Source organism: Pelecanus crispus, chromosome 17, assembly GCF_030463565.1.
Source record: "Pelecanus crispus isolate bPelCri1 chromosome 17, bPelCri1.pri, whole genome shotgun sequence".
Lineage (NCBI taxonomy): Eukaryota > Metazoa > Chordata > Aves > Pelecaniformes > Pelecanidae > Pelecanus > Pelecanus crispus.
The window spans coordinates 9339315-9479568 of record NC_134659.1 but is presented as its reverse complement, the minus strand read 5'-3'; the positions used below and the strand labels follow the sequence as shown (position 1 = coordinate 9479568).

The 140254-nt window shown below is 53.3% G+C and overlaps 2 protein-coding genes across 4 annotated transcripts; both read left to right on the top strand.

Moving 5' to 3' along the window:
* Positions 1–68313: 68313 nt before the first annotated feature.
* On the top strand, positions 68314–69737 carry LYZ (lysozyme). The gene is made up of 4 exons (XM_009478971.1): positions 68314–68467; positions 68809–68967; positions 69208–69286; positions 69677–69737. The coding sequence occupies exons 1-4, from the start codon at positions 68314–68316 to the stop codon at positions 69735–69737; spliced, it is 453 nt and encodes a 150-aa protein (XP_009477246.1).
* Positions 69738–74569: 4832 nt separating this feature from the next.
* CACNA1S (calcium voltage-gated channel subunit alpha1 S) lies at positions 74570–123866 on the top strand. Of its 3 annotated transcripts, none has more exons than XM_075722223.1 (44): positions 74570–74730; positions 79794–79899; positions 88074–88213; positions 88783–88916; positions 89526–89678; positions 89949–90154; positions 90735–90838; positions 92594–92742; positions 93761–93842; positions 94374–94534; positions 95252–95477; positions 96035–96242; positions 96560–96680; positions 97157–97271; positions 97397–97490; positions 98477–98546; positions 98783–98915; positions 99205–99334; positions 101234–101293; positions 101910–102016; positions 102448–102535; positions 102800–102907; positions 103760–103812; positions 104084–104230; positions 104512–104713; positions 106142–106300; positions 106643–106753; positions 107266–107349; positions 110847–110903; positions 112950–113078; positions 113744–113809; positions 114327–114418; positions 114904–115063; positions 115602–115729; positions 116173–116269; positions 117658–117760; positions 118865–118966; positions 119088–119212; positions 120254–120382; positions 121085–121284; positions 122039–122103; positions 122565–122674; positions 123263–123367; positions 123606–123866. In XM_075722223.1, the coding sequence occupies exons 1-44, from the start codon at positions 74570–74572 to the stop codon at positions 123864–123866; spliced, it is 5541 nt and encodes a 1846-aa protein (XP_075578338.1). The 3 variants fall into 3 exon arrangements, with proteins under 3 accessions (XP_075578338.1, XP_009477247.1, XP_075578339.1); XM_009478972.2 differs by having other exon boundaries at positions 123251–123367; XM_075722224.1 differs by lacking the exon at positions 110847–110903.
* Positions 123867–140254: the final 16388 nt, after the last annotated feature.

The window sequence follows — 140254 nt, the reverse complement described above, 5'->3', positions numbered from 1 at the left end:
GCTCTCTGACAAGATCTGCTTTCCGGTCTTGCAGGAACTCACGCGCTGTCTTTGCGGAGGAAAAGCAAAAGCTGCAGCTTCTGCTGGAGGAGGTGGCCCAGCTGAGGGCAGAGATCAGCGGTGTGAAGAAGGTGATCCTGCATTTTGAGGAAGGAGGCCTGGCTGGGCAGTACCCCTGAGAAAGCACTCCTTGGGGTTGTTGGTGGGGTCAGACTGCTGACTGCAGCAACCCAGCCTTTGCCCCAGGGGCTTGCTGGGTGAGCTTCTGCGCTGCACCGGCCCTTCTCCGGCCCCAGTTTAACCGCGCCGCTTCAGGCAGCAGAGGGCTCCCGACAGCCTTCCCTTGGCACACCAGCACCTCTGGCCGGGCTCCCGAGGCGGCGGTGAGACCCGGGCATGCTCACGGAGCCAGCCGCCGCTTGCATGGCCTGAGCCCATCTCCCAGCTGACCTGGAGAGCGTGGAGGGCGGGGACGAGGGTGTGGGGACCCTTGTCAACGTACCTCGGGGCCATGGCACAGATACCGTTCCTCAGGCCTCGCAGCTCACGTCAGCAGCAGAGAGTCTTGCAGCAGTGTGGACAAGGCTTGCCTTGCATTTCTGACACACTGACGCTCTGCCGCTGCGGGTGCTCGTAGCCACGCTGAACTGCCCGCTGATGTGGTCCTTGTCTGTGTTCGTTTATGGCGTTCCCAGAAAGTTCAGGAAGTGATCCAGGCAGCACCCAAGACGCCTTCGGAAGTCTACATTGAGATGTCTGACTGGGCCCTGAAAAGCTCTGGTATGGACACAAGCAGCCCCAACTCCTTGCCCTGCGCTTGTCTGTAGCACTCCCCAAAAGGAGCCTGTGCTCCAGGCGCTGCTCCCCAAAGTGGGGGAGCTTGAGTGCTTCATGGGGTCCAAGAGCAAGGCTGTGGCAGAGTGGTTCCCTCAGACTCCCTCCCAGTCCTGCCCTCGGCCTCCACACGGGTGCCTCTGGCGCTGGCCCCGCACGTGTCCCTGTGCTGATGGAGGGGCTCTCTTCCTCTCCACTGCACTGGAAAAGGGAACGGCTGGGCCGTCCTTTGCTGCCCATACAGCAAGCCCTCAGCTTTGGTCTGCTGTCATTCACATGGGTGTCTGCTGTCTCCCAGCACCCTCAGACCTTCTCTTCGTGGCGCCGTGAGAGAAGCAGTCACCGGGCACGTGGCTGCCGCCATTCTTGTGCGCAGCTGCGCACCCCCACCAGCGTGGCGATGAGGAGAGGACTGAGAGACGCGGAGCTGGCCGGCAGCGTCAGAAATACTCTCTGCGCACCAAGTCCTCCTAGCCTGTGGCCTCGTGCACTCACCTGCTCTCCCTTCCTTACAGGTGCCACCGTCGACACGCAGAGAACTTCCGAGACCTACGACTGCAAGGAGATTTGGGGCTGGAGGGTTTTACGGTTCTTTTGCGCTGCCAACCCTCCTGATACTATTCTGCAGGTATCGTAGCAGAAATCATCGGGGAAGGTTTCCTTCCTTCCTGTGAAGCTGGGGACTCACCTCAGGGGCTTTCCCCTCAGTCCAGCGGTACTGCTCAAGCCCACAGTGTTGATCAGGTTCCGGAAACCAAAGCTCTAACGCAGGGCTGGGCTTGCTAGCAATCAGTCGTTCCCCTCAGGAGGGGAACGGAGCTGAACTGCTGCATCTCGCCCACAGTCCTCTGCCACAGCTGGGTGAAAGACCTTCTCCCTGGTGACCCCGTTTCCACACTCATCCCTAACAGCGCCTTTTCGGGGGTGGGAGGCGGGAGGTGGGCGGTGCCCTGCAGAGCCACTGGGCAGAGACGTCTTTCTGCTGGGCCCTGACCAGAATGGTGTCATAAGCGGTATTCTCCTCTGCTCCCTAATGCTGAGAGCCCCCTTTGTCAGGCAGGGAAGAAGGCCGCCTGCTTCTGCCCATTTCCTCACACGCGCCTTCTTTTCAAGCTGACATAGACCCCACAGACACACCGGCGCCTGCGCTTCAAGCTACGTGGGCAGTTGTGTTGGCCCCAACGCTCTCTCACACTTCATTGCTCTCGCGTTCTGGTTGCAGCCAGATGTTTCCCCAGGAAACTGCTGGCCTTTACAAGGACATCAGGGCCAGGTGGTCATCAGGTTGCCAGCACGAGTCCACCTGACTGCCGTCACTGTGCAGCACATCTCCAAAGAAGTCTCCCCCTCTGGGACCGTCACCAGCGCGCCCAGAGATGTCGCTGTCTTTGTAAGTCTCTGCTGGGTGCTGCTGGCGGGGATCTGGCCCTGCGGGAAAGCCATGACAGGGCCTTGCTTGCTTGCGTGCATCCTCTGAGGTTTGTGTCCTGCTCTCTCCTGAGCACTGCAGTGCTCTAGCGGGACGCTTCAAGGGCTCTAGAGGCTTCACCCCTCTCTTAAGACTTGTTCTGGCCAAGCACCACAGGGTTCTTGACCAAAACTCAAGGCGGAGACTGAGCTCCACCACAACCAGTGCTAGACTACTGCTAGAGGCCCAGCAGAGCCTGGGTAGATCACAGGGCTGGTCCAGCGCCTACGTTCCCTCTCTGTCGGGACGAGTCTGAGCTGCTCTCCTTGTGCTTTGCCCCTGAGGGAGTGGATGCGGACAGAGAAGAGGAAACTCTCCTTGGGACGTTCACGTACAACGTGGCAAAAGAGGCCATTCAGACCTTCCCTCTGAAGGTACGGTCCAGTCCACGCATGGGGGCAAGATGCCAGCGCGCCAAACAGGTTTGCCTGCAAGTCCGTGGCAGGAAGAGCGTGAATGCTTTCTCCCTGGGCAGAGCGGCCCGGACCACCGCCGAGAGAGACCTGGCGGGGTTGGGAGGGCTGAGTAGCTCGTGGTGGTGGCGGTAGCAAAAGGATAGCAAGGGCAGGGTCGGGCCCGTGGGAGCACGGGTCCCGAGAGATCCCTGGCTGCACCCACTGCCTTCAGCGGAGCCAGCTGCACACGCGGCCACTCCACCCAAGCAACGTCTTCGTGCCGTGGAGAAACAGGGACGCCGGGTGGCCAAAGGCGTCAGGCAGCACCGTCGCTCCGTCCTGCGGCCTGCTGGCAGGCTGGGCAGTGTCCTCTCCTCCCAGCACAGCACACCCCTTCTCTCCCGGTGCTCTCCCGCCTACCAGGAGGACAGGAGGAAAGCAGGCAGAGCAGACAGCGGGAGCTTGGTGGGGTTGCACACAGCTGCCCCGCGCATAGGAGCGCCTCTCCGGCCTCTCTGTCAGCACAGAGCAAGCAGCAGACGGAAGGGGCAGAGGGAAGGGAGGCTGAGCCCCAGCCGGGCCGGCACGCAGAGGATGCCAGGTGCCCTCCCCGTCCCGTGTCCCCAGCCTCCCCAGCAGCCCCGGTACCAGCAGCGAGCCTCAGATTTCCACAGCTGCTCCCACCCACTCTCAGCAGCTTGTTGCTGAGCAGGAGCAGGGCTGGCAGGGGGAGATACGCTGATTGCACTGTCGCTCTTAACACCCCGGTTTCCTTTGCCCTCTTTTCTTCACAGAACGCGCCACTCCCCAGAGCCTTTTCATACGTCAAACTTCTCGTGAAGAGCAACTGGGGAAACCCAGCGTACACCTGCATTTATCGAGTGCAGGTCCACGGGAAGATGGCAAAACCAGAAGGCCTCGACTGAAACGAGAGAACAAAAAGGAGGACAAACACGACAAAGAAGAAAAAGGGGAAAAAATAAAAAAGGACGTGGCAATTCAGATCGGTGTAGAAGCTTTGTCTCCAAAGTGGGGTGCGCAAGAAGGTCCACTGGGGGTGGGCAGGAGCGTGTGGAAAACGTTAGAACATCTACTCATTATTTTCTCAAAAATGAGGAAGCTATTAAGCATTCCTAAGATTTAGTCTAGAGCGGAGAGGCCCGGCCTGGCACCGCTCCTTCTCCCGCAGCCCCGGGAGGCTCCGCAAGCGGCACCGGCCTAGGGCAGGCAGAAGGGCCCGGCTTCACTTTAGGACAGGGAGACTGCCACCCGCCCCCAGAGCAGGCTCTGCAGGAGCTCGCGCGGGGGCCCGCCCGCCCACCGTCTTGCCGGCCTCTCAGCCAATGGCGCCCGCCAGGCGCTGACAGGCAGGGCCCCCCGCCAGCCACTGCAGCGCCCTTCTCTGGCCCCGCGGCCATGGCACCGGGCAGCCTGCGGGCGCGGGTGGTGGGGCGAGCAACAAGCCTTGGGACAGCTCTCCGGGGTCCCAGGGCCGGGGCTGGGGAGCTCCTCCCTTGCTTTCCCGATAGTGGGGCCGCAGGAGCAGACGGAACAATTTGGCCTAGCACCTTTGCAGCATCCAGGCTGTCGGTTTGTCAGTTAACCCACAGTTTCTGTAAAACGGGTGTGGGGAGCCTGTCTGACTGGCCTGACGGAAACCCCATTCCTCAGCCCATGAACGTCCCCGCTCTAGATTCCGCTACTCTCTTTCGGGGGTCCTTTTGTGTCACGTGGATGAGTGTCGATGGGGAATTTCCGAGCGTTTCGCCCCTTGTAATTCTGACCTCTCTGTGGCATTTGGATGACCCTGACCCGTCTTTCCTTTTGACAGACCACCGTCTCTCGGGTTCCCAGAGAGGCTGTCCGGTTCTGCAGCCCTTGGGGTGTTCTCGTCATGGGCTACACCATCTAACACTAGGGCTAGGCTCTTGGGTCCCCCAGGCGCTGCGTTTTGCAACACTTGGGTTTTCCCTCCTGCTGTTGCTATCATATGGGCATCGTGTCCTGGGGGGTAGCGCCTTCTCCATGAAGGACACGCCGGGCAGCCAGTCTCGCTGTCCACTTGGAAAGCTCGTCCAAAGGATTCCAGGGATGGGGAGGGTTAGAACGCCGTGCTCCTGGCAGCTGTCTAACAGCGTGTAGTATTGGGAGGGGGTCAGGGTAGCAGGAGCATTCCCTGGGGGTTGCTGGAGGATGCCAAGGGGTTCCTGAGAGATGGGGCTGGTGAGCGGGCGTCCCAGGATGCTCTGGGGGTTCTCATGCGGGGTTAGCAGGGTTCCTGGCTCATCCCAAAGAAGCCACTGGGGTCTCTGGGTGAGCCTGGAGGAGCTGTTGTGGTCTCTCGGGCATCTTGCTGAGGAGGAGGGGGCACGGTGGCCCTGGGCAGCTGCCCACAGGCCCGTTCCTACCCAGAGCATCACGCCCAAATACCGCCCTGCCCCACGAGTGCGAGAGCCGCCCAGACCCGCCGCAAGCCCCCCGGGCAGCCTTTGCAGCCAGGGCCCTCCTGCACCCTCCTGGTTTCGACTGCGATAGAGTTAATGTTCTTCCTAGTAGCTGGTGTAGTGCTGTGTGGCGGATTTAGTATGACAATAATGCTGTAACGCGCTGATGTTTGAGTTGCTGCTAAGTCGTGCTTACACTAAGTCAAGGACTTTTCAGCTTCCCGTGCTCTGCCAGGTGCACAAGAAGCTGGGAGGGAGCACAGCCAGGACAGCCGACCCAAACTGGCCAAAGGGATATTCCATACCATATGACGCCATGCTCAGTATGGAAGCGGGGGGAAGTTGGCCGGGGGGGGGGCAGTGACCACTGCTCGGGGCCTGGCTGGGCACCGGTCGGTGGGTGGTGAGCAATCGCCTTGTGCATCACTTGCTTTGTATATGCTTTTTATTGTTGTTGTGGTTGTTATTATTTCACTTTATTTTATTTCAGTTATTAAGCTGTTCTTATCTCAGCCCATGAGTTTTCTCCCTTTTACTCTTTGGATTCTCTCCCCCATCCCACCGGGGGGCAGTGAGCGAGCGGCTGTGTGGTTCCAGGTTGCTGGCTGGGGCTAAACCACGACAGTCCTTTTTGGCGCCCAACGTGGGGCACGAACGGCTTGAGATAATAACAGATTAACCAGCGCGCATTAAGGAATGTGTATCTGTTAACAGTTGCCGGTCACAATATTGATTCATCTGGTCTCGGTATTAGTTTATCTGATCTGCACCATGCTCCTTTTTTTCGCTGTACATGTTAAATTAAAGACTGGTGTTGAGTTTTGCAGTTTGCTGTGCTCTGCAGTGATTAGCAATGTTTGGCCTGGTAGATTTGTTATTAAAACACCGGCCTGGCGCTTAATCTGGTCTTTGGGTTTTTGTACTGAAGCCATTACTGTACTTCCGGTACCGCCTCATAGAGACAATTAGCAGTTATACCGCTTCCTCTGAGAGGTTTTCTGTGGAGCTCTGAGAGGTTTTCTGTGGAGCAAATAGAGAATGGCACCTTCGCCACCTTCTTCTGTGGTTCCTCCTTCATTACAATAACTTTTCAGTATCTTGAGCATCCTTGGGTAATTAAGGTATTTCTACTGGTATTTCTTGGGAATATTGTTTCGGTTTTGTCTAAGGTTAATAAGCAATTTAAGAATATCATGCAGCGATCTGCCCCAAGGCTGGGTAGGTATGAGTGGCAGGGTATGTGGGATAGCATGGGCAAGTACCTAGGACAGTGGGCACCTCCAGCGTCTTGGAACTTCACCTCTGAACAAGCGCAGAATCCTGACAAACTAGTCAAGCATTTGGAAGAAGTATGTTGTCACGCTGGCAGCTCCAGAGAGACACTGGACTGTGTGTGTCCAGTGCAAATCACTGCAGTCACTGTGCTGGGGCCTGGCCCATGCCTGCCGAGCCCTGTTCAGCACTATTCAGAACCCTCAAGGGGAAGGAAGCTCTCTGGATCTGATGACAAAACAATAGGCCCGGCGGCTACGCCAGGAGGACGTTCTATGTCACCCAGGCAAGTGGACCGCCGTGGAGAGAGGTACCCAGTACCTGAGGGAATTAGCCACGCTGGAGCTGGTTTATGATGACCTGAACAACGAGCAGTTATCCAAAGATCCAGATGAAGTCAGGTGCACACGACCCATACGGCGGAAGTTTGTATGGAGCGCACCATCGTTGCATGCAAACTCCTTGGCAGCAATGACCTGGAAAGACGGAGAGGAACCACCGGTGGATGAATTGGCTGGCCAACTCCGGCAATACAAAGAAGGTCTCTCTTCCGCCCTACGGACCCTGCGTCTCGGCTGTGGAAAAACTGTCCAAAAAGCTGTCCGGGGAGTTCCAGCAACTCAAAGAGGACAGGGGTGCGGGCAGGCCTGGGGCTGCCCGTGGGGAAACGGGCACCTTGTGCTCCCCTGCGAAAGCGGGTGGCATGGCTGAGTAGCTGGAGCCCCGCACCGCCCCAGCACAGCTTGGCCCTGCACGGGTGTGGGGCTGCCACTGGCCAGTGAGGTGGGCCATGGCGGGGCTGTGCGCCATACGCCCTGTGTCCCCGTGCTGCCATGTTGGGACCCTGGTACGGGCCCATGCTGCCCAGTGCCCTCAGCGCAGCCTGTGCCCCCGTGCAGGGGACCCTCCTGGGCTCTCCAGGCCACTGCAAGACAAGGAAGGAGCACACTCCTATTTCAAACGAGGGAAGTCAAGGCAGAATCAGCAAGGGTGAGGGGAAAAAAAAAAAAATGGTCCTTGTGTTAACAGACGTATTGCTGGGCCCCCTGACAGCACATCTGGCCCTACTGGGTTTTTTCTTCTTGGCGTACAAAACGGTTCCGAGAGGAGAAACGCTGCCGGAAGCAGCTGTCCCATGGAGCGAGAGCAAAGCCCCCTTTCCAGCACCTTTTCTGGTTTCCTGGGCATGCCCAGGAGAGCTGGAACCCTGCCCGGCAGGCCAGGCCAGGCAGCCGCCTGGCACGGTGTCGTGGTTTGACCCCAGCCCGGCAGCTAAGCACCGCGCAGCCCGCTCGCTCACTCCCCGCCCCCGGTGGGATGGGGGAGAGAATTGGAAAAGTGAGAAAGCTCGTGGGTTGAGATAAAGGCGGTTTAATAAGTAAAGCAAAAGCTGTGCACGCAAGCAAGGCAAAACAAGGAATTTATTCACTACTTCCCATCAGCAGGCCGGTGTTCAGCCATCTCCAGGAAAGCAGGGCTCTCCAGCGTGTGTAACGGTTACTTGGGAAGACAAAACGCCCCTAACTCTGAACGTGCCCCCCTTCCTTCTTCTTCCCCAGCCTTATCTGCTGAGCGTGACGTCATGTGGTACGGAACACCCCTTTGGTCAGCTGGGGTCAGCTATCCCAGCTGTGTCCCCTCCCAACTTCTTGTGTACCTCCAGCCTACTCGCTGGTGGGGTGGGGTGGGGTGAGAAGCAGAAAAGGCCTTGGCACTCTATAAGCACTGCTCAGCAATAATGAAAACATCTCTGCATTTTCAACGCTGTTTTCAGCACAAATCCAAAACACAGCCCCATACTAGCTGCTATGAAGAAAATTAACTCTACTGCAGCCAAAACCAGCACACAAGGGAGCGTGGCAGGGTTCGTGCCCGGGACGGTGGCAGCCGTGTTGCCCCAGGGGAGCCCACAGGGTCTCCTCGCCCTGCTCAGCCCTGGGGAGCCCCAGTGTGACGTCAGAGCCGCCACTGTGAGCTCAGAGCTGGCCACCCGCACAGCCCTGTGGCGCACGGGGAAGGAGCCCACAGTCGCCGTGTGGCTGTTGCCCTGGGCAGGACAGCTCCTGCTGCGGGGCGGCGTGGGGGCTGCTGCCGGAGCTGTTTGCGCCTGGGCAGGCCACGCTGCTGGGGCTGAGGGGAAGAGCCGAGCGGGCAGCCTGCCTTTGCCCAGAGATGGCGAGGGGAAGGTCCCCCCCGGAGAAGACGCCAAGGGGCCTCCAAAGGCTCCGTGGGGAGCAGGGCCAACCAACAGCCGGCAGGGGAGGCAGCGGGGCCCAGCCGCTGCCAGACGAGTAGGTACGACACGGGCTGCTCCTGCCCGGGGCGTCAGGTTGGGGTGGTAGCACAGATGTGGCCTAACACGGGCAGTGGGGGTGCGGAGCAGCATGGGGAAGCTGGCGGAGGTTTTCTGAAGAAGAGCCCCGTGGCTCGCGAAGCCCCCCCTGGCGTGGCGATGGGTCTCGACTGAAAGCCTGGCTCACTCTCCCGGCCAAGAGCCAGCGTGCAGCAGGGGCGTCAGGGGAGGCGGTAGCCTTGTGCTGCAGGGGTCAGAGCCCAGCCCTGCTGCACGGGGAGATTCTGCTGCACGCGGAGGCCAAGCAAGAGGGAGGACCTGGCACCGGCCTGCTCGGGGACGTTGAGGCGTGGTCCTGCCTGGCTGAGGGGGGCAGCTGTGTTGGGGAGGAGAGGGGGCGGGAGACCGCCAGCGCCCAGGGAAGAGGTGGGGGGGCCCAACGGTGGGGGACAGCAGCCTGTGCCCCCTCCCCACACGGCTACTCAGAGGTGTCTGCCGAGGGGCAGGTTGGTGCCAGGGGCCAGGGAGCAGGCAAGAGATGGGGTGAGAATCGGGCTGTGCTGCCGGGTGGGCTTCCCAAGGCGGGGGACTGCTGCTGCCAGCTTGCTTCCTCTTCTCCCACTGCAGGCCTCTAAAGCAAAGGATGGGGAAAGGAGAGCGGGGGGGACCGCTGGAAGCAGCCCAGCTGTGCTGCCCTCTCTCGCTGCTGCTGGGACGGCCCGTCCTCTGGCGAGGGCCTCTGCTCAGGCTACTCCTGCCCGCCTTCGCTCCCCGCGGTGTGGGTTCGGTGCGCAACCGGCATTTGTCTTTGTCCTCCCACAGGAATCTCTGCGTGGAGATGGAGCTGGTGATGTCAACTCCCAGCTCAGCCACTCAAGGCCCTGCCAGGTGGCGCGACAAGGCCACAGAAATTGCAAGTAAGCTCAGCACTGCTGCGTGCTGTGAAGTCCTCCGGGGTGAACTTGGAGAGCTGCGCTGTGCTAGAGCTCTGGCCAAATGTCGCAAGTGGCAGGAGAAGTGCAGGCTGCCCTGCTCTTTGGCCCAGGGGGGGAGTGTGTAGGACTGGGTGCCCGCCTCCCCGCAGGGGGCTGAAACACGCGTGGCTGGGCATCCTAGAGAAGAGACCTCAAGAGACAGGCCTAACTTTTCTCTGGTTTCTTTGCCCAGGGACGGTCTTCCGCCTTACTTGCCATCCGGCAGGTGCCCTTGTCTCCCCATGGAGACATCTGCTGAGCACGTGCATCTTCGCCGTGTACGTACTACATGTTGCTGCTGTGGACGGGGGGGGCGGAGAAAGGGGATGTCTGAGGGCCAGTGCAAGGAGAAGGGAGAGCAGAGGGTATTCCCCAGCCAGCAGCCCAGGGCTCCCACGCGGGTGCCGAAGCTCGGGCGCTGGTCGGAGCTGTGGCCGTTCTCAGGGAGACCCAAGAGCAGAGCCCCTTGGCAGTCGCACTCCCACGCATTTGCCGCAGCCCCAAACCTTGGCTACGGGTAGGACAAACTGCCGCGTAGCCAGACACTCAGGTGCAGAGGCAAGCCTCCACAGGGGAAGGGTTTTCCCCAGCTCTGGCAAGAGACCGCACAGGTCTGGGAGGGCTCTGGGAGGAAAGGCAGACAAGGCTCCTGCGCTTCCCAGCTGTACGGAAAAACACCCCTAAGAGAGATCTGTGTGATCGCAAGTGAGAACAGGCCTGAGTAAGGTCCACACCAGAAAGACTGCTGAAAAGCTGTCTTCATTTGCTCGGCCTCTTTACTTCCCTGGATTATTTTGAAGGTGCTCCTGGAGCCCTTCCTTTGGGGAAGATCTGCCGTCCGTGTTGAACGGTGTGGACAGAAATTGTGTTCCTCCTGGGCGCCGCTCTGTCAGCTCTCTGTCAGCAGCAGGCTTCCACAACAGCGGCTTTTTGGCCTGAAAAGGGAAATCCACCGCTGAAGGGGTTTGCCCAAGACTTGGATCATTGACAGCCACAGGACTCCCTCTTTTCCAGGCAAAAGATGGCCCTGCAGAAGAAGAGGTTCTTGAAAGTCTTCTTCCTGTTGCTCCCAGTGGCTCTTGGTGAGTTTTCATGGGCAAACACCCGAGAGCAACAGCCTGGCTGTGCTGGATGCCAGCTTTCAGCTGGCCAGCTTTCCTTTTGGGCCAGTATGTGTGGCAACTCCCACGGCCCAACTGCTTCTTCCTGAGGATGTCCTTGACGGGGACTGGCTTTTGGACTACCAGGTGTGCACACCTGAGCACACCTGAGGATCACGGCTGCGCAGTCCCCTCAAACCTGGCCTGATGGCTCCCGGCCAGAGGCGCGTCCTCTCTCTGCCACCCCACATTCCCCACCGCCTCAGCTAACCTGCTGCCCCACCCCCAAGGCAACACGGAGGAGACAATGCGACCGCAGGGATCACTAGCAGCTCCAGGAAAATAACTGTCTCTTGCTGATGTGAATTGCAGCTGCTGTTTACTGCGGGACCTCACTGCCAGCGTGGACAATGCAGGCAAAGGCACTGATAGAGGTCAGTGATTCTTGTAGCACAGTCACCTCATGCAACGGAGCGTTGCTGACAGTGGCTGGATAAACCGTGGGCTCTTCTGCTGCCACACAGGGTGGCCCAGAGAGGCAGCAGCTTGTGCCGTCTCTTCCTAGGGAAGCCTCTCCCGGGAAGCCCCAGAGGCGCTGGTAGTAGATGCTCTAACGAAGCATTTTTCCCTCTCAGGAGCTGGCACGTGTGTCTGTAGCAGACCTGAGGACCCTGCGGTAAGAGAAGTTTCCTGAGCTCGAATTGGTTCTGTGCAGAAGCATCAGCCGACCTCATGTTACCTGCACTCATTTTCCTAACAGCCAGGGCTCCCGTACTTCCCTCCTGCCTTTGCCTTTTGCTTAACCTCATGTGGAAGGGAAGCACTCGCAAAGCAGGGAAGGCACGTGTGTCTTTCCTCCTTGCTGAACTCAGACGCTCCACAGAGGGGATGGGCCGCTCTCTGACAAGATCTGCTTTCCGGTCTTGCAGGAACTCACGCGCTGTCTTTGCGGAGGAAAAGCAAAAGCTGCAGCTTCTGCTGGAGGAGGTGGCCCAGCTGAGGGCAGAGATCAGCGGTGTGAAGAAGGTGATCCTGCATTTTGAGGAAGGAGGCCTGGCTGGGCAGTACCCCTGAGAAAGCACTCCTTGGGGTTGTTGGTGGGGTCAGACTGCTGACTGCAGCAACCCAGCCTTTGCCCCAGGGGCTTGCTGGGTGAGCTTCTGCGCTGCACCGGCCCTTCTCCGGCCCCAGTTTAACCGCGCCGCTTCAGGCAGCAGAGGGCTCCCGACAGCCTTCCCTTGGCACACCAGCACCTCTGGCCGGGCTCCCGAGGCGGCGGTGAGACCCGGGCATGCTCACGGAGCCAGCCGCCGCTTGCATGGCCTGAGCCCATCTCCCAGCTGACCTGGAGAGCGTGGAGGGCGGGGACGAGGGTGTGGGGACCCTCGTCAACGCACCTCGGGGCCATGGCACAGATACCGTTCCTCAGGCCTCGCAGCTCACGTCAGCAGCAGAGAGTCTTGCAGCAGTGTGGACAAGGCTTGCCTTGCATTTCTGACACACTGACGCTCTGCCGCTGCGGGCGCTCGTAGCCACGCTGAACTGCCCGCTGATGTGGTCCTTGTCTGTGTTCGTTTATGGCGTTCCCAGAAAGTTCAGGAAGTGATCCAGGCAGCACCCAAGACGCCTTCGGAAGTCTACATTGAGATGTCTGACTGGGCCCTGAAAAGCTCTGGTATGGACACAAGCAGCCCCAACTCCTTGCCCTGCGCTTGTCTGTAGCACTCCCCAAAAGGAGCCTGTGCTCCAGGCGCTGCTCCCCAAAGTGGGGGAGCTTGAGTGCTTCATGGGGTCCAAGAGCAAGGCTGTGGCAGAGTGGTTCCCTCAGACTCCCTCCCAGTCCTGCCCTCGGCCTCCACACGGGTGCCTCTGGCGCTGGCCCCGCATGTGTCCCTGTGCTGATGGAGGGGCTCTCTTCCTCTCCACTGCACTGGAAAAGGGAACGGCTGGGCCGTCCTTTGCTGCCCATACAGCAAGCCCTCAGCTTTGGTCTGCTGTCATTCACATGGGTGTCTGCTGTCTCCCAGCACCCTCAGACCTTCTCTTCGTGGCGCCGTGAGAGAAGCAGTCACCGGGCACGTGGCTGCCGCCATTCTTGTGCGCAGCTGCGCACCCCCACCAGCGTGGCGATGAGGAGAGGACTGAGAGACGCGGAGCTGGCCGGCAGCGTCAGAAATACTCTCTGCGCACCAAGTCCTCCTAGCCTGTGGCCTCGTGCACTCACCTGCTCTCCCTTCCTTACAGGTGCCACCGTCGACACGCAGAGAACTTCCGAGACCTACGACTGCAAGGAGATTTGGGGCTGGAGGGTTTTACGGTTCTTTTGCGCTGCCAACCCTCCTGATACTATTCTGCAGGTATCGTAGCAGAAATCATCGGGGAAGGTTTCCTTCCTTCCTGTGAAGCTGGGGACTCACCTCAGGGGCTTTCCCCTCAGTCCAGCGGTACTGCTCAAGCCCACAGTGTTGATCAGGTTCCGGAAACCAAAGCTCTAACGCAGGGCTGGGCTTGCTAGCAATCAGTCGTTCCCCTCAGGAGGGGAACGGAGCTGAACTGCTGCATCTCGCCCACAGTCCTCTGCCACAGCTGGGTGAAAGACCTTCTCCCTGGTGACCCCGTTTCCACACTCATCCCTAACAGCGCCTTTTCGGGGGTGGGAGGCGGGAGGTGGGCGGTGCCCTGCAGAGCCACTGGGCAGAGACGTCTTTCTGCTGGGCCCTGACCAGAATGGTGTCATAAGCGGTATTCTCCTCTGCTCCCTAATGCTGAGAGCCCCCTTTGTCAGGCAGGGAAGAAGGCCGCCTGCTTCTGCCCATTTCCTCACACGCGCCTTCTTTTCAAGCTGACATAGACCCCACAGACACACCGGCGCCTGCGCTTCAAGCTACGTGGGCAGTTGTGTTGGCCCCAACGCTCTCTCACACTTCATTGCTCTCGCGTTCTGGTTGCAGCCAGATGTTTCCCCAGGAAACTGCTGGCCTTTACAAGGACATCAGGGCCAGGTGGTCATCAGGTTGCCAGCACGAGTCCACCTGACTGCCGTCACTGTGCAGCACATCTCCAAAGAAGTCTCCCCCTCTGGGACCGTCACCAGCGCGCCCAGAGATGTCGCTGTCTTTGTAAGTCTCTGCTGGGTGCTGCTGGCGGGGATCTGGCCCTGCGGGAAAGCCATGACAGGGCCTTGCTTGCTTGCGTGCATCCTCTGAGGTTTGTGTCCTGCTCTCTCCTGAGCACTGCAGTGCTCTAGCGGGACGCTTCAAGGGCTCTAGAGGCTTCACCCCTCTCTTAAGACTTGTTCTGGCCAAGCACCACAGGGTTCTTGACCAAAACTCAAGGCGGAGACTGAGCTCCACCACAACCAGTGCTAGACTACTGCTAGAGGCCCAGCAGAGCCTGGGTAGATCACAGGGCTGGTCCAGCGCCTACGTTCCCTCTCTGTCGGGACGAGTCTGAGCTGCTCTCCTTGTGCTTTGCCCCTGAGGGAGTGGATGCGGACAGAGAAGAGGAAACTCTCCTTGGGACGTTCACGTACAACGTGGCAAAAGAGGCCATTCAGACCTTCCCTCTGAAGGTACGGTCCAGTCCACGCATGGGGGCAAGATGCCAGCGCGCCAAACAGGTTTGCCTGCAAGTCCGTGGCAGGAAGAGCGTGAATGCTTTCTCCCTGGGCAGAGCGGCCCGGACCACCGCCGAGAGAGACCTGGCGGGGTTGGGAGGGCTGAGTAGCTCGTGGTGGTGGCGGTAGCAAAAGGATAGCAAGGGCAGGGTCGGGCCCGTGGGAGCACGGGTCCCGAGAGATCCCTGGCTGCACCCACTGCCTTCAGCGGAGCCAGCTGCACACGCGGCCACTCCACCCAAGCAACGTCTTCGTGCCGTGGAGAAACAGGGACGCCGGGTGGCCAAAGGCGTCAGGCAGCACCGTCGCTCCGTCCTGCGGCCTGCTGGCAGGCTGGGCAGTGTCCTCTCCTCCCAGCACAGCACACCCCTTCTCTCCCGGTGCTCTCCCGCCTACCAGGAGGACAGGAGGAAAGCAGGCAGAGCAGACAGCGGGAGCTTGGTGGGGTTGCACACAGCTGCCCCGCGCATAGGAGCACCTCTCCGGCCTCTCTGTCAGCACAGAGCAAGCAGCAGACGGAAGGGGCAGAGGGAAGGGAGGCTGAGCCCCAGCCAGGCCGGCACGCAGAGGATGCCAGGTGCCCTCCCCGTCCCGTGTCCCCAGCCTCCCCAGCAGCCCCGGTACCAGCAGCGAGCCTCAGATTTCCACAGCCGCTCCCACCCACTCTCAGCAGCTTGTTGCTGAGCAGGAGCAGGGCTGGCAGGGGGAGATACGCTGATTGCACTGTCGCTCTTAACACCCCGGTTTCCTTTGCCCTCTTTTCTTCACAGAACGCGCCACTCCCCAGAGCCTTTTCATACGTCAAACTTCTCGTGAAGAGCAACTGGGGAAACCCAGCGTACACCTGCATTTATCGAGTGCAGGTCCACGGGAAGATGGCAAAACCAGAAGGCCTCGACTGAAACGAGAGAACAAAAAGGAGGACAAACACGACAAAGAAGAAAAAGGGGAAAAAATAAAAAAGGACGTGGCAATTCAGATCGGTGTAGAAGCTTTGTCTCCAAAGTGGGGTGTGCAAGAAGGTCCACTGGGGGTGGGCAGGAGCGTGTGGAAAACGTTAGAACATCTACTTCTACGAAAATATTTATTACATGGAGATGAGCTTGGACTGAACCCCAACAGTCCCAGATTTCTCCTAAATGTGTCTCAGTCCCATCCTTATTGAAAAGGATGTAAACAACAAGCACAGATGCAAAGACAGCCTTACAATGGGCACACACTAAAGAAGCCCTGACTCAACAAAGCCGTGGTTCAATTTAAGTGTCTGCTTTGGGATTTTGCTTGATCCAATAAATTTGCCTAATTCCCCCCTAATAAACCTGTATCGATCACTGCAGAAGTGTGCAATGACCAAGCAGAGGGAAAAGCACAGAACCGTCCTTACAGCATCTCCCTAATGCTGTCTAATGAGGATCAAAGCATTAAACCTCTTTTTATTTTCCTTTTCTTTTACCCTACTGTCTGGATTTCATCATGAAAGGACCTACCCAGACATGTTCCTCAGGAGTTTCCCAGACCCAGTAGCCATAGAAATCGGCTATTTTTAGTCTGCTTTCATGATGCTAGTAAATGACTTTTTCTCTACTTTGGAGAGACAGAAGATCAGGTCAGCCTTGCGTGCTGGCAGATGGTAAATAAGCATCTCCGGCAAGGCAGGCATCCTCTCCCGTACCATACCGTACATTTGAGAAAATAAATGTGGCATTTGTAAATATGCACACGCATCTACGCACAGAGCAGATTACTTTCTATTGTATTTCCTACGCTAGAGAAAATATTTGTAAGAATTTTTAGAGTATGGATTTTATGGATGTTTGGAGATCAGGGTTTTTGGTATATGACAAGCTTCCTCCTTTTCTGAGCTGGTTCTTCAAAAGATTCCGTAATACAAATCACCGGCGTTTGGAAATGTGATCAATGCGGGTAAGAGCCCAGCAGTACTTACACCATAAATCACCCCCACAACAATGCCTTTTTTTCCTGGGGTATCAGTAAGACTCGCAGCCAAAGGCTTTTGAAGTCAGATGGAAAAACACATTTATCTGAATAATTATCAGGCTACATGCTAATGAGCAACGCTGGCCGGGTGATTCAGCATGAGGGAATGGAGCTGAGGCACAGCATCATTTTCCTGGAGGGTTTTCTTAAAAGACCCGTCGTCTCCCGGGATGTTCCCCCTTCCTGGCAGCCCTGCAGCAGGATCCGGCCCACAGGGGCATTTCCCCAGCTGCTCCCTGCCCTCCTGGGGCAGCTCCTGGGGCTGCAGGAGCATCCCAGCCAGCACCGTGTGCTCAGGGAGCACCGTGGGAAGGGATCAGCAAACCTCTGCCGAGCAGAGATGATGGAGACCGTTTCCTTTTAATGCTTGCCAGGTATCCTGGAGCTGTAAATACACTGAGCCCGACGGCTTCTGCTGTAACATATCTAGTTTACAAGATTGTACTATAAATTATAGATGCATATAATGACTACGTTTTGCACTGAGAGACTTGCCTATTGATCTGTCTCCTGCTGGTTAATATTCGGGACTACCACGGCCCTGCTTTTGGAAGCTGCGTGTTGTTGCGGGTTGTTTGTACATCTCTCCATCTGCACTTGGAGCAAGCACTTTCCCAGCCTGACTGTAAGAGCACGCAGGGAAGCAGCTACGGCAGCTGCCGTAATAAACCGGCTTTACGATACCTCCCAGAGAGATGGGTTTCATTTTGTGTGTGCTGCTTGTGGCCTTGACCCAGGGTGGGAGCAGAAGGGGAGGTGGGTTTGGCGTGGCTGCAGTGGGAGATGGGCGAAGGTGGAGATGGACTCCCCTAACCCTCCTCTCTTCCCATTGCGCCACAAAATCACTCATTTACACACGCACAGAGCAGGTGCGAAGCAGAAGGTGCAGTAAAATCCAGCAGCAGCAGCTCTATTTAATACGGCGGCTGTTGGGATGGGTTCCCAAGTCCCGAGGTGACCGTGGATGTAAAAAAAGGTGACACTCGCAACGGCAGTCAAAATTGTATGAGCTCTAAGAGACGCACACTGAAATAGGCAGCAAAAGCCTACAGCGTAAACGCAACATATCCGCCACGGTAGTGCTGGCGGCCATGGGCCGCGCTCCAGCTGAGGACGGCCGCCCGGCCCAACTCAGCGCACATACCGGGGCTCCCTCTCTCGGGGGTGGCTGGGCCCTTTAAATCTGGGGCAGACCAAAGGTGGTGCGGATGGGGGGGGTTCCTCCCCCGCAGCGGGAGGGCGCAGGTGGGCCGTGCCAGGTGGCGTGGGGCAACTCCTCCCCAGGCGGTGGTACAGCCCACCGGGGGGCGTGGCCAACCGAGGCGGGCGGGCGGCTTGAAAGCCGTGAGGCAGCCAGGCTTGAGGGGGTTGCGGCGGCTCTGCCGCCACTGGGGTTGGGCTGGCCGCCGTCGCCCCCGAGCAGGGGGGGGCTGGTCAAAGCTACGGAGGTGCTAGGGCGCGCATGCGCGGGGCGGCGCGCAGGCTCTTGCACGCAGGCCGGGTCGGGTGCTGCTGAAGTTTCGTGGCGCAACGGTAGCGCGTCTGACGCCAGATCAGAAGGCTGCGTGTCCGAATCACGTTGGGGGTGATGGTTGCCTTTTGGGGATCTGTTTTACGCCCCGCAGAGCGGGGCAGGCACCGGGGGCGCCCGGCCGGGAAAGCTGCGGGGTGTCGGAGCCACAGCCGGCGGGTGAAGGGAGCTGGCGGTGAGGGCAGGGCTCCAGCGGCCCCTCCTCGGCCCCAGTTCTTGCTCTGGGTGGGCGTGAGGTGCCCCGGTGCCCTTGACTTCCCGGGGTGCTTGGCCTGGCAGACCCTCACCCTGAATTAGCAAAACACGTTTGCACTTCGCTGTGCTTAAACAAAGTGGGTGCTCCAGCCGGGGTGGGAGAGGGACGAAGAGGGGTGGGAGGGGAAGCGTTGCAGCTTCTGGAAGGCTCGGAGCTGCTGTGGGATTGCCCCAGCGTCCTCCTGCACCCACCTGAGCTGCGGGACACGTGTCACCCAGAAGCTGCATGGGTTGCAAGCTGAAGGGGGCATCGAGGCAGTGTCCCAGCCCTGCGGTTGCTTTGTCGGTTTGGGTAGTTTTTAAAAGTGTGTCCTCTTTAGAAAATGTAGCAAAGAGATTGGTGACATAAAATAACTCCTGTTGCAGGGGGAAAACAGTAAAAATGACTAAGTGCTGCTCTTAGGGGCATAAGTGAAGAAACTTTAGATTGCAGAACTGTTTCACTGATTTTTTTTTTTTTTCCCCCAACTACAGGTGCTGCTCTCAAGCATAGTGCAGGAAAACAACTGTAGATGGAATAATTTTTCAAGGTTGGTAGAGTTCAACTGCTTTGATACCATTGGGAAATAGCCAATCTTTCAATATACTGATCGTACACAGATATGACCCCAAAGTGCTCGGGAAATGTGAGTGGTATTTGGTCCCGGGGGATGCTGGAGTACTGCATGCGTGGGTGAGTAGTGATCTGGAGAGAGGGCATTAGCTGGGATCCTCTCATCGCTGTAAGTAATATTTTAGGAATGTTTTTGTCTTCAGGTGCTTGTGTTGTACAGACTCAGCAGGAGCTTTGGCAACAGGCTTTGAGAGGATAAACAAACCTGAACCACCAGTAACTGGAATGCAGCTTTTAAACCATCCTGGCTGACAATGCCTGTCTCATGTGATGCTATGTGAAGTAAGTGGTGCCTTTCTTTTTGCTAAGAAACCCCAGCAGTAGCTGAATTAGATACTTTTTAGAATTAAATATAACACATAGTGCTCCATATGTAACTTTTTTCCTGCCTTTGCGATGGTAGAAGTAGCTCTAGCTTTGAAGCAGACATGCACTTTGTTATTTGAAACTATTTTACATTTGGAAGGAACAATAAAGGCAAAGTCTAATCTGCAGGATGGATAAAGCTTCTAAGTGGTTGTTAACTTTAACTGCTTTAACCTGTTCAGCACATGATGAGTTGTGTACACCTGAGTTCCTGTAGTCTTGATCTCTTTCCATTAAATGGCTTTTGTCTTGACTAGCTTTTCTTCTGAACTTCATTGCTTTATAATAGCACATAGGAATGATGCTTTGAGCTTCTGTTGCTGCAAAGATTGCCTTTATGTTGAAAAATAGCACCAGAGTAAAAGAAATAGAAATTGAGTCTTTATTGCCCTGCACTGCACTGCCTTAACTGATACAATTTTAGTTAAGGAAAAGCAGCTGGGCAAAAGATAACCTCATATCTGGAAGTATATATCCACAGCGATGTGCTCCCTGAAACGTGTAATATTAAAGCCATTTGTAAGGTGACAGCAGGGTATGTTTAAACCTCACTCTGGAAGTTTGAATAAGTATATTGCATGTGCTTGCTATGTGGCTACTAATTAAAATGGGTGTGTAATTGGTTTGGGATTTAACTGTGCTGTGGGAAGGGATGGATGGGCAAGTGACTTAAAGCAAGTGACTGGAACCCCTTAAAAGGATAACTTGTAGAACATGAGTATTTGTCTTCTCTCTTCTCAGTGTTCCGTTACTATTTAATATTTAAGCCTTTGTTTTTTGCTAAAAAGCCCTTCAGGTGGTTGTTAAATGCTTTTTTCCTTTGATGGGACAACTGCTTTTTTCAAAAGACAATGATTTAATGAGAATTTCCTGAGGAATAAATCGTTCATGGCTTCATGATTAACATTTGTCTTAATCTAAATACCAAATGTGATACCAAAATACCTGGGTCTTGTTTGGGTATTTCATACATGTGTTTGTGAAACAAGGAGTGTGCTGGAGCTGCTCTGCTTTTGGCTGAGGTCTTCACTGAACTGTTCAATGCTGACTGAACAGGATGACTTAATACAATGGAAAATGAAGGTTGTGGAGTATCTGCTCAGTATTTAAAAAGGTAATTGCAATGAACAGGCTTCTCTGTGCATGTACTTTTTAATGCCAGGTGCTTAGTAAAGGCTTCCCCCCCCATTTAGAAATTACATCTGTCTGTTTTGGGGTAAAAGGACCTGTAATGAATTCTGCAGAAAGTACCTTGTCCTAGGATTTCCTTACTTAAAACTGTTCAAATATGAGCTAGTTCCCATGAGCTTGGGTACTGCACTGCTGAGGGAATATCAGTGCTTCAGAATGGCTTTCCACACTCTATTTCCTGTCTTTTAATGTTTTAAATTGAATAGGTACACAGCATTGCTGTGACTTTATTCCATCAGCTAACAGTGTCTGAGGGTATGATGGTGCCAAACATCTTCTCTCTCATGTGATCTTCAGGAATCAGTCTTACCCTATGCTTGAAACCTTTAAGGAATATCTTGCTCTTTTTTTGGAAAGACTGTTTTTCTAGTGTAATCAGTCTGAAAGAATTTATTTACAGTCATGCTGTTCCTAATACATTCTTGCCTCACTTCACCTTGCCACCTTAATCAATCCCTCTTAATTATTTTTGATGCTTTCTTGTGTTCCCCTGCATCTCTACTGCACCCTGCCCTTGCCAGCTGGACAGGGGATCCCAGTAGCTGCGGCTCTGGAACCGGCTCGTGTTCCAGATCCCTTGTGGTGCCGTACAGGCTTACCTCTCCACAGTGCAGTATTTCTTTTTGTCATTCAAAAAAACCCCCAAACAACAAAAAAAATTAGTACTTATGTTGCTTTTGCCTGTTGATACATCACCTTGGACTTCTCCCAGAAATCATTGGTTGTCTCTTTCCAGTTTTGCTCCCATAAAAGATGAGGGTTAGCTTTTTCTCAGATAAACTTGTTTAAATCGTATGACATGTAACTTTTATATTTAAGCTCATATGATACTGATGATGCTTCCAATTTGCACTCTTCCAGGAGATGGATTTTCTCCATCTAAGTGAAATTTCTTTCTGATTGACTTCACTACCTGTTGCCGTGGGAAGTGATGACATCACAGTTGTTGCTAACACCAAACAGAGGGATAAGGGAAAGGACACCCTTCCAGCATGCTCTTTCACTGCTTTAATTAGCAGTCAGGACTCCAGCTGATGTGAGGAGGTAAGTGACTGCCTCTGAAATACTGGAACCTTTTATTTTGGATAAACATCCCCACCTGTGAGTTGGTGTGGGCACAGCCGAGGTCCGTGGGCCATCGGAGTGGAGCTGCAGTGGTGATGATGGGCTTGGCAAACTTGGGAGTGCTTGGAGCTGAAGTGGTCTTTCCAGAGAGTGATTACATGATTAAGGTTGGTAAGGTCAAAATATTTTGTGAAAGAATGACACCAGTGGGACAGAACTTCTTGTAGAAGTCAAATGGACTGTGTTATGTGATTTTTATTTTTCTTTAGTCTCACCAGAGAAGAATGAAATGTGAAGTTAAATATAGTAAATATGGACTGCGATGTGATCTCCTGGAACCTATGTGGTCTGTTCCTGCCATGATCTGTGGGGGGCAGTACCCATCTTTTCTTTTCCTCCCATATTTTATCAGCTGATAAGTAGAGGTCCCTGAACTGGTGCCAGGGGGTGCACGGCCTCAGTGCTGTGATGCAGGCTCACCTGCCCGCCTCCCTGGGCGGCTCCTGAGGCTTCCTTCTGACTTTCATTAGGAGATGTTGAGAAATTAAATGGGGAAAACCACCAATATTTGGTGAGGCTCTAATGAAGGGAGTGCTGATGCTGAAGGGGCTCTGTTTATATAAAACCTCATCTTCCTAAACTGCCTTTCATCTGAGTATTTGCTGGTTATGTTTGTCTATACCTATGGCTTGGATTTTGTGTCCTGTGGGACAGGTACCTATCCGTGGCTCACAGAAATAGAAACAAAGACTATGTGAATGTCACTGAGGTCGTTTCATTTTATCTTGCCCCAATTACTTTGCTTACTAGTGTAGAGTGAGGAAAGAGTACTGTTCCAGAAAACAATCTAGAAAGGCAATTAAAAAGCAGATAGTCCTTTTAAGGGGAAGCAAATGAGGTGTGGCTTTAGGCAATTTTGCTCCTTAAAACAATCTCTGATCTCTGGAGTTTTTTATTTCCGCCCCATCCCCCTAATTGGGATGGCAAAGGTTATAATCAAAATCAGGTCACAAGAGACCCAATGCATGAAGGAGCAGCTGTTGCATGCAGTCATGCGCAATATTTCTGTGCTACAAATGATTCATTTAGTCTGTAATATATATGCAAATGTGCTGCAGGAGCATTGTTGAAAATAACCTATTGTATTCATACAGCCCCAACAAAGCTGATCTTTGATTTATGGATTTTACATGCCTCTTCCATTTTATGATATGTCAAATAAACATAGGCAATCTACCTTTTAGTTAGGTAGCATTACTTTACTGTACTTAACCTGTATGTATATGCTTCTTTTAGACTGACACATCTGAATGCAGTACCTTCAGCACTGAAAGCATAAACTAAATGAAGGCTACAGCAGGGAGTTGTGTGGGAAGAAAAATCAAATCCTGCTGCAGAAGCATTCTTGATGAAGAGATAAAGGAGGCAGAATAAAGAGAATGAAGTGGGGGGTCTGTTTCAGAGGTCTTATATTCTGAAAAACCTGAGCTGAAAGGGATTTTTATTCTTTTTACTCAAGTAGACTATCCCATGTGTTTTAATCTGAAAAAGCCTTTTGGGGAGTTCCTTAGTACTAAAAGCTGTTCCCCCCCCCCCACCCCTTTTCTTTATTTGTCATGTCCTTTGAAGTTCTCTTTAAAGACGAAGCCAAACTTCCCATTTATTCTACAGACTGTAATTAATATCCAGCTTTGTTTAAGCAATTAGCTTGGTGGGGTGATTTCTGTTGCTGTTTTAAAAAAAAAGTTGCACAATCCTGAGTGGTTTAGACATGTTTTGAAAAAACACTAAGCCAACAGCTGTGCATTGGACTAATCTGACAGTATAGCAGCTGTCATAACAAAAGCAGAGCTGGTTCAAACACAGCTCCTTTGTATAGTGATTGAAAATGATTTAAAGGAAAAGATTATTTACTGGTTCTACTGTGTTGAGCTGTGGGGCAGGATAAGTGACTGTTCACTTGTTTTTAGTATGTGATCCCCAACAGATGAATGTGCTCTTCACCACTTCTTTAGCTTAGGGACTCAAATGTGTTTCAATACTCAGCTCTGTCTGTTGCTCCTGGCTTTGTTTGCAGTCCCTCTCTGTTTCTGGAGCCATGTTATGTATGTACCAGCCTGGATGCTGCTTGGTTGATGGCAAGCCATTTGAACATGCACAGAAACCACATCCTGTAATAAAAGAATGCTCCAGTGAATGCACAAGAGGATAATTAAGCAATGGGATTTGTAAAGATGTCCTGAACTGTAGCTTTGTAAAGTATCAAATTGTGCAACCTGGTATAGGTATTTTAGGCTAATTTGCTCGTATTTTAAGGCCCTCTTTTCCCCCCCTTTTCCTCAGTCAGACAGAAGTACTGGAGTAACCTTTGAAACAAAAGACTTAAAAGTGACAGTAGCCTGTGCCTCTGGCTATACTGAAGTAAGTAATCTGCTAATGCATGAATATTTTATGTATCTACAGCTAAATGAAGGAAACTGCAAGTTGATATAAACTGATGTTCTTTGTATTAGCTCATGACAAATGCAGCAATTACCTCCAATCAGTTAATTATAGCATCCTTCTGTGGCCTGCATTCCACTTGCTTGAGCTTTGTTTTGTAAGAGGAGTGAGTATTTGTTAAACTTGCCATTCTTCTATAGCTGCTTCACTGAAGAAGTACTTTGTTATGCTATTGGAACATATATTGACCGTAATATCATAATGAAAGTCATTGGTGTTTCCTCAGTCCATCTTGCTGCTTTCTCTTTTGTTCATACACCTGGAAATGTTTGAATATCGTCCGAAGCTTTTGTTGCCTGATGCAGATTACTGCCGTCTTGCTAAGATAATGGTGAAGGAAAGTATCTGTACTTGTTACACATTAATCTTGTTATGCCTTTGCATCTAGCAATCCCTAAATCTAGACGTGAACTTAAATTGGCCTTCCGTCACAGTTTGCCGTCTCCTAATTCTGGCTTTCTAGCAATGACTATTAAGGGAAGCCAGGTCCGCTTGTGGCAACAGAACATAAAACTGGGCTTGCACTCTGTCCATTTGGACAATCTAGTAGCTTTCAATGTGTACTAGATATCTTCATAAGACTAATTGTGAAACTAGTGGCTAACAGAAATTAAAATTGGTGCCACTTTATGATGGGCCATCTCTCACATATATTAGATTTTTAAATATAAAAGAATTAGATAAAGGATTGCTAATTAAGAATAGAGTACATATCAGATGACTAATGATAAAGTACAAGCTATCTTGAGGATTGTTTTGCTCCTCACTTATGGAATGTAAACTATTTCAGGCTTTTAGTTATATACATTTAAATCAACTTTGCATTGTAACTGTATGTGTAGACTTGTCACAGGTGGAAAAATTTAGTTTCCAATTTAAATCGGTATGAATAATGAGAACATGGTCTGTGTTGTGTGGCATTCAGGACTTTGTGATAACTCACGATGAGGGGTTTTATTTATGTGCCCACAGCCTGCACTAATGAGTCTGTCTTGAAATATTAACAGGTAGAACAAATGTTGCTGGAGGAGGAATTGCCAATAGACCAGATGCAGGGACAAGAGAGATCAGCTGGCAGCAGTCCCTGTGGCAGTCTCAAGGCTGTTTGCAGGAAAGAGGTCTTATGGCATTGCTAACTTCCAGTAGTCACCTCTCTGCGCTTCCTCTGGGCACAAAACACTTCCAAGGTACAAGCCTCAGACTAGTGCCTCATGAAAATGATTTTTACAGCTTTGTAAAAATACACTCCTATTCTTCAGAGTTTTGCATGGATAGAAGAGGGAACCCTGGGAGACTGTCTCCTGCTGCTGTTAGAAAATCATGAAAGTGTTTTTTTTCTTGCATGGGAATACATGAATCAAAAGGGGTCTTGACCTGTAGATCTTGCTTCAGCTAGAGGCCAACCAGAACAGTGTGCTTCTAGTGCTACTTTGCTATCAATTCTACAGCAGCAAATAGCGAGCAAGTCCCAAATGCCATGCTTGTGAATTCCGTGCACGCCATGTCCCGGATGCCTTTCCTTAGGCATAAGAGGTGTCCAGTATGAGAGTGGAGCAGCGCTGGGTTATCCCTCTGTGCCAGTTGCACAAAGGTGGTACTTGGGTTAATTTCAGAAGATTGTTGTTTTATAACCAGAAGATTTGCTTTGTGGTTTGTGGTTTGCTTTTTGGGGGTTTTTGTTTGGTGGGTTTTTTCCTGCCCTAATTGCAAGATTCCTTTCTCACTTAATGGTAGGTTTCTGTGTCTAAAAGATAACAGATGTTGGCTCTGTAAGGTCAGTGATGAGGATTCAGCTTACCTGAAACAACTTTTTATTTTCCCCTCATAGATCCCGCAGGAAAAGGCCAAAGAGGAAGAGGAGGCGGTCATCAGCACGGAAGAATATGAAGACAGCTAAAGTGAAAAAAAAGCCATTGATGATAGAAAATGGGAAGAACCAAGCAGAAATAGCACAGGAAGAGACCACTCAAAGTTTGATACCCACCCCTGTGAGGATTGTGATATTTGCCATCTTTGTGTTTGTGATCTTCATGCATGTAATGAACAGAGGCTCGGCAGCAACCTTGCATTAGGCTGTGGTAGGAGTGGACTCGCTGCCTCTCGCTGAAACCATCAGCACTTGGCAAGTCAGACCTAATTGCAGCGACTCAGAGGTAGGTAAGCATACATCCCATCCACAGCACTTGCATTGCACCCCAAAAATGGCTCGGTCAATGCCATTCCTGAACCTCCAACCCCTCCTGGGCTCCCCTGCTATTGCTGGACTTCTCTGGGGGCTCATCTGTGGATCTCCTCTGGACCAAGGGCATCTCTCCCTTGTCGAGCTGATGGGTGCCCAGCAATCAGCAGCGAGCTGTTAGGCAGCACCAGGTTATTAAAGTCACTTCTAGGCTCATCAAAGACTGGAAGGAGATACTGTGGGACTCCAGCAACAACCACCTTCTTGCCAGCCACCCAGCCTCTGAGAACCAGCAGCCTGGCTCCTCTCAGCTCATGGGAAATCCCTTCTAGTGGGTTGAGATTCCCTCCAGGAGCAGGGGAAATCCTCCGAGCTTTCCCATTACCTCTACAGGCTTGATGGTGGCATTCGCTAGTTCCAGCACGCTGGCAGACACGAGCTGGAGGATTAAGTCTCTCCACTGACGGTTCTCACAACTGCACCCTGAATCCTGCCCTTCTCTGTGTTGTTCCTAGTACTGTGGGAAATCCGAGGCTGCAGGAGATAATCTGCTTTTGTTTCATAGAATCATAGAATCGTTTAGGTTGGAAAAGACCTTTAAGATCATCCAGTCCAACCATTAACCTACACTAACAAGTCCACACTAAACCAATCAAGGGTAGACTAGACTAAACCATGTCCCAAAGTGCCACATCTACCTGTTTTTTGAACACTTCCAGGGATGGTGACTCCACCACCTCTCTGGGTAGCCTGTTCCAATGCCTGACCACCCTTTCCGTAAAGAAATTTTTCCTAATATCCAACCTAAACCTCCGCTGGCGCAGCTCAAGCCCATTTCCTCTCGTCCTATCACTAACTACTTGGGATAAGAGACCAGCACCCACCTCACTACAACCTCCTTTCAGGTAGTTGTAGAGAGCGGTAAGGTCTCCCCTCAGTCTCCTCTTCTCTAGGCTAAACAATCCCAGTTCCCTCGGCTGCTTCTCATAAGCCCTGTGCTCCAGATCCTTCACCAGCTTCCTTGCCCTTCTCTGAACACGTTCCAGCACCTCAATGTCTTTCTTGTATTGAGGGGCCCAAAACTGGACACAGTATTCCAGGGGTGGCCTCACCAGCGCCGAGTACAGGGGGGACAATCACCTCCCTGCTCCTGCTGGCCACACTATTCCTCATACAAGCCAGGATGCTGATGGCCTTCTTGGTCACCTGGGCACACTGCTGGCTCATGTTCAGCTGGCTGTTGACCAGCACCCCCAGCTCCTTTTCGGCCAGGCAGCTTCCAGCCACTCTTCCCCAAGCCTGCAGCGCTGCATGGGGTTGTTGTGACCCAAGTGCAGGACCCGGCACTTGGCCTTGTTAAACCTCATACAGTTGGCCGCGGCCCATAGATCCAGCCTGTCCAGGTCCCTCTGCAGGGCCATCCTGCCCTCCAGCAGATCGACACTCCCACCCAACTTGGTGTCATCTGCAAACTTACTGAGGCTGCTCTCAATCCCCTCATCCAGATCATCGATAAAGATATTAAACAAGGCTGGCCCCAAAACAGAGCCCTGGGGAACACCGCTCATGACCGGCTGCCAACTGCACTTAACTCCATTCACCACTACTCTCTGGGCTTGGCTACCCAACCAGTTTTTTATCCAGTGAAGACTACGCCCATCCAAGCCATGAGCTGCCAGCTTCCCAAGGAGAATATTATGGGAGACTGTGTCAAAGGCTTTGCTAAAGTCCAGGTAAATGACATCCACAGCCTTTCCTTCATCCACCAGGCGGGTCACCAGGTCATAAAAGGAGATCAGCTTGGTCAAGCAGGACCTGCCTTTCATGAATCCATGCTGGCTGGGCCTGGGTTTGAAACAAAAGGGCTGTGCCTGCCCTCCAGGTGATGGAGATGTTACCGTGAGCCAAGGCTGGGGAGCAGGGAGGTGAATCGGATGCACCTTGACTTTGTGGGTTGTTTGTTTTTAAGCAGTGCTGTGCTTGTTTGGGCTGAGTGGTGCTGGACGGGCTCCCATTCTCCTCCTGGTGCTCCAAACGGCAGATGGCATCCATGGGCTGAGCCCAGGCTGGACCAGCACCTCCCAGCACACATCCTGCGGCAGCCGGGGCCTGCCCTGCCCAGGCGCTGCTGGACCGTGCTGGTGGGGTGGTAGGCTGACTCCAAAATGCCTTTTTGGTTTGTGCAGGGATCCTGGCTAATAGCATAAGGATTCAGCAAATAACAGCATTGCGTTCCCCTGAACGGGCATTGCCTCTTAAGTCCAAGCACCTTGCGGTAGCTATGACAGAGCTGATTTCTCCTCTCAGGTCTCCCAGGCAGACAGTCTCTAATGCTGCTGCACAGTGTCAGTCAAGGAAATGTCTCTGTGGTTGAATCCTGCTCTTGCTCCCACTGCTGCAGCTCCCTGAGCTCTGCAGTCAATCTCTATGGATTAGATAGCTGCAGAGTTTCTTTCCCCAGATGCACACTGCATACGCTTTTCAGCAGATGATGCTGCGTGCTTCCATCCTTGAAGCGGATACTTGCTGGATCCCATTGTGCCTGGAGGGCCAAGATAAAGCCTCAGCTGGGAGACTGAGCCCAATGATCAAACGAGCTCTGTGGAACGGGGTCTTTGATGGGAATTGCCAGCGGTGGTGGGTGAGCTTTGGCAGCTGCGTGGGGTGGACAGCCACTTCTTGGGGCGAGGGGTGGTGACAAACCCCACTCTTCTCCGGAATGGTTTGGCTGTTCAGCCTTGGGCATGGCACAGAGATACCCTGCGCTGCAAGGAGAAGGCGGCGGGGGGGCGGTATGTCTGTGTACATACAGATGCGCAGAGGGGAAAGTCGCATGGGTTAGCATAGTTGGACGTACAACTTGGTGTGTGCAGACACCCTGCGCTGCCAGGGCATGTGTAAGTTGGCACATATGTCCGTGGGACCAGGTTCATGTATGATAGCACGTGGGGCTGTGTGTACATCCCCAGTGTGAAGGCTGCAGCTGTGCTGTGCTCCTGGGGGATGTGTGCTAACAAGATTGCCACTGCGGTGAGCAGATCAGGGAGCGGGCAGCTTGCAGGCTCACCCCACGGGCTGCGCCCGCAGCTGGGATTGTCCCGTGTTACAAGAGCACATACCTGTCAGCCACCGTCATCTCCAGCAGGTACTGCTCTCTGAGCCACAGCTGTGGCTCAAACAGAGCTGCTTCAAGAGATCTCAGGGAAGTACTTGCATGAATTCACACGTTGCCCCAGCTCAGTGGGCGACAGGCATGCACCGGGTCCCACCACACCATCCCGGCTTGTGTCGTTCCTCCCCGCTCTGTTCTGGAGGAGCTGCTGCCATGGCTGGGGTCCTTCCTGCTCACACAGAAGAGAGGTCGTGGCCTCAGTGGGCTGCTGCCACCCTGGTACGTTGGACAGGGTTTCCCAAGGCCAACTGAAAACAAACTGTGGTGTTTGTTCTTCAGGGGCAGGGAATTCAATGAACTGTCCACCTTGTCTCACAGTGTGAGGATTACCAGTGTCTGCTGTCTGACATTGAAAACCCAATTTAGATGACAGTTCTATAGGGTGTTTAAGGGGCATGCTTAGACCTCAGCATAGGAGAAGACCTGTTGATGTCAAAGCACATTTGCAGAAGCTAGCCTTTAAATTCCTGTAACCACTGTGGATGGCGAGGCAAAGGGAACCTTTTAGAAATAAAGAAAACAAACACAAAATAACTGGGTGTGACCAGTTATTGACCCCACAGACACACCGGCGCCTGCGCTTCAAGCTACGTGGGCAGTTGTGTTGGCCCCAACGCTCTCTCACACTTCATTGCTCTCGCGTTCTGGTTGCAGCCAGATGTTTCCCCAGGAAACTGCCGGCCTTTACAAGGACATCAGGGCCAGGTGGTCATCAGGTTGCCAGCACGAGTCCACCTGACTGCCGTCACTGTGCAGCACATCTCCAAAGAAGTCTCCCCCTCTGGGACTGTCACCAGCGCGCCCAGAGATGTCGCTGTCTTTGTAAGTCTCTGCTGGGTGCTGCTGGCGGGGATCTGGCCCTGCGGGAAAGCCATGACAGGGCCTTGCTTGCTTGCGTGCATCCTCTGAGGTTTGTGTCCTGCTCTCTCCTGAGCACTGCAGTGCTCTAGCGGGATGCTTCAAGGGCTCTAGAGGCTTCACCCCTCTCTTAAGACTTGTTCTGGCCAAGCACCACAGGGTTCTTGACCAAAACTCAAGGCGGAGACTGAGCTCCACCACAACCAGTGCTAGACTACTGCTAGAGGCCCAGCAGAGCCTGGGTAGATCACAGGGCTGGTCCAGCGCCTACGTTCCCTCTCTGTCGGGACGAGTCTGAGCTGCTCTCCTTGTGCTTTGCCCCTGAGGGAGTGGATGCGGACAGAGAAGAGGAAACTCTCCTTGGGACGTTCACGTACAACGTGGCAAAAGAGGCCATTCAGACCTTCCCTCTGAAGGTACGGTCCAGTCCACGCATGGGGGCAAGATGCCAGCGCGCCAAACAGGTTTGCCTGCAAGTCCGTGGCAGGAAGAGCGTGAATGCTTTCTCCCTGGGCAGAGCGGCCCGGACCACCGCCGAGAGAGACCTGGCGGGGTTGGGAGGGCTGAGTAGCTCGTGGTGGTGGCGGTAGCAAAAGGATAGCAAGGGCAGGGTCGGGCCCGTGGGAGCACGGGTCCCGAGAGATCCCTGGCTGCACCCACTGCCTTCAGCGGAGCCAGCTGCACACGCGGCCACTCCACCCAAGCAACGTCTTCGTGCCGTGGAGAAACAGGGACGCCGGGTGGCCAAAGGCGTCAGGCAGCACCGTCGCTCCGTCCTGCGGCCTGCTGGCAGGCTGGGCAGTGTCCTCTCCTCCCAGCACAGCACACCCCTTCTCTCCCGGTGCTCTCCCGCCTACCAGGAGGACAGGAGGAAAGCAGGCAGAGCAGACAGCGGGAGCTTGGTGGGGTTGCACACAGCTGCCCCGCGCATAGGAGCGCCTCTCCGGCCTCTCTGTCAGCACAGAGCAAGCAGCAGACGGAAGGGGCAGAGGGAAGGGAGGCTGAGCCCCAGCCGGGCCGGCACGCAGAGGATGCCAGGTGCCCTCCCCGTCCCGTGTCCCCAGCCTCCCCAGCAGCCCCGGTACCAGCAGCGAGCCTCAGATTTCCACAGCTGCTCCCACCCACTCTCAGCAGCTTGTTGCTGAGCAGGAGCAGGGCTGGCAGGGGGAGATACGCTGATTGCACTGTCGCTCTTAACACCCCGGTTTCCTTTGCCCTCTTTTCTTCACAGAACGCGCCACTCCCCAGAGCCTTTTCATACGTCAAACTTCTCGTGAAGAGCAACTGGGGAAACCCAGCGTACACCTGCATTTATCGAGTGCAGGTCCACGGGAAGATGGCAAAACCAGAAGGCCTCGACTGAAACGAGAGAACAAAAAGGAGGACAAACACGACAAAGAAGAAAAAGGGGAAAAAATAAAAAAGGACGTGGCAATTCAGATCGGTGTAGAAGCTTTGTCTCCAAAGTGGGGTGCGCAAGAAGGTCCACTGGGGGTGGGCAGGAGCGTGTGGAAAACGTTAGAACATCTACTCATTATTTTCTCAAAAATGAGGAAGCTATTAAGCATTCCTAAGATTTAGTCTAGAGCGGAGAGGCCCGGCCTGGCACCGCTCCTTCTCCCGCAGCCCCGGGAGGCTCCGCAAGCGGCACCGGCCTAGGGCAGGCAGAAGGGCCCGGCTTCACTTTAGGACAGGGAGACTGCCACCCGCCCCCAGAGCAGGCTCTGCAGGAGCTCGCGCGGGGGCCCGCCCGCCCACCGTCTTGCCGGCCTCTCAGCCAATGGCGCCCGCCAGGCGCTGACAGGCAGGGCCCCCCGCCAGCCACTGCAGCGCCCTTCTCTGGCCCCGCGGCCATGGCACCGGGCAGCCTGCGGGCGCGGGTGGTGGGGCGAGCAACAAGCCTTGGGACAGCTCTCCGGGGTCCCAGGGCCGGGGCTGGGGAGCTCCTCCCTTGCTTTCCCGATAGTGGGGCCGCAGGAGCAGACGGAACAATTTGGCCTAGCACCTTTGCAGCATCCAGGCTGTCGGTTTGTCAGTTAACCCACAGTTTCTGTAAAACGGGTGTGGGGAGCCTGTCTGACTGGCCTGACGGAAACCCCATTCCTCAGCCCATGAACGTCCCCGCTCTAGATTCCGCTACTCTCTTTCGGGGGTCCTTTTGTGTCACGTGGATGAGTGTCGATGGGGAATTTCCGAGCGTTTCGCCCCTTGTAATTCTGACCTCTCTGTGGCATTTGGATGACCCTGACCCGTCTTTCCTTTTGACAGACCACCGTCTCTCGGGTTCCCAGAGAGGCTGTCCGGTTCTGCAGCCCTTGGGGTGTTCTCGTCATGGGCTACACCATCTAACACTAGGGCTAGGCTCTTGGGTCCCCCAGGCGCTGCGTTTTGCAACACTTGGGTTTTCCCTCCTGCTGTTGCTATCATATGGGCATCGTGTCCTGGGGGGTAGCGCCTTCTCCATGAAGGACACGCCGGGCAGCCAGTCTCGCTGTCCACTTGGAAAGCTCGTCCAAAGGATTCCAGGGATGGGGAGGGTTAGAACGCCGTGCTCCTGGCAGCTGTCTAACAGCATGTAGTATTGGGAGGGGGTCAGGGTAGCAGGAGCATTCCCTGGGGGTTGCTGGAGGATGCCAAGGGGTTCCTGAGAGATGGGGCTGGTGAGCGGGCGTCCCAGGATGCTCTGGGGGTTCTCATGCGGGGTTAGCAGGGTTCCTGGCTCATCCCAAAGAAGCCACTGGGGTCTCTGGGTGAGCCTGGAGGAGCTGTTGTGGTCTCTCGGGCATCTTGCTGAGGAGGAGGGGGCACGGTGGCCCTGGGCAGCTGCCCACAGGCCCGTTCCTACCCAGAGCATCACGCCCAAATACCGCCCTGCCCCACGAGTGCGAGAGCCGCCCAGCCCGCCGCAAGCCCCCCGGGCAGCCTTTGCAGCCAGGGCCCTCCTGCACCCTCCTGGTTTCGACTGCGATAGAGTTAATGTTCTTCCTAGTAGCTGGTGTAGTGCTGTGTGGCGGATTTAGTATGACAATAACGCTGGTAACGCGCTGATGTTTGAGTTGCTGCTAAGTCGTGCTTACACTAAGTCAAGGACTTTTCAGCTTCCCGTGCTCTGCCAGGTGCACAAGAAGCTGGGAGGGAGCACAGCCAGGACAGCCGACCCAAACTGGCCAAAGGGATATTCCATACCATATGACGCCATGCTCAGTATGGAAGCGGGGGGAAGTTGGCCGGGGGGGGGGCAGTGACCACTGCTCGGGGCCTGGCTGGGCACCGGTCGGTGGGTGGTGAGCAATCGCCTTGTGCATCACTTGCTTTGTATATGCTTTTTATTGTTGTTGTGGTTGTTATTATTTCACTTTATTTTATTTCAGTTATTAAGCTGTTCTTATCTCAGCCCATGAGTTTTCTCCCTTTTACTCTTTGGATTCTCTCCCCCATCCCACCGGGGGGCAGTGAGCGAGCGGCTGTGTGGTTCCAGGTTGCTGGCTGGGGCTAAACCACGACAGTCCTTTTTGGCGCCCAACGTGGGGCACGAACGGCTTGAGATAATAACAGATTAACCAGCGCGCATTAAGGAATGTGTATCTGTTAACAGTTGCCGGTCACAATATTGATTCATCTGGTCTCGGTATTAGTTTATCTGATCTGCACCATGCTCCTTTTTTTCGCTGTACATGTTAAATTAAAGACTGGTGTTGAGTTTTGCAGTTTGCTGTGCTCTGCAGTGATTAGCGATGTTTGGCCTGGTAGATTTGTTATTAAAACACCGGCCTGGCGCTTAATCTGGTCTTTGGGTTTTTGTACTGAAGCCATTACTGTACTTCCGGTACCGCCTCATAGAGACAATTAGCAGTTATACCGCTTCCTCTGAGAGGTTTTCTGTGGAGCAAATAGAGAATGGCACCTTCGCCACCTTCTTCTGTGGTTCCTCCTTCATTACAATAACTTTTCAGTATCTTGAGCATCCTTGGGTAATTAAGGTATTTCTACTGGTATTTCTTGGGAATATTGTTTCGGTTTTGTCTAAGGTTAATAAGCAATTTAAGAATATCATGCAGCGATCTGCCCCAAGGCTGGGTAGGTATGAGTGGCAGGGTATGTGGGATAGCATGGGCAAGTACCTAGGACAGTGGGCACCTCCAGCGTCTTGGAACTTCACCTCTGAACAAGCGCAGAATCCTGACAAACTAGTCAAGCATTTGGAAGAAGTATGTTGTCACGCTGGCAGCTCCAGAGAGACACTGGACTGTGTGTGTCCAGTGCAAATCACTGCAGTCACTGTGCTGGGGCCTGGCCCATGCCTGCCGAGCCCTGTTCAGCACTATTCAGAACCCTCAAGGGGAAGAGAAGCTCTCTGGATCTGATGACAAAACAATAGGCCCGGCGGCTACGCCAGGAGGACGTTCTATGTCACCCAGGCAAGTGGACCGCCGTGGAGAGAGGTACCCAGTACCTGAGGGAATTAGCCACGCTGGAGCTGGTTTATGATGACCTGAACAACGAGCAGTTATCCAAAGATCCAGATGAAGTCAGGTGCACACGACCCATACGGCGGAAGTTTGTATGGAGCGCACCATCGTTGCATGCAAACTCCTTGGCAGCAATGACCTGGAAAGACGGAGAGGAACCACCGGTGGATGAATTGGCTGGCCAACTCCGGCAATACAAAGAAGGTCTCTCTTCCGCCCTACGGACCTGCGTCTCGGCTGTGGAAAAACTGTCCAAAAAGCTGTCCGGGGAGTTCCAGCAACTCAAAGAGGACAGGGGTGCGGGCAGGCCTGGGCTGCCCGTGGGGAAACGGGCACCTTGTGCTCCCCTGCGAAAGCGGGTGGCATGGCTGAGTAGCTGGAGCCCCGCACCGCCCCAGCACAGCTTGGCCCTGCACGGGTGTGGGGCTGCCACTGGCCAGTGAGGTGGGCCATGGCGGGGCTGTGCGCCATACGCCCTGTGTCCCCGTGCTGCCATGTTGGGACCCTGGTACGGGCCATGCTGCCCAGTGCCCTCAGCGCAGCCTGTGCCCCCGTGCAGGGACCCTCCTGGGCTCTCCAGGCCACTGCAAGACAAGGAAGGAGCACACTCCTATTTCAAACGAGGGAAGTCAAGGCAGAATCAGCAAGGGTGAGGGGAAAAAAAAAAAAAATGGTCCTTGTGTTAACAGACGTATTGCTGGGCCCCTGACAGCACATCTGGCCCTACTGGGTTTTTTCTTCTTGGCGTACAAAACGGTTCCGAGAGGAGAAACGCTGCCGGAAGCAGCTGTCCCATGGAGCGAGAGCAAAGCCCCCTTTCCAGCACCTTTTCTGGTTTCCTGGGCATGCCCAGGAGAGCTGGAACCCTGCCCGGCAGGCCAGGCCAGGCAGCCGCCTGGCACGGTGTCGTGGTTTGACCCCAGCCCGGCAGCTAAGCACCGCGCAGCCGCTCGCTCACTCCCCGCCCCCGGTGGGATGGGGGAGAGAATTGGAAAAGTGAGAAAGCTCGTGGGTTGAGATAAAGGCGGTTTAATAAGTAAAGCAAAAGCTGTGCACGCAAGCAAGGCAAAACAAGGAATTTATTCACTACTTCCCATCAGCAGGCCGGTGTTCAGCCATCTCCAGGAAAGCAGGGCTCTCCAGCGTGTGTAACGGTTACTTGGGAAGACAAAACGCCCTAACTCTGAACGTGCCCCCCTTCCTTCTTCTTCCCCCAGCCTTATCTGCTGAGCGTGACGTCATGTGGTACGGAACACCTCTTTGGTCAGCTGGGGTCAGCTATCCCAGCTGTGTCCCCTCCCAACTTCTTGTGTACCTCCAGCCTACTCGCTGGTGGGGTGGGGTGGGGTGAGAAGCAGAAAAGGCCTTGGCACTCTATAAGCACTGCTCAGCAATAATGAAAACATCTCTGCATTTTCAACGCTGTTTTCAGCACAAATCCAAAACACAGCCCCATACTAGCTGCTATGAAGAAAATTAACTCTACTGCAGCCAAAACCAGCACACAAGGGAGCGTGGCAGGGTTCGTGCCCGGGACGGTGGCAGCCGTGTTGCCCCAGGGGAGCCCACAGGGTCTCCTCGCCCTGCTCAGCCCTGGGGAGCCCCAGTGTGACGTCAGAGCCGCCACTGTGAGCTCAGAGCTGGCCACCCGCACAGCCCTGTGGCGCACGGGGAAGGAGCCCACAGTCGCCGTGTGGCTGTTGCCCTGGGCAGGACAGCTCCTGCTGCGGGGCGGCGTGGGGCTGCTGCCGGAGCTGTTTGCGCCTGGGCAGGCCACGCTGCTGGGGCTGAGGGGAAGAGCCGAGCGGGCAGCCTGCCTTTGCCCAGAGATGGCGAGGGGAAGGTCCCCCCGGAGAAGACGCCAAGGGGCCTCCAAAGGCTCCGTGGGGAGCAGGGCCAACCAACAGCCGGCAGGGGAGGCAGCGGGGCCCAGCCGCTGCCAGACGAGTAGGTACGACACGGGCTGCTCCTGCCCGGGGCGTCAGGTTGGGGTGGTAGCACAGATGTGGCCTAACACGGGCAGTGGGGTGCGGAGCAGCATGGGGAAGCTGGCGGAGGTTTTCTGAAGAAGAGCCCCGTGGCTCGCGAAGCCCCCCCTGGCGTGGCGATGGGTCTCGACTGAAAGCCTGGCTCACTCTCCCGGCCAAGAGCCAGCGTGCAGCAGGGGCGTCAGGGGAGGCGGTAGCCTTGTGCTGCAGGGGTCAGAGCCCAGCCCTGCTGCACGGGGAGATTCTGCTGCACGCGGAGGCCAAGCAAGAGGGAGGACCTGGCACCGGCCTGCTCGGGGACGTTGAGGCGTGGTCCTGCCTGGCTGAGGGGGGCAGCTGTGTTGGGGAGGAGAGGGGGCGGGAGACCGCCAGCGCCCAGGGAAGAGGTGGGGGGCCCAACGGTGGGGGACAGCAGCCTGTGCCCCCTCCCCACATGGCTACTCAGAGGTGTCTGCCGAGGGGCAGGTTGGTGCCAGGGGCCAGGGAGCAGGCAAGAGACGGGGTGAGAATCGGGCTGTGCTGCCGGGTGGGCTTCCCAAGGCGGGGGACTGCTGCTGCCAGCTTGCTTCCTCTTCTCCCACTGCAGGCCTCTAAAGCAAAGGATGGGGAAAGGAGAGCGGGGGGACCGCTGGAAGCAGCCCAGCTGTGCTGCCCTCTCTCGCTGCTGCTGGGACGGCCCGTCCTCTGGCGAGGGCCTCTGCTCAGGCTACTCCTGCCCGCCTTCGCTCCCGCGGTGTGGGTTCGGTGCGCAACCAGCATTTGTCTTTGTCCTCCCACAGGAATCTCTGCGTGGAGATGGAGCTGGTGATGTCAACTCCCAGCTCAGCCACTCAAGGCCCTGCCAGGTGGCGCGACAAGGCCACAGAAATTGCAAGTAAGCTCAGCACTGCTGCGTGCTGTGAAGTCCTCCGGGGTGAACTTGGAGAGCTGCGCTGTGCTAGAGCTCTGGCCAAATGTCGCAAGTGGCAGGAGAAGTGCAGGCTGCCCTGCTCTTTGGCCCAGGGGGGGAGTGTGTAGGACTGGGTGCCCGCCTCCCCGCAGGGGGCTGAAACACGCGTGGCTGGGCATCCTAGAGAAGAGACCTCAAGAGACAGGCCTAACTTTTCTCTGGTTTCTTTGCCCAGGGACGGTCTTCCGCCTTACTTGCCATCCGGCAGGTGCCCTTGTCTCCCCATGGAGACATCTGCTGAGCACGTGCATCTTCGCCGTGTACGTACTACATGTTGCTGCTGTGGACGGGGGGGCGGAGAAAGGGGATGTCTGAGGGCCAGTGCAAGGAGAAGGGAGAGCAGAGGGTATTCCCCAGCCAGCAGCCCAGGGCTCCCACGCGGGTGCCGAAGCTCGGGCGCTGGTCGGGCTGTGGCCGTTCTCAGGGAGACCCAAGAGCAGAGCCCCTTGGCAGTCGCACTCCCACGCATTTGCCGCAGCCCCAAACCTTGGCTACGGTAGGACAAACTGCCACGTAGCCAGACACTCAGGTGCAGAGGCAAGCCTCCACAGGGGAAGGGTTTTCCCCAGCTCTGGCAAGAGACCGCACAGGTCTGGGAGGGCTCTGGGAGGAAAGGCAGACAAGGCTCCTGCGCTTCCCAGCTGTACGGAAAAACACCCCTAAGAGAGATCTGTGTGATCGCAAGTGAGAACAGGCCTGAGTAAGGTCCACACCAGAAAGACTGCTGAAAAGCTGTCTTCATTTGCTCGGCCTCTTTACTTCCCTGGATTATTTTCATTCCCTTTCAGAAGGTGCTCCTGGAGCCCTTCCTTTGGGGAAGATCTGCCGTCAGTGTTGAACGGTGTGGACAGAAATTGTGTTCCTCCTGGGCGCCGCTCTGTCAGCTCTCTGTCAGCAGCAGGCTTCCACAACAGCGGCTTTTTGGCCTGAAAAGGGAAATCCACCGCTGAAGGGGTTTGCCCAAGACTTGGATCATTGACAGCCACAGGACTCCCTCTTTTCCAGGCAAAAGATGGCCCTGCAGAAGAAGAGGTTCTTGAAAGTCTTCTTCCTGTTGCTCCCAGTGGCTCTTGGTGAGTTTTCATGGGCAAACACCCGAGAGCAACAGCCTGGCTGTGCTGGATGCCAGCTTTCAGCTGGCCAGCTTTCCTTTTGGGCCAGTATGTGTGGCAACTCCCACGGCCCAACTGCTTCTTCCTGAGGATGTCCTTGATGAGGACTGGCTTTTGGACTACCAGGTGTGCACACCTGAGCACACCTGAGGATCACGGCTGCGCAGTCCCCTCAAACCTGGCCTGATGGCTCCCGGCCAGAGGCGCGTCCTCTCTCTGCCACCCCACATTCCCCACTGCCTCAGCTAACCTGCTGCCCCACCCCCAAGGCAACACGGAGGAGACAACGCGACCGCAGGGATCACTAGCAGCTCCAGGAAAATAACTGTCTCTTGCTGATGTGAATTGCAGCTGCTGTTTACTGCGGGACCTCACTGCCAGCGTGGACAATGCAGGCAAAGGCACTGATAGAGGTCAGTGATTCTTGTAGCACAGTCACCTCATGCAACGGAGCGTTGCTGACAGTGGCTGGATAAACCGTGGGCTCTTCTGCTGCCACGCAGGGTGGCCCAGAGAGGCAGCAGCTTGTGCCGTCTCTTCCTAGGGAAGCCTCTCCCGGGAAGCCCCAGAGGCGCTGGTAGTAGATGCTCTAACGAAGCGTTTTTCCCTCTCAGGAGCTGCCGCGTGTGCCTGCAGCAGACCTGAGGACCCTGCGGTAAGAGAAGTTTCCTGAGCTCGAATTGGTTCTGTGCAGAAGCATCAGCCGACCTCATGTTACCTGCACTCATTTTCCTAACAGCCAGGGCTCCCGTACTTCCCTCCTGCCTTTGCCTTTTGCTTAACCTCATGTGGAAGGGAAGCACTCGCAAAGCAGGGAAGGCACGTGTGTCTTTCCTCCTTGCTGAACTCAGACGCTCCACAGAGGGGATGGGCCGCTCTCTGACAAGATCTGCTTTCCGGTCTTGCAGGAACTCACGCGCTGTCTTTGCGGAGGAAAAGCAAAAGCTGCAGCTTCTGCTGGAGGAGGTGGCCCAGCTGAGGGCAGAGATCAGCGGTGTGAAGAAGGTGATCCTGCATTTTGAGGAAGGAGGCCTGGCTGGGCAGTACCCCTGAGAAAGCACTCCTTGGGGTTGTTGGTGGGGTCAGACTGCTGACTGCAGCAACCCAGCCTTTGCCCCAGGGGCTTGCTGGGTGAGCTTCTGCGCTGCACCGGCCCTTCTCCGGCCCCAGTTTAACCGCGCCGCTTCAGGCAGCAGAGGGCTCCCGACAGCCTTCCCTTGGCACACCAGCACCTCTGGCCGGGCTCCCGAGGCGGCGGTGAGACCCGGGCATGCTCACGGAGCCAGCCGCCGCTTGCATGGCCTGAGCCCATCTCCCAGCTGACCTGGAGAGCGTGGAGGGCGGGGACGAGGGTGTGGGGACCCTTGTCAACGTACCTCGGGGCCATGGCACAGATACCGTTCCTCAGGCCTCGCAGCTCACGTCAGCAGCAGAGAGTCTTGCAGCAGTGTGGACAAGGCTTGCCTTGCATTTCTGACACACTGACGCTCTGCCGCTGCGGGTGCTCGTAGCCACGCTGAACTGCCCGCTGATGTGGTCCTTGTCTGTGTTCGTTTATGGCGTTCCCAGAAAGTTCAGGAAGTGATCCAGGCAGCACCCAAGACGCCTTCGGAAGTCTACATTGAGATGTCTGACTGGGCCCTGAAAAGCTCTGGTATGGACACAAGCAGCCCCAACTCCTTGCCCTGCGCTTGTCTGTAGCACTCCCCAAAAGGAGCCTGTGCTCCAGGCGCTGCTCCCCAAAGTGGGGGAGCTTGAGTGCTTCATGGGGTCCAAGAGCAAGGCTGTGGCAGAGTGGTTCCCTCAGACTCCCTCCCAGTCCTGCCCTCGGCCTCCACACGGGTGCCTCTGGCGCTGGCCCCGCACGTGTCCCTGTGCTGATGGAGGGGCTCTCTTCCTCTCCACTGCACTGGAAAAGGGAACGGCTGGGCCGTCCTTTGCTGCCCATACAGCAAGCCCTCAGCTTTGGTCTGCTGTCATTCACATGGGTGTCTGCTGTCTCCCAGCACCCTCAGACCTTCTCTTCGTGGCGCCGTGAGAGAAGCAGTCACCGGGCACGTGGCTGCCGCCATTCTTGTGCGCAGCTGCGCACCCCCACCAGCGTGGCGATGAGGAGAGGACTGAGAGACGCGGAGCTGGCCGGCAGCGTCAGAAATACTCTCTGCGCACCAAGTCCTCCTAGCCTGTGGCCTCGTGCACTCACCTGCTCTCCCTTCCTTACAGGTGCCACCGTCGACACGCAGAGAACTTCCGAGACCTACGACTGCAAGGAGATTTGGGGCTGGAGGGTTTTACGGTTCTTTTGCGCTGCCAACCCTCCTGATACTATTCTGCAGGTATCGTAGCAGAAATCATCGGGGAAGGTTTCCTTCCTTCCTGTGAAGCTGGGGACTCACCTCAGGGGCTTTCCCCTCAGTCCAGCGGTACTGCTCAAGCCCACAGTGTTGATCAGGTTCCGGAAACCAAAGCTCTAACGCAGGGCTGGGCTTGCTAGCAATCAGTCGTTCCCCTCAGGAGGGGAACGGAGCTGAACTGCTGCATCTCGCCCACAGTCCTCTGCCACAGCTGGGTGAAAGACCTTCTCCCTGTAGCCTGTGACAGCCTTCTATTGGCATGCCTTCTCCTCTGGCTGGGCTCCTGAGGCAGTTGTGAAACCCAGGCTCGCTCACGGGTCCATCCATCAATTGCGTGGCCTGAGCCCACCTGCCGGCTGACCTGGAGAGTGTGGAGGGTGGGGATGAGGGTCTTGGGTGTCTGTGCTAGCCAAACCCAATACAGTCCCCACTTCTTTTTTCATACGATTTATGTCATACTCCGAAGCCATGCTATCCTGTACATCCTCATTAACTACCACTCCCATTTCTGTACTTGGATATGTACACAGATATAATTCCCTTCATTATTGGCCAGTGGTGGCCCATAGTAAATTTTTCATAAAATGTTTGTCTTGTTCATTTTTTGCATGGCTGTTTTCTCAATTTGTTTTGGTGGTCACTTAGGACAGGAAAGGTGGTGTGTTGTGTTAAGTTATTGGGCACCAATGGCAGCTCAGATTGGGCCACTGCTGCACTTGCACTGCTTATTGTGAGTGCTTCCTGCCATCATGTTTCGTATACATGCAACATAAGTTGCAACAATTTAAAGGTATGTCCATTACACGTAGTGACAGATGTTTCTCCAGGTCCCCATGACGTGGAACTCAAGTCTCCCTCAACACGCTCTGCCATCTGCTACTCTGACTTCTGTGTATTCTGGGGAGCAGAAACTGGGTGATTAGAAAGGAAGCCCTTTTGTTACCTTACAGCAAATGTCACAGTCTGTTTGGATCTCACAACATTACAGGACAACATGCTCTGTGAATTATGCTTTATTTTATGAGCACATTAAGATATGCAACAAACAAACAATCATGGGCTCAGTCCTCTTTGCCCAGACTAGTCTATCACTTGAATCCACTTACAACACAAGTCATAAGGTTTTATAATTTATAACCCGTAACTCTTAAGTCATGCACCTATGGGCAAAAATCAAAAAATGCCTAGCCAATATTGAGAGTGCTCATCCTTCCTCCTCCATCACGGTGCGGGTGTCCCCTGTATCACTCAGGAAGCATGAAAGCCTCAGCTGTCCATCTGCTGTTGGATCCACTTCAAAAGGTTTTGGGTAAGCTGATACTTTATACATTCCAGCTTGGAAGTTTGGTCTATACCATTTCCATAAGTTAGCAGATTCTGATGAAACTGCCAGACAATCAATATGCAAAGACAATAAATAGCTGCAGGAAACAGCAATCTGCAGGTGCTAATGGCTGCATAAGGGCCCTTTAGTTCTTTCTGGCCACCCATCTTGCCTATGTGGTGCTCTCACTTTGACCTGATGATGCTGCTTGCAGCATACATCAGGCCTTAGCATGAGCTTTGTTAGCCAAAATCCAAGCAGGAGCTGAGTGAACACTCGCAACAAAGAGTTTGGTAAGGAAGAGTCGGGGATTTGATCCCTTTGTCTTTCTCTCGAGCTTTATCATCTGAGATTATGATGACTTTATCAGAAACCAATACAAACATTATCCTGAAGGCTTCAGACTGGATTCTTATGTGAGCATATGATACCGGCATCTCCTTCATCTGAGTATACCCAGTTCCTGTGAGGCTTCCCAGGGCAGGAAGAAAGGAAGGATTCACTCCCCACACACTGGAACTCTTCAGTCCAGACTGGACCTCCTGTTTTTTTTTAAAGGGAGCTCCTTTCAAGATAGACAGAGCCATCCCACATTGTGAGCATGGATCACACTGGCAGTTTTGAGACTGAAGTATGAATCACAGACTTTCTTCAATGTTTTTCGATCTCTTACGTCCACAGGCCCTGAGGAGGTATTGTCTTCTCCAGCTGGTTGAGGTTTAACATCATCATACAATGTCAAGAAAGGTAGGAGTTAGTAGCCCACATCCCATGGCACTTGTGTATCCTCTTGAATCATTTCCTTTACATATGCATTTACATTTGTCCTTCAGTAAAATCACACTGTTCAGTCCAATGAGCTGAAAAACAGTCAATTTATGTTTATACTGATTCTTGCTGTGCAATATCTGTTAGATCAAAATTGGCAGCAAAAGCGTTTAGGGTTACATTAAATTTCAAAATGTTTTATAAAAATATCTCCAGTGTGAAAACCAGTCTATCCTTAGGAATGGCTAAACCTAGTGCCGAGTAGTCTTTAGTCAATATAAAATGACTCTAGTTTTAGTTGTGGAAATTAAACAACCTAGGCATTTTAGCTGGGGAAAAAAAAAACCCCAAACCCAAACCACTAAATGAATTAAAAGCCTGAAAGCTGACTTTAGAGGATGTGTGGGTCATCGGTTGTATCCAACCCATCTCTTCTAAACACCTGATATTGCATAGTGGTATGTGTGTCCTATCCCAGATGGAGGAGAGTGAAAGCTACAAATCCAGGGATTAAGATTATGCTGGCACAACACATGGAAACCCCTACTCCTTGACCATGGATGTGTAGTGAGAGACTAATTTGTGCCAGAGCTTAGCACTGGTGACTAAAGTAAACGAAGCCTTAGGCCACATGAATTATACTTTAACCTTTGTTTTTAATCTATGGAACTGTAATCAGTAGATAAGGAAGTATAATTAAAACTTTAACTACAGGGTATTCTGTAACAAAAGATAAGGAAATGTCTCAAGACACAGACAAAAAGGGTACCTGGAGGCTGCTAGAGATGATCAGAAGAAGACCCCAGACTCCGCAAGGGGGTTGGATGAGCAGAAGTGCCATCAAGGAAATCAAGTGACCTATAGAGACTATAAAATCCAGTAACAATTGACAGGCGGGGTCCCTCTTTGGAGATGCCCAGCTTGAGCTGTAAACACTTAAACATATTAAACATAGTAGAAGAAGAAATATGTTTTTATTAAGCGGAACCTAGGGACAAGCCCTGTTGCAGTGGCGTCTGCATAATTCCTACTATAGTCTGGGTGGCAGCTGCATAATTCCTGCAACAAATAGGATGGCTAAAGCTCAGAAACTGGTGGAAGGGTCTGTGGAGGGATATGGTCTCAATTACACATGTTCCACAGGCAATGTAATGAAATTTACAATTACTTTCCTCAGGTCAGTTTTCCCTGTAGCACCATTGTCTCTTTTCCTCGTATATGAGGAAATATGCTGTATTTGTGTACTATATTTGTAAACATCATCTGCCTTGGTAATTTCCTTTTGATTCTTGATACACTGATAAGGTTCAGTGCTGGTCATCTGGAGGGATAGGATCAGCCCGTCTGTGTTTACATTAACATGACTGCTGGGTGCATTTGGGTGAGTATTAGTAAAAGCCCTTATGATGGTCTGTGTGGCCAGCTGTGTAACTCCATCTTTGCAGTAGAAGTTCAGACTTGCTTCTGGCTGGACCTACACAGAGTAACACCAGCTGCATCCATCAAACCAATATGAAAGGAACCTCCTGGGTCTTAGGATTACACTAATTCAACTCTAATGGGTCAAGAAGAAATCCCCTGCATCCTGAAATCTACTGGATTCAGCTATTCTGTAACACACATGCTTGCCCCACTCCTGCCAACCAGCTCCCTCAGTCTCCCACTACCTGATGATGTGTTGGGGGTTGGGAGCCAAAAAAGCTGAGATCTGCCTAAACCCCTAACACTCCTCAATGTAGCCTACATTAATTCCCCGATGATCAGGCAGAGCTGGAACTGTCACAGCCCACAACACACACTCAGGGACACTGCCTTCCTGGTCTTTTAAAGCTGGCCCAGGTTTCAGCCACAGCCAGGGTTTGTTTCTGTCAAGCTGCAGAATTGTAACATCCTCCAGAACAAATATGGGGAGAGACATGACCTGTGTGTGTGCGTCCTGTACAGACACCTCCTTGAGTACCTCTGGTAGACCTTCCAACAGGGGGTCTTACTCTAGGCTTACAGTCTTTTCCTTTTAATACCCAACACCACAGAAAATATAATCCTACCAAACACATACAAGACTCAATAGTACAAGATCACTTTTAGTACTGTTCGGAAGAGAAGTACACTGCAGACTTCATCTGCAATAACAAACACAACACCATTTTTCTAAGCCAAGGAACACAGGTTCACACCTTCATTCACTTGTCTAACAGACGATCTCACACAGGCTAGTTTTTGGTTAATGCATTAATCTAGTCTTATGTTAACAGTCTTGTTAATCCACATTGATCCTCCCAGGTCTATTCTGCTTGCTCAGTGATATGACTCTTGAATTGCACTATTTCTGCTGCACTGCAGCTCTTATCTTCCTGCTGTGGTCACAATCATGTGACAGGCCTTTTACACATAGTACTGGGTCTGACAAAGATGGAGGTAATTTCCTTCGTAGCAGCCTGTATCATGCTGTGTTTTGGATTTATGACTAAGATAGTGTTGATAACACACCAGTGTTTTACCTATTACTGAACAGTGCTTGCACAGCATCAAGACTTTCTCTGTTTCTCACACTGCCCCCACAGTAAGTAGGCTGGGAGGGGATACAGCCAGGACAGCTGACCCCAACTGACCGAAGTGATGAAGCAATTATTAGCTAGCAGCAGGATGATAAACAATCTTCTCAGCATATGGGTTCTGCCAAGGCTGAGGGAAGTAGGCTTTGGCCAGAGCATAGGAGGGTCATTCAGGCTCATTGCTCAGGAGACTGACATGAAGAGCTGGGACTTGTTAACCACTATGAGAACCACAGAAAACTGAGGACATAACTTTTTCTTGGAAGAAAGTTGTTATCCTTCCTGCTCCTTCAAAGTCACCAGCCCTACTACCCAACTCAGATATTCCAAGACTCTGCCATGTTTGAGTCATGGTCATTTGGCTGCCTGTAGTAATCCATTCATTAAGGCAACCCATCCTTTTTGGCCTACTGTCCTCAAGGAGGAAGAAGGGGAGACAATAAAATGGGTAGAATTAACACACCAGATGTGATTAGAAACCTGGGTGGTGGGTGACTTTTGGAATTATATTGGATTTGCATGGCAAGGTTTTGGTAGCGGGAGGGCTACAGGGGTGGCTTCTGTGAGAAGCTGCTAGAAGCTTCCCCTATGTCCGATAGAGCCAATGCCAGCTGGGTCCAAGATGGACCGAACCCACTGCTGGCCAAGGCTGAGCCCATCAGCGATAGCGGTAGCGCCTCTGCGATAACATATTTAAGAAGGGAAAAAAATAAAAAAAACCCAATGGGACTCAAACTGCAGCTGGAGTGAGGAGTGAGAATATGTGAGAAGAACGACTCTGCAGACACCAAAGTCAGTGAAGAAGGAGAGGGGGAAGGAGGTGCTCCAGGCACCAGAGCAGAGATACCCTTGCAGCCCATGGTGAAGGCCATGGTGAGGCAGGCTGTCCCCCTTCAGCCCATGGAGGTCCATGGTGGAGCAGATATCCACCTCCAGCCCAGGGAGGACCCCACGCTGGAACAGGTGGGTGCCCGAAGGAGGCTGTGACCCCATGGGAAGCCTAGACTGGAGCAGGCTCCTGGCAGCACCTGTGGACCCATGGAGACAGAGGAGCCCATGCTGGAGCAGGTTTGCTGGCAGGAGTTGTGACCCCGTGGGAGACCCACACTGGAGCAGTTTGTGAAGAACTGTAGCCCATGGGAAGGACCCACATTGGAGAAGTTTGTGGAGGACTGTCTTTCATGGGAGGGACCCCATGCTGGAGCAGGGGAAGAGTGTGAGGAGTCCTCCCCTAAGGAGGAAGGAGCGGCAGAGATGATGTGTGATGAACTGACCACAATCCCCGTTCCCCATCCCTGTGTGCCACTGCGAGGCAGGAGGTAGAGAAAATCAGGAGTGAAGTTGAGCCTGAGAAGAAGGGAGGTGTAGGGGGAAGGTGTTTTAAGATTTAGTTTTTATTTCGCATTACCCTACTCAGTTTTGATTGGTAATAAATTAAACTGATTTTCCCCAAGTTGAGTCTGTTTTGCCCGTGGCGGTAATTGCTGAGTGATCTCCCTGTCCTTATGAGCTTTTTGTTATACTTTCTGTCCCCTGTCCAGTTGAGAAGGGGAGTGATAGAGCAGCTGTGTGGTGTTTAGCTGCCTGCTGGGTTAAACCACAACAGGAATATACCCATCCAACTTGAGACACTTTTATTCCTTGCAGTGTTGAATTTTTCTTTATATCCAGGTCTGGGCTCACTGGAACAATTTGAGACTCAAGGCATTTTCTTTGAGGGTTATTTGATGTCACAAGGCCATTTAGCACAATGGAGATTTTAAAATGGGAAAGGACTCCAATTTTCTATCTGCCATTATTGTAATACCTGGACTTGTCATGGGATTTAGAGTGGTATAGACTTCCAATCTTATAATTAAAGGAATTTTTTTTATATACCTCTATATCTATGTCTATAACTATATATCTTTGGGAAAGTTTTTTCATAAGCTGTGGCAGTGATAGGTGTTTGAGTTCAAAACAGAATTTTTCAATTGCTATTCTGCTTTTATTAGGCATTAAGAGACATCTGTTTAGATAGGCCTGTGCTAGGGAGGCAGAAGGGAAAGATGATGGAACAAAGGAACATTGGTCACTATTTATTAGTAGAAAATCAGTAACATTTCACATCAGAACCAAAGTTATACTGTTTCTTCTTTAGTCAGCTGTTTCATCTTTACAGTTTCACAATCACAGATTGTTGTGGTTTAGCCCCAGCCAGCAACTAAGCACCACGCAGCCGCTCGCTCACTCCCCCTACCCCGATGGGATGGGGGAGAGAATCGGAGCAGTAAGAGTGAGAAACACTCCTGGGTTGAGATAAGAACAGTTTAATAATTGAAATAAAGTAAAATAGTAATGATAATAATAACAATATAATAATGATAATAACAATAATAATATACAAAGCAAGTGATGCACAATGCAATTGCTCACCACCCGCCCACCGATACCCAGACAGTTCCCAACCAGCGATCGCTGCTCCCCGGCCAACCCTCCCCAGTTTATATACTGAGCATGACGTCACATGGTATGGAATAGCCCTTGGGCCAGTTTGGATCAACTATTCTGGCTGTGCCCCCTCCCAGTTTCTTGTGCACCTGGCAGAGCATGGGAAGCTGAAAAGTCCTTGACTGGCATAAACAGTACTGAGCAACAACTAAACCATCAGTGTGTTATCAACATTCTTCTTCTACTAAATCCAAAACACAGCACTGTGCCTGCTACTAGGAAGAAAATTAACTCTATCCCAGCCAAAACCAGGACACAGATCATACAATTAATTTCCTGGTTTCTTCTTTTTCTTTTTCTTTTTCTTTTTCTTTTTCTTTTTCTTTTTCTTTTTCTTTTTCTTTTTCTTTTTCTTTTTCTTTTTCTTTTTCTTTTTCTTTTTCTTTTTCTTTTTCTTTTTCTTTTTCTTTTTCTTTTTCTTTTCCTTTCTTTTCTTCAAATGTTAAAGATTTTCTTTAGGAAAAAAGTTTGTTACTGATTTCCTTGGGCTTTTTGAAAAGAAAACTGTGCAGATTATTACTAATTTGAAGTAATCATTCTGGGCTCAATGAGAAAACCCAGTGTGCTTTCCAAAGAGGTTAAAATTTCAGGGGGCTTGTGACCGAACAGTCAAAGCAAGAAATTTCATATAATTAGTTTGTTTCTCCAGGAGTGGCTTGTGATGGTTTTAAGAAGCTTTCGGTAGATACAATTAAGAAGTTTGAGACTGGCAGATCAAAAGATGTAACTTCACAGATAAGTTCCAGAGCATCTTTAAATTGGCTCCACTGCGCATTTTTAAAGTCTAAAAATGGGTCCTTGAAAACAGCAGTTCTCAGAGTAAACTGTCAGGCTTGATTATTGCCCTAAACTCAGGGACAGTGATAGAATGCCTCGAAGGAAAAAAGTCCAGGAAGAGCTGGCAGGATTTCTAGAATAACTTTATTGTACATCAAGAAAACCTGACCTGGTGGCAGAGTGACCTGATCACTCCATGGGCTTATTTAAAGAATATGGGTCAGACAAAGCTGAGTACTGCATCAAACTGTTTTAGAGATGGAGATTTAAATGTGCTTGAACAGAGTAGGATAATGAAAAATAAAATCAAACCTTAAAACACCTTTTGCCTACCCCTCCCTTCTTCCTGGGCTCAACTTCACTGCCGATTTCTCTACCTCCTCCCCCAGCGCAGGGGGACGGGGAATGGGAGTTGCGGTCAGTTCATCACACATTGTCTCTGCTGCTCCTTCCTCCTCACACTCTGCCCCTGCTCCAGTGTGAGTCCTTGCCATCATGGGCTGCAGTTATTCACGAACTGCTCCAGTGTGGGTCCTTTCCATGTGTTCTTCTCATGGGGTGTAGTCCTTCAGGAACTGACTGCTCCAGCGTGGGTCCCCCCATGGGGTCACAGGTCCTGCCAGGAGCCTGCTCCAGTGCGGGCTCTCCACATGGTCACAGCCTCCTTCGGGTGCATCTACCTGCTCTGGCATGGGGTCATCCATGGGCTGCAGGTGAATTGGCAATAAATTAAATTAATTTCTCTGAGTCAAGTCTGTTTTGCCTGTGATGGTAATTGGTGAGTGATTTCCCTGTCCTTATATCAACCCATGAGCTTTTAGTAATATTTTTTCTCCCCCTGTCCAGTTGAGGAGGGGGAGTGATAGAGTGGCTTGGTGGGCACCTGGTGTCCAGAAAAGGTAAAACCCACCACATAAGGTTAAAAAAAACTTGTACAGAAACCCTGATATTTAATTTGATTTTAGAAGAAATTGTCAGAGGGTCTCAGATGCCATTTGTTACATGAGCTGTAGTGTAGAGTCCTTGTTAAGTGTGGAGAAGATCCCAGAAATGACTTAGAGGACTTTACCCTTATATCTGAAATATAAAGAGTCACGAGAGAAAAATTATTGTTGTTCAGGCTCAGGTTTAAACCCAGTAACTACATCTGTAATAGGCCTGGGACCATACCAAGCGCTATTAGTTGGAGAGCATGAGGCCTGACAAAGCCCAGGGATGCCACTATAAGACAAAATCAAATTGCTGCAACTGTGTCACACTGAGGACAGTCCTGGAGCAGCATGAAAGAAGAGAGCAGAGCAGCTGCCACTGAGCTGCCCATGTGAAACAACCCTGGTATGCCTCTTCAGATATATCACTTCTGCAGTCCTCATATCTCATGCCTGCATCCTCTCTTATATCCTGAAGGATGCTATCAGCTCACTGCGGACACACAGTCCCTTCCACCTGGTGGCTGTCACCATGTGGTACACAACAGCCAGTTAAATTTATGCCCTTCTGCCATTGAAATATTCCCTGAAATACAGCAAATTGGTGTCAATACTTACTGCTCTGGTTTAGACATGCACATTCAGAAATGCAAATACATCTTCCTTCTGGGGTCTGGTTAAAGCTTTGCAAGGCTCAAATGAATAAGTGTCTGGAGAGCTGAAAGTCCAGCAATAGTCACCCTCCCCAGGGTGAATGTGTTTTGAACAGCACCCTTTGTTTCTTCAAGAGAATAATTTATTTTTTTAATATCGACACTAGCCCCTCAGTTGGTTCAGTACTGCCAATGACAAATAAGTTGGTTCAGTACTGCCAATGACAAATACTCTTGCCACCAGAAGAACAGTGGCTGGGTCTACCTGAATGCTTCCCACAGCATCAGAATCAGTAGAAGCCCTGGGTAGCTCTGCAGTTGTTTTTCTCCTGAGTAGATTAAGATGCCAGCTCCAGACATTCACAACCTTCCCCCTCTCTCAGTCCACTTACTATGGTCCAGGAAATCAGTTTGAAGGATTGCAGGTGGATCAGGACCAGAAGCAATCAACAGAGCATACCAGTCCTGTTTCTTTCAGGAATATCCCAAGGGGCAGGAGAAAGATGGGAGGAGTTTGCTGGATTTTTATTACTACTTCTGGCTAAGCTGCTTGACCTTATGCTGATCCTCAGGCCTCTTCCCCCCTCCTAATACAAGCATATTCCTTGATCAACAGGAAATCCTATCAAGTTACTTGGTGATACAGAGGGGCATTAATTTGGTAGCATGTCCAACTGTCAGAGCATTCAAGCCATGGCATCAGTAACCGTGACCTTTTGGGGATCCCTCCCCGTTGTTTAATAAACACACTCCAGCAGCCTGAGCAACTGTAGACTATTGACCCCTTTTGTCCCAGTTCCTCCAGGAGAGTATCTCATTCGTTGGGATGCAGGATCAGGTAATTTCTCCACACACCACTCTATGAACCACTTGCCAAAGTCCAACCCTGTCAAGCAGGGCAGCATTTATGAGGTACATGGCCCCTGACTCCTGAGAGTACTGCCCTCCAAAGCCACCAGTTGTATACTGCCTGCTCTGCTTTCCTAGCACCACCATAACCACTGCAATAGAGTTTGCTGAGGGCAGAGGCTGTAAATTTTCCACAAATTCTTAATTTCATCCTTTGCCAATTACTGTGAGTAGTCGTATGCTGGGGAATAATGCTCACATTCCCACAAATCTGCTTAACTGTGGTGGGAGGGGCTATCTGACTGGTTTTTGATTTTCCTTCATCACAGTCCCAAATAACACCACCCTAGGTTTCAGGATGCCAGTCTGCAGCAGCCTAGATATTTTGTCTTTGCTGACTGCTCCCAGAGCAGCCCAGGTGGCAATCCAAGCTCCAAGCCACTGGATCACAGTACCATCCCATCTCGTCCTGGTCATCTTCCCACCCAGGTCCAATAGTCTTAGGTTCTTTCAGTCCCTTCCTTTTCCATCACCATGCCATACTGTTCACACAGTGTTCACATTTGCTCCCAAGCACACAGGCAGTGGGGACCCACCACTCTTGGCAGTCCTGGCTCACTAGAAGATCTGCAGGTTACACTTAACACTGGCAGATACATAAAGACAAACCATCCATGCAAACAAATTAAAAAGAAAAAAATCTAAAACAAGAATCAAAGGCTCTTTCCAGAAATGTGCAGCTAAGCCAATGATTCCAATCATAAGCTATGATAAATTAAGGTTTTCCTGCATTCGGCACCATCTACTGTCATAGGCAAAACCATCTGATGCAGGAAATTTAATTTAAAATGAACTTACAGATTAGTTGGCATTGATATACAACCTTTAATTTAGTTATTTATGTAAAAGAGAAAAAGGAATCAATAGAATCACTAACTACTACCTCTCAGCTAACTATTTACATAAATGTCCTGGTTTCCACTGGCACAGAGTTAATTTTCTTCCTAGTAGCTGGCATAGTGCTGTATTTTGGATTTAGTATGAGAATAATGCTGATAACACACTGATGTTTTAGTTGTTGCTAAGTGCTGCTTATGCCATTCAAGGAATTTTTGGTTTCCCATGCTCTGCAGGTGCACAAGAAACTGGGAGGGGGCACAGCCAGAATGGTTGACCCAAGCTGACCAAGGGGCTACTCCATACCATATGGCATCATGCTCAGTATAGATGGGGGGGGTTGGCCAGGGAGCAGCGATCGCTGCTTGGGAACTGTCTGGGTATCGGCTGGCGGGTGGTGAGCAATTGCATTGTGCATCACTTGCTTTGTATATTATTATTATATTGTTATTATTACTACTACTATTTTTACTTTATTTTATTTCAATTATTAAACTGTTTTTATCTCAGCCCAGGAGTTTTTCTCACTCTTACTCTTCTGATTCTCTCCCCCATCCCACCAGGGCAGGGGGATTGAGTGAGCGGCAGCGTGGTGCTTAGCTGCTGGCTGGGGTGAAACCATGACAGTAAAAATCACAACTTTCCTCATTTCTTCATGTGGCACATTCTCACTGCATCCCAACTAACACATGGCAATTCATTAATTCCTTCTACAGTGGTTTAAACATGTATTGATCTGACTGGGAGACTACTGTACATGAAAGAGTCAGTGATCCAGGTTAACTCTGAGCTGTGCTCTGCTGCTCTGTGCTACGTGTCCAGCGTGTCTTTCAGGCTGTGTTGGGCTGCACAAACCCCTTGGCTGCAGGACAACCTCAACAGCTTATTGTTACAGAGGAGCCTGTGGGCAACTCCCACTCAATGCTGGTTATCATGCCACCTGCATGGTCTTGCCTTTATCTAACAGCACAGCAAGAAGTACTAATGTGAACATCTTTTAGGAATAGAGTTGTTTTCTTGTAAGTAAATTATAGAATAGCTTGAATGACCAAAAAGGAGGAGCTTCCCTGCATGAATGGGATCTGCACAGTGCTGTGGGAAAATCCAGCTGGAATCCCTCTGGTGCTGCACTGCGTCAGACATGGGGTATCCAGCATCAGAAGGGATGTAAGATTTACTCACTATCGATATTCCTCTTCTTATCCTGTGTTATTAAAACAGCTATTCTATTAAACCATTGCTTGTCAGGCATTTCTTATGGAGATCCAGAAGGAAACCTGCACTGTTCCCCTCTCTCTTTCTGATCTCCTCCCACTACGACTGCCCCTGCAGCACGGAACACTATGACAGTCTCTTCCTTTGTAACCAATACACAGCCACACTGTGGATAGAAGAAAGGGCTTTTAGCTAGGTATCCCACCTCTAACACTGACCATGAGCTGAGAGAGAAGGAAAAAATCGAGAAATATATTGGTTTAATCCTGGACTTCAGTGGAAGCTCTCAGAGTTCCCAAGAGGAAGGCTGCCTTGTTTTCATTTGATAACCATTTGTGTGTTTTTCTTCACAAATATTACAGAGCCTTTTTTTTAAAAAAAGTTGTGCAATTTTCTGGAATACACACCACCAGTGAATTCCACAGTTCATTTATATGAAAAGAAAATTACATGAAAAATAATTTCAGTTAGTATCTTCCAGATCTGAGTGGGGTGAAATAACTTCAATTAATATCTTCCAGTCTGGGGTAGTGGAGACTACAGTGAAAGGAAAGTTTAGACATCAGGTCAACCTCTTATACCTGTGAGAAAGAACAGTAGCTCTTTGCTGCACCTCCCCTGGTTGTCCACCAGCAGCACCAGTGAGAAGGTGAGTAGTGGCATGGAAGGAAGGAGGCCTCCCATCAGCCAAGACCCTTCTGACTGAGCAACAAAATTTTGCAGCAAGTGCTGACTTCCAGTGGATTGCAGAGACAGAGCAGCTCACTGCATACGAAACGTTGACCAGAATCAGACTCTCTGCACGAGGTTCCCCATGAACATGGGGTTTGCAGAGGGGGAAAGACAGACTGGCTTGGTGTGCACCCTAACCAACCTGATGTGTGCAGCTCTCTGTATCATGCTCAGTCCCCTCTGGGGTGGGGGAAGGCAAGGAGGCTGGTTATCCAATCTAGGCACTGTGATGTTGCAGTATGGTTGGGTTTAGGGGTGATTCTGATTTAGAGGCATTCAGTCTTTGCCCCCCTGGTTCCTTGATCAAGCACATACACCAAGGCTCTGAACCCGTGATTACTCTTTTGCTGAGTAAAATCACCGTTGCAACAATACCTCATTGGAAGGGTAAAAGTAACTTGCCTATCCATAGCCTAAATGCAGTTTGTGTTCCCTGGTAGTGAATGAATTACCCAGCACTTGGTAAAATCTCCTTCAATAGGAAAGGAAAAGCCAACATCTCTAAATAAAAAAACTGTCAGCCTAAAACAAGTAACCACCTCAAATCAGTTATCCCTGTGGTAACTATTTTGAGACTTTCTGCTTAAAACCTGAAAAGTCAGAAAGATCACGAGGCCTCACTTCTCACTGTCTGTATTTGCATGGAAAACCAAGATCAAACAAGTATTTGCTCTTCTGCTCCACAGTTTTCTGAACTCACCTTAGCATCCTGTTGCTACATAAGAAAAAGCTCCAATGTAAAGATGGCTTCAAAGACATGCACAATAGAATTTGACCAACAATGACCTCGCCTGTACAAGAGGGTCTGCTGTTAGAAGAAACCAGACCAAACCAGCTGAAAGCAGCAAAGTTGCAACAAAATAGTGCAAACTCAGCTAATAAATATTCATTAAAGCTGTTTGCACAGGGAGGGTCACTTAAAAGAGAGTGGTAACAAGTGATGTCATGGCCAAAGCCAATAGGTTATGTAAATCATAAAAGCGAATGTATGAGTAGTCTGAAAACTAAAGAATCCAGAGTATTACATGGGGTCCTTCTCAGGCTCCCGGCCAAGAGACACCGTTACTGCTGGCAGTGAAAGGGGTTTTAGCTAGTGTGTACTTCTGCTGCCTTCTTTCCAGTACCCATGCACAAACTAGAAGAAAAGGAAAATGTGAGCCAGTCCTTTTTGCTAACAATTTGGTGACTGTGATGGATATGCCCAACTCCTAATCAAGTTGGCTGTACTTTGGTTCAGGCTGATAAAGGAACAACAGGCCTCAAGATTGAACATGAACCCATGGGTGTAATAGTCCCTGGACCACAGACAAGGACATGAAACCAGATTATCAGAGACCCCCAAGTACAAAAAATGATTCATATATTTGTGGTTGGACTAGCAGCCAGCTACTTCACACTATAAATATTACCAGCCTTATTGAGACCTTGAGCTCTTGCTCCATAGCAGCTGGCTGTACGGTGATGTCCCCTTGAGTAGGGACGCTTCTCAAGGTTACCCCTTGAGGCTGAGAGGTCCCTTGCCCAACACCAGACATCGATGGGTTGGTAAGTGACATTTTTCTGCATGCATGTAACATTTAGATATGTATAGGAAGCTTAAGCAATAACTTTTGTATCCCATATCAACTTTGTGTAGTAAATAATAGAGTATTGACCACCAATCGATCTGTACTTATAAAATATTTTACCTACCTAAATGTACTGATTAGAACATAATAAACTAACTACTAAGCCAGATCTGTATGAGTGATCTCTGACAGTGACCCAGATGGGACACTGCAGGATTCGGACCTGGTGAGTGTGGCTGCCTCATAGGACACAGCCAGCACAGGGTGAGTTCACCCAATTGTCCTTGCAGGATCTGTGTTCACCAGGAAAGTACTAAAACCAGGGGCAGCATAAATTATGGAGGGGTGCAACAGGTAAGGAAAAACAGGCTTTGCTGCTGGCAGAGATTCTGGAAAACTGGAAGAAAATCAATGGTACATCAGAACTCAGTGAAGCTCGAGCTATAGTTCTCTGTCAGGATGAGTGGCCAGCTGAAACTCGTGAGGGGATGCCCTCTGAGCAGTGGGTCCTGGAAGGTTCATTTGATATGAACAAGCTGACTTTCCTGTGTCAATGCTTGGAGGATCAGAAACCTCAGAAAATGAACTACTGGTTTGTCTGGAATAGCTGGGCTTTTAAATGAGCAGGGGGCTATAGGGATTCAGCTAAGGTAAGACAGATGCTAGCAGAATAAAATTCTGAAAGACTCGAGTCTAAATTCTACCCCTGCTCTGCTTCACTCTGCACCTGCTCCTGCTACTGCTCAGACCCCTACACGGTACCCACCACTTCCTCCTGAAAGTCGTACTCCTGCTTTGTGAACTCGTATGATTGGGATGGTGATGGCTCATCTGGCTGCAGAAATGCCTGTGGCAGGAAGACAGAAACCACCCCCTCCAATATTACATGCCTATGTTTATTGATGATGGGTTCCAAGCGATTTGACTCGATGGGCACAACAGATGCCCCAGGTATGAGAGGACCCAGAAAAGGCTGCACATCTATTGTCTACAATGATAGAGGGACAGCACACGTGTTTGAAGGATGTTCAAGTGCTGTTGCAGTAAATAGTTCGTTCAGACCCCACCAAGCCCATTCCCATGGCTGTAGTTTTCCTAAAGAGTACATAGGTTTTATGCATTCATTAATCATCATGGTTTAGATGATGGATATTTGGCTATTAATGATCCTTTTGGGGTAATTTTTATATATTAAAAGTGGCCTGTATGACCTGGTCTGTGTCTACATATATGATTCTGTCATGAAAAGAATGAGTGAGTTTGGTTAAGAGTCTGTAGCATTAAATTATCCAAAGTTTGTACACTTCTCTAAGCTGAAGAAGATGTAACCAATGTCCACAGAAAAGAGCATGGTCATCCACTGAAGAGACACGCTAGGTGATACTGATGACTATTTGAGAGACAAGCACTGATCATAATGTGTAGTGTCAGAATGCTGTTCCCTGCACCACCAATAGAGAAACACAAGAACTCAGAGTGCTGTTTCCATTTTTCACCTGTTTCAAGACATTCCTGTTCTGTAGTTTTGCCAAGGCCATATCCATATGTAGATAGTTGGTTCTAATAGTGGCCAATTATTTTCACAAAAAAATTACCACTTCATTTCTTTCAGGTGGGATTCAACAAATTCCTTCCACTCCTCCTTTCTTGTAGTGTTGACCAGGATGCTGCATAAAAAAGACTTGTTTTGTCACTTTATACAGGTGATTTGGGCAGATGGGTGTGTTCTTGTATCTGTGTGCAGCCTGTCTCTCAGCCAAGCAGTGTCTGCAGTTCTTGTTACTGTTGTTTCTCTTTCACTCCAGAAGTCCTCTAGTAGCATATATATTTGCTGTTAGTCATTAACCACTACCAGCATTTGTGTGGCAAATCATGCTTTAACTGGTTCTCATTAACTGGGTCACTTTCAAAGAGCTTCATTCCACACATCTGGTTTTGCAAGTGGGTCAGTCTAAGTGTTCTTTTCTTCAGTTGCTAGGGTTTGAAAATGGGGTTCTGGTTTTCTCTCTCTCTCTCTGTGTGTGTGTGTGTGATTGTTTCCCATTCAGTTATCAACTTGCTTTCAGCATGACAGATAGCAGTATTAAACCTGGGACTCTTTTATCAGTAATGCGAGCTCTTGCTTCCTTGTTATCTTTTACAGAAATCCATAGTTTATCAAAAACTTTTTCACACCTACTTCTGAGGGTTTTTTTTTAATGGTGGTGCCTTGTGAGTGTTTTAAGAATGTACCTAGTAAGCCTGCAGATGTGTAATAAGCTTGGGAGCTGAATGACTCCTAAGTGACTGTCCTTTGTGGTTTGCAAAGTAAGCTGTTGCCATGTGCAGGCTGGGAGGTGTAACCATTCTCTAACAGCCCTTCTGATGTTAATGTCCAGGCCTTGGTTGAATCTACTCTTCACGCCTGCATGGTCTCCCAGATAAGAGTCTTGCAGGTGTGTAGGTGCCAATATTAGAGATCCAAGACTCAAGTTTTATAGAATCATAGAAAAGTCTAGGTTGGAAAGGAACAGAGGAGATCATCTGTTCCACCTCTTTTTGAAAGCAGGGCACTGGATTAGGCTATCCAGGGCACTCTGAAACCAAGCCTTGAGGATTTCCAGCAAAGTACATTCCACCACTTCTCAGAGCAACATATTCCAATGTTTATTTGTTCTCACAGTTGAGATTTTTTTCTTATATCCATTGCCTCTTGTCCTATCACCATGCATTCTTGTGAAGTACTGTAATGTTCTCTAGAGATAACCTTGTTGGTATTTGAAAACTGTAATTAGATTCCCCCTGCACTTTCTTCTCTCTAGACTGAAAAAACCTAATTTCTTCATCCTTTTATCATAAGTAAGTCAAGTGCTACAGTGCTCTAATTGTCTTGGTGGGCCTTTGCTGGACCTTCCTTTACTATTGGTGGTTTGTCTTTTGCTTCATTGCTGCTTCTTGGCACAGGGACTTGGGCACTGAGCATACCTTGGTGAAGTCCAAGACAAAGAAGGCTTTGAGACTTTTCTGTGTGATTTGTAAACTAACGTCTCAAGTAAATGTTGCTACTCTTGGCAGCTCTAAGATTACAAAGAGCAATCACTAGTTAGTCAGTATATAGAAGGAAAATGACTACACTCTGATGATTGAAAAGTAGGTTGTGAAGTATTTTATTAATCTGTCCTAATATTATTAAGTCACCTAATATGAGCTGCTGAGAATACAAATTTAAATTTTATACCTGGTCTGGAACAGAATCAACAGGTTCAAGGCAGTGCAGGGAGGTATGAGGCATCCAAGTGTATGCCCTGCGTTTATGGTGTGCATGTGGGTCGCTCACTCTTTCTGCCTACCTGTTACTCTCTGCCTTGTTGCAGAGATTTGACACACTGAGATTTTGATCTTTCAAAAGTGATCTGACTTTGAAAGTGAAAAGAGAGAAAGAGGGAAAGGCAGATCATGGACATTTAGGAGATGCAATGTTGGTAGCAGTTATCCCTAAGGAGGCAGGCTATGTGTTCTAGTAATCCTAATGCCATATGCCTTGTGATGACGTTCATACACAAGTGTCCTCCAGGGAGATGATCACCACATGACATCTGTGGAAATAAATACTTCTGTAAGTCTCCAACCAGAATAGATGGCTGCTGTGAAAAGAGTAGTGGTGGTGTTCTGGCTCTGAGGTGTAAAAGCATGTTCGCTTTTCTTCCCAGTAAATGACAATCATTTCTTCTTTTGGGGAGCAGAGACATTATTTACTGCAGAATCCTAATCATGCTGAATATCACTTTGGCATCTTTTATTTCTTTATTTATTGCAGATTAGTGTGTTGATGAAGAAATGCCATTTCGATGTCCTTGACATACTGAAACAGTCTACTTAGCCATTGCTGCTTGGGTGAGAATGACCTTGGTCAATGACCTTGCTGGTGATGGACCTCTAGGTGGGCAGGCAAAGAAGGGAGAATCCCTCTGATGGACAGTGAAGATTTACCCTATACAGTCAGTGGAACTGAGAGAACTATTATCTGACCAAATATAAGACTCCCAGTAAGAATGAGAGCAATCAGACCCTGAGCTCCCCTACAGCCCTGATTAGATATCTGTTGATCGCAATAGGACTTTACACTTTAGTACACTTTAGTACAGGTACACTTCAGTACAGGTGCAGACACCTACAAGCATGCAGCAGCATTTTAACTGGTGTACTTGGAAGCTTGAACAAATGTCTGTGTCCTATTTTGTTTTAAGGCATTTAAGGGATTGCTGAGTGATCACTGAAGGTTTATGGGCTGATGTGACAACATAGAGCCAGGAGCAGAAGAAAGAGATGATTACAAACTCTCAAGTATGTATAGATATACTGGAGAAAGCTTCTGATCCACAAGGTCATGAAGGAAGACTGTGGTAACAAACATTACCTGGAGTTTAGACTTCCTTCAAGAGGTGGCCAAACTTATACCAAAGGATTGATAGTCATATTTTTTCTCACTCCTCTTCCAGTGTGACATGATCTTTCTCATCTGGAGAGGAGAATGCATCTGAGCTCCATGGCAGATGGAAATCAAACCATGATGACTGAATTTATCCTGCTGAGATTCAGAACTAGTCCTAACCTGCAGGCCATCCTTTTTGTGCTGTTTCTGTGGCTCTTTCTGTTGACCCTGCTGGGGAACATAGGGATGATCCTGTTAATCCAGCCTGACCACCACCTACATACTCCCATGTGTTCTTTCATCAGCAACCTGGCCTTTTTAGGTGTGACTTACTCAGCCATCATCACATCAACAGCACTGATGACTTCAACAGCAGAGACCAAAGCAGTCACATTCACTGGCTGTGCCATGCAGTTTTTCTTTTTCTGCATTGTTGTCGCGGTTTAGCCCCAGCCAGCGACTAAGCACCATGCAGCCGCTCGCTTACTCCCCCTACCCCGATGGGATGGGGGAGAGAATCGGAGCAGTAAGAGTGAGAAACGCTCCTGGGTTGAGAAAAGAACAGTTTAATAATTGAAATAAAGTAAAATAGCAATAATAATAATAACAATATAATAATAATAGTAACAACAATATACAAAACAAGTGATGCACAATGCAATTTCTCACCACCCGCCGACTGATACCCAGACAGTTTCCGAGCAGCGATCGCTGCTCCCCGGCCAACCCTCCCCAGTTTATATACTGAGCATGACATCACATGGTATGGAATAGCCCTTTGGTCAGTTTGGATCAACTATTCTGGCTGTGCCCCCTCCCAGTTTCTTGTGCACCTGGCAGAGCATGGGAAGCTGAAAAGTCCTTGATTAGCATAAGCAGTACTGAGCAACAACTAAAAACATCAGCGTGTTATCAACATTCTTCTACTAAATCCAAAACACAGCACTATGCCTACTACTAGGAAGAAAACTAACTCTATCCCAGCCGAAACCAGGACAATTGTGAACACGAATATATCCTGTGAATGTTATCTGCTGGCAGGGATGGCATATGATACGTTCGTGGCCATCTGCAACCCACTGCTTTACACAAACATCATGTCCATGCAATTCTGTTTGCTCCTGGTGCTTGCCTCATACACTGTGAGCCACATAAATGCCATCATTCAGACTTCAGTTGTATTCTGCCTGTCCTTCTGCCACTCCAACATCATCATAGAATCATAGAATCATAGAACGCTTTGGGTTGGAACGGACCTTTAGAGGTCATCTAGCCCAACCCCCCTGCAGTGAGCAGGGACAGCTTTAACCATACCAGGTTGCTCAGAGCCCCGTCCAACCTGACCTGGAATGTTTCCAGGGATGGGGCCTCCACCGCCTCTCTGGGCAACCTGTTCCAGTGCTTCACCACCCTCAGTGTAAAAAATTTCTTCCTTATATCCAGTCTAAATCTATACTCCTTTAGTTTAAAACCATTACTCCTTGTCCTGTCACAACAGGCCTTGCTAAAAATATTGTCCCCATCTTTCCTATAGGCCCCCCCTTCAAGTACTGAAAGGCCGCAATAAGGTGTCCCCGCAGCCTTCTCTTCTCCAGGCTGAACAACCCCAACTCTCTCAGCCTGTCCTCGTAGGAGAGGTGCTCCAGCTCTCGGATCATTTTTGTGGCCCTCTTCTGGACCCGCTCCAATAGTTCCATGTCCTTCGCGTGCTTAGGGTTCCAGAGGTGGACACAATACTCCAGGTGAGGTCTCAGCAGAGCAGAGTAGAGGGGCAGAATCACCTCCCTTGACCTGCTGGCCATACTTCTTTTGATGCAGCCCAGGATACGATTAGCTTTCTGGGCTGCAAGTGCACTCTGCTGGCTCATGTTCAATTTTTATCTCACCAGTATCCCCAAGTCCTTCTCTGCAGGGCTTCTCTCAATCTATCCATCCCTCAGTCTGTTCTCATACAGGGGATTGCCCCAACCCAAGTGCAGGGCCTTGCACTTTGCCTTGTTGAACTTCATGAGCTTTGCAAGGGCCTACTCCTCCAGCCTGTCCAGGTCCCACTGGATGGCATCCCTTCCCTCAAGCATATCGACTGCACCACTCAGCTTGGTGTCATACACAAACTTGCTGAGGGTGCACTCAATCCCACTATCTATGTCATTGATTAAGATATTTAATAGTATTGGTCCCAGCATGGTCCCTTGAGGGACACCGCTCATTATGGGTTTCCACTTGGACATTGATCCATTGACTATAACTCTTTGGATGCAGCCATCCAGCCAGTTCTTTATCCATCTAGCAATCCATCCATCCAAAGCATTCCTCTCCAATTTAGCTGCAATAATGTAGTGGGTGACTGTAAACACAGGGTACACTATGCCCCATCATCCAGATCATGAATGAAGATGCTGGACAAGACTGGACTAAGTATTGACCTCTCAGGTACACCACTAGTTACTAGTCTCCAACTGGGCTTTGTGCCACTGATCACCACCCTCTGGGCTTAGCCATTCAGGCAGTTTTCAATCCACCTCAGTGTCTGCTCATCCAGTCCATCCTTCATCAGCTTCTCTCTAAGGATCTTTTAGGAGACAATGTCGAAAGCCTTCCTGAAGCCAAGGTAGACAATATCCACTGCTCTTTCATCATCTACCAAGCCAGTCTTTTCATTGTAGAAGGTTATCAGGGTGGTCAAGAATTACTTCCCCTTTGTGAATCCATGCTGACTATATTGTGTCTTTACATCCCTCCCAGATTACCTGTGTCTGGTGCCACCTTCTGTATACTCCCTTTTCATGTTTGAGTTTTGCCAGGAGCTCTCTGTTCATTGATACAGCTTCCTGGCATTTTTGTCTGACTTCCTACTTGTCAGGATGGAACGCTCTTGAGTTTGGAGGAAGTGATCCTTGAATATTAACCAGCTTTCTTGGGCCCCTCTCCTGTCTAGAGCTTTATCCCATGGGACTCTTCCAAGCAGACCCTTGAAGATGCCAAAGTCTCCTCTCCTGAAGTCCAGGTTCTGTGATACTGTTTTTTCCCCTGCTCCTTCCTCTCAGGATTCTGACCTCCACTATCTCATAGTTACTGCAGCCAAAGCTGCATCCCCAAAGAGCCCTTCCTCGTTTGTGAGTATAAAGCCAGCAGAGCACTCCTCCTCATTGGCAACTGCATCATTTGTGTCAGGAAGTTATTAACAATGTCCTTCAGGAATCTCCTGGATTGCTTTTTCCCTGCTGTGTTGTCCCTCCAACAGATACAGGAGTGGTGAAGTCCCCCATGAGGACCAGGGCCTGCAAATTTGAGGCTGCTCCTATCTGTCATCCACTTGTTCTTCCTGGTCAGGTGGCCTATAGCAATACCCACTACAATGTTGTCCGTACCTGTCTTCTCTTGAATCCTAACCCATAAGCTCTCAGTTGGCTCATCACCCATCCCCAGGCAGAATGCCATGCACTCCAGCCGCTCCCTCATATCAACGGCAACTCCCCCTCCTTGTCTTCCCATCCTGTCCTTCCTAAAGAGCCTGTATCCCTCCATTGCAACACTACAGTAATGTGAGCGATCCCACCATGTGTCCATGATACCAACAAGATCATAACCGTGGAAATGCACACATATTTCTAATTCCTCATTTACACCCTATGGTGTTTGCATCAGTGTACATAAATGCTCAAAACCATGATCAATCTGTGATAATGGACACTGGTTTGAACAATTCCTCTGAAAGTTTCTTTACAGTGTTAAGCAAGAAACACAGCAGAAGTGACATCAGATACTTTATCACTGAAGCTGGATAAAGGGAAAGCAAAACAGTTGGTGACCAGCTCACAACTTTGAACTATGATGATGACATCTGTGTGGGAAACACGGTAGATTGGTGCAACGTTTTGTGGGAAGTAGAGCTCTGAGGAAGCTGAAACCTTGGTTTAGGTAAGGATTTGACGATTATTCTCCATGCAAGTCTGTGTTTGTGCAGACCACTAACAATTCACTTCCTCTCTGGCAGAGGAAGATAACAGGTTTGAATGTGTGATTCCAAGAGACTCTCTTCCTCCATGGGAAACTGCCATGAAGTGCAAAGGCACCCGAAACAGCTTGTAAAACTTAAATGAGGACCTCCTGAGAGCATGAGTGGTACAGTCGGACATGTGGGAAGCTGCACAGGTGTGACAGGAAGCCTCTGTGGATGAACAGGGAAATCCTGAGAGAGGTCAAACACACACACACAAAGGGGGGGAAAAAAAAAAAAAAAGCAGGGATGAGCTACCCAGGAGGAATATAGAGACATTGCCAAAAGGGAGCTGACATTTGGAAAGCCAAAGCTAAGATGGAAGTGGAACTATTGAGGGATATGAAGGGCAACAAAAAGGGTTTCTAGAAGTATGTGGACAACAAAAGGAAGGCTACGGGGCATGTGGGTCCATTGCTGAATGAGGCAGGGAACGTAGTGACAAATGACTTGGAAAAGGCTGGCTTCTACTCACTGACTTCTTGGCTTCAGGCTTTACTGATGTGATCTGCCCTGACGCCCTTGTGCCTCATGACAGTCATGAGTCTGTAGAAGGGAATATTAGCCACAGTAGTGAAGATATGGTTAGGGACTGTCCAAACTTCCACTTCTTTCTGTATCACACAACTCTGGCACAGGCTGGACCAGGTCTGTAGTGGGAGAAAATGTGTGTGATAGCCCCACAAAGGCCAGAGCACCCATAGTATGCAGATATGCTGCCCATTGTTTATCACTGTGTAGTGCATCACTGGTGTGTGTCTCAGTACAGTTCAGCCTCTATCAGCTCATACTGTGGAAACTGTGTATGAAAGATGATCTATGAAAAAAGCTCACTTGTGAAGATGTTGAGAAGCTTTCACTGAGTTGCTAGAGTACAACTCAGTTTTGGGGTGACATTTCTGCCTTTGTGTGACTCTAGCTATTTTTCTAACTATGTCTGTGACCTGCCCACCCAAACAGTACTCTCTCAGCAAGCAGAGATAACCATCGTTATTTCTCTGGTTTGCCTCATTCTACTTTATCAGTAAAACTGAAAGGGGAGAGAACACTTTACAGGCAAAGATGTAGCTAGAATTTCCCTAAAGACATGAGAAGCCCAGTATGAGGTAGACATCTGAGCAATTTCTCCCAGAGACTACTTCCCATGGCACCAACATTTCCTGTCCCCAGCATTTCATCTTGAGGGCTAGGGTCTCCTTCCCATAGGGTTGCTCAGTGATCTGAAAACCTCAGACAAGTGCATGGAGGAGGAGTTTCCACCGCAGCTCCTGCCAGGTGCACTGAGACACTCCAGCATGCAGGTCATGCTCTCCGTGATGACTCAGGAAGAAACACATAGTACTGGGAAGGGAGGGAGGTGCCTAGCTTTGAGCGGGACTTGGTCCTGACAGGCACAGGGTGGACATAGGCGATGGCTGGGGGAGGCTCCAAGCAAGAAGTTACTCATTACAGGAAGGAGGTAAGGACTTATGTCAACGCACAAGCTGATTGTTAAAGCAATGGTTAATTAGGTGGTTGACCTAAAGGAAATTGCGTTACTGGAAAAGGGGTTGCAATAAGATAGCAGTGCAGTAGTGGAATTTGCATAATAGACTGACACTTTTTTTATTCTAGTACAGAATAAACACAATTATAATAGAACTATTAGATATAATATATAGTTAGAGCTCAAATATTTTTTTTAGCACATGGGATGGGCTGAGATACTGCATGCCACCTGTACCTTGAACGGCTAGTTCTGTGTCTGAAGGTGTCCTGGTTTCGGCTGGGATAGAGTTAATTTTCTTCCTAGCAGCAGGCATAGTGCTGTGTTTTGGATTTAGTAGGAGAAGAATGTTGATAACATGCTGATGTTTTTAGTTGTTGATGAGTACTGCTTATGCTAGTCAAGGACTTTTTCAGCTTCCCATGCTCTGCCAGGCGCACAAGAAACTGGGAGGGGGCACAGCCAGAATAGTTGATCCAAACTGCCCAAAGGGCTATTCCATACCATATGACGTCATGCTCAGTATATAAACTGGGGGGGGTTGGCCGGGGAGCAGCGATCGCTGCTTGGGAACTGTCTGGGTATCGGTCGGCGGGTGGTGAGCAATTGCATTGTGCATCACTTGCTTCGTGTATCATTATTATTATTACCATTATTATACTGTTACTATTAGCATTACTATTTTACTTTATTTCAATTATTAAACTGTTCTTATCTCAACCCAGGAGTGTTTCTCACTCTTACTCCTCCGATTCTCTCCCCCATCCCATCGGGGTAGGGGGAGTGAGCGAGCGGCTGCGTGGTACTGAGTTGCTGGCTGGGGCTAAACCACGACAGAAGGGAAAGCAGTATTTATGTACCTTCCCCCTTCATAGGCTTCCAACACAATATCCTGGATGAGAAACTCAGATTGTAAGAACTGGATGGGTGAACTGCAAGGTGGGTGAAACCATGATGAACCTCCAAGTGTAGTGGTTGATGATTCTAAGTTTTAGTGGTGGTCACTTTAGAGTCATTTTCCTCAGGGGCTGATACTGGACCTAATACTGCTTGCATATTCATGAACAGAATGGAGACTGGACAGAGTGCATCTTCAGCTAGTTTGTAGACAAAGACAAATTGAGGGGTGAATGGATAAAATACTGGAGGCATGGTGGCCATTTAGAGGGACCCCTACAAGATGCAAGTTATCTGCCAGAAACTGTCAGAAACCTCATGAAATTCAGCAAAAGTGAATGTGAAGTCCTGCTTTTTTCCTGGTACAGAATAGCCTCATGCAGCAAGGCAGGCTGAGGACTGACTGCCCAAGGAGCAGCTCTGTGGAAAGGGAGTTGAAGATCCTAATGAACAAGAAATTGAACATGAATTAGCATGTGTACTTGTAGTAATGAACCTCAGTGTGGGCTTCATTAATAAGAGGGTAGCCAGCTGATTGAGGGAAGCAATAATTCTGCTCTACCTGCCACCTGTGTTGGTGCATCTGGATACTATAACCCATGCTGAACTACTCAGGGAAAGCAACATGCCAACAAACTCCAGAGTCCAACAGCATGTGTCCACAATGTTCAGAGAAATGGAACCCAAACATTTGTGAAGAGGCTGCAGGAACAGGGCATTGAGGAGAGGATCCAATAGCAGATTTTGAAACAGATTTTTTGCTCTTTAGTTTGACCAGCACGTCTTGACTCAGCCATGCTGGTCTCTTTGAGGGCCACAAAAATGATCCGAGAGCTGGAGCACCTCTCCTACGAGGACAGGCTGAGAGAGCTGGGGTTGTTCAGCCTGGAGAAGAGAAGGCTGCGGGGACACCTTATTGCGGCCTTTCAGTACTTGAAGGGGGGGCCTATAGGAAAGATGGGGACAATATTTTTAGCAAGGCCTGTTGTGACAGGACAAGGAGTAATGGTTTTAAACTAAAGGAGTATAGATTTAGACTGGATATAAGGAAGAAATTTTTTACACTGAGGGTGGTGAAGCACTGGAACAGGTTGCCCAGAGAGGCGGTGGAGGCCCCATCCCTGGAAACATTCCAGGTCAGGTTGGACGGGGCTCTGAGCAACCTGGTATGGTTAAAGCTGTCCCTGCTCACTGCAGGGGGGTTGGGCTAGATGACCTCTAAAGGTCCGTTCCAACCCAAAGCGTTCTATGATTCTATGATTCTATGATGATGTTGGAGTGGCAGAAGGACAGGCAGAATACAACTGAAGTCTGAATGATGGCATTTATGTGGCTCACAGTGTATGAGGCAAGCACCAGGAGCAAACAGAATTGCATGGACATGATGTTTGTGTAAAGCAGTGGGTTGCAGATGGCCACGAACGTATCATATGCCATCCCTGCCAGCAGATAACATTCACAGGATATATTCATGTTCTTGTTGGAATATCGAACTGGGGTTTGCTGGATTGTCTGTGGCATGCACATGTCCCAGCCTTGCAGGGCTGGTGCAATATGTACTGGCATCTTCTAGGAATTGTCTTTGGCTTTTGGCCCACTTCCTTATTGGCTCATTACTGTAAAGACCTCCCACAGTTCCCAGACATGCTTGACTAGCCAGTTGGTCCACCTCCTGGGAGCAGGAATAAAAGGCTGGCATTGAAAGCAGTCCTGGCAGACAGACAGCTCAAGTTGCTTTAGCACTTCCTTGCTGTGGACTGCATTATGAGAAAGTCAGGGCTCTTCTTTGGATTTCTTCTTGTCTTCCTTGGCCTGGCTCTGCCAGGCACCCAGGGAAAAATCATCCCCCGATGTGACTTGGTGAAGATCCTACGTCAGCATGGCTTTGAGGGCTTCGTGGGCAAAACGGTAGCTGACTGTGAGTATAATGAGCTCCCATTGCACCTATACCACCCTTGTCCCTCTCAGCTTCTTTGAAATCTTCTAGCAGTACTATTCTGTCCCTCCATTCCTTTGACTTCATCATCTCTCTTCCTCATCCCCTTCCTTGCTGCCTTCTATTGCTTACACAACAAATACCCATCCAGAGCTTTATCCTTCCAAGCGTTTATACATCCATTTCTCAGACTTAGGATATCACCAGTTTAATTACTTCTCCAGCTCTTCATTCATCCTTGATCCCTTCATCTCTTTCCTCTTATTTACCCTGAGCATACCTACCTTGATGTTCCTTCTCTGGGCTGTCTCTTCCTCCTGCAGGGATCTGCCTGGTGAAACATGAGAGCAGTTACAACACTAAAGCATTTAATAACAATGGTGCAAGCAGGGACTATGGGATCTTTCAGATCAACAGCCAGTACTGGTGTGAGGATGGCAAGACCCGTGGATCCAAGAATGCCTGCCATATCAGTTGCTCCAGTAAGTGGTGGGACAGAACAAAGAGCCTTTCTTCACCCACTCTATGAAAGCACCCTGATCTGTCCATGGTATCTGCCTAGCAGCTGCTCTGGGCATTTCTCTCTGTGTGTCCTCCTAGTCATCCATCTCCTTGGTATCCCACCTACCCTTCCTGATGAACACCTTTCCCTCCGCCCATCTATCCCTGCTCTTCCTCTACCCCTCTTTCCTCCATACTGACCTTTTCTCCCTTCTCTACAGAATTTCAGGATGATAATATTGAGGATGATATTCAGTGTGCCAAGAAGATTGCTCAAGAGTCTAATGGCCTTAGGCCCTGGTAAGGATATTTGCATTGGGCACTGGGGAAGAGTGGGCAGAGGAGACAGAAGAAAATCCTGTTGTTGACTGGAGGGCAATGGGTGAGAGACTGTATTTGGTAAAGTTTAGTGCAGTCCTTCTCCTAGAGCTGAAAGCAGAACTGAGGAGTCTTGGCTTCCAGCACCTGCTCTAACTCCTTAAATTCCCCTCCCCTCCCAGAGCTGTCCCTTTTGTTTCCTTCTCCTTCCCCCAGCTCCCTAGATTGAGCTCATCAGAATTTTCATTGATTCATATCTTTCATGCCCAGCTTTCTTCACCCAAGACTCTCAAAAGACTAACCAAGTTTGGTTTTATAACCAATTCACTCATTATCTAACTCCTCAAATTACACCATGTATTTCTTTTCCAGGTATGGCTGGAGATACAATTGCAAGGGCAAAAACCTGAGTTCCTACGTCAAGGGTTGCTAAATCACTCCACAAGCAGCAACTGTTTTCTCAGGATCACCAATGGTGAAAAATGACAGCATATGGAGCAGGGGCTAGGGAAAATGGATGGGTGCGGGGAATTAAAAGCAGTGTATTATTAAGGTAGAAAGGGTGCTGGCTATTGTTAACACTATGAGGACTTTGTGCTACTGCAATGCAAGTACAGAACTTAAAGGCTGATGGCTTAGTAGAAACAAAGCTTAGCAGAATTTAATTAAATGTGGAGTTTCAGCCATTTACTTGCATAATCCTGTGTCAAGATTTTGTTGTCCTGACTAACAGGGCTTACCAACATTTAGGGTTTCTCTCTCTTTTTCTCTCTTTCTCTCCTCTCCTTCATCCCTCCTTCCTCCTATCCTCCTTCCCTCCCTCCCTTACATTCTTTCATTCTTTTGTTCTTTCTTATCTAGGTGTAGAAAATATGAAAATTAATGAATGCTATATTAGTTACAAGACCTGCATAATTGCTGTTGCCTAGTTATAACTAGGACACAGTTGCTGACTGAGGTGGGTAGTACAGTTGGCTGACATAGAGAGACAACTATGCTGAAACATGACCTTGCTCCTTAAATTTATCTGAGCATCTGCTTCTGGCTGGTGTGAGAGATAGGGCACTGAAATGTGGTCATCTGGCATGGCTGCATATGGCTTTTCTTATCATCCTTTGAGGTATCAGATCAAACACAGTCTAGGAAAGATGCAGACAGCATCTCTGTGAGGAAATAAGGGGTTGGAAAGCCAATCAGGAAAGGGAAATGTTTTGTCATTTAGGTCACGAGTTTACAAACAAAGGCTGAATCCAGAAACAGTGCAAAAATGGCAGGTGACAATACTGAAACCATGTTTGCTTCTTCATATGCTTTGTTCTGCTGCTTGATGAGCAGTGACCGCTTTTATGTTTATGCGATAAAGGGATGCTTTAACTCTTGTCTTATGTGAATGTATAAGCCAACTATGAAAGGCATGTTTGTTTAGATGGCAGGATCTAAAAAAAAAAAAAAAAAGCTCAAAGTAGCCTTGCCAGAAAACCCTCTTCCCAGCTATGGGGCAGACGCTGGCTCTTTTCCCTCCCATGACCCAGAACACTTCATTCTCTCATTAAGTAATTCAAGGCAGAGTTATTATATATGCTGGCGTCCATAAGGTTTTTGAGAAAACTTAAAAAAAACCCCTCAAGTCAAAGCCTTACCTTGTCATTGTTTTCAGTGCAGGTACTTTCCATCTATTTGGGGATTTGACCAAACTTTCTTATCTGGGGTTTTGGCTTGTGGGTTCAACCCTGGTAAAGGGATGCTTTCTGGCTACCTAAAAGCTAAGAACATGTGTCCATCTCCAAGGGACATACTCAACAAGAAAAGATCAGGGGCTGTGGAAATAAACTCTCTGCAAATGAAACATGTCCCTGCTAGGGGCTGCTGAATCCTGCCACAGCTCCATAATACCAGGTCCAACCAGGAGTGAGGCTGAGCACCGGTTCCCAGTAGGCTCATGCATACACACACTGCCACACACAGAGACGCCAACACATCTATATACACGTATACACATGTATATGTGTATATACACACACATATAAATATATATGTATATGACTGGCCACACAGATTAAGACATACACACTCAGCACTCACAAAAACACAAACAGCACCAGTGGGCCTCATCCTTTTCCCCTCTCTGGCTGATCAGAATGAAGGTTCCTTAGTCCTTGAGTGGGAAAAATATATATACACACAGATCTGTGTATATATATGTACACATGCAGAGGCATGCAATGCAGCTCCTGCCAGCAGCTGGGTCAGACCCTCTCTCTGCCCAGTAGCTGCCCCTGGATCCCACCCAGTCTCCCCAGCTGCTGGCATCTGGGCATACCAGCCCCGGGGCCACATCCCACTCCATGCTGGCAGAGATCCCCTCGCTCGCACAAGACGCATGCTCACATACACATACGCGTGTGCCCGTGCGGGTCTCGACTGCCCCCATGCCACCTCACAAACTCCTGTGGTCCCTGCAGCAGACACCTGTGCCCACAGTGTCAGGGGTTGCTGACCCCCATCGCAAAGGTGGCCTGGAGCGCTGCGTCTCTCTCCAGCGATGCATCTGCCCAGTGCTGTAGCAGCTCCCAGCGGGACTCGATGCCGGGATTGGGGCAGGCACGGTGCTGAGCTCGGGATGGCCGCTCAGCGCGGCTGGGCTGTGCTCGGCTCAGCTCCACAGGGTTGCTGAGGGCAGAGGCCGGGCCAGGGGCAGCTCCGGTCTGGCCGCCCCAGGGCAGGTGTCTTCTCCGACTGTTGCCCACCCCTGCGGCCCCACCGGTGGCCCCAGGCTGCCTCGCCCTGCCCTGGGCACCAATGGCACAGGAGAAGCCGCTGCCAGGACTCCAACTCCGGGTAAAGGTTCCCATGGTCAGTCGTGGCCTTTGGCTGGGGTGTGCAGGAAGGAGAGACCGTGGTGGGCCCGGAGCAGGACAGGCTGCCTACTGCCAGCTGTCTGTCCAGCTCAGGCAGCCCCAGGGATAGGCAGGGCAAGGCCCCGTGGGAGCCAGGCGGCAAGGCAGGGACATACCTGGGTTGGGGAAAGGGGGAGCTTTCGGGAGGTGTGTGAAAACACGTCTGTGTGTGCTGGGAGGTGTGTGGTCACTGCTGGAGAATGGACAGTGCAGGCAGTGTTTCTGTCCCTGCTCTTCACAGCAGCAGCAGAAGACCACCTGGTGTGGCAGGCCTCCATCATGGGCTCACTGCATTCGGGGCCCTTCCTAAGGCCGTGTCTTTGTGCAGTGATGGAACATGAAGGCCCACAAAGTGTGTGAGGAAGATGAGGATGGATGTGAAGAGGTTCACAAGGAAGGCAGGTAGGAACATCTCCATCAAGCGGAGTGCTGCAGCATGTTTTGTTAAAGCCACATCAAGTTGGTGGTTGCCAGCACAGCCCTGTGCAAAATACAGAGCACAGCAAGGTGGGAAGTGGTTGCCAAGAGCTGCACAGAGGGTGTAGAGGAGGTCAGAGAGGCCTTGAGTGTCATGTCCACAGGCCCCTGCCTGCACCAGGCTGCACAGCCCAAGCTCACACACCCTGCCCTCTTCCTCTGAGACTTTTCCAGGGTGACTCAAAGGCCGGATGTTTCTTCTCAGGCTCACCGCTAGATGGGCCCCGCATCCTCACTGTCCCTGGGACGGGTTCTCCTGCACAGGCAGCAGCAGAAGTATGGCTCCTGGCTTTCACCAGGGTTTAGGGGGAAGAAGGAGGACTAAATGAGAAATGGGAACATGCTTGGACCTGCCTCACATGGAGAAAGGGCTGGAGCCCTCAGCAGGAATGATTTGACTGTGATTTGCACAAAATGCGGCAGAGTGGCACAGGAAGGGGCAGGTTACTAATTTAACCCCTTTACAGTCAAGGGCCCCCTCCTCCAAAGTGCATCAAAACTGTCTGGAGCAGCTGCAGGAGTTACTCTCCCATGCTATCTCCCTGACATGGGCAGGGAGTGATCAGTTGCCTCAGCACTGTGGCCCTCCTGGCTCTCAGCACAGCCTGATGCACAGCTGCAAAGTAGTTTCCCTCCACAGTGGAATGACCCTGCAAAGCAAAGGAGAGGAATGTTTGGGCAAGGCAGTGTGGTGCAGTGGTCAGAGCAGTTCCCTGGGATGCATGGGTTTGACTGGGGCACAGCTGATCAGTCACACTAGGCTGTAACATCCCTGTAAGACAGGGATACCATTTGCCATGGGACATAACTGTAAGTAATAAGATCGCTGCAATTATTTTGCTGACTCAGTCCAGGAAACCCCAAGAAAACCCCAAGAGCAACATTTCTGGATGCCTCAGTTTCCCCTGCTGTGAAGAGGTGCTGAGAACTTGCCTCTCTCCCTGCCTGCCTTCCAGCTCAGGAGTTACCATAACTGTTAAGACCATTCATCCAGCTGGGCTTTCCCAAGCCCAGCTGGACTTGCCCAGGACACAATCCAGCCGAGGCTTGTTGGGTTCCTGCATCCCCAAGCATCCTCCATACCCTGCAAGCATCAGTGGGGAGGTGAGTCTGAGCAAGGTGTTGTTTGAGTGACCGGTGCAAGCCAAGGGTTTCCTCTGCCCCTCTAGAAAAGCAAGCCAGAGCACTTTTTGGACTCACCATGATTCTCTGGAGCTCTGAGGTTGGGGTCAAAGTTGGGACCCAGCACCAGAGGCCCTACAGGCGCAGGATCACAGGGTCCAGGGCTCAGCTGAGCAGTTTGCAGCAAATGAAGGTGAAATCCTGCAGAGAGAGGAGACTGATCAGTTTGTAGGGTAACCTTCTTTGGAAACAGCCAGAGTTGGGTTCTCCATCTCACCCTGAATAATGTTGTCCAGCAAATGGGGCTGCATATGTCCCAGGCAGCCTGGCTTGCCAGTTTGGGCAAGGGATGCGGGGGAGCTGGGGAAAGAGCTGACCTGGGACAAAGGTGCTTTTCTTTCAGAGACATTTGCCCAGTGCTAGGCAGGCCTGTTCCCACCCCCAGCCTGGGTCAGTGGCATGCAAAGCACTCGCCTGCCTCCCGATGCGCCCGGTAAAGAAGCAACAGCTGCAGGGGCCCTTTTGCTGCCTCAGGAGCTGTGACAGCACCCGGCAGCCAGGCCGGGATCTAAATTTAAACTCATGCTTTGTGCGTTTGTACATGCGAGTGCAGGCTCCAGCCCCCTCTCCCCCACCACCTCCCCTGGTGCGCAGAGGAGAGAGACTCGACAAGAAGGCAGATCCAGAGGAGCTCCAGCTGGCTGGATCTCAGGGAAGGGGGGCTCCACTGTGGAGCAGAAGCGGGGGAAACGGCTAGGGGAGAAACACCATGGAGTCTGCTTCTCCCCAGGATGATGTGAAGAAAAGGCAACAGAAGGAAAAGTCCAAGAAGCCGGTGCCGCCAGCAGCCCCCCGGCCAGCCAGGGCTCTGTTCTGCTTAACCTTGGAAAACCCACTGCGGAAGGCGTGCATCAGCATCGTGGAGTGGAAGTATCCTTCTGGCTGCACAGGCTTGGGAGCACCCATGTGTGCGCCTGTGAGCAGGGGTGCTGGGGAGGTGTGGTGGGGAGCACGACCCTGTGGGCTGCAGGCAGGAGAGCTGTCAGCCCACTTCAAGCCTGTGCTGGCTGTCTCATCTGGTCTGTAAAAGGCAACGAGGTGCTCTGGGAGCCTCGGTAGGATGCACTGGCAAAGGCAATGCCTGTGCAAACTGGGGGCATGTATAGGCTTGTGGGGGAAGCTGGGGCTGAGAAGCAGGTGAGGCCATGGGGACCTTTGGTAGGGTGTTGTGGGGACAGGCAGGGACAGCCTGGGTGGCAAGGGACTTGTGGGAGTGAACATGTTTTGTGCTGGCAGGAGCTGTGCTGGGTAGAAACAAGGGAATGCCTGCCAGAAGGGGAGAGGGTTTGGCATGTGAGGAGGGGGCACAGTGCCCATCCTGGGGTGGGGATGAGGCCAGGCAGAAGAGGAGGGCCAGGCTTGGGGAGCAGGAGCTGAGGATGGAGCTGGGGACAACAGGCTGCCCCAGGGAAGAGGCTTGGGGGTGGGTAGCGAGACCATGGTGAGCTGCTTGGGATGGCTCTTTGTGTGTGTCACCACTTGTCTGATCTTGCAGCTGCTCCCTGCCCTGGTAGTGGGGGCTGCCAGCATCCCCCAAATCCTTGCTGACACCACTGTCCTCTCAGCCCCCCTTTCCAATCCCTCCCCGGCACTGCTGTCACAGGTGAAGGCTTTTGTGAGTGATACTGTTCAGAGGATCAGCATCTCTGTGTGCCTCTGGCTTAATTTAGGGATGGGGTTTGGATGGTTGCTTGTCGTTTGACTATCTTTTCACTGGGGCATTATAGCTCAGAAATACCAAATGTCATGTTTCTGCCACCTATCCAGGAACTATTTTAGGCCATTAGATATTACCTTGTTCACCTGTATTTTATGGAAGGGAAGAGGATGGGAGATTAAACATTTCACTCTGGCTTCAGCAAAACATTTGGGCTCAAGCAAAAGTAATGGAATCTGGGGATGTTTCCAGCAAATCCAGTTCTTCCACCCCAACTTTTCTCATGTCAGTTGGTGAACTTATCTGCATGTTCCTAGCCTTGGCCGGATCATCCCAGCCCTGGCCAGGCTTTGCTCCTCTTGGAGGTGGCTTGGTCACCTAAGGGCTGCGGTGCCAGGCCCTGCCCTTAGGAAAGGCTGGCTGTGTTGCTGTATGCATAGTGCTGTGGGGACACCAAAACCATGCCCCCACACAAGATGGCAGCATCTTGTTCAAAGTCCAGGGTGCCCGTTCGCAGGCACGCAGGGCATGCTCACACCTCTGGTAGTGCTGTGCTGGCCATGGATTTGTCCCTTGTTCCTTCACTGCAAAGGGGTTCTCTGTCCTTCGAGGAGAGGGAGTAGAGCCAAAATTGGGGAATTCTCTGTTTCTGCTTCTCTGGCCTGAGGAATGGGTTGTTCTACAAGCACATGGAAGGGAACTGTGTCTGTGTCTTAAATAGGCACCAAGTATGGAAGAAACTTGTGCATACACTCTAGTGGCAGGGGAAGAGCTGGAAATAGGACTTACATCTCCCAACATGCTCAAACACATTCCTCATCCTGGGCCAATGCATGCCAGAGACAGTGCATAGGACAGTGGGGGTCTTTCCCACATTGGTGCCCTGGAAGGGGAGTGTGGAGGGGAGAGGTGGGTGTCCCACCAGGGAGGTTGCAGGTGCAGGTGGTTCTGACCTGTGCAGGACAGATGATCCAGGGCATCGGGTTTCTTCAGTGCCTCTCTTGCGCATGGCTGTATTTATGCCCAAGTGCACCTGGCTACCCTCGTTCAGGGATCAGGGTTTGCAAGGCATGACAGGATCGTTCCAGTTCCTGCAGGTTGTTATGGACTTCAGGGCCAGGCAAGCTGCCAAGGGGAGATTAGCTGTGACCATTTTCTGTGGGAATACCTGGCATCTGTGTTCAGTATGGTAGTACACATTCCTGTTCCTTGGGCCCATCTCTGCTGTATAGCTTCTGCTGTCAGAACACAAAGCTGAGCCACAGGAGTGGGACAGGGTCTTTTCCAGGCAGTTGGAGAGTGGGGAGTATCACTGCACTCAGCCTAGGGTGGGTGAAAGTCAAGCTGACTTGAGGCAGAGGGGGTTTTATGCTGAAGTTTGCTCGCATCTCAAAACCCACATTTGTTAGCACAAGAAAATCTGGGTACGCTGCAAACTGCTGGGTATGGTGTGCTTGACAGCTAGCCTAGCAAGTTGATGGTTGTTGGGACACATCTAGCTTTGTGGTGTCACCCTGATATTCTAGGTTCGTTTTGCAGCTAGGAGGACTTCAAGGCAGATGGATGAGGAGTCTGGGGACCCTGAAGGACCACAGAGCTGCAAGGCACTAAGGGCCTAATTACTGCTGCAAGGCAGGTGTTGGGACTCTTGGATGCTGCGTGACAGGAGATTGCAGGAGAGAAAGAAGTGAGATTGCAGGACAAGGGGATGAGGAGGATGTTGAGGCTCTGGCTTCAGTGGCAAGAGGCAGAGACACCATGTCCAGTGACACTGCATGCCTCTTTTTTGGTTCAGTCTGTCCTACTGCATTTCTAATAACAGTGCCAGACTCACAGACTTGCAAGCAGCAAGCTGATTCCAGCTCCAGTTACAAGACAGGTCACCCTTCAAGGAGGCAGAAATAAGTATGTGGCTGTTTTCCGAGAGCAGGCGGATGGGCAAAGGCTCCTTCCCTTCTGGATGTCAGTGGCTCATGTGGCAGGACCTGAGACATGATTCCTGCTCCTCTTTCCACAGCTCTCTCCAACTCGCTCTGTGATGCTGAATGGTCCCTGCACCCCTCCACCATTGCAGCCACATGGAGACTGGGATGAGAGTTGGCAACATTCATCTCACCCTGTCAGAGCAGGCAGGGAAGCCTCTAACCCCTGGGCTCTTCCCCATTACGTGGAACACACAGGGGAACAGCTTTTCCAGCTGATTTAATTTTTAAAGTGTTATCAAGTTGATGGACAGAAGGGCCCAGAAAAGGCAAAATACGCTGAGATGAGCATAGGACACAACTGACAACGCTCAGCCAGCTCAGCAGGCCAATATGGAGACAATGCTCCCTAGGTGCCCCTTGCCTTGTGACGCTGAATTGGACAGTGGTATGGCCACCACAGCCCAAGACAGGCCTCAGCATAATTGTCTGGAAAGCTGAGTTAATCAGTTGATTAACCATGGTGTAGGGAAGCATCAGTATGGCTGCAGGGCCTCTCTGCTGGGGTACTGAGTTTTGAGGGCTGTGCTAGGCTCTGTAGCGGCAGCAGTCTGCATGGCTGAGCTGTAGGTGTTTCCACAGAGAGTGTTCCTGGGAGCTGTTCTCCTTTGGAAGGTCTACCCAAAGTGAGATGGGGATGCTGGGAAATCCTGTCTTGTACTGGAACCTCTGTACCTGCAGGATGAGATTTACCAATTTGCCTGTGATGGCAGGTTGGTAGTTACAGGTGGGGATGGGGATGAGAGATCTCAAAATAGTTTATGGGTGTAGACACCGGCTGTGGTCATAAATGTGGATGTTGGCTGGTAGGACAATGGAGAGGAGAAGGGGCTGGAGGGAAGTGTGGTGATTTAAATCACTGTTTGTTGATTTACACTGTAGGTGGGCCTGGCCCAGTGGGCAGCTGGACCAACATTTTCATTTCCTCCATCTGCTTTTAGTTTCAGTGGCTTCCAGGGATCACTTGCAAAGCAAGTGGATCAGGGACAACTGAGATGTACTTGTCAAGAAGCATTATTGGCCAGGAAACTTTGAGATTAGCATTGTGACCAAAAATGTTTCTTGTAGGTTTTTGTGTCATGCTGTACCCAGCTGTCTTCTGGCAGCATGAGGCCACTAGGTGAGTGGAAAAGACCCCTTTGCTTTTAGCTATGTGCATGGCTGCCTGGTGCTGTGGCTTCAGAGCACTTCAGAGCTGCAGCTCTGTGGCACTTCTGTGGCACTTCAGAGCTGCAGCAGGGCCTGGAAGTGATGGGCACAGGGGCAGCAAAAGATGATGCCTGTCTTCTGACCAAATGTCTGCTGCACTCCCAGGGTACCACAGGGTGGCAGGTTTGGACCATGCTACGAGGAACAAAGAGTGAGGTCCAGGTGAGAGCCTGGCCATGGACAAGTTCCTGGAGCTAGAGTTTGAGCTCTTTTGGGGCTTCAGGAACATCATAGCTGAAGCTTGACCATGAGGTGTCAGTGGCCCAGCAGAGCAGTGACAGCAGCAGGAGCCTGGGAGTGACCAAGTGCCTGTTCTAGGGCCTTCAGGGGGAAACAGCAAGTCACTTCTTTTGTTCAGAGATGTCATAGGGCCCAAACAGCACAATTCCACCTTGTAGGGAGTGGGGCAGAGCTCAGGCTGAGCACTCCAGTTACTCACAGCCCGTGGCATTCCTGGGGACAGTCACAGGTGCACTGCCTGCACTGGGGCACTGAGGCCGTAGGACACTCAGGGATGTTAGCAGCTGGATATTCTGCTAGAGGAGACCCTGGCTGAGCTGTCTTGCCCCTAGATACCTTCTAGTCAGAGAGGCACACCCTACCTGAGATCTTCTGCTCATGGATGCTGAGTACACACGCTGAGCCAGGGCCAGCACACTCTGAAGGGTGATGCTTTGGTTACATTATGCAAGAGGGTCCTGAACCTTCAGGATGATTAACTGAAGGATGGTGAGGGGGAACTACCAGGTCTCCTATCCCCTCGTTATTCCTCCACTGCCTTTTAATTTGTGTGCTTTACCTATATGTCCTGTGCCAAAGCTGCCCCTCTCCAGCAGCCTTGCCCGGAGTGTCCAGACCCTGCATCTCATCCTGGCCCATTCCCTCCCTCCCCATGGTCCCAAAAAATGAGCAGCAACTGAGGATGTGCAGAGGGTGAATTGTGACTGCTCTCTCTGATTCTCCCCTGCAGTGGGAGATTGTTTCCCCATAGCCAGTGGGGTTTCCCCACCCATACTCAGACAGGACAGGGCAGGGCTGTACCTGCTTTTTCATTCCTGTCTCCAATCCTTAATGCTTCCTCTCAGACCCTTTGAGATCATCATCCTCCTGACCATCTTTGCCAACTGTGTTGCACTGGCCGTCTACCTGCCGATGCCTGAGGATGACACCAATGTTGCCAACTCCAGCCTGGTAAGGCACAGCCCTTCCCACTGTCCTGCTGACCCTCCTCGCTGGATAGCCAGGTGCTCAGCTTCGAGGGCTCTGCAGAGCTGGTTCCTCAGTGTGGCATGGGTGCAAGATGGTAATACCTGTAGTGGGGGCATTTGCTGCTGCCTTCTGGGGTGCAGTCAGGCATCGTTGGTCCAGCCACAGATGCTGCAAAGTCAAAGGGAGACAGAGTGGTGGAGAAACCTCTGCAAAATGGGTTTTCAGAGGGGCTGAAACTGCCCCTAGGTTGAGATCAAAGGCAGCAGATTGGTGTGTGAAGTACACAGGAAGGAAGAATTAATACCAAAAAAAGAATAAATTCCCTCAATTTTTTATCATGACACTTCCAAAAGAAAACATCCTGTTCCAGAAAGGATGAAATGTTTTGTTTCAGCATTTTTGGAATAAAATTTTCTGACCTTTCATTTCAAAACTGTATTTTAATTTTGGTACTTTTATTTAAGAGGGAAAAAAACACATCTTGGTTAAAGCAGAGAGGTTGCTCCTTTCCAATCAGTTATTCCATTTCCCCCCCCCCCCACCCCAGTCACTCCATTTTGCCTGGAATAAGATGTTTTGATGTAATCCAAATCAATACTTTGCACTATTTTTAGTTAGCTACCCCTTTCCCCTCTTCAGATCCCCATTGCGGTTCAATCCACATTGATTGCTATTGAGAGACTGAGTTTGGTGACTGAATGAAAACATCTAAATATGCCTTTTTTCATGAAATGTTTTGTCCTGCTAATTTCAGGACTCCGCAGTGGGATGGGGGGTGTGCAGGTATTGGTGGCAGCTTGTGACTCAAAAAACCACCTCTCTGTTTTTTGCCTGTTCCTTAGAGACTCTGCAGGGAAAAATACTAAAGCAGTCAAAGAATCTGAGATACAAAATACAAAGTAAGCTTTTACTTCTGCAATTTTTAGTTCCTTGAACTGCTTTTGTCTCTTTCCCTCTCAACAGGCTTTTAGTGGCACTGAAGATAGTGTTTACTTCTCATTTCCTTGGAAAAAGAAGAAAAGGGGTCACTATTGGTGATGTGTTATTCCGTCTTTTAAAAATAAAACCAAGAGAGGTCCACAGAGAAGGGGCATTAAAAATACCCATGGAGAGTTAATTCCTGGGGTGTTCATTCAGCCTCCCAATGCACTGTCTGACCAGCTTCTCTAACACCTGCGACCTCGGGCCAGAGTTAAGCTCAAGACACTGGTTTTGGTTTCTTCCCTGGCCAAGGGGGCATAACAGGATTTGAAAGGTGCAGTTATCTCAGCTGAGAGATTAAAGAGGGAAAGCAAAACTGAGGCAGGTTGAGAATGGAAGGCAGGAGGTGGGGAGAGCAGGGATGGGGGCTTCCCGCTGGGAGGGATTTTGGGATTTGGCTGAGAGCAGGATGCCAGCGAGGGCAGAGCTGGAGAAAGCCTAGCAGCATGAGGCAGTGTGGCATGGCAGGGGGGACAACCTGGCAGCAACCCACCTCCCAGTGCTCCCAGGCAGGGACTGATGCTGCCCAAGAAGAACCAACAGTCTTTCCCATTAATGGGAGGCAGGCAGGCATGTAGTGAGTAATGTCAACTATAAATGAAATTTCATCTATTTGTATTTATTGTATATTAGATTACTTATGCTATATCCTATTGGGGGGGGGTTCAGCCTGTTGCCATGCCAACAGCCCTCTGTATCAGGCACCAGTGATTTTGACTTTTCAACTCGATCAAAAATTTATTTTCACTTTGACTTGAGTTTCCAAAATTGTCAGTGAGCTCCAAATCACACTGTTTGTCTTTCACTAGAAGCTTTGCTCCAGGAGCAAGCAAGTTCAGAAATGTGTTTAGCAAGGCAGGCTCAAGGGGATTCACCCAAGCAAATACAGATATCTGCATGTGAGATGGCTGCCTGGACTCTGTTTATGGTCAATGGAGAAATAAGGGCAAATTTAGAGTAGGGTTTGTTTCCTAGGGCTGTTGGTCTCCTCCTGTGGTTCTGATGGGTGGTGTTAGACATGCTGCACACACTAAAGTACCTAGTTTTCCCCACTAATGGGACCCAAGGGTGACTGCTCAGAGGGAGGCCACCCTTTCAGAGCATCCAAAAGCAGCTGGGCTGAGTCCCACATGCTTTGTAAATGTATCAGGTAGAGCATGGGGCCTGGTAAGTGCGGGACAGAGCGGGAGCTCAAGCTGTACAGAAGGCACTCTTAATAACCCAGGTAATGGCCTATGTGTAGGTACTCTGTTAGTATCACAGATAGTGGCTTTATGTTTAGGTAGAACGGATGTTTAATATAAAGAAACATGCTTCCAAAAATCCCACCATTTTGGGTTGCATTGGGTTGCATCTCAGCCACAGGGGGTGGGGACCACCTGTTTTTAAAGCCTGAACACAGCCCCGGGCACAATTCACTTACAGGAATATGGGCATCTGATGCTGTTGCAGGCATGCTAGACCTCCATCTGCTGCTCTGGAGGGGTGTGACTTGCTTGTGTGTCCCGTGTAACATCTGCAACCCCAGGACTGTCTCATGTAGCCCAGGGCATCTCCAGTAGCACTGAAAACAGCTATGTTTGGGCAGCTGACTTGTGCCTAGCAGTTCTGGAGCAGAGATTGCTGGTGCAGTGCCTGCTGTCAGGTGTCTGTCACCTCAAGGGTGAGGCTGGCATGGGTCACTCACTGCAGGAAAGTCCCCATTACATGTGGCTTTCCTAGAGCCTGGAGTCACCCTTGGTCTCCTGGGTCCTCTAATAGCTGTGAGAATAGACCACATGCCCACATATGCACAGACTCAGTGCATGGGACTTCAGAAACTACTGTTGCTCTTTTATTCAGCATCTTGAGGGATGCACATAAAGATGGAGGTGCATGAGCTCTCCCCTGCCTCAGTCCTCCCCTTTGCTCTGGGTTGGGGTTGCTGTCAAGGGCTGGCACCCTGCCCAGATTGTGGCTTGGCAAGCCTGGCAGCTTCCGTGGCTCAGCCTGGGGTTTTGAATAGGCAGCTGAACCAGGCCCCTCTGATTTCCTTGTTGCTGTCCCTTCCTGGCCCTACTCACAGGTGCTCAGCCACCATGGGACCCTTTTCATATTCAGTGCTGCCATCACAAGGTTGCCTTCTTTCAATCTCCTTCCCCCATGGACGGAGCTGACGAGAGGATTTCACCTCCCCTTTGCACAGATCCCAGCTGTGACTTTTGCTGCCCATTGCTGGTGCACAGCTCTCACCCTCCAGATTGGCCAGCAGAGCTGACCACTTGTCCTGAATGCCAGTAAAAATACAGCAGCTTCCAAAGCCTGCTCCATCAGGCAAGATGCCCTGTGGTCCCCAGCTCTGCAGCAAGGCTTCCTCTGAAGGAACCTTGCTGACTGTCTGCTCCCAGCCCTGGAGAATGGTGAATCAGCTGCAGCTCCCCTGGATTTCTCTTCTTCTAGTTGGGCTCTCCACAAGAACTGAGCCTTTGTCCATACTGTGTCGAAATAATTCTCCTGTCCATGGTTTTGCTAGCTGAAGTGGTACCACCCAGCAAATCCTTTTCAAACCAAGCAGACCTAGGGCATCTAGCCCAGGGATAAACCTCAGGAATGCCACCAAGGTGTCCCACAGACACCTGACCAGACGTGGAGCAGCTGGTGTGACAGGGAAGGGACATGGAGCAATGAGGAGCTCTGGACGGTGAGTGAGGGAGATGCAATGGGGAACAAGTCATTGTAGGGCCTGGCCCCTCCATGCTTACATAGCTTCTGGAGAGGTTTATTACTTTTTTGGTTCTTTCTCTGCAGCCCTGGGGTTTGTCAAGCCCAGATCTGTCACCTATTTATGGGAAAGGAGGAGCTGTGGCTGGGGGATATGCTTGGAAAATCACAGCATCACAGAGCAGCTGAGGGTGGAGGGACCTCTGGACATCATCTATTCCAACCCTCTCATATAAAAAATTTGTGCAAATGATTCAAAAACTCTCCCAAATTCTTTCCTGCAAGTCTCCCCATCCCAAGCACTCCCCATGCTCTGACAGAGGCCACTGTGAAAAAGAGAAATGTTTCTTTTAATGTCTCTTCCAGGACATGGTTTGTAGCAGCCCTGAGGGGCCTGTCTGCCCTCCACTGTGCCCTTCCCATGTTGTGTACCAGGGTTTCCCACTGCATACTAAAAGGAGCATTCCTCTGCTCCAGCCTTCATTTTTATCTTGATTTCTAAAGGAAGGGGAGTCTATGAGAGTGCTGTAACTGTGTTCTCACACATTCATTAGCTGTCCTTTCCCCTTTTCCCTCTTACATCTGCAGGGCTTGTCTCATCTACATTCAGGGGAAGGGAAGAAAGACACAACTACTCTGTTTTGCAAAGCATGGTTGCTGCAAGCCCCTGGATAACACCCTTATGGGTATTTTATGTTTAAAAAGACCTTATGAAAGACTTCAGCAGCACAGCTACCTGCCCTGCGTGTCGTGGTACAGGCAGTCCATGCATTGGTCACCCATTGGTGCACATACAAAAACCATTTTTATTGAGGAGGGTGGTCAAACACTGGCACAGGTTTGCCAGGGGGGTTGTGGAGTCTTTGGAGACATTCAAAACCTGTGTGGTTTTTTTTTTTTTTTCTGAGCAACCCACTATAAGCTGTCCCTGCTTTGAGCAGTGAGGGGTTGGACTAGGTGATCTCCAGAGATCCTTGCCAGCCTCAAACCTCCTGTGATCTGTGACAGCTGCCTCAGCCATGGCAAAGGCCACTCGTCAGCCTAGCAGCGAACGGTGGTGTGAGACAATGGAGGTGATGGGAGCTGGAGCTGCAGGGGGAAAGGGTACAGGGCCTGACTGGGACCGAGACGTGCAGGGGCTGATGGTGCAGGAGCAGGAACACAGAGCATAGAAGAGGGCAGGAGGCTGGGGACAGTTTGGAGGGGTCAGGGGGGAATGTGAGTGCTGTGAGTCCCACTCCATGTTGATGTCTTCTGCTGGGAAGCAGAGGTAGCTATCCAGCTGTGTTATGGTCACACTGTGCCCTCACCATCTATCCCCCACTTTGGCCAGCTGGGAGGCTTTATCCAAGCCCGGCTCCCTGTATTTCCTGGGAGGAGACACCAAGGACATGGAGCTGGGGCTCATTCTGGAGACCCCTGCATGGCCATAGGGGCTGGAAGCCAACATTGCTGAGCAGGCTGGAGCTGTGTCATGTTGCATTGCATTAGCGTGGTGCACGCTGTTATTCCTGCCGCTCTGCTGCTCATTCAGCAGCAACAGGTCAGGTTACTCTGTGTCCCCTAGCATGGTTGAAGCATGTGTGTGTATGTAGCAGCCTGGTGTGTTATAAAGACTTGCATCTTCTTATAGTGGCTTTTTGAAGGCTGGGCTCTTCATACACCCAATCCCAGCTCTGCCAGGCAGCTCTGCTGCCCTTCCCTAAGCATCCTCCCACTGTGGGTAGCCAGCTCTGAATTCTGGGGGTGATGAGGGGACGGAGGGTGGTGGTGGCACAGAGCGGGTCCTCAGTTGCTAGAAACTGGCCAGGGTTTCAATGAAGTCAGCAGAGCTGTGACTGTATGAGGTGTGTGCCTGGCTTTCAGGGTCTGCTGTGTCTCCCTCATGCCACAGGCACAGGGCGGCTGCCTGGGTCATGCGTGCACAGTCTCCATGCTGACCTGCAACATGGGCAGCACTAGAACTGGGGGAAGTGCATGACTGATTTCTTCTCAAATCAGCCTGGGCACAGGAAATGGGGTCTTCACCAGGTGCAGGACATGTGGTGCTTGACCTGGTATAAAGTCTGCCAGGACAAAATATCCCTTAGCTTCTTTCTGCTGGTATCTGAAGGCAGCAGTAAGTTTGCCTTGGCTCAGGATGTTGCTTTGTGGCCACATGAGTTTCATTGCCAGTATGTGTCCTGCAGCTATACCTACCACTTAGAAAATCCAGAGAGAGTTTGCCATGACCTGCCCCACTGAAAGGCTACCCCATCTCAGCCCACTGACAAAATGCTTGTGAGATGTCTTCATAGTCAAGGGCCTGGCTCCTCTTCCTCTGCTAACATCAGCACTTGCCTGCAGTTTACAGCCAGATAAGCCATGCGCACTGGACCCACAGCTGTAGGGCAGGTGGTGGGGGATCCCTCCAGCCAGTACTGATAGATCACTGTATAGAACCTTCATACTGGCCATGCCAAGGCTTTTCCTTGGACTAGAGGGGTTACACCAGCAGGACAGATCAGGATGATCCAGCTCCGTGTACATCGCTGGGTCTGCAAAGCACAACAGTGAGCTGGTACTGTAAGGTAATTTGCAATTACTGCCTCTCCCAAGATGGAGGGAACATAGCCAGGTTGCAGGGGGCTGTCTCCTGGCTCTCCCTTGGCCCAGGCTTGAAGCTTGCTGGTCACTGACTATATATGGTGGGCAAATACCATTGGGTCTGGCCAAAGCATCATTCATCTGGTTTGGGCTTCTCAAAGGCACCTCCAACGAACAGCAAGTCACCTTTTGATTCTGGGCAAGGGGTTTTTAGAGGGAGATTCCTCCTAGTCAGAGACCCTGGAGCCTGACTCTGTCCTGCTGGATGAAGTGGGACAAGGAATTAGCTTTTGCAAAGCTGGGGCTCGAGACTGGATGCTGACACTCACCAGCCTGGGCCTTGGCAGCTGCAGGGCTGCTGTAGCTTGCAGCAGGCTCCCCCATTTCTCCTCCGTTTGCAGCAGGGGATGTACCCCACAACATCACTGGCTGCTGGTGCAGCTCTGCAGTCCCTCTGTACCTGAAATGATCCTCATGATGGTTGTGTTTGCATGTCTGGGATTGCAAGGACAGGCTTTTGGGGACAGACTACAGGGCATCTGTCACTGGTAAAGGGGGGAGGTGAGTAGTGTTGAGTTGCCTTAGCTAAAACCTTGAAGACAGAGCCCTGATAACAACAATAGTCTCAATGCTTAAGGTCTCTGCTTTTACCATTGCTGCCCTTAGATCCAGCAAGGAACTGGCACTTGTATGGGTGACAGTCATACAGGGACACTTGGCACGGCCACTGGTTTTGGACATGGTAAAAAGAAGCAAGCAATGCTTCTGTCTGAGCCCTGGCCCTGGTTTCTTAAATGGACAGCATTTTCCATTTGGCAAGCCAGAGTGACCCTGGGAGGAAGGTGTGCCCGCAGCACTGCAGCCTTCCCCAGTGGAGACCTACTCCCAGTTTGGTCTCAGAGAGACATTTCTGCCTTTCTGGGTGCAATTCCTTGCAGAGCCCAAGTGGGGATGCTTCTTGCCCTTTATGAGGTGCAGATGGAGGAGAGGGCCCATGGAAAACCAGAAGTATAAATACCCCTGTCCATCTGGCTGCTTCGGAGGGATTTTTTTAATCCCAGTCTGGAAAGGGCCATCAGCAGCAAGGGCAGTGATTGCAATGACAGGCAGAACCAGGTGGGCACAGGCAGATCTTGGCCGCACTCTGGGGAAAGACGAGCTATTCTGGGCCATGCAGCTGCAGGGCTGTGCAGAGCCCCTGCAGTTGTGTGCCAGGCCCCACCTGGGAGTGGGCGCAATGCCTCTGCCCAGCAGAGCCCCCAGGCCAGTTTCTAGCAGCTCACTCTGCCAGGCAGACATCTGGCATTAGGCAGGAGGTCTTGAGCCCAAGGCCTCACTTTCCTGGGAACCCAGGGCACAAGGGAAGCCACAATGAAGCTGGCTTGTCCCATGGTGACTGTGTGGCATCTGCAGGACAGACCCTGCAAGCTCTTAGCTGGAGAGGATGAAGAGAAGGCATCAGTGCAGCCTGCAGGAGGAAGGCTATGGGAGAATGGGAGGGTGAGGCAGTAGGGAGGAGAACCAGAGATGTGCAGTGCCCTGGGCCAGGCACCTTTGGGTGCCAGGTTGGGAAGAGGTGGCTTTGCTGGTGTAGTTTTTAAGAACAGGTGTCCATAGACCAGGGACGTGGTCCTGGCAGTGTGCCTTTGAAGGGATTCAGGGGATCATGCTGCAGGCCAGAGAGTGGCATGTGGTGGCTCAGCATGCCACCCCTTCCTGCCCAGGATAGCCACAGTGCTGCCTGGTGTGCATGGGGGATCACAGATGGGTTGGCAGCAGGGGCTGGTCCAGAGACATGTGGGGGGCAGCAGTGCATGGTGGTGATACCAGGGGAGGTGACAGTCTGCTTTAATGGAGCATACTCTCCTGCTTGCCTTTCCAATCCCCAGGAGAAGATTGAATACGCCTTCCTGATCTTCTTTGCCATTGAGGCAATGCTCAAGATAATAGCCTACGGGTTTCTTTTCCATACGGATGCCTATCTGCGAAACGGCTGGAATGTGCTCGACTTCTCCATCGTGTCCCTAGGGTAATGCAAGTGCTCAGCTTGTGCCAAGGCCTGGTCCATAGCCCATCAGCTACACTGATTTGTCTAGTGACTGCAGTGGGTTTGGGGGCAACTCTTAAACCTCAGTTCATGGCCATGAACACATGGGCTCCTTTTTCAAGCCCTGACATCCCCTGGGATCCTCTCTAACTCCTGTTTCTTCCTGTCTGACTCCTTAAGGCCTCTCAGGTCTCCTTGTCCTGGAGAATGGGAGTGGCATGGGCTCCTCCGGGGTTTGGCACACAGGGAGAGGACCCAGCACCAGGGTCACCAGGGGGTTGGAGGTTCCCCGGCTGCTCAGCAGTGAAGGTGGCACCCAGCAGAGGGGTGCCCAGCCACAAGTGAGCCCACAAGTTGGACTTGGCCAAAAGCTGTTCCGTGGGTCAGGCTGAGCGTGGCTGGCAGAGTCCTGTCCCTCGCTTTCCTGCCTGCAGAGCACTGACTCCTTAGCATAGATTTCTTGGTCTCCATCCTCATGCCCTTCCCTTTCTCCCTGTCCTTCCTTCTGCTTCTCCCCCTTTCTTCCCTGCTCTGTGCCCCGGCTCTTTCAGGCTTATCACCATGACCCTGGAGCAGGTCAACGCGAAACAGGGAGGGACTTCAGGGGGAAAAGGCGGCTTCGACGTGAAGGCCCTGCGAGCATTTCGTGTGCTGAGACCCCTGCGCCTGGTGTCCGGAGTGCCGAGTGGGTGCTGGGTGCCCTGCCAGCATGAAGGGCTGGCGGGTGGATTGAACCTCTGTGCCTGGCCAGGGTGGGGGGCAATGGGGCAGGTTTCTTCTTGCTGCTGGGTCAAGCCCAGCCACAGGTGGGTGTGGAGTATCCACAGGTTCTTGCTCATCCCTAGTGCTTGCTGTTGTCAGCACTGGGGATCTTCAGGTCAGCACACATGTAGCTCCATCCATGGCTCAGTGTCAGCACCTTTGGGTGGCCCGTGTGAAAGGGGCCAGACCTTGCTGTAGTTTCTTAGGGCAGGGATCTCCCTCTCCCATAACTTATGTGAATACAGCCAGGATGAGAGCAACAGAACAAATGGAGGGGCACGAAGCAGCCTCCAACACTGCCTGGTGCCTGGCTCTGCTGGTGTCTTCTGCATGCTCGCATGGTGGGTAGAGAAAGCTTTTCTTGCTTCAGAGATTTCAGTCCCAACCCACCTGCGTCCCCCTTCCCTTGGCATGGGGCATTTCAGAGGCTGCTTGTCAGAGGGGCTGACAGGAATGCAAGGTGCACTCAAAGCTGTTTAGGAACAGCTGTTTAGCTGTATAGTTGACCTCCTCTCCCTTCTCTTTGGTGCAGGCCTTCAGGTTGTCCTGAACTCCATCATCAAGGCCATGGTACCCCTGCTCCACATCGCCCTGTTGGTCCTCTTCATGATCATCATCTATGCCATTGTTGGGCAAGAGCTCTTCAAGGGCAAGATGCACAAGACCTGCTACTATCTCGGGACAGGTGGGGCTGTGGCAGGGGGGCGATATGGCAGAGATGTCTCTGTGTGGCTGCTGTGGGGACCACAGAGATTCTGTGGGTAGCAGGAAGTCTGGTCTTGCCAGCATCAGTCCTGGGAGTGTGGCAGGACCGAAAGGTGTTTGGTGATGGTATGTGATGTGAGGAGGCGGTGAAAGGGGCCCCTTTTGGAAAGCTTCTGCAGGAGGCTGGGAGGTGCTGGAACCTGCTGTACTTGGCCTGACGTGCTGCTCACACCACGGCTTCCCCCCTCAGATGTGATTGCCACGGTGGCATCAGAGAAGCCAGCCCCATGCACCAGCTCTGGCCATGGCCGACACTGCACCATCAATGGCACTGAGTGCCGAAGCGGCTGGCTGGGGCCCAACGACGGCATCACTCACTTCGATAACTTTGGCTTTGCCATGCTGACTGTCTATCAGTGCATCACCATGGAGGGCTGGACCGAAGTCCTCTACTGGGTAGGCTCCAGCAGCTTGGGCTTGGTGCCCAGCTCAGCAGAGGTCACTGCTGGTCCTGCCTCAGAGCAGGGAATTCCCTCCAGGACACAGGACCCCATAGCAGGGCTAGGTCTCTCCGCCAGTGAAAGACATCCTGCCCCAACCAAGCTTCATACTGTGATGCACATCCCATAGTGCACCAGGCATGTCTTCTGCATCTCTGCAGGCATTGCCCAAGCTGTTCTTGCTCTCCAGATAGACAGGAGGGTGCTCCAGCTCCCAGCTTTGTGAAGAGGTACAGGCAAAGCCCAGCAATGGCTGGCTGGTGGATGCTTCAGCAAAACCCCATGTTTTGCAGTCCTTGGGAGACTGTCTTGCTGAGGCTTAGGCATGGTGCTGATGCTTATATCTGCTCCCAGAATCTTTGGGTTTGGCTTTACCTCTGCTAAAACCAGAGACAGAGTCATAAGAAGGTAGGGCTCAGAGTCAGGTTTATCTGCTACCATCCCAAGCACTCTAGAGGGGGGCAAAGCTCCCAGAGGCTGTTGAGGGGAGACAGACAGCATGTTCGGGATGCTTCATCTGCCTCTCTCCTTGCCAGGTAAATGATGCTATTGGGAATGAATGGCCCTGGATCTACTTCGTCAGCCTTATCTTGCTTGGCTCCTTCTTTGTTCTCAACCTGGTGCTGGGGGTGCTCAGTGGGTAAGTGCCACCCTGTCCTTTCTCTTTGCCAGCAGATCAGTGAGTATGATCAGTGTGGACGTTGTCTGCTTTTAACTGTACAAGAAGAAAAGCTGGAAAAGTTTCTGTTCCTTTTCCTCTCCTATTCCTCTTTTTTTGCATGCTTAGAAACCCTGAGCCTTGAGTTACTTTTTGTGCCAGTGTCCGTGACTGTCTGAGGTTTTAGCTCAACACCTAACACAGAAATCTTTTCCCTGTAGCTGTCAACAAACACAGCCTTGGAGCACATTATTAAGTGTTTGTAGTGTGGTCTGCCAGCATTCACAGCAAAAGAAGCTGAGCAGGGACCTCAAAGCAGCAGTCCTTACCCCATGGCTGTGGGTCGAGACATTCATTCTCACTGGTACCCACAGCGCTGCTGTCCTCTTGTAAGCACAGACAATTTCTTTATGGCCAACCTAAGGAAAACACCTTTGATATGAATGCAAGGGATCCAAGAGAATTATTGTTAGTCTAATTAATGCTTCCACAGTCTCATCCAAATACAACAATGAGCTGTCATCAGTCTGGTTACAGCAATCATAACACTTCTGTGCCAAATGACTCAATTAGTGCTAATTCCCATAGTAGTACAGTTAAAGCTGCTGTGCACAAAATTTCTCTGGTGCAACACTCAACCTACTACTACGCATTGCTGCAGTGAGGTTCCAGCATCCCAATTTTGTTGCTGGGAAGTGTGTGTTGCCCTGGGGAGTGAGGGGGGCTTTTTCCTCAGTTCTGTGTAGGCTCAGGGTCTTTTTTATATGTTTCAATCCTGCATGTGCAAGTGGATCACACTCATCATCTCTATTAGTTCACAGGGTTAGTTATAACCTAATTACTTGGATTTATTAGCCCTCTTCTACAGCAAGAACCATACAACTGCACAAGGTTAAAAAATATTGGGTATTAATATAACTAAAACAAGCTCAAAACCACACAGGCACTGGACCCTTGCATGAAGTTGGCTGTAACAGCAGGATGAGATGGACAATAGTCATCTGATCCTACTGTAAGTTGCAGGCACAGCAAAAGTTTCTGAAATATTTTTACAAATATAGCTAAAATACGCTTGAGATCAGGAAAATCCAGACAAGGCCTGATAAGTCCTGAGGCTAATTGTCTAATTATTGTTATAATGTCTGAGACCTATTACTAACACATGACGACACCAGATTGGCTGGGCAGCAGATCTATAGTCCTGCCAGATACCAGGAGAGAAAATCAATTAATTAAAAAAGAATGAGAAGAGTGGGACTCCCCGCATTGGCAGACCTGTCTTTTCCATGTTACCATGAAAAGAGTGTCCTATTCATGTGATAAACTCACCTTCCCCACAGGGAGAGCTTGGGGCAGCTTTCTGCCCCGCAGATGAGTGAGACCTCACTTGCTCTAATCCTTAGCAGGGCTAGAGAACTCCCACAGCCTCCAGCTTCTAGTGTTAGTTGGCCTGTCCAACCACAGCATCCTGCATCAAGGAATTCCCAAAGAGCAGCCAGTGGTGGGGAAGAAACCCTGCCTGCTGTCAGGTGTCAGGTGATGATCCCCCATGATCTTGCATGATGGAACAGGGCCAAGAAAGAGGAAAATCACTAGATCAATGTAGTGGTAGCACTAGGTGGTAGGGTATTTCAGGCTTTTATCTTTCTACAAGGACTGGCCTGGCACAGGACTGTGGTACCTGACCTCCACGCTGTCCCCCTCCTGAGTCTCACTCTGCTACTTGCCTTGTCCCAGTGAGTTCACCAAAGAGCGTGAGAAGGCCAAGTCACGTGGCACATTTCAGAAGCTGCGGGAGAAGCAGCAGCTGGAGGAGGATCTAAAGGGTTACATGGACTGGATCACCCACGCGGAGGTCATGGACAGTGACCGGGCCAGGGGAGAAGGTACTAGCTCTGCTTGGTCAAAGACCCTTAGCGTGAGGGTTGGGTTCCTAACACTGAGCATTGTAAAGACTCAGGGTAGAGACCTTTGGAAAAGTCACAAAGACTCATTTTGCTTGAAAACCTATGAAACAAAATGCTTGGACTTCCGCAGAACACTTTCCTTCATCTTTTGTTTTTTTCTTTCCTGAATCATTTTATTGAATCTGACCCAAACTAGCTATAGCTTGGTCCTCATGCTAAATCTCCACTTCAACCACCAGTATTTAATACTTGCAGACTACTAGCAAGGCCTAGGTCTCCTTTGGCAAAATGCGCTTGAAATGGCCATGAGAATCCATGAGGAACGTGTGTGCTACTCTGTGCAGGGGCGGAGTGCAGGGTTAGTAGCTCGCACACTAACAGGTTGCATGAATTTCTTGCCATTTCTTGACAATTTTGAGGGATTAGAAGTGGCTCAGGGAAGGAGGTGAATATAAAGGCATCTAGCCAAAGGCTCAACAAGACCTGTGGAGCTCTGCCACTGAGCCGCTGTATCTGCTATGCCACCCTGCCTAGTGAAATAACTTTTGATGCCTCAAGTTGAGCCGATACCTGTGTGCAAAGAGCCATAGGGAAACAGTGAGAAAGTCAAAATGCCTCTTCCACACCTGTGGCCAGTGCTCTTACAAACCTCCTGTTGTTCAGCATTTGCTCAGATCACAACTGACCCCCATTTTCTCTGTGCTGGAAGTGTCTTGCACTGGGGGAGCTTACGTACACGCTACTGACTGTTCAGGCTGCCTCTCTGGGTTGCTGCTGCTCTTGCAGCAGGGAGGGTGTTCCTGGTGCCTCCTACTTGGTTTGCACCTGACACTCAAAACCTTCTGCCCAAACTCTCGGTGCTGTCTCCCTGGGATGGCATTTCTTGATTTCACTTCTGATGGGGAAGTTCATCCTGATGTGCTCCTGGGAGAAGTTCTCTCCCACATGTTCTTCCCAAGGGCTCCAAGGAAAGCCTGGGATGTCCTTCCCTCCATAGGTATGATGCCATCAGATGAAGGAGGGTCAGAGACAGAGAGCTTGTATGAAATTGAGGGCATGAACAAGTGGATTCTCTACTTGTAAGTATGCACCGGTTGAACCATCTTCTGCTCTGCATGTGGGCTTGCACAGTCTCTCGCTCGCTGTCCTGGCTGGGCCAGGCTTTGTTGTCAGCCACCAGTTTCTGGGGAAGAGCCAGGGGCTGTGTGCTTGGGAGGAGATGCAAACATTGGAGACAGCAAACAGGGAATTTTGCTCTGGTACTGGCAAAAAGCCACTTCAAGGTGAACAACCTCTTCACTTTTGGACCAGGCTCCAAGCATCCTCTCATGGCCCATGCAGCATGTCTTGTGATTTAGGAGCAAGGCCTGTAGAAGCCAACCAGAGGTGACTGTAGGCCAAAAAGGAGCCAGGGGGTGTTTGTGTGAATGAACTGCAATGCCTGAATGAATGCACCAAGTGCCGTGGCAGGGTTATATTCCTCAGCCATTTTCAGGGAAGGCTTCTGGAGGAGGGAGCAGGGGTGGTTTTGCTCTGCAGTCTGCAGGCACAGCTCTGGGCTGAGCAGGACCCCCTGGCCAGCCCTGCTGACCCTTTGGCTGTCTCTCCAGCCGCCAGTGGAGGCGTTGGAACCGAATGTTTCGTAGGAAGTGCAGGAATGTGGTGAAGTCCAAGTTCTTCTACTGGCTTGTCATCCTGCTGGTGGCACTGAACACCCTCTCCATCGCCTCTGAGCACCACTTCCAGCCAGAATGGCTGACACGGGTTCAAGGTGAGCAAAGAGCCTGAGGGAGAGGGAGGGCCCAGGGACACCCTGCTGCCCTGGAGACATGAGTGAACTCTTACTGTGCATGCATAGCCACATGCATGGCACAGGAACTATTAGCCACATGCAGACTTGCTCGTGCACACAAGTGTACGTATACCATCCCCACTGCACTGTCTCACAACTGCACATTGAACATATGTGGTGCATACAGTTATACATGCACAGTGTATATATTCTTAGGGACATGAGTTTGCATGGTGAACACACATAGAGTGCATACATTTACACCTGTACATGCATAGTGCACACAAACACACATTGCATGCACTCACGCACTACAGCCACACACATCTATGCATGCAATCACACTACCTGCACCCCCCCGACATGCAAACGCACACAGACACATGGAGTACAGCTATGCACACAGTTCAGCCACACATACACATGCACAGCCCAGTACACATGCATGCACCGCATGCACTGACATGAACAGTACAGCCGCACTCTCACACATACAAGCACACAGTTGCACATCACCCTTCTTCTCATCTTCCTCTCCTGTGTGCTCCCTGAAAAACAGCATTTTCTGCAGCTGCAGCTTGGGGCTCAGTGGTGGGCAGAGAAGGGAGGTGACCAGCACTGCCCTCCTTCCCTTCCTGCTGTGCCATGCTGAGATGAAGAGGTCCATGCTCTGATGGGCTGGATCTCCCACCCCAGACAATGCCAACCGGGTGCTGCTAGCACTCTTTGTGGCTGAGATGCTGCTGAAGATGTACGCGCTGGGCCTGCGCCAGTACTTCATGTCGCTCTTCAACCGCTTTGACTGCTTCGTCGTGTGTGCGGGGATCTTGGAGACCATCCTGGTGGAGCTTGGTACCTTGTCACCCCTGGGCATCTCTGTGCTGCGTTGCATCCGTCTCCTCCGCATCTTCAAGATCACCAGGTTGGGGAGGGAACTCTGTGGGTGCTGGTGGCTTGCAGTCCCCAGACATCACTGGCCTTGTCCCTGGGGAGGGCTGCAGCATGAGCAGAGCTGGTAGCTCCTGGATGGAGGAACAAGGCCAAGCTGGGGATTTCTGTCTCCATGGTCTGGGAGTGGCAAGGAGGGCAGAGCAGGGCTTGTTGGCAGTCTCCTGGGGTCCCTGTCTCGCTCTGGATTCTGGGGTATTGTAAACTGGGGCTGTGGGCCAGGACTCCTGGCTTCTCTTTCTGGCACCAACCCACTGTGTGCTCATTCCCTTTCCCCATACTGCCTGCTGGTGCCCTGTGCAGGCAGGAGGGTGTCTTGCCTGTCACACCATGCCTGGAGATTCATTTCCACCTCCTGGGGCCTGCCAGTGCCCAGCCAGTGAGTGGTGCTGGTTCAGAGCCCTACTTGCTGGGTTGCCAGCACATCCCCCTGGGCCACACAGTCTGTTCCCTGCGCCTACCTACCTGGTCCTGCCCACAGCCTTCCCCACTCCTTCACCTCCCACAGACTCCTATGTCTCCTCTCCCCAGGTACTGGACATCCCTGAGCAACCTGGTGGCCTCCCTCCTCAACTCGGTCCGCTCCATTGCCTCTCTGCTCCTCCTCCTTTTCCTGTTCATCATTGTCTTTGCATTGCTGGGCATGCAGCTCTTTGGGGGCAAGTTTGACTTCGAGGACATGGAAGTGAGGCGCAGCACATTCGACAACTTCCCCCAGGCCCTCATCAGTGTCTTCCAGGTATGGAGCTGTGGGGAGCTGGAGGACAGGGTGCTGGGAGTCTTGCCTGGGCCATGGGTCTCCTGGCAAGAGCTGGGACTCAGAGAGATGTGCGTTTGTGGGAGGTGATGTGGCTTTGCAGCAGAAGCAGGGAAATGCAATTGGGGTCACAAGCAGTAGTGCAGGTTCAGGGCTGGAGCAGGGAGGTGGGGTTTGGCCATGGGGCTTTGGGGGCTGTGAGGGTTTGGGGCTGGAGCCAGAAGGGCAGGATGGAGCTGTGGGTTCTGCTGTGGTCTGCTGCAGGGGCTCTTGAGTCCCTATTTCTGCTCTGCTCCCAGATCCTGACTGGAGAGGACTGGAATTCAATCATGTACGATGGGATCATGGCCTATGGGGGCCCATCCTTTCCCGGCATGCTGGTCTGCATCTACTTCATCATCCTCTTTGTTTGTGGGAACTGTATCCTCTGCCTGTGAAGCTAGGCCCAGGCTCCAGCATCAGCTACACAGGACTGTGAAGCAGGGAGGAAGGAGGGCTTCCTTAAGTTTTTCAGTGCTTGCCTTAAGCTTTTCAGTTCTGAACAACAGGGTAACAAACCACAGGCTTTAGGGCTTGCACTGGTGGTGGCTGGGGTCTGGGGTCTGGAGGAAAGCACACCATGGGGCAGGTTTGGATGACTAGGAAGCATAGATTCAGCCATCAGTCAATGCAGTAACAGGACTGAGCTGGACAGACTGAGCTAAGGCAGAGAGAGGGCAGCCAGCCCAGAGCATAGTACTCACAAGGATGGGTGCAGGGTTAGGGATCACCAGCCAGGGTTGTCTCAAGGGCTCAACTCCAGGAAGGTTTCTCAGGGCACCCTGGAGACCATGGGCAGCTCTGGCCACATCCTCCAAACATGAACCAAGTTAAAGTCCTTAGTGCTGTCCCTCCAGATATCCTCCTCAATGTCTTCCTGGCCATCGCAGTTGATAACCTGGCTGAGGCTGAGAGCCTGACCTTAGCCCAGAAGGCCAAAGCAGAGGAACGCAAGCGGCGGAAGATGTCCAGGTAAGTGTTGCAGTCCCTGGCAGTGGGAGCTCCCAAATCAGGTGCTTTGGTGTGACGGGGAAGAACAGCATTGCCTATGCCCCTGCCCAGAGTTCAATTCCTGCTCTCCCCTCCTCTCCTCTCAGAGGCTACCCAGAGAAGTCTGAAGATGAGAAGCAGATGTTGGCAAAGAAGCTTGAGCAGAAAGTGAAGGGAGAAGGGATTCCCACAACAGCCAAGGTCAGTGCTGGTGGGGCTGGGCCTTGGGGAGCTCCTGGTGAGGGACCAGGTTCTTCCTCCCACCAGCCAGGACTGAAAAAGGCTTGAAGCCAGCCTGGGTCTGGACTCTTCTGGGCCAGACTCGCTCCTTGCCTTAGCATCCTCTGGTGATCGGGGCTCTCTGGGCCCAGGCAGGACATGTTGCCTGGTGAAACAGGTCCATTGATGGGGATCCTTTTCCTCTCATTCATTCCCTTGGCCACAGCCAGTTGTCAGGTTGAGGTGGGCTGGTGCACACCAGTGTGGAGGGGAGCAGAGCAGGTCAGCAGCATCCCAGACCTCCTTTATGTCCACACCAGCATCCCCTGTATGCAAAACCCTCTATTCAGTTGTGCTGACTCCCTGGCAAGCTGCCTCTTATAAGCATCTGACCAGCAGCTACTTCCCTTTTCACTTTCCGGAGATGCCCCATGGGAATTCACCCAGGAGTCACCCCATGTCTTATTCCACCCCTGGTATAGGTGCATGGCCCCCGGCTCTTGCCCAGCACACATTCCCCTGCCCCATCCTCTTGGTATTGCTCTTTGCTCAGCTTGCAGCATCTCTGAGGTGTTTCTCCTCACCCTGCTCTATCCTGGGCCAGGACTCAAGAATTGGAACAGACTGCCCAGAGAGGTGGTGGAGTCACCATCCCTGGAAGTGTTTAAAAAACAGGTAGATGTGGCACTTCGGGACATGGTTTAGTCTAGTCTACCCTTGATTGGCTTAGAGGAGACTTGGTAGTGTGGGTTAATGGTTGGACTGGATGATCTTAAAGGTCTTTTCCAACCTAAACGATTCTATGATTCTATGACTCCACGTGCTTGGTGCTGTATGGGCCAAATGCAGAGACACTGCTTGTCCCACATGGCTTCCAAGATGATAGGGACTGGCCAACATGCAACGTTTGGCAGCAATACTGGCACACACAGCTGCATGTCCTCCTCTCTGTCTCTGCCTTGTTTCAGTTAAAAGTGGACGAATTTGAATCCAACGTTAATGAGATCAAAGACCCATACCCTTCTGCAGACTTCCCAGGTAAGACTTGTCCCTGGCAGGGCAGCAGGAAAGCTGGGGAGGCACTGCAGAGGGATGGTGCTAGAACCCTGGCTGTTTGAGGAGCGAAGAATGTGATGACTCTCCGCCAGCCTCAGGGTACTGAGGTCCTTCTGGCACAGATGCCAGATCAGGATCAGAGGATTATCCATAAGGTCATGTTCCCTCTCCCTCTCTGAGTGATTCTTTCCTTTTCCCTCCTCGTGGCCACCCTGCAGGTGATGATGAGGAAGATGAGCCTGAAATCCCCCTGAGTCCTCGGCCACGTCCCCTCGCAGAGCTACAGCTGAAAGAGAAGGCCGTTCCCATGCCTGAAGCCAGCTCCTTCTTCATCTTCAGCCCAACCAACAAGTAGGCAATGACCCTTCTCCCTGCCTTGTGGAGCCAGGCCTGGCCCAGGTACCTCTGGCACCAACCCTTCCTACGCACAAGGTCTTACTTGTGCGTAACAGCCAGCTCTGAAGGGAGCTAGCTCACTGGGAAAAGTCTTCTCTGTGGAAGGGCTGGCACAGACATCCCTTCATGCCTGGGGCCTTCCTGTCCTCAAAGTTTAGCCATAACCCTCTTCCAGGCTACCATGCCCCTATCTGATGTCCTTCTTGCCCATCGCAGTATCTCATGCCATTTCTGTCCCTGGCAGGTTTCGGATGCTGTGCCACAGAATTGTCAATGCCACCTGGTTCACCAACTTCATCCTGCTCTTCATTCTGCTCAGCAGCATCTCGCTGGCAGCCGAGGATCCCATCCGGGCTGAGTCCTTCCGCAACCAGGTGCCTGTGTAGCTGTGGAAGGTTGGGATGGGTAGGGGAGACCTCATGGAGACCCCCAGCTCCCCAGGAAGCAGTGACCTGCTTGCCAGATGTCATGCCTGGGCAGGTAGCTGTGATTTCGTCCCTGCCTCTGGGAGGGCAGTCTACCCTGGGGGGAGAGGCTGGTTGTGTTTTCCATTCAGGGCACAGCTGGGACAAGTTTTTACTGCTCCATGTCTCAGTTTACTTCTGGGTGAAAAGATCCGCCTTGACAGCTTGGGTGAGATTACCTTGGTTCAAGGCTGTGGTGGCTTACTGGGGATACAGACATCCTGTGAGGTGGCAAACTGGACCACTGGTGTGTGCAGCACCCTGAAATGCTGCTGACATGGAGCAGTGGTAGCCACATGTCTAGCCACGAGGCACAAATGGGTCTGCACCCATGCAGTGTCTGGCAGGGTGTCATGAATGCAGGTTTGTGAATCCTGCTGATTATGTCAATTTCTTGTGAATGAGTGACTTTACACAGGTTGATTTAGTAGCAGTTAGAATTTACTTGTAGCAAATCACAGAATTTGATTGTAATATTTTTAATAGCACTCAATCATCAATGATTAATAAAGTGATTAGACAAAATTGATCAAAACAGTGACTTAGTTACAGATTTGAAGATGGCAAGGTTCACTCTATTACTACATGGAAGCGCATAAAGAAAAATTAAATTACACTGAGTTGGAACAATTCACAAAGGGATTGCATATGTAGGGGATAAGGAGGACCCTCCCGTTGAGTCACAAGGTTCAGAATGGACCCCCTTGCTTTCTAAACTCCTTCTCAGAGAGGAGTCTAGGTGCAGCTAGGCCCACTCTTAGTCTCAGACTTGGTCAACAGTTTAATAGGAATAAGGATAAGGCAGCAGTATAAGAGGCTCTTTGAAATTAAATCGTACATCTACAAACTACTTAAACTGATTCACACATGCATACACACAAACATGAATGCATACATAAAAATGGTATACCTGTTAAAAATTCCCCTCAAGTTCAGTGAAATACTCATGTCTAATGCCTTGGCATTTCTCAGCGGGCAAGGGTTGAGCCTCAAGGAGTGAAGGGTTTCAGCCCAGGCTCCACTGTCAGTCTTTGGCAATGGATTTCTGGTTGTAGCAAACTTTCAGAGTTTGCTAGCTCTGAGAGGCGTCTTGCTCAGAGGGAGATGCTGGTGCAGCCCGCAGCAGTCCAGGAGAGCTCAAAGGGTCTCACTTAGGACTGCTGTTTACAGGATTGTGAGATGATTGACTTCAATCACCAGTAAATTTCCACCCAAGCCACAGTTTGGATCGGTAGTTGCTGGAATTCCAGTAACGATGACACCACTCTGTTTCAAGGCTGTCAGGGGTAACTGTTTGTTCTTGCCCCCCTCGTTAGCCATAATATGAAGATTTTGATAAGGACAGGGCTGCTCTCTGCTTCAGACATGTAGGAGTTTCTGGCACAATTAAGGGGCGCTTACGGCAGCCTGGAATTCCTGAGATTGTAAAGCTGTTGAAGAGAAAGAGGAATGGGGGTGGGGGTGCACCACCACACAGGGACTGGGGATTCTCACATGAGACAGCTTCCCAGGTTACTCAGTGCTTTTGGGGATCAGATGCTTTCAGGGGAATCAGATCAAGCCTCACTCACTTGGAAACTGAGAACTTGATCCCAGGCTGCAGGTTGGATCAAGCACTGGGAAAAAATCAACAAAACTGAGGGAAGTTCAAGAGTCTTCTTGGCACTGGGTTTGCAGGCTCTGTTGAGCTAGATGGGCTCCCCGGTCCACAGAGTGGAGGGCAAAACCACAATGCCAGGGTGTTTGAACACACTGGAGCATTTCCCATGTCACCCAAATGTCATCCAGTTCTGATGCTTCTGTCCCCAGATTCTTGGATACTTTGACATTGGTTTCACCTCTGTCTTCACAGTCGAAATCGTCTTGAAGGTGAGTCCCTCTGCCCCGTGGCCATGCGCATGACTCAGCATACGGGTCTAGACTCTTCTGGCCATGGACAGTCATGCTTTTTGGGCACAAGCTTGAGGTCCCAGCAAGAAGAAGCTGCTGGTTGATCCTCACGCCCCCAGAGTTCATGTGGTCTAGTTGGTGTGTGACCTGCCCCAGAGGCCACATGTCCTTTCCAGGGAGGTCAGGCAGCTGAGTCAGCTGCGCTGTGACACAGGGACAGATGGGCCATGGCACCAGCATTTTCATTCTGACATGCCCTTAAGAAAAACTTTGAGAAAGAGAAATCAATGGAAATCAGTGGAGTAAACCAGTAATTCAAGCAGCTGCTGCATGTTGCTCCCACTCCAAGTCTCTTTACTCTTCTCTTCTTTCATTTGCTGAATAACTGGGAAGTGTTTCATCTCCAGCCAGTACAGAGGATTTCCAGCTGAAGTCAGCTTCCTGTCTGGCTGCAGAAGTAGAGGTCTGAGCAGGATAGGGTCCCCAGGCCATGGAGATGTGAGAAGGTCCTTGTGCCTTGTCCACCCCAGGGCTGTGGAAGGACCATGCCCCTGAGCCCTGCCTGGCCTCTCTCCTAACTCCTTCTGTTCCCCAGATGACAGCCTATGGTGCTTTCCTGCACAAAGGCTCCTTCTGCAGGAACTCTTTCAATATCCTCGACTTGCTGGTGGTCGCTGTCTCCCTCATCTCCATGGGAATCGAGTAAGCACCTCCATGCTTCACAGGGTGGGCACAGGGCTGCTTAGCCTGGCAGGGCAGCTGGGGTGCTGCAGCTCTCTGTGCTGGATGGAGAAGGACCAGCCAGCCCAAGGGCTGGGCGTTAGCCCATATGTTAGTGTCCATAAAGTCATGCTTAGGGGGACAGGGCATGGACAACTGGGAGGCAGGGAGGCAAACTCCTTGAGTGTCAAAGGTGAAGATCTGGTTAGGAATTCAATTTGGAGCTGCTTTCTCCAGCTGCTAGTGTCCCTTGGCCTTATGTGGGGTGGTGGCTTAGTGACATCCGCATGTCTTTTACATCCCTTGCCCCTCACCCCTGGTCCCAGCCTGACCTCCATGGCTGCTTGGTGGGGCTGTGCTAGGCTGGCCTGGGCAGGGGAATTGCCCCATCTCAGCTCTGCCTTTCTCCTCAGGTCCAGTGCCATCTCAGTGGTGAAGATCCTCCGAGTGCTGAGGGTGCTGAGGCCTCTGCGAGCCATTAACAGGGCAAAGGGGCTGAAGGTAAGATGGAGGCTGGGGCTGGGGGTCCTCAGCCCATGGCAGTCCTCACGGGAGGTTATGTGGTAGGCATTGTGCCCTGTGGGGTTTGCGGGGCCAGGAACCCAATTCTCACTACCCGTCTGCGGAAGGGGTCTTCCCCATCCCACTGCTCTCAGCAGGCTCCCACTCTTCCTGGGGCCCATTGCTGCAGTTGGGAGGGTGTGGGACACACAGCAGGGGTTGCCCCAGGCATGCTCACATGTGCACTGTGCTCAACCTCTGCAGCATGTGGTCCAGTGTGTGTTCGTGGCCATCAAGACTATTGGTAACATTGTGGTCGTCACGACATTGCTGCAGTTCATGTTTGCCTGCATCGGGGTGCAGCTCTTCAAGGTGAGAGGTGTCTCAGATGGGCAGGAGAGACGTTCTGATCAGGCACATCCTGGACAGGCTCTTCTAGTCATAGCCCTTGGGGATGGTGTCTCACAGTGTTGAGGTTGGCACAGGCTGTACTCTCTGTGCTCTGCAAGAAGACTTGCCTGCACCAGACCCCCCGGCAGAAGAGCCTGCAGTGGGAGGAGGGCAGGAAACACCCAGGATACTGTCAGGTCTGGGCAGCACATGTAAAGGGACAAGCTGCCTCGTCCCACTTAGTGCCTCAGTTTCCCCCTTCTAAGGCAGCAAGTGCTTCTGACTTCCTCTGCACTTTGGCTGCAGTGTGTTTCCTTTTTCAAAGCACTACTCTTGCTCTCTGCGCCTTGGCTGCTCCAAGGCAGAGCTGGTCCTGGATGAGCTCAGCTTTGTTCTAATAATTGAGCTTAAATTCCCAGCCAACATGGGGAGAGCTTTCAGGACACCCTGCAGACTGAGCAGACCTGTCAGCATACTTCAGTTTTAGTTAATTCTGTGGTTACTGCTTTATTCCCTATTTTCCAAAGAGTTGGCTCCCAGATAGGATGAACTAGATAGGTCAGGGCCCTGGAAGATTTGTTCCCATCACTAGGCAACGTTTACTTGTCTCAGCCTGGGGTTGACTCCATGGTCTGCCATGGGTCCTGAAACACCCTGTGAACTGGGTTGCATTGGCATGCAGAGTGGGGAAGCCAGCAGTGGTGTGAGGCAGGGGCCAGAGTCAGCACAGAGGCCGGGTGGGGACTGACTGTGGGTTGTGAAAAAGTCAAAACTCCCCACAGCTTCTGAAGTCACAGCACAATCATAGGCTGTTCTGATCTCTGTTAAATGCAGGGCAAGTTCTATAGATGCACAGATCCATCCAAGATGACAGAAAAGGAGTGCAGGTAAGAGCTCTCTGCAGCTCAGCCCCAGCAGGGCAGTGGCCAGGGATGGGACTGTGTGTGTGGCAGGGGCCACTTGTGTTCCTGCATGGGGATATTGCATCCAAAAAGTGGAGCTGAGATCTCATGCTGTTCTCCCTCACCCTGGGGTAAATCAGAAACAAGCACAGGGCTATCCTCCCCTCCCAGGGGACCAAAGAACCCTGAGCCAGTGCCACGGCAGGTGGGATGAACGGGGCCCTGCCCGGTGAGCATCGCATCCCTTCTGCTGCAGGGGTTATTTCATCAACTACGTGGACGGGGACCCCACACAGATTGAGCTACAGGAGCGTGTCTGGTTGCACAGCAACTTCCACTTTGACAACGTCTTCTCAGCCATGATGTCACTTTTCACAGTCTCCACCTTCGAGGGCTGGCCAGAGTGAGTCTTTCTGTGCATGGGGCCTGCCAAGGGACAGGTCTGTGCTGGGAACAGGTCACTGCCGCAGGCCTTTACCATGGTAAAGAAAGAAGAGCTGCCCAGGCTGAGGAGCAGGGCTAGCCATTCTGGCAGTGGCTGTGGAGCTGACAAGGTCACCCCAGCAGCCCTGTCCTGCCATTGTTGGATTTGGGATGTCCCCAGAGCTCTCCGTAACCTTCAAGAGGAGAGATGGTCTTTCCCACCTAATTAGGATCTCTGTTGCCTCGCTTTCCCTCCTGTAGGCTACTATACATGGCCATTGACACTAATGCTGAGGATACAGGCCCCATCTACAACTACCGTGTGGAGATTGCAATGTTCTTCATCATCTACATCATCCTCATTGCCTTTTTCATGATGAATATCTTTGTGGGCTTTGTCATTGTCACCTTCCAGGAGCAAGGGGAGAGCGAGTACAAGAACTGTGAGCTGGACAAGAACCAGGTAATGGGACTGCTGGGACAGGGCAAGGTGGATGAGCCCAGGATCTGGCACTGCTGGGGCTGGCTGATTGAAATCAGCCCTAAGTAGTAGGACTGCTGGTGCAGATGAGTTGAAGCTGACCCAGGTCTGTTCACTGCTGGGGCAGGATCAGCTGGGCTTATGCCTGGCACAACACAAGCCTTCCAAGGAAAGGACAGAGTGGACCAGAACCAGGGAGTGGGCCTTCTGGTGCAGGTAGGGTGCCCAGACTGAGCTGGAGCAGAGGGTTGTGCCCAGTTCTGGGCTTCCCGGTACAAAAGCAACATGGACGTACTGGAGTGGAGTCCAGCAAAGGGCCACTGAGATGGCTGAGGGTCTGGAGCATCTGCCATACAAGGAGAGGCTGAGAGCTAAGTCAGTTTGGTGTTGAGAAGAGAAGGCTCATAGGGATCTTACCTATGTGTATAAATACCTAATTGGGAGGATGTAAAGAAGATGGAGCCAGGTTCTTTTCAGTTGTGCCCAGTGACAGGACAGAAGGCAATGGGCACAAACTGAAGAAAACAAGAAAGTCCATTTAAACATACCCCCCCCCCCCCCCCCCCCTTTTTTATGGTGAGGGTGGTCAAGCACTGGAACAGCTTGCCCAGAGAGGTTGTGAAGTCTCCATCTTTGGAGGTATTCAAAACCCAAGTGGACACAGTCCTGGGCACCATGCTCTAGCTGGCCCTGCTTTGGACAGGGAACTTTGACTAGACCATCGCCAGAGGCACCATCCACTGTCAGCCCTTCTGTGATGCTGTCATGCTGTGATTCTGGCTGCAGACATCAAGGTTGGAAGCAACAGAAGTGAGATTGGCATCAGCAGAGGACGTGGCACGTGCTGGGGAGGACAGCTAGACAGGGATGCCTGCTGGCCCAGAGGAGGTGCTGGCATGCTCATGTGCTGAGCAAGCCTGCAGAGGCAGCATGGGCACCTTGAGCTGAGGGTGCTGGTGGTGGTGTGAGCTGCACATGAACCCAGCAGAGATGGCCCTGGCCCGCTGGGGAGGGAAGAGCGTGCTTAGCACCTCCCAGGTGCAGAGAGAAAACCCAGCGCCCCCTTCACCCCTGGTTCATGTGATGTCTTCAGGCTGCTCTTTGCCAGTCCTGGGAAAGTGCCGTGATAACCAGGCAGGCCCAGGACTGGAGGGGTTGGTACAAGGGCAGCATGGCAATCTTTGGAGGCAAGCAGTGGCTTTGGAAACTTGGTCCTTTGTGGGTGCTTTGGGGGTGTATTTGCAGAAACCACAGCAGATACTTGAACCATTGCTGTTCCTGGCCCATGTCGCTGGGCTGAGAGAGGAGGGGGGATCCAACTTGTGTCTGTGGGGACATGCAATGTTGCCAGTGGTGCTGACTCTGTGCCTGTACCCCTCTGTGGGATCACACCTGCGCTTCCTTCCCCAGCGCCAGTGTGTGCAGTATGCGCTGAAGGCTCGCCCGCTGCGGCGCTACATCCCTAAGAACCCCTACCAGTACCAGATCTGGTATGTGGTTACCTCCTCCTACTTTGAGTACCTCATGTTCTTCCTGATCCTCCTGAACACCATCTGCCTGGGTATGCAGGTAAGGGGCACAGTGCCCACCATGGGTGGTGGATGGGTGTCCACGGCAGCAGATGGGCAAGCTCAGCCCTGCCACCTCGCAGAGAGCTTCTGGGGAGGAGGTCTTTCCTGCACAGCAAAGCTCATGGTGTGTACTCAGCACCCCTGGGGATAGGGGCAAAGTGGGACTGGTTGGATGCAGGGAGCCCAGAGAAGGGGCTGCAGGGGGGAATTTCCTTTTTGCTGACAATTGCTGAGCCGTAAGTCTGTAGGAGGGGGGTCTGCATCTAGCACACACATCTGAGCTCACAACAGAGGCTGGACCTGCCATGGGCTAACATGACTCCTCCTGCCTTCTCCTCAGCATTACAATCAGTCCGCAGAAATGAATCACATCTCAGACATCCTCAACGTGGCCTTCACCATCCTCTTCACCCTGGAGATGATCCTCAAGCTCATGGCCTTCAAAGCCAAGGTGAGAGGAGGGCATGGTCCAGAGAGCAGGAGAGGGCCTCAGGCCAGGCCAGTGGGGTCCGGTCCATTCACCCCGCATTTGACATCTCTCCAGTACAAGCAGTCCCATGCCTGCAACTCCAGAGGACTCCTTGTGAGACCTTTGGGGACCCCCATGCACAGGACCTGTGAGTTACTGGAAGGACTACTGTTTGTCAGGGCTAACCTTGCTAGCCAAATCCAACCCAATCCAGCCAGCCATCGTTCCCATCATCAGGGTCATCTGTCACTGGTGGGGTTATAGCTCTAGCCACCTTGATCCACCCTCCCTCATTTCACACCATTGCAAGACAGGACCAAACAATTGACCAGAGGGTATAAGGTCTGACCACCATCCCTTCTTCTGGCTCTTTCTGAGGTGTCAGAGGTCACTGGTGATCCTTCTGGCATTCCTTCCTCTAGGCTTCCACATCTGTCTCCTCCCTGACTTAACCCTTGCATGTTCACTCCTCTTCTCTGGCTCTTCCCTGGCAGGGCTATTTCGGGGACCCCTGGAACGTCTTCGACTTCCTCATAGTGATTGGCAGCATCATTGATGTCATCCTCAGTGAGATTGACGTAAGTGTCAGGCTGCTTAGGCATGAGGGTGTCCCTGCAGAGCACCACTGCCGGCACCTGCCTGAGGCTGTGCCGCAGCACCTGCCCTGGGGCGAGACAGGGATGCCAGTGTGGTGTCCAGCTCTGCAGAGTGTTGGTGTCCTCTCCTCTCTCCCTGCTCTGCTTGGTTCTGAGGAAGGACAAGCCAGGATCAGCCTGTGGCATGAGTGTGTGGAGATCACAGCCATGGCCCTGTGGACCTTAAAGCACTGTTTAAACATAGGGGACCATCCCCAGATGGCTGACAAGTCACACTGCCCCCTCCCCTCCGTTCCCCTGAATCTGTAGGCACTGGGATCTTGTGGAAAACAGTCTACTCACTCGGGACTGGACCATGACAGCAGGATGCAGGCCAGCCCCTGCCCCACTCACCCTGCCTGTCTTCCCCATGTGCACTCCTGGACAGGCAGTCACCCATGCATCCAGCCTCAGATCAGTGCAGGTGGGAAGAAAAAGGGTTCCCACAGCTCCCTGTACCCATGGGACACTGCTGTCCCATGCCAGAGGTGGATCAGAAACATCAAATTTCAAGGCATTTGCTTTGTGTGTGTCCCTTTGTACAGTGATCCGTACATATACTGACTGTATATGTGTGCATGTGTATACTCCATACACTATTTCAGCAGCTCTACACCATATAAACTGCATGGCTGGGTGGCTGCAGGCAGTGGCTATATGGTAAGCGCTCTGCTGGGAGCATTTTCAGAGGAGTGCTAGGAAGCCAGCATGCCACTGCCTTTCATAGCACTGGAACATCCACACCTGGTGTCTAGCACTGAAAATGCCCCTCTGCACCTGGAGGTCATGTGCTGCATTTAGCAGATCTGATGGTAACTCTAGAAGCAGCTGTAGGATTGCATAGATTATAGATTAACCCTCTCTAGTGACTTCGCATGCCTTCTCTTGGGGGCAGGGCTTGCCAGCTCTGATGCACCACAGGGCTGTATCTGGCAGAGCTGCTGCCACTGCCACCCCTGTGCGGGGTGACCTTCAGCCGTTCTCTGTGGTGGAGAGGAGAGGGTGCTCAGGGGCCCTTGGTGGCAGTCACCTTCTTCTCTGGAGGGTGGTCCAGACCTCACAGAGCTGGGATGAGCAAAACCATCCACCTTCCTCCCCTGTGACAGCAACATGCTCTCCCTGCACAGCCCTGCACATCGATACTGCCATCCTCTGAGCCTCTGGGCTTCTCAGCATTGATGAACTCCCAGATTACATGCCAGTGCCAGCAGCTTTCATCTGTTGCCAGGTCCTCCAGGACCCCATCCTTGCCCCTCCAACTCTCTGCACCTGTGACCTGGGGTTTCCCATTGCCTGTAGGGTATCATATCCTAGTGTGCTACCGCCTTCCCCATCCTGTTGTCACTCAGAAATGAAGTTCAAAGAGTGCTCAAGGCCCTGCACTAGGCAGGGATTTTCAGCCACTGTGGAGCAAGAGACCCGATCAGTTGGCACAGATGCCAAGGTGTGTACTCGGCCATGGGTCTGTGGGGATGCCCAGGGACACAGGTCACAGGCACCCAGAAGAGTCCAGTGCCCTGGCTGGGCTGGCAGGGACTGACCCAGATGCTGTGCTCTGTGTGCCACAACACTGTTGGCAGTGGCAGGGCTGTGCAGAAGGCCAGGCAGGATTTCAAGAATGGTCCTATATGGCCTGAGCTTCCCTGGTCCTCTCCCCCAGGTCTGGGTGCTGAGGCATTAAGAGCGCTGGTCTCCCAGTCCTCCAAGCTCTTCAGGGACATCTGTCACAGGCAGTCCTGGTCTGGCAGGTCTCATGCTCCTGTGACCATCAGTGTCTGCTCCTGAGAGCAGAGCCCCTCACGGCTGCCCCACCTTTCCTCCATGTGCTTTCTTCTCCATCCAGCCCACATCTCTCCAAGCATCCCCGAGCTTTTCCAGCCATCTGGTGATGTGCAGGGGGATTAGGATTAGGAGGCAGAGGGGCAACCTCACCTCCCCTTCTGGTAAGTCTCCTCCCTGCTGAGAGGTCAGTGCAAGGTGGGTCTGTTACCTCTGATCCGCAGGAGCTGTCTGCAACCACTGCACCCACCATAGATCACCTTGTTGGTGCAGGCAGACCTTGGGGGCTGCAGTGTTCTCAGGAGGGTGGCCTTCACTAAACAAGCCTGCACCACGGTGCAGGGGTGGTGGGTGACACCTTGCAGCAGCCAAGCCATTTCTGGTGGCACCCAGGCACACAAATCTGGTTTGCAAAGTCTGTCTTCTCCTCCTCTCTCTTTCCATTCTGCCTCTTTTTTCCTCCCTCATGTTTCTGTGTGTGGCTGTCAGGGTGAGGTGGTGGGGAGGGTTGTGCTGTCAGGAACCCTCTGCTAGCCACCACAGCCAGATCCTCACAGCTGTTCAATCATTTAGTTGCCCCAGATCCCAGGGGGTATTGAGGGGTCTGGGCAAGAAAGAAGTAGGGATGGGGGCCCCTCTGGCAGTGCTACCCCAAGCTCTGAAGTGCAGGGGGCTGGCAGTGTCCATGTTGCTGTGTCAGTCCTGCCACTGCCTGCCCTGGCAGCTCAGCCCCTTCTCAAGGGCCAACCTTCCCAGCCTACCCGAAGTCTCCTGCAATTGCTGGCTGGGCCTCCAGGAATGAGTCTGGTCTGTGCGAGGAGTGCTGGGGTTGGGCAACCCCGCTGAGGGTCAGATATTGGTGTCTGCACTGGGAAGGAGTCCCCCTGCCCCAGAGTATCCCAGGCTCTCTGCAGAGAGGAGTGTGTCTCCGTCTAGCTTTGAGGAGCCTCAAGGGTTTGTGTGCTCGTGTGTGTGTGTGAGTAAGCAATCCTCTGCTTGTGAATGTGTGTGCCCTGCGTGTGCTGATATGCATGTAGAGCAGCGTTCCTGCCTCTCAGTAGGCGAACAGTGCCAGGCAGCAGTTTGCCTCCCACCAATGGGACTACCAGACTGGGTGCTCGCTCCCAGCAGACTTGCACCAGTTTTGTCTTGGTGTCCAAGCAACCGTGCTGAGCACAGCCCAGCTTGCTGCAGAGGAACTATGGGTTGGCTTGAGCTGGTCAGCTTGCTTCCAGATCCCACCTGCAACTGCCCTGGGCCTGACCTGGGGGCATCCGTGGGAATCAGAAAAATTACACAGTCCTGAGCTTTGGCCCAGATTTCCTGGCCCATACACCCCTGTCCCGGATGTATATGTCACAGCAGGTGAGACGCAGTGGGGCACAGAAGTGGGTAAGTGCCTCATGATCAGTGTGTTTCCCTGGCCATCCATTTGCTGCCTCTGCCCCTCAGAAGTCATGTCACCTTGTCTGTGAGCCCAAGTGACAGTGGGTCTCTGCCTGTCCTTCCCCTATGCTCCTCTCACAGCCACCTCCTCTTGTCCCCAGTTTCCATCTTATTCTTTCTTCTGTGTCTGTGTCGTCTTCTTCTGCAACCACCCATCCTCCCTCTCTATCATTCCTGCCTCACTTCTCCTGCTGACTCTCTTGTTTTCTTGACAGACTGTTCTTGCATCCAGTGGTGGATTGTACTGCCTTGGCGGAGGCTGTGATAGCATTGTAAATATCAGCTGCATGTGCTTGCACTGCGTCCCTCTCCCCTTTGCTGCCCATGGCTGTGCCAGTGTGCCTGTGGCCGGCGTTTGCATGTGTCCTGCATGTCCTTAAGACTCACCAGACCCAGCTGCTCTCTCTGGGGCATAGCTCTCCCCTTACTGAGAGGGCCCTGGGGCAAGACACCCCCCACACAGACACCCCTTTCCCACCCTGAGATGTGCCAGGCTGTTCCCCAGCCCTCCTGGGTCCGTCTGCTGGCCCAGCCCTGCCCTCCACCATCCCACCCCCCGGAACTGCGGTATCTGACCTGAACGGAGCATCTAGCAAAGGTGTCCCTGGCTGTTGAGGGCAGGACACTTGGCCTTGGTTCATCTGACCATCACCTTGTCTGTGTAAGGCCTGAAGGGATTTGCCTGCGTGAATGCACCTCTGAGACTGTTAGCTGGAGAAATGGTTAGAGGGGCGACTCTTACACCATGCCTTCTCCCAAGGAGCTGGCTGTGTGCTGTGGCTTCTGGCCTGATGTGCTGGGGGGCTGAGTGGGCCAAGCCCTGTGCTGGTGGCTGAGACCACCATGGGGGTGCCGTGGGGTGGGGGTGCCCTGGGTTAGCTCATAGGAGCTCCCGTAGGAGCTCTGAAAATGGGGAGATGCTGGCTGGTCCCACGCACTGGAACCACTTCCCAGGGGTCCTAGGGCCCTGGTGACAGGAACTGTGGAGGGCAAGCTGGCCTTCACTAGGCACTGCCCAGGTCCTGGCGGTGGGGACATGGTACACTGGAGCTGATGAGATGTTCCTGACCACCGTGCTCCCTGGGCAGGTGCTAGGCACTAGGAGAGCAAAAGGCAAAAGAAAGAGGGGTGGAGAGAGGAGATGCTGTTTTGTTTTTGTTTCCAGACGCACTGGAAACAGTGCAGCCCTGGGAACTCAGAAAAGCCAGGCTGGGGAAGCTGAAGCTGCTGGGAGGGGTGTTTACATCTGGGTTTTGTTGCCCTGAAATAGTTGGGAATGGGTGGGCTGGATGATGGGAGTGAGGAAGATCCAGTGGCAGCAGTAAAGTTCTGGGAGACCGAGGGGGCAGTGGGAAAGGCATCCTGAGTGGTGATGGAGTCGGGATGGACAGTGCCTGGCGGAAGCCAGGAGGGTTTGCTCATGGTTCCTGGTGGCAGAGGCTGGGGCCGAGGCTGTGCTGCGACAGAGCAACCAAGGGAGCAGGTGACTGAGCCCCCAGCATCTCCAACTGCCAATGTCCCAGGTGCTCCCAGATGAAACCTTGCGCTCTGAGACCAGGAGCTGTGCCTGCTGGCTCCCCTCTTGCCTGCCCATTCTGCCCTGAACCCAGGAGTCCCCAGGCCTGGGACATGGCTGTTCACCCCTCCAAGGGGGGGCCTGCAGCCAGCCCAAGAGAGTAGGCATCACTGCAGGTAGGGGTGGCACAGGGCAGCACCCCCCAAGAGCCACCCTGCCTTCAGACCTTCCTTTTGTCCATGAAAGCCCTGCTGGGACATTCTCAGACCAATCTTCCTGTGCTTAAACAGCCATCATTAACCCCTCGTGTGCCTAGTCCCTGGCCTACAGCTCACCTTACAAATAGGCCCTAAGGTGGGAGGGTCCCGTATGGTATGTGCTGGGCAAGAGCCTGGAGGGACCTGAGCCTATCCTTGGGTGGCCCTGCCTGGTGTGCGGTGAACAGCACAGCTCTCCCAGCCTGCGTTACAGCATGCCTTTCTTCCTGCAGTGTACCATCCCCCTAGCTAATGGGATTACTCTCATACCCATAACTAGGTGTCCCCGAGCAGCCCGGGGTGGGGGGGCAGAGATGTGAGACAATGGGGCTGGGGAGATGAGCTCGTTGGGAAGGCTGGAGGGAAAGTGTCAGCACATCCCCTTCGCAGTCTGCTCCTCCATGCAGGCAAGGGCTGTGGGGACCATGACTGGTGCCTGGGGGGAGCGAATCTTGTTACCCTTTCCCCCCCATGGACCCCTCCTTGTCTGCCTAGAGGCATCAGCACCTCCAAGCTGCCCTCCAAGTGTTGTGCTCTGCCTGCAGGATTCTGATGACAACTCCCGCGTCTCCATTACTTTCTTCCGACTGTTCCGGGTGATGCGGCTGGTGAAGCTGCTGAGCCGGGGGGAAGGTGTCAGGACCCTCCTGTGGACCTTCATCAAGTCCTTCCAGGTATGTGAGGAACAGTGCTCTGCTCCCAGACAAGCATATGCCCTGAGCTGGCAGCAAGCTCTGATGCTCAGGCTAGCCGGGTGAGCAGTCAGTCCTCAACAGGCAGAGGAGGAAAGCTCCAATGCTGGCAGGCTGCTGGCCTCAGTTTGGGCCAGGAGCTTGTTCTGTATAGGAGAACATTGCCTGTATGGGTGGGAAGATGTGGGGGTCTCTCTGGCTGACACCACCATGTGTCAGAGCCTGAGATACCACTGGGCTGAGCAAGCAGGCAGGGCCTGCCTGGGCCCATCAGCCCTGGTCCCAGCAAGGCTGGGCTCTGCACCAAGCACGTAGCTCAAGGGCATACTGCAGCATCTCAGCACACAGCTCCTGAGCCTGGGCAGCTCCCTCAGCCCTGGGCATCCCTCGGGTGTGCTCAGCCTTCATCCCAGCTGTAGATACCCAGTGCTCCCTCGGCAGTTGGCATAAGCCTCCCATGCATGAGAACTGGACAGTGGGGCTAGTGGGAGGGTGGTTAGAGCATCATGCAGAAAGTAAGCTGTCCCCTCCCCACATGGAGGCCTGGATACTGGCCTCACACAGTAGCTCCAGACCCAACCTCCTGTCCCTGGGTTGCCTTGATGCTGGGCTGGTGTCTCACACGAACCATGGTCCTTTTGTCACAGGCTCTGCCCTATGTAGCCCTGCTGATTGTGATGCTTTTTTTCATCTATGCTGTGATCGGGATGCAGGTGAGAGGCACAGGGGTGGGATTTGTCTTGAACAGATGCCCTGAGCCTGATAGGATCTGGGGAGATGGGATGGAGAGGGACTAGATCCTCTGCCAGGTACTCCCTGGGACTTTGCACATGATGGGACCATTTTACCCTGGTGTCCAAGGATGCTTACAGCCCCAGCAGCCTCCTCCCATCCCCAGGCTGCAGCTAGGGAAACCAAGACATGCAGTAAATAGCACTTTTGGAGTCAACGGCACAACCTAGACACACAAGTCACCAGTGCTTGTGCCTAGTTCATAAGACCTTGTCTCCTTGGCCCAGATGAAGTGCAACGTAGAGAGGGGCATTTTCAGCATAGGCAGGAAAATTCAAGGAGCTCATGAGCCCCAGAGCACCCACACCCCGGTCTCAGTCTCTTGGGGACTCCCAAAGCCAAGTAAACAAGAGGAAGAGGAGCTCAGGGACAGGGGTGCTGTGGAGGGTAGTTGGTGCCTAAGAAAGGATGCTGGGGACATGACAATGTGATTTACAGATGTTTGGGAAGATCGCCATGGTGGACGGGACCCAAATCAACCGAAACAACAACTTCCAAACCTTTCCACAAGCTGTGCTGCTGCTCTTCAGGTTAGTCTTGTTTTGGCAAGCGAGCAGCTCCAGAAGGGAGCTGGGCTCAGCGTGAGCATGGGAGCCCACCAGCTTGGAGTGAGGGATACCAGCATTTCTGTAGTTGATTTCTTTTTTGCCCTACAGAAAAATCTCTTGCAGCACTGGAAGCATTTCAGGAGTGGCTATCAGTTTGCCTGGTGTGGCTGAGCTGCAGGAGAGAGGGGCACTTTGGGTTTCTAGTCTGAATGTTTCCTTCCCAGACTGGATTTTAATTTGTGAATTGTGAGTAAAGTCAAGGGGAAGCAAGAGCTCAGCCCAAGACACTTCACTTTGGAGCTTTCAATAGCAGACTCTCCGCAGCAGCACAAGCAAGCCCAGGATCCTGACTGCTCCTTTCCAAGTGGCTCCCCATTACCCTGTGAGCTGGGCTGGCCACAGCCCTCCCTGCATGCCCAGCTCGTGTCCAGGACAGGCAGGGACCAGCAGGCATCCCCTCTCCCCAGGTGTGCAACCGGTGAGGCCTGGCAGGAGATCCTGCTAGACTGCAGCTACGGCAAGCTGTGCGACCCTGAGTCAGACTTTGCTGAGGGCGAGGAGTACACCTGCGGCACAGGCTTCGCCTACTTCTATTTCATCAGCTTCTACATGCTCTGTGCCTTCCTGGTATGCCAGCTCCTGTAGGGCTCCCTTTGACCCTGAGCAGCCCCCAGTGTTGGGTTAGCCTTGCATTTCATGGGGCTGAGCCCACAGCACCCTCTTCCTCAGCATCATGGGGCATCATTCCCCAGCCCATCTTCCCAGCCATGCTGTAAACATGGCACCACACTCCTGATCGCTCATTAGTTCCTTCCCACAGCCCCCATGTGCTGCTGTCCAGATGTGTCCATGTTAGCTCTTGCACGGGTGAAGGAAGAAATGCCTTGTGCCTGCTGCAACCTTTCACATGATCTCCTTGGGTGGGAGGCCCATCCCTGCATGGGGTGACCCACAGCATCCCCTGGCTCCAAGGGAACCCAAGCCCCTTCTCCTCCCTAACATGTCTGCCTGCGTTTTCCCATGGCCCTGGCCGGGGCCCATGGGCAGCAATGCTCTGCCCCACGCTGCCAGTTGCGAGGGCTGTCACTGTTCCTCTGCCAGGGACCTGCTGAGTGCTTGGCCCTGCCCTAACTTGCATCCTTCACACCTGCTCCTCTGCCCTCAGATCATTAACCTCTTTGTGGCTGTCATCATGGACAACTTTGACTACCTCACACGTGACTGGTCCATCCTTGGGCCCCATCACCTGGATGAGTTCAAACGGATCTGGGCTGAGTACGACCCTGAGGCCAAGTGAGTGACAGGGGGTGAGTGGCACAGAGGGGATGGTCCATGGGGAGCCTGGGGTGGGCTGCCCTGAGACATGCAGAGCAGTGTGAGCTGTGGCACTGTCTAAGACTTAGATCCCAGCATCTCAGAAGTGGATGTGGACTTGCCAGCATATTCCAGGGCTGATACAAACCATCAGGATGTTTGGGGACGCAAGACTTCCAGTCCCCTGTTCATCCAGCCCTGGTGATGCTGCTAACTCTTCCCGTGCCACTGCACACCTTTATCTGCTGTCTGGTGCCATGGGCAGAAGCTGTTTTCCCCAAGAGGAGCACAGGGAAATGTAGGGATTTGCCCACCGCAGGAGTGTGGGGCAGGCCACAGGGATGAACCCACCCAGCCCCTGCCCGAACCACTGTCCCCAACGTCTGCCACCACACTGCTGACGCAGTTTGTTGCTTCCGCAGGGGCAGGATCAAACACTTGGATGTGGTGACTCTGCTGAGACGTATCCAGCCTCCCCTGGGCTTTGGGAAGTTCTGCCCACACCGTGTAGCTTGTAAGGTAAAAGCCAAGCGGGTGGCAGGGCATGTGGGCACAGGGGCACCTTCACCGAGCTGTCTCTGCATTCTCCATAGGGAGGCTGAGGGTGACAATCCAGCTGGCTTCCCAGTGTCATGTTTTATAAGCATGTTCTGACCTCTGGTGTTTAATGGAGGAGAGTATTCTGGGTGCAGGGAGAGATGCTGTTAACCTGGATGGAGCTGATGTTTTTTCAGGGTCCTGAAGATAATGACTTGCCTGTGCTCACTCCCACAGCGAGGGGGATGGCACTGGCGGGCTGGTCTCTGCCCAACCTGGAGCCCTCAGGGCAGAGGGACTCCCAAGCCACACTGGGATGCCCCACATCTGCATCTGGTGCAGGAGGGCAATGCTGGGCCTGACTACCTGTCCACGTCAACTGGGCTATAGAAGTTTGTTTCCAAGGGCTGATAGCACTGAGGGAGCTGGAAACACCGGCTCTGTAGGCATGAGTACACTTTTCCTGGCTTAGCTCACTCTGCACAAATCCAGGGCCTGTGTGAGGCTCACGTGTAAACCACATGGGCAGAGGTTCAGGCACTGGTGTAAACCCTTGTGGGTCTTGGGCAAACTCATTACAAGGTTTGATCCCCACATCCCTCACAGCAGCCTGGGGCACTTTCTGGAGGATGGAGCACAGTGCAGAATGACTCCCATCTCCCTGAGAGCAATGCTGTGTCTCTTGCTGGGTGGTTGTTTAGTCTGGAGAAAAGGAGGTTCAGGGGACACCTTATCACGCTCTACAACTACCTGAAAGGTTGTAGCGAGGTGGGTGTCAGTCTCTTTTCCCAAGCAGCAAGTGATAGGACAAGAGGAAACAGTCTCAGGTTGTGCCAGGGGAGGTATAGATTGGATATTATGAAATATTTCTTCACAGAAAGGGTTGTCAAGCACTGAAACAGGCTGCCCAGGTTGAGTCACCATCCCTGGAGGTATTTAAAAGACACGTAGATGTGGCACTAAGGAACACGGTTTAGTGGTGGACTTGGCAGTGTTAGGTTTACGTTGGACTCAATCTTGAAGGTCTTTTTCAACCTAAATGATTCTATGATTTTCTCCCATGGCACCGGTGCCCCATAGGTTGGGTTATTTCCACAGATCTGACCTGGGTCTCCCCGCAGCCTGGTCTGGTTTAGCTGTCTAGTTAGGATGAGTGCCACTGCCCCTGGCCCATGCGCTGCCAAGCAGTGGTGCAGAGCCCCGTGGGCCTGGGCAGAGTGGGCAGAGCTGGGAGGGCTCCTTGGGCAGCAGCTCAGTCCCCTGAGCAGAGCATCTCCCCAGCCAGCATGGCTGCCCTCCGGCCAGGACAGGCTGTGTGTTTGCCAGCCTGCTCTGCCTCCTGGGGTCACAGTTGTTGGTTTGCTGTGCAGCGTCTAGTGTGCATGAACATGCCCCTAAACAGTGATGGCACCGTCACCTTCAATGCAACCCTCTTTGCGCTGGTGAGGACAGCCCTCAAGATCAAGACAGAAGGTAAGTTATGCTCCTGTCTGCCTCTACAGCCTGATGGGGGGACCCTCTCACTTTGCTGCAGGGTGCTGGTTGCACACTGTTCTCTGACTGTCCAGGGACCTCAGGGCACTTGCCTGTGGGGCTAGACGCTCTGGTACAACCCTCAGCTTCATGCCATTATCTCATTGGACCAGAGACCATGGGCACATGCATGGGGCTGCTCAGGCTAAGCCTGGAGGACATTATCAGCTGCAGGCACATGTGTTGCAGCCCTGAAGAATGAACCAATGCCACCCCAGTTGCGTAACTTCAACCTGAACAGCTGAGGAGTGGTTCTGACCCAGTTCCCATCCCTGCCACGATGCACAGCCACCAGCCTCCCTTCCTGCACTGTTGAGTGTAGTCTGATCTCCCCCTGCCCCCAGCATAGCACCACCTGCTCCAGTTTTGCATTTCCCCATCTATTTATAATCTCAGACTGGAATGGAAGGGGATGGATCCTCTTTGAATTTAGCTGTGCTGGGGAGGATTTGCTTTCACCCCCTTCCTTGCCAGCAGCATGGTTTGCAAAGCCCTGCTTTGGGAAGATGCCACACCAGCTTGTTTCCATGCCTGTGAGTCAGGCAGTATCACATCAGCAGCTCTGCAGCTGGGCTGGGGCAGCCAGCTCTGGCAGGAGGTGAGGCTGGGCAGTGGTAGGCCACTGGGGCTGGTGTCTTCCGGCAGCACGGCACAGGTGCCTTCCCTCCAGCTGGAGAGGGGAATGTGGCCGCTGGCACAGTGCAGGCAGCCCTGGGAGGAGCACAGGAGATCTCGGAGCACGCATGGGCACAGACTGGGATTGCAGGCGAGCAGAAATGGTAAAGCCTGTGAGACAACCAAAGGTCAAAATCTGCTGTTGATCACCAGAACAGAGAGAGTGGCACTAACGTTCCACCCATTTGCTAGGTCTGACTCACTCTACAGTTAAAGTCTTTTTGCTAAAATCAAAGCCTTATTCTTAGAAAGCTCATTTTTTGCTGGGTGGGAAGGCTGGAGAGGAGCTGTCACACCCTGGAGGAGTCTAGCCAGGTTTTCACATGCTTTGTCTTCACTCATGTTCACGTTCCCCTGCTTTTCTTGCAGGAAACTTTGAGCAGGCCAATGAGGAGCTCAGAGCCATTATCAAAAAAATTTGGAAACGAACAAGTATGAAGCTTTTGGACCAGGTCATCCCACCTATTGGAGGTATGTCACCTGGTGATACTTCCCAGAGGGGCAGACCGACACCTGGTTGGGGTCTCAGCTGCTCCAACAACTTGGGGCCTTGTGATAGGCAGTATCGTCAGATTCATTTCCTCCCCTCCAGATGATGAGGTGACAGTGGGCAAATTCTATGCTACTTTCCTCATCCAAGAGCATTTCAGGAAGTTCATGAAGCGCCAGGAGGAGTATTATGGGTACCGGCCCAAGAAGAATCCTGTGGAGATCCAGGTTGGTAGTGTGTGGGTGGTGTTGGAGGGGTCATCCTTCCTGGGGGCAGGCAGGGTGTGGTGGGGAGCTCTGCAGATCAGGGAAGAGGCTTCCCCCAGCTCAGGAAATTCCAGGGTGACTTAGAGAGACAGAGCTGCAATGACATATAGGGACCTCTGTGCCTCAGGCTCTGGGAATGAGGTGGCCACAAGTGGGTCACCGCTGAGGGTGATCTTAGTCTCCAGGGTGCAGGTGACTCCAGAAGCAAAAGAGATTTTTGACTCTCTGTCCTGCTGACTTTCGCCACAGAGAGGGCTCAGCAAGGTCTGATGCCTCACCAAGCAGTTTTAAGACCTGGAAACTCCCACCACAGACCAATGTCTGGGCTGAATGCTGCTCATCCAGGCCCTTATGCACCTACTCCTCTCCGTTCCCAGGGCCTTCTCCCTTTCCTCACCTTAGCAGTGTTGTGGACAGTTCTGTGCGCCTGGTGCTGTCTGTATCACCTCTCATTGCCTGGTGCAACATCAGGTGGAGGGGGGTTCATGTGGCTGATCTTGAGCAGGACCACTGCAGTCAGAGAAGCCTGCACAGCAGCCCTGAAGGATGCTGTCAGGGTGGGATAAGAGAGGATTTATGTGCATGACCAGAGCAGCTGGGATGTCCCCAGCCTGTTCTGACCTTATAAGGAGGAAATCACTTGTAGAGATAAAAGACCAGGCCCCAAAGGTAGAAGGCAAGGAAAAGAGACAGGCCCAAGGTCAGATTTCTCCAGATCAGGGACAAAGGCACAGCTAGCCCCTGGGTATCACCAGCCCAACCCTTTGTCAGGCTGCCCTTACCATACCCCTTTGTGGGTCAGCATTAGCCCAGAAGCTGTTTCACCAAGTGCAGGGCCAGCCAGCTACAGGGCGACCCATGGCCTGTCCCTGGTAGGAGGCCTGGCAGGGCAGCATGGCTTACCAGGTGAGCATGCTTCATTACGTTTCCCTCTCCAAAGCCCAGTGTGAGATGGGTGGTGGGGCCAGGCCACATCCAGCCCTGCCTTCTTGTCCCCACCAGGCTGGGCTGAGGAGCATTGAAGAAGAAGCTGCTCCTGAAATCCATCGGGCCATCTCTGGGGACCTGACTGCTGAGGAGGAGCTGGAGAGAGCAATGGTGGAGGCTGCCATGGAGGAAGGGATATATAGGGTATGTGCAGCCCTCAGGGCACCCCAGGTAGTGGTGGTCACACCCAGCCCCCATTTCAGTCTATTGGTGGTGGGTCAGCATGGCTACCAGCAGCTGGAGGACATTCCACAGAGGTGAGCCTGAACATAAAAAACAGTGTGGACCACAAGGATGGATCAGCACTTCTTTCCTCTCCCTGAGCATCAGGACATCCTGGCTGAGTCATCCTGGGCAACCTGCTCCCTGCCTCAGTTTCCCCTTTGTAAAAGGACCATATGCCTGGAAGGGATGTGCTGAATGTTTACCCATTCACACCTTCTGCCAGGCTAAAGCAGGACAGCTCAGGTGTCTTCATCACCAGAGCAGGAACAGATTCACCTCCTACTCTCTGAGAGTCTTTGAGACAGCCTGGGCAGCTGTGGTGTTGCAGGGTTGCACCTCCTGCTGTGTCCAGAGGTGCCACTGGCTCAGGATGTCCCACAGAGGTGGCAGGATTTGTGATGCACAGGGCTGGCTCTCATCCTAGTGCTGCTGCCTGACCATCACCCATCAGTGCCTCAGTTTCCCCACCTGGGCAATGAGGCTTTCAACACTGTGTGGTCTGTGAGACTCGAGCAGAGAGATGACCAGAGAGACTGCTGTTCCCCATGTCTCCTCCCATGGGAACGGCCCCAGAGCAGCCCAGAGCTCCAGACCTCCTGATGCCCTCCCTGTCGGTTGCAGAGGACAGGTGGCTTGTTTGGCCAGGTCGATAGCTTCCTGGAGCCCAGCAGCCCACTGCAGCCCCACATGGCCAGCCAGAGGCCCCTACAGTTCACGGAGGTGGGCAGCGAGGACCTTGACTCACCCGTCTTCCTTGACGACTTCCCCCAGGAAGGCAACACCAATGTCAACAACGCCAACAGCAACTACTGGCTGGAGGGGTAAGGGCTGGTGAGCCTCGCGTGGGGCAGGTGAGGAGGGGCAGAGCTGGGCCAAGCCCAGCAGCTCCCAGTGAGGCTGCGCTGGCTGCATGTCGGTCTTGCCCAGGGTCTCTTCATACACGGGTAAGGTCTGGAGAAGTGGCTGAGTTGCAGCAGTGAGGTCCCTGCAGACTGGGGGAGGAATTTAGCTCTGGCCATGGAAGTGGCTCCATGGACACAGGAGCTTTCTGCAGAAATTCAGCCCCTGGGGCGCAAGGCAGGGAAAGGGAGGGCAGAGCCCCATCACTGGTTCCCAGGCCCCAGCCTGGCACTCCTAGAGATGTCCCCAGAACATGCAGGGCTTCTGTGTGGCTTTGCATGTCAGTGTGTGTCACCCTACACACCCTTCTTGTCCTTCCCATCACTCCTTCATCTCAATGTCTTAAGGATCAAGGTGGACACCAGGGCTCCAGGGATCACAGGAATGACCCTTCCCCCTTCCCCACCAATCTCTGAGTGCCAAGGCCTAGGTAGGGGCCACCAGCACCTGCCTGGACACGGGCACAGGGGACAAGGGTTACCAATGTAAGAGGATGTACTTAATCCCGCTTCTTGGGGTCTCCACCCTGTTCATCTGTCCCAGGTGCCCCTCTTGGTCTGCCCCCCAAGCTGCATTCCCCAGGGTGGAGAAGGTGGGGAGGGCTGCACCCCTGGGTGGAGCTGGTCTCAGCATGTGGTCCCTGCTCAGGGTGACCCACCTGCCTGCCCTTGCCAGGATGGAGTATGAGGACGAGGTGCTGAGGAAGATGGCGCCAGCAGCACCCAGGCATCCAGTGCGGGGTGAGTTTTGGCAATCGTTCCTCTTCTGGGGGATCTGGACCAGCCCAAGGGCCAGGGTAGGGGGAAGGGGCTGATGTTGGCAGGCAGGAGGAAGAGACGCAGACCCCAGCAACTTGGAGGTTAGTGGAGAGCCCCAAGCACAGTAGGACCTGTCTGGGGAGCTCCAGGAGACCCTTCTCACCTTCCCACCCTCTGGGGTGAAGGAGCACGGAGGCAGTGCCTTGTGCGCCACCCCCGGGCAGCAGGGCCACAAGACCACGTTCGTTTCCACGAACAGGGACTTCTCCTTCCTAACCATGAGGAGCCAGCATGGCACAGTGGGCAGGTGCTGGGACTTCAGTTGGTCCTAAACCCTTTGGTTCCCCCAGTCTAGTTAGCCCCTTCCCAGCTGATCTCCTCTGGGTGGCAGTGGTGTTGTTACTCTTGTGCCCATCTGATGTACCCACCTTTCCCTCTCCCAGAGTGCAACCACCCCTTACCCATGGAGAGGCCGCAACGGAGGCTGAGCAGGAGGCAAGGGGACACCTCTGGGGGTCTCCCATCATCAGGGCTGCACCTACTTCCCCAGGAGGTAAAGGGGGCAATGTATGTCCAGAGGCAGCAATGCGGGGGACATGGGTGAACCTCCCTCCCCTCCTAGGAAAGGCTGTCACAGCCAAGCTGTGGAGGAGCCAGTTTCTAGGGCTCCCTACCATGAACCCAGCTTCGCTGGAGCTTTCTTTTCTGATCAGCTCAGGGGAGGAGCCGGGTCCCCATCCTGCTGCTGCAGCAGGCACGGGGTGCTCATCCAAGCTGGGACAGATCAAAGCAGCATCTCTCTGGTTCCCCAGCTGCCTCCAGAGCCGAGGCAGAGACAAGGGGTGTGTCAGGTTTGCTCCAACACTTCCCTGGCTGCCCTTGGCAACAGTGCCTCATTGCCTGGCAAGTGCCAGGGCAGGAGATAAGGGGTGGTTCCCAGCTCTCTCTGCCCATGTGGCCCTTCTGGGTCCTATTGTGGGTGGTGCCCTGGACCCAGGAGCTCCAGCAGGACTGGGATCGTGACTGTCCAGGCTGGGGACAGTACCTGCAGCCCCCACATTAACATGGGAGAGATCTTCCATGGGCATTGCCCAAGCCCAGGCTGCAGCTCTTTGCTCCTCTTGCCCAGATGCCTGGAGAGGATGGCACTGTGACAGGAACAGCAGCCAGCTCAGGGTACCAGTGGGGTGAAAGTGGTGACCCAAGCACATCCTCCACCCTGGCCATCACCTTTCTCATTCAGGAGGTAAGGCACAGCCTGGCAGAGGGAAAGGCAGGGCTGCCAAGGAGTGAAGGGGGTAGGGGTGCCATGCTCATGCCAAGTTGGGAGGTTGGGGGGCAAAGCTTAGCTATGAGGGTGAGCAGCAGGTATGTGCCAGCACAGAGAGCAGCAGGGAAAAGGAGGCAAGAGTGGGCTGCCTGCAGCCAGGGACACTTCTACAGACTGAGCACACATTGGGCTGTGACCCCATCCTCTGCTGCAGGCTCTGATCTCCGGGGGTCTTGAGACTCTGGCCCGTGACCCATCCTTCATAGCAGTGACCAGGGATGAGATAGTGGCCAGCAGCCAGCTGGAGATGGATGGAGTGGAGAAAGCAGCTGTGGAGCTCCTAAAGGGAAGAGAAACACTGCAGGGCACAAAAACTGGCTCTGCCCTCCAGGACACCTCAGCCGCATCACCAGCCAGCTGCCCAGGGCTCAGCACAGCTCCCTCCCAAAAGACCATTGCTGTCACTCGCCTGTGAGCTGCCTGCCGATGCAGCCCGGTGGGCACAGTCCCTTCAGGAGCTTGCAGGGCATTACTGGCGCAGTGCCACAATGCTCCCCCTCTCTGCCTGGGGTCCTGATGGGCTCTGTCCAGCTGCAGGAGGATTTTTGGGCCAGGTCTCCAGGATGCTGGTGCAGGACAGCACAATGCTGTGCCAGCAGCCTCGCAAGAGCTGGACAGGTCATTAAAGTGTTCCTGCTGTGTGACTCTGTGGATCCCCCTGTCCCCTCCTTCCTTTGCCACCCTGCCTGCACAGCGTGTGCCCACAGGCACTCACTGCCTAGCCCAACTTGGGGAGGGGGCTGCAAATGTGAGACCACATTTAACCAGAGCTGGCAGTGATTCATGTGGCAGCCTCTAACCCCCATGCTGAGGGAGGTCTGTCCTTGCTGCCAAATGCTCATACCTCAACCAGCCATTTTGAGGGTGCCAAGCTCTGGGGGTCTCCTTGTATCCCAGCAGCTGGACCCAGCATCTTTGCATCTCTGCTGGAAGCCTATTCCTCCTGCTTGCAGCCAAGCCTGTCCTGTGGGAGGAGGACAAGTGGCTTGGGCAGATCTGCCTTGGGTGGGGGGCAGCAGGCAGGCACAGCCTTTGTGCCAGAGTGAGGGCTGGGTGCTTCTTGGCTGACTCTCCCAGCTGGGTAAGAAACTGGGGTTGGGGCAGAGGTGTGAGAGCATGGCCAGGTCAGTGCAGCAGCCCTGGGTCTAACCAAGAAGAGAGTTGACCACTGAGGTACAATTTCTGTCACTTCAGGTATCTCCAAACACTGCTCTCAGCCTTGGGCACCCACGACTCAGCCCGGCCCACAGGAGGGTCTCATCCAGCCCACAGACATCCCCACTGCTCTGTGGGGGACAGGCCAGAGATGCCACGTCCAGGAGAGCACGGGGATCATAGTGCCTGCTGCATGCCCATGCCACTGCTGCCCAGTGCTCCCTGCACACAGTCCACTGCTGCCTCGTATCAAGTAGCAGCTGAGGTTGCTCCTCTCCAGGCATGGGTCTGCCCAGGGGTTTCACTTTACAGACATCAGTGCCCCAGGTGGGGTCTGGGTGCTGAGCACTCGGGCAGCCCCATCTCTCCAGGCCACCTCTTTGCTGGGGTCTTGCTCCAGAGGGCCCCCAGCCCAGCTGAATGGGGCAACGCAGGGCTCTTCCTTGCCTGATATATATTAAAGAGCAGCAAACTGATGGGTCCCGGGGGAGGTGCTGAATCAATAGAGCTTGCCTGCTCTCCAGCAGGGCATTTATTTGTTAACTTAATAAAAGGGAGATGGCTGTTGCTGAGCTCCAGCTGCAGCCTGAGTGCCAGAGAGCCCATCTTGTGCAGGGGACACGGCAGCGCACACGGCTTTCCCCTGAGGGGATGCAGGCAATCAGCAGGGATGGCGTAGGGGCAGCCGCTGCGTCCCTTGCTCCTGCTTCACTGCCCTGGGACAGGACATACACCCCCTTACACACACTCACAAACACATCCACCTGCTCCAGAGGAAGCGGCACAGGGTGGTTGCCAGTGGGGCTCTGGCATCTTCTCTGCTGGCAGATTTCAATGATGTGCTTCATTAGTTACAAGGTGAATGGTGATGGTTTTCTGGTCCCTTTAGTGAGATGCAGGACTGCATATGCCACTTTCCAAGACAGGTGGGTGCTCACCGTGGACTCCAAAGACGAAGGGTGACACTATGGTGGGGACATACTGCAGTGATGGGGCAGTGCCTCTGCACCCTCTCCTGGGGTCTGGGTCTTCACAGGGGCTCATTTGCCCCAAACTAGCATCTGGGGAGTCTTTCTTGTGTTGATTTCTAGCTGAATTGGGGGACAGATCTGGCTTGTGACACAGCTGGCACAAGGGTGGTGGGAGTAGGAAGATAGGGCCAGCAACACCATGGCAACGTCACTGCCCCTCTCTGCCTGGAGCTTCAGTGTGGAAGGCTCCAGCCTCAGAAAAAACAGCAGCTCAGGGTGGGAAGTCCTCCCCCGATGCAGGTGTCCTTGCAAACATGGCCCCCAAGGACAAAGGAAGAAAAATACCAGCTCCTCACATCCTTGGAGGACAACAGACAGGCTGTATCTTGCTCATGCCCCACCAGCATGAGGTGCCCTGGAACTTACCCATCCCAGCAGATGCCAAGCCAGCTGCCCCAGGGTGCAGAGCCCCGTGGACACATGGCTTGTGGCCCTGGTACCTTGGAAACCTCAGGAGGAGCACAAGCAGACAGGGTGAAGGGACAGTGCTGTTGAGGTGAAGGCATCCGGACCCCAGAGCAGAGGGCAGGTGCTGGGCTCCGTGCTGGGCACAGCTCTGACTTAGCTGTCAGCCACCAGTGCTGGCATGTCTTGGCCGCCCCAGAGCAGATGGGCAACCTCTCCCAGGACACAGCCTGGGCTCCTCAAAGTAAGCCTCACTGTGCCTCAGTTTCCCCTCACACTCCATTGCTGTTCACCCTGACATCAACACCGACCTGCAGAGCTGGGGCTCCCCTGTAGGTCCTACACCTGCTTCAGGCTGGGAGATGCTTTTTCCTGCTGAGCCAGAGGCTGCCTGTGTCCCTGGGCAGGCTCTGCCTGCGCTGCCAGCACAGGGCGACACGTCCGTCTGGCATCAGCCCCAGCAATGGGAAGGCAGCTGATAGGGAAGCCAGGGCAGAACTCCTTCAGCTCCTTAGTACCTGCCTGTCTCCAGTCCTGCTCCCTGATGGGCCCTGGACATGTCCCCCTCGCTAGCCTCCTGAGAGCAGCTCATAGGGTAGAGGCAATCACCCTGTGAGAACCATCCTCTGCTGCATGGTGCCCAGCTTGCTTCTTGGCCACCACAGCCACACGGTACGGATGGGGCATGCTGGAGAGCTGTGCCAAACCTGGCGCACTGTCCTGTCATGGCCATGCCATCAGCTCACCCCCTGGCCTCTTGGGATGGGCTCTCGCCATGGCCTTTGGCAACCCACAGGGTCACCAGCTTCCCAGTTCCAGTGGCTCTGGCAGGAGCACCCAGCTCACCATTGCCCTGCGCTGGCTCTTGCTGCTCAATGGTGTCATGCCCCTGCACTGCAGAGCTCCCGGATGGGACCAGGTGAAGCCATGCAGGTGTTTGATGCTAACCATGTGGGAAGAAAAGCCCTGCAGGTGGTCGTTCACCTCTGTCCTCCTCCAGGCACTGCTGCTTGCAGGGGCAGGGACCTGCAGGGTCCCGGTCTCTGTCCCCTGTCCCAAAGCAAGTCACCGCACCCAGAGCAGGCTGGAAACATCCTTTATCAGCACCATGGGGCTGGAGGGTTTGGTCTGGGGGCCACACGGGGCTGTCATTAATGCCTTTCAAAGGAGGTGTTTCCCTCCTCAGTGCTAAGCATAACGTGGCCTCATCAGTGGTGGGTGGCTGGGGATAGTGTGTGGGGTGATGGCTGTGCTCAGCACCCCTGCCTCCACCTGTGTGCACACCCAGCAGCACCCGCACCCTTGTCTAGGTGCAGTTGTCTCTCACAGACTGCCCAGCTCCTGGTGCTGAGCTGCCTTTGCTGACCCCTCGCCGCAGTGTCCCCATGTTTGCTAGCAGGGAGCTGGGGGCCACCCGGGGGTGGCAGGGGTGGGCTGTCACAGGGACATCATGCCCCCTCCTTGTGGCCCACTCATGGGCAGGAACAGGGAGAGAGCTCCAGTGTCCCCCCACAGCAGTACCCAAGCCACTGGGGCTGGCTATGAGCCTCTCCCATTTGCACCTGGGGACAGAGGAGCTGGGTGACAGGCAGAGGCTCAGGGACAGGACAGGGCAGGAGGGCAGGCAAGAGAGGGCAGGCAGGAGGCCCTGAGGCAATGAGATCCTGTGTGGAACCTGGGTGGTCCTGAGGCGGGTATAGGGGAAGAAGGTCTGGACCAGAGCTACACCGGGATGCACTGGGCAGCAGCAGACTGCACTGGGCTGGCACTGGGATGCACTGGGATGCACTGGGATGCAGTGGGCTGGTAGGGAGCTGACGGCCTCCCCGGGCTCCCCCAGCCCCTCGGGGTCCCTCCATGCCAGGGTCTGCCAGGGCCCCGCTCCTTCCTGGGGACGGACAGAACCCACCCTGCAGGACCCCGGGCGCTCTCCTGCTGTCCCCGCAGGGGGACGCCCTGCACAGCCCCGGTACAGCCCGGTAGAGCCCTGCACAGCCCCGATACAGCCTGGAACAGCCCGGTACAGCCCGGTACAGCCCCGGTACAGCCTGGAACAGCCCCGGTACAGCCCGGTACAGCCCTGCACAGCCCCGGTACAGCCTGGAACAGCCCAGTAGAGCCCGGTACAGCCTGGAACAGCCCCGGTACAGCCCGGTAGAGCCCGGTACAGCCCGGTACAGCCCCGGTACAGCCTGGAACAGCCCCGGTACAGCCCGGTACAGCCCTGGTACAGCTCCGGTACAGCCGTGCGCAGGCGGGAGCGGGGCCGCTGGCCCGGCAGGGGGCAGCAGGGACCGACGGGCGAGAGTGTGAGTGAGTGTGTGTGTGAGAGTGTGTGTGTGTGTGTGTCAGAGACTGTGAGGGTGAGAGTGTGTGTGTGTGTGTGAGAGAGTGTGTGTGTGAGAGAGAGTGAGTGTGTGTCAGTGAGTGTGTGAGAATGTGAGTGTATGTGTGTGTGAGAGAGCGTGTGTGTGTGTGAGTGTGTGTGTGAGACTGAGAGCGTGAGACTGTATGTGAGAGTGTGTGTGGGACTGTGTGTGTGTCACTGTGAGTGTGCGTGTGAGAGTGTGTGTGTGAGACTGTATGTGAGACTGTGTGTGTGTGTGTCACTGTGCGTGTGAGGCGGGGGCGCGTTTGTGTCGAGCGTGTGAGGGTGAGGCAGGGGTGTGGGCGTGAGCGGGGGCCGCGGTGCGGGGGGCAGCCGTGACAGCTCTGCGTGTCCGTGTGTGTCTGCCTGTGCGTGCCCGTCTGTCTGTCTGTCGGTGTCTGTCTCGCGTCCGCGTGTCCGCGTGCCGGCGGGGCCGCCGCGGGGCCGTGTCCCCGCCCCCCGCCCCGCCCCCGGCACCTGGGCCCGCCCCGCCCCGCCCCCCCGGACGCTCTCGGGCAGCGGCGGCCGCGGTGCCCGCGCGGCGGGGCCATGGCGGCCCCGGACAGCGCTGTCAAGGTGGCCGTGAGGTGAGTGCGGGGGGGACCCCGGGGGGCGCAGGGAGCTCGGCGCGCCCGGGGGCCCGATGCCCACCGGCGGGTCGGGGGCTGCAGCGTGTGCGCGGCGGGCGGTGTGCGGGGCTCCGGCTCGGCGCAGCCCCTCGCCGGGGCAGTGAGTGCCCCCCCGGTCGGGTTCTGCCGCCCCCCCCCAGCGCCGCTGCCGCCGCTGATCCTCCCCACCCCCAGCTCCGCCTCGTCTCGGGGCGCCCCCCCCCCCGCAATGCCCCCTCCTCCTCGCTGCGCCGGGGGGCGAGGCTGGGGACCCCCGGCCCCTTCACCTGGAGCGCTGGCAGCTTTGCGGCTCGGCAGCTCCTGGCTGCGCCGCGGGTGGGTTTGGCCCCCGTGGTGTCAGGCAGGATGCCGGGGGTGGGGGGATCCCTGCTGCCCCCCCCGCCTCCCGCTCGCTGGTGGGGACGATGCAGGATCGCGGTGTCCTTTGTGCTGCCGCCGGGCTGGGAACAATGCGCCCGCCAGACCGTGCCCCTCCGTGAAGGAGCTGCCGGAGGCGTCTGAGCCATGCGGGGGCTCGGGGGGCGCGGGGCTGGGCGGCAGCCGGCGGGGCAGACCCCGCACCGCCTGCAGCGCCCCACAAGGGTGCGTGAAAGTGGGGGGCTCTTTGTTAGCGCCGTGCCAGGCTGGGTGCGTCCCGTGCGCAGCCGCTGGGGTCCCGCAGACCGGCGTCGTTTTGCTTCTCTCTGCCCCAGGAGAAAGAAGGAGCCCCCGGAGGCAGGGGGGGTTTGAGCCCCCGCCGGACCCTGCCCGGCTGGCACGGCCGGAGCCGCCATCCCGCGTGGCAGCCAGCGTGGGGAAGGCACCAGGTGTGCGCCTTGCCCTGCTCGCCCCGTGCCCCCCGGCCGAGCGTGAGCCCGGCCTGGCCCCGGGCACCCCGAGCGGGGCGTCGGAGGGGAGCAGGGCGAGGGGAGGACCGGCAGGCCCAGCCCCATGCCCTTACACCGAGCCCCTCGTCTGGCTGTGCCGACCTTGTCTCCCACCGTGGGGCTGCGGGGTCACCCTGGGGGGGGCAGGGCATGCTGCGTCCCCCTGTCCGCACCCCTAATGGCACGAGGCAGATTGGGGTGCTGATGGCAGTCTGCAGTGGGGCCGCGTTAGTCCTCGGAGGAGGATTTGTGGAGGGCACTGCCCTGGCCGGTCCCTGCCTGCCTGGGCAGAGCGAGAGCACAAAAGATGCCGGGTGCAGCATCGATGATGGAGGGAGAGAGGATGGGTGTGGGGCTGTGCGCACTGCTGCGTGTGTACATGCCTGCATGTGTGTGCATGCATGTGTGTGCACCAGGACACCTCCCAGCGCTGCCTGCCTGTCCAGCCTTCCTGCCTTGGAAGCAGGTGGTGGTGATTTTCTGCATTGCTCTGTTCGAGAGGCTGAGAATCTGGGGCAGGCTGTGGTTTTAAAGGATGGGGGGAGGTGAGAGCATCCCACTCGTGCAGGCGCTGCTGGGGTGCCTGCACAGGGCAGGGCTGGGCTGTGCCAAGGCAGGGGTATCCGTGCCAGGACACTGACCCGGGAACCGAGTGCTGCCGGCAGCTGGGGGTGGAGATTTCCTGCTGGCCGGACTCTTCCCATCCTCCATCCTGCATTTCTCTTGGGATGAAGCCTTTGAACAAAGGCCCAGCTCAAGGCTGGGGTCCCTTTTGCCTGCGAGATGGAGTGGGTGTCACTGGGGATGGGTGGCTGTGGAGTCGTTTCTGCTGGGCTCTTCCCATCTAATCCCTTTGGCCCCTGCCAGCGATGGGGTCGAGGACTGTCTGGTGCACGGGGAGGGGATCATGGCTGGGAGGTGACTTGAATATACAGCATTGCAGTGGGGCTGGGGTGTCCATGGCAAGGATCTGGGGAGGGGGGGGAGGTCCAACTCTCTCCCAACCCCTCCTTGAGAGGGCGAGCCGGCATCCCGCTTGGTGCAGCCAGTGGGTGCAGGGCGGCTGGGGCAATGTGGTGGCGAAGGTGAGCCGGCAGGACAAAGGAGGAGGGCTGGGAGCAAGGAGGCTGTGAGACAAAGCAGGCAGGTTGCAGCGCCATGCGGGAAGGGGGCTCCTGAGGCTGGGCTGAGTGCACAAGGGCCGAGCCGCTCTCCATACAGACCACCCGGCTTTTCTGCTAAAGCAGCCCCAGCGGGCTGCTGATGGGTCCCCTCCTGCCCTAGGCTGGGAGCAGAGCAAGGTTTTCCTTTGTGAGCGCTCGTGATACCCCGCTGGTGGAGCAGCCGGGCTGCAGGAGTCTCCAAGACCCCCCACCCTCTGAGCAAACCTGCCCCACAGATCCCACCTCTCTTGGCTGTCAGAGCATGGAGGAGGCTGAATGCCTCTGGGGTGCGGCAGGACACGGAACAAAGCTCCCGTTTTGTCCCTTTATAATAACATGAATGTGCCAGCTGTGCCATTTCTTCAGGGTCTCTGTGTCTGTGCTGCTGGTGGGAGCGAGGTGGGACCTGGGGACCAGCTGGGGACACTGGGAAGCAATGGGGGCTTTGGACGAAGGTGCTGTGTGCTGCTAGGGTTAAACGGCTGGGTGATGGGGATGGTCAAGAGGTGCTGCAGCCACCGGGACTGTCTCTGGGGCCTCACAGAGCCCTCAGCGTGGGAGAGGGGACAGAGAAGCAGGAGTGGTGGGGTTGTGCTGTTCTTGGGGGGACCCCAGTTCTTGCTGGTTCTCCTGGCCTGGCAGGAGGAGGCAGGAGAGGTGCTGTGGCATTTCACTGTCAACTTCACAAGTTTCCATCTTCCCCTCAGGAGAGCCCTGGCTGCCCTGTTGGCACTGGGGGTCCAGGGGACCTGGGTGCTGAGCCACTGATTGGGGCACGGGGCTGTTATTTAGGCTTCTTGCATGCCAGGAATGAAATGGCTGGTACGTGCTGCAGCACTGCTGTCAGCAGAGGGAAATGCAGGCCCAGCAGCTGTTCCTGACCCAGGGGCTGATTTGTACCTGCACCTTGTACTTGCAACTCAGACCTGCACCCTCTGCAAGGGCAGGGCTGGATCCTGCCCAGACTCCCGCCCTCCCTGCAGGCAGGGTCTGCCTTCACTTGCCCATCAATGTTAAAGCCTGGCATGTCACTTTATGGGCGCGTCTGAGCTTGCCGGCTCAGGCAGACACCGCTGGGGAGGAAGCAACGGGGCCGAGCTGCCGGCAGCGGTCGGGTTGGGCGCCCGCGCACCCTGTGCCGGTGTAACGGTCTCAGCCAGGAAGCTGCCGCCCACAGCGATGTTGCTGAGTAGGGTGACCTGGGAGTCCTCACTCCTTGCTGCTGGGGGGGGTCCTCAGAGACTGGGGAAGGGAACAACTGCCGTTTCCTTCTGTAGGTGACCTTCAAATGGGCAGCTGTAACACAGCTAGCTCAGCGGCTCCCCGCTCACGCCCTCCATCCAGGCACTCAGCAGTCGATTTGAGGCTTGTGCCTCCCCTTGAGCCTCAGCAGCACCCCTTCCTGCAGCACTCCTCCATGCAGCACCCAAGCTCACTGTCAGCTCTTGCAGCAGTGAGCTGGGGTGCAGCGGGGGGAGCGGGACTCCCTGTGCTGGTTGCAGGAGGTGGAGCCCAGCCCCGTTGCGCGTGGGTGATTTTGCTGTGTCAGGAAGGGCTGGATGGTGCGTATTGACCCAGAGGCCATTAAACTCCTTGACTGGCGGAGGTCTGAGAAGCCAGGCTGGCTGCAGAAAAGCTCCCTGGGGGCACTTTCAAACTGCCCAGCTGATCTGAGGGAAAGTGGCACCCCCTGTGTCAGAGCTGCCCATGGCACCCGAGCACGCCTGGCTGGCTGCGGAGACTCAGGAAACAGAGCTTGTGAAATTGGGGAAGGAAGTTGAGTCGGATTTCAAGTTTATTTAAACCCTGCAACCTCCAGTGCTCTGCTGTTCTCATAAACAGTCCTGCTGTGATGCTCAGCGCTCCATGCGGGCAGCCTGGTGCTGGCTGTCTCCTGCCCCAGGGGGCTGCTCACACCTCCTCCTTGGGAAGAAGAAGGATGGGATGTGCCAGTCGGAATGGGACAGGCTCATGCACCCATTGCTATGTAGTGCCATGGGCCTCGGCTCAGTGGGAGCATGCTGGTAAAGGCCAGGAGGCAGGATCAGCTGGGCTCCTGGCCCTGCCAGGGTCCTGGTATCTTTGCTGCCACGTGGCCAAGGCTTCTCTGCCTGCTGGGGTGGTTTCTGTGAACCCGAAGCCTCCAGGAGCAGCTAGTGTCAGTCCCCAAGGAGGTGGAGTTGTTGTAGCCCTTCCAAACCAGCTCCTCCTGGGGCTGTTTTGGGTCTGGATGGAGGTGATGTGAGCCCAAATTGTGCCACACTGATGCGCATGCTGCCCAAGGGCTCTGGCATGGAGAGGGGTGGTATGGCCTGGTACCAACTGCCCACCATCACCACGGTGCTGCTGCAGCTCTGAGCCCCTTTGGTGTGGCCCCAGGGGGATGCTGTGGAGCAGTTCATGGGGGACTGTTTGCTGCCAGGTCTGGCTGGTGTGGGGCTGGTTTTGCTCAGATGTCACAGGGCCCTGCAGGGGAGAGATAAGGCAAAGCCATCCCACTGCATGGGTTGTGTCTGGCTCCTGTGGTGATGGTGGGGACAGCCCGTCCTGGTGTGGTGGCAACAGCCCAGCCCTGGGGTGCCCCATCTCCCATCTGCGGGGCTGGGAGGCTCCCTGGTGAGCAGCCCTGATCCCAGGACGGAAATATCTCAGGAGGCTGTGGGTGCTGTGCAGGCAGAGCACCGGCGTGGGCACCCTCAGCCGCTTTCCTCATCCTTTGCCTCCACTGAGGGCAGCTCAGCCCTGGCAGCAGGGGCCCACATGTCCTGTGGCTGTTTGCTGCTGTGCTGGACCCATCTGGGCAAGCTGCTGCTCTTTGGTTTCACCTTGGGGCTTCCCAGCCCTGGTGCGACACAGGGGTGTGCGTGCTCTCGACTCCCAGCAAGCAGGGTTAAATTGGCCTCCCCAGTCTGGAGAGAGATGTCGGGGGCTGTGGTGGGTGGGGGGCCGCATGGGGTCTGGGAGGGAAGTGCTGAGCCCAGGTGTGTGGGCGTGAGGGGTTTTTCTGCGCCTGGCTTCAATCAGGCACGCACTCGCCATCTTTTACAGCGGAAATGTTAGAAAGGGGATGGAGACGGTGCTGGTGCGAAGGGGGAGCAGGACCACACCCTGTGGTCCCATGCAGACACGCCATCGCCTGTGGCATCGCTCAAAGCAAAGCAGCTTTAAGAGGCTTTTGGTGCTTGCACCCATCAGCCATCAGCGAGGGATTTAAATATGTAATGCTGTGAAGTCTCAGGAACTTGGGAGGCTGGGGCTGTCTCTGAGCCAGAGGACAGAGCCAGCTGCGGCTTTCCTGCACCCACAGTGAAATTGGGGGCAGGAGAAAATTGCAGGAGATGAAGCCCTAAACAAAGATGTCAGAAACACAGCTCCTGGGTCCCAGAGAGGGAAGGTGATACCCCCGCTGAGCTCGGTGCTAATCAAGGAGCCAGCCCTGGCCAGGCGGCTGTCATGCTGTTCCTGCTGGGGGTGGGGGCTGCCCCAGTGCTCCCATGGGGCTGTTTCCTGCTGGAGGCTGTCAAAACAGTCCCTGTCGTTGGTTAAACAGCCAGCAGGTTTGGGATGTGGTGGATTGTGAGGGCAGCTGCTACCGGGCTCTGCTGCAGGAGATCAGCACACTGCAGGGTGACTCCCCGCCCTGGTTGGATGCTGATGGGTTTCTGCTTTGGCTTGGTGGGAGGGAAGGTGACCAGCCTCCTGCCACCCCTTCCCCTCCGGGCAGACCGGGAGCTGGTCCAGTGCTGCCCTGGCATGTCCCTGTGTCCCCACTGGCGCTGCATTGCTGTGAGGCCAGGGGCAGCTGGCAGCCTCATCCCACTTGGCACGTGCCCCTCTGCCCTGCTCCATGTGGACACAACATGGTCATCATCCACATTTCCAAGTGAGGGTTCGGGGCTGAGTCCGAGGTCCCAGGGATCCCAGCGAAATCCTTTCCCTTCCTCTGCAGCTCCCTGGGGCCAGGAGATGGTGGGGGAGGTTTCTTGTCACAGCTTGCTGGAGCTGAGCCTGGCCCCAAGCTCCCCTGTCCCATGTAACCCCATGGGGCTGTGAACACCTCCTGGCCCATCTGGCCATGCCTGGCTGTTGTTCTTGGCGGGTGCCTTTGTGGTGTCCTGAGTAGGTGGCTCAGCAGCCCCCCTCCAAGCTCTGGGTCTGTTCTCCCGGTGTCACTAGCCCCACATCTGTGCCAGCACCAAGAGCAAAGCTCTGGAGACTGGCACTGGGGCGGCCCAGGAGGCATTCCTGCACTGGCCCTCTCCAAGGCTGAAAGATTTAATAAAGGTCCTTCTGCCCCCCTGCCCCTGGGCTTTGCTGCAACCAGAGCCCGGCAGGCCCTCAGCCCCCTCCCCGGAGAGCAGTGCAGCCTGACCTTTAGCACCAGGCACAAAACTGCTTCCGACTTCTTCCCCGGGTTCTTCCTTCCTCCTCGGCCACAGCCTGGGGCACGTCTGAGTGCTGAAGCCCAAGAACCCAGGTATGGGTGCTCAGGGGAGAGGGATGGAGGTGGCGGGGGCCGGAGGCTCAGTGGGGCAGGGTGGGATGTGCTGGGTCTGTTCAGCACGCTCTTCCCCAGAAGTTGCAAGAGTCCCGTGAGCTTCATGTGAGCTTCTGCACTGCTGGGTATAAGAACCCAAATAACCTGTTGGCAGAGTCCTGTGGGTGCGCTGGGGGCACACTGCTTGGGTGGCAGGAGTGGGTTGTCTCCATCCCTGCACTGGTCTGGGAGGAGATGAGCAATGCCAGCAAAGGATGAAAGACATCATGTTGGGAGAGAAAGGCTGGAGCTGGGCTCCTGGTCCTTGCCTTCCTCTCTGCCCTCCAAGCACTGAGCAAGGGCATTTCTTTGGCCCAGTGTTGCAGGGCTGGGAGGCACAGCCTGGCCTCTGCCTGCATGAGGAGGAAGGGGTCTCTCAGGCCATGTCACTGTGGTCTCTGCTTGTCTATTACTTCATGCTGCACCTGCCAGAGGAGGATGTTAGGGGTTACCTGTTCCCTTCCCAGCTGTAGGACCAGATTTGCTCCTGGGTGCTTTGTAGCATCTCCCATCCTGCTGGTCAAGGGCTTGGGATTTTTTTTTGGGGGGGGGGGGGGATGGTGGTGGAGAGGCACCTCTTTTGTGCCACCCGCTCTCCTCTCTTGTGGGCAGGTTGCTCCAGATGTCCCCTGTGGGCTCTGCAGTTGCAGCATCTTCTGCCAAGATCAGGTTGTTTTCCCAGTGGCAATCAGAGCATGCCAGGGGGCTGCAGGCATGCCTGCTTTCGGGGGTCCAGAAAGCCTTATGTCCAGTATGGGTGCATCAGTACTGGGGTGGAACTGGGACATGGGGACCTCACAGGAGCACCTGGGAAAGGGAGAGACCCTGTGGGTGTGATTCACTGGCTTGGGAGGAAATGGTAGCCTCAGCACCGGTGTGCAGAATTGGGAGGAGGAGTGTGTCTGTCTGTCTCCACTGGACCCGTGGCATCTCTGTGCCCCCGCAGGGTCAGGCCGATAGGCTGATGGCCTGTCAGGCCCAGAGTCTCCTGGCGAACGATGGTTTCCTATTGCTCTCCAGTAATTGCTGCTGCTGAGCCAGTGGTTTCGTGGCCGTTCCTGCGTGGTTGGAGGGGAGTGGGGGCCCTGCCGGGGTGTGCATTGAGTCACATGCGCTGCCACGTGTGTGTTTCCTTGTGCTGCCCACCCCACCTGGGGTTTTGAGGCCCTGCACCCCTTTGTGGGTGACTGTGCTGCGCTTGTGGTTTGCAGACATCTTCATGGTGTTTCCCAGCCTCTTCTCTTGGGCAGGTCCAGCACAGAGCTGATGGCATTGCCAGTCGCTCATGGGGGCGAAGGAGGAGTCCAGGGAGATCCCAAACTTGGTCCGCTCCTGCTCCGCTCTAGGCTGGGTAAAGCACCATTCCATGCTTACCCTGGGCCCTGCTGGTCTCTGCCTGCTGCCTTGGGCTGGGTGTCCCTGGGTGCTGTGGGTCTCGGTGCAGAGCAGATGTGCAGCTCAGCACCGGTGTGCTCCTGCCAGAGCTAATGAGCAGCCCATGGTGGCTGCCAAGGCCTGATTTCAAGGTTTCCCTAAGCCTGGGAAGGCCTGGAGCAGGAGGATTAGGGGGGGCTCAAGGGTGTTCTAGGGCCCAAGGCAGCAGGGTTTGGCCCACAGCGGAGCAGGCTGGGGAGTCGGGAGCTGGGCGCAGCCAGAACATCCATGTGGAGGTATTGGGGTCGCTTCCTTGGGGGATGGATGTGGGGTGGACGCGTGTCCCTCCACTGAGCCGTGTCCAGCACGCTTCCATGCACACCCCAGCTCTGTGGGGACCTGCCTGTCCCCAGGCTGCCCAGCACTGAGGGAGGTGGGGACCCAGCAGCCAGGGAGCTCCGTCTTGCCCCTGGTGCTGGTTCAGCCATGCTGGCCATGGCACCCTATGCTTTGGTGGTGTTTGGCTGGAGCACAGGCAGCAATCATGTGGTGTGGGTGGCTCCGCAGGCAAGCTGAGCCTAGCGCTTTCCGGTGTTGTGCTCGCTCCTGCTAGGAGGTGGCTAGCTATATCTCTTAACTGGAGCGTTTGCTGACCAGACCTGGCAGTCCCCAGGGAGCCTGATTCAATTTTCTCTGATTGCTGAGCCGCTTCCCTGCCACGGTAATTAAATGCTTAACTTTGTCTTGATTTGGGTCCAAAGCAACCTGTGTGCGAACAGCCAGCCCTTGGCAGCCAGCCCTCTCCTGGGACCCTGTGCTCAGGGGGGGATGGGGCTGGAGGCATCCCTTCCCAGGCAAGGGGGCAGATCGCACCACAGGATCAAGCCATGCTGAGCTGAGGCCTGGGGAGCTGCTGGCTGCTGATGAGGGTGGGCAGCCCCGCGCTTGCTCTGCTGGCCTTGGAGATATGGGAAAACCTGGAGCACTTTGCTCTGATGGGTAAGATCAGTGATGCTGGCAGCACCTGGCTGCCTGGGGAGCTGCTTGGCCAGGTTGAGTGCCCTGTACACCGCCACGCTGCACCCCACATGCCACACGCTGTCTTGCCTGTTGGGTTTGCAATGCTGAGGGTGTCCTTGACCCATAGAATGTCCTATGGCCGCACAGGACGATGTTAGAGCTGCTCTCCTCCTGGCTGCCCTGTGCTGCTGGGTGGGTTCGTAGGGAAGCAGCAAAGCATGGAGGGCAGGTCTGGGGCAGAGGAGAGCAAAGCATGGGGGGAGCAGAGGAGGTAGCGAGGATTGCAGATGGACTGTGTGCAAGTCTGGGCTGTCTGGCAGATGCTTCTGCAACTCCGATGCTGGGGAGGCTGGAGGGAGCACAAGCAGGGTGACCACAGGTGATGGGGGAATAGGAGTGGGGACAGGAGTGGGGCCAGCACAGACGATGCGGGGATGGGAGTGGGGTGCATGCAAGGTCATGTGGGGAGGGGAAATGGGGCGAATGCAGGCAATGTGGGGAGCGTGGTGATGCAGGGATGGAAGTGAGGTGAACGCAGGTGATGCAGGGAGTGGGAATGGGAGCAGGATGAATGAAGGCAATGTGGGGAGCAGAGCCAGGTGCTGCCTGGGCTTGCCCAGCACACCTGTCTTGGCAGGCACACATCCACAGCAGCCAGGCTGCACGGCTGGTCGGGGTCTGCAGCTCCCAACCTCTGCCAGCCCCCACTGGCAGAGGTGCCTGGGGCAAGGCGGGGAGCAGTGCCCCAGCCCCTCACCTGGTGCCAGAGCTGCCAGCATCGCAGTGGGCAGCCTTGCCCCTCTGGAGATGGGGTGGATGAGAGGAAGCGGCTCCCAGCCTCCGGGGCCTGGCATGGAGAGGGAAAATGCCGTGGAGCTCTTCTACCCACTGCTCCCTGGCTCTCTGGCTCAACTCCCTGGGAAACCAGCCCTGCCTGGCTGGGCAGCCTCCTCGGCTCTGGCCTCGGGAGGGGAGAGGAAGGGCTCCTTGCAGGGGTTCTGCAGGCAGCCACCCTCCCTTCCAGAGTGGTCTCAGAGGGACAGGAACTCCCTGCTGCAACCAGGGGAGGCTCTGCCCGTCCTCAGTTGCAAGGTTATAAAAGGTAGCGAAAGGCAGCTGCAGCTGGGGCATCGCCTGCACCCCTGATCTGGAGCGGCTGCCCTGCAGCCCCCTGCCAGCACTGAGAAATGTTGGTGAGTGGGTGTGTTCTCAGCCTCCCTGGGGAGCTGGGACAGCCCTTGTTTGAGGTGGGTGATGCTGGCTGATGGGTCTGGGGGAGGCTGGATCCCCTCTACCCCCATGCCCATCCTCTCCTGCTGGGCTGCACCCGGCGGGATGGCCAGCCTGCCCCAGGGGTGCGTCTCAGCAGGGTGGTGCGGCCTGAGGGAAGCTCGGTGTGTGTCTGGCTGTGGGTGCAAGCAGTTTGGTGGTGGGGGGGGGGTGGGGTGTTGTGGCTCTCACCGTGGGCAGGAGGGCTATGGGAGTTTGCTGTCACAGCTTTGGCAAAGTGCTGGGGGCCAAAGGATGCTCTGGAGCCCCTTGGGGTTGCCATCACGGTGGGCTGGGAGGGGGGAAACTGAGGCAGTCGGGTGAGGAGGCAGGGGGACACGAGGATGTGAACCCAGCAGTCCATGTCAGCTGAGTTGTGCCTTCCTGTGCAAGGAAACAGCCTCCCTTCGGTGCACAGGAGGAGCTGGGTGGTGTCTGCTGGTGGGTGCAGCCCTGACATGGGGATGCCGGCTGTGCCCAGCGTGGCGAACCCCATCCCCTCCACTGGTTGCAGGGCTTGAGATGCTGGGATGGGCAGGTCTCTCCCCAGGGGGCTGCTCCTACCAAGGTGGAGGGACCCCCGAGCTGACCCTACAAGGGCTGCCTGTGGGAGCTGGCTGTCCCACAGTGCCCATCCGGCGCTAGGCTCCCAGCCTCGCTCGGCTCCCCCTCAGCCAAACGTTGGCATAGGGCACCAGCTCTGAACAACTCGGCCTTTGTGCTTGCCACCGAGCATGCCCGTGTACATGCTGAAGCTCCCTGCCCCTTGGGGTGCGGGACCCGCTCCCCCCTTCCTCCCAAATGCTCGGTCACCCTGGCAGCCCAGCCGTGGAGACGGCGCTTTCACAGCCTGCCAGCCAGGCAGGGAAGGGAAGGAGAGCCATGGAGAGGCTCCCAGCCAAGGTCCCTTTTGTGTCCCTGTGCGGCTGCAGGCTCTCCCTGGCACACATGCCGCTCATGCTGCCGGGTTTGGATGCTGATTCTGG

Excerpts from the sequence above, each read along its gene's own strand:
- CACNA1S (XM_009478972.2), top strand. The coding sequence starts at position 74,570 with ATGGAGTCTGCTTCTCCCCAGGATGATGTGAAGAAAAGGCAACAGAAG. Across the intron at positions 106,301-106,642 it reads CCATCTGCCTGGGTATGCAG|CATTACAATCAGTCCGCAGA; the intron begins GTAAGGGGCACA and ends CCTTCTCCTCAG. Across the intron at positions 106,754-107,265 it reads TCATGGCCTTCAAAGCCAAG|GGCTATTTCGGGGACCCCTG; the intron begins GTGAGAGGAGGG and ends CTTCCCTGGCAG.
- LYZ (XM_009478971.1), top strand. The coding sequence starts at position 68,314 with ATGAGAAAGTCAGGGCTCTTCTTTGGATTTCTTCTTGTCTTCCTTGGC. Across the intron at positions 68,968-69,207 it reads CTGCCATATCAGTTGCTCCA|AATTTCAGGATGATAATATT; the intron begins GTAAGTGGTGGG and ends CCTTCTCTACAG. Across the intron at positions 69,287-69,676 it reads TCTAATGGCCTTAGGCCCTG|GTATGGCTGGAGATACAATT; the intron begins GTAAGGATATTT and ends TTTCTTTTCCAG.